General features: G+C 32.5%; 8 protein-coding genes and 1 pseudogene across 8 annotated transcripts in view; 4 read left to right on the forward strand and 5 right to left on the reverse strand.

The window, feature by feature from the left end:
* Positions 1–1,450, reverse strand: part of LOC137811788 (probable WRKY transcription factor 9) — a 3,149-nt gene extending 1,699 nt beyond the window's left edge. The window contains exons 1-3 of the mRNA XM_068613618.1: positions 807–1,450; positions 388–525; positions 1–303 (exon numbers count right to left, since the gene is read on the reverse strand). The exon at positions 1–303 is cut by the window's left edge and continues 57 nt beyond it. Of these exons, the coding sequence (XP_068469719.1) occupies positions 1–303; positions 388–525; positions 807–1,043 (678 nt within the window). The 5' untranslated portion in view covers positions 1,044–1,450. The remainder of the gene's footprint in view (positions 304–387; positions 526–806) is intronic.
* A 15,116-nt stretch (positions 1,451–16,566) lies between these two features.
* On the reverse strand, positions 16,567–18,237 carry LOC137809446 (uncharacterized). The gene is made up of 4 exons (XM_068610555.1): positions 17,841–18,237; positions 17,539–17,662; positions 17,109–17,278; positions 16,567–16,958 (listed from the first exon to the last, which is right to left on the reverse strand). The coding sequence occupies exons 1-4, from the start codon at positions 18,235–18,237 to the stop codon at positions 16,567–16,569; spliced, it is 1,083 nt and encodes a 360-aa protein (XP_068466656.1).
* Positions 18,238–24,434: 6,197 nt separating this feature from the next.
* On the reverse strand, positions 24,435–28,924 carry LOC137811791 (uncharacterized). Its single transcript, XM_068613621.1, has 5 exons — positions 27,701–28,924; positions 26,740–27,011; positions 26,568–26,657; positions 25,103–25,822; positions 24,435–24,997 (listed from the first exon to the last, which is right to left on the reverse strand). The coding sequence occupies exons 1-5, from the start codon at positions 27,801–27,803 to the stop codon at positions 24,977–24,979; spliced, it is 1,206 nt and encodes a 401-aa protein (XP_068469722.1). The 5' UTR covers positions 27,804–28,924; the 3' UTR covers positions 24,435–24,976.
* A 14,544-nt stretch (positions 28,925–43,468) lies between these two features.
* Positions 43,469–46,098, forward strand: LOC137811793 (SEC1 family transport protein SLY1). The gene is made up of 2 exons (XM_068613622.1): positions 43,469–43,764; positions 43,857–46,098. The coding sequence occupies exons 1-2, from the start codon at positions 43,734–43,736 to the stop codon at positions 45,695–45,697; spliced, it is 1,872 nt and encodes a 623-aa protein (XP_068469723.1). The 5' UTR covers positions 43,469–43,733; the 3' UTR covers positions 45,698–46,098.
* Positions 46,099–51,325: 5,227 nt separating this feature from the next.
* Positions 51,326–54,696, reverse strand: LOC137811794 (pentatricopeptide repeat-containing protein At1g62260, mitochondrial). The gene is made up of 3 exons (XM_068613623.1): positions 52,393–54,696; positions 52,222–52,276; positions 51,326–51,969 (listed from the first exon to the last, which is right to left on the reverse strand). Exon 1 carries the CDS (start codon positions 54,530–54,532, stop codon positions 52,610–52,612), a length of 1,923 nt encoding a protein of 640 aa, XP_068469724.1. The 5' UTR covers positions 54,533–54,696; the 3' UTR covers positions 51,326–51,969; positions 52,222–52,276; positions 52,393–52,609.
* A 28,803-nt stretch (positions 54,697–83,499) lies between these two features.
* Positions 83,500–105,825, forward strand: LOC137811795 (probable helicase MAGATAMA 3; annotated as a pseudogene).
* A 2,475-nt stretch (positions 105,826–108,300) lies between these two features.
* On the forward strand, positions 108,301–111,047 carry LOC137811796 (G-box-binding factor 4-like). The gene is made up of 4 exons (XM_068613624.1): positions 108,301–109,250; positions 109,487–109,558; positions 110,079–110,108; positions 110,575–111,047. The coding sequence occupies exons 1-4, from the start codon at positions 108,693–108,695 to the stop codon at positions 110,656–110,658; spliced, it is 744 nt and encodes a 247-aa protein (XP_068469725.1). The 5' UTR covers positions 108,301–108,692; the 3' UTR covers positions 110,659–111,047.
* A 2,148-nt stretch (positions 111,048–113,195) lies between these two features.
* LOC137811797 (probable U3 small nucleolar RNA-associated protein 11) lies at positions 113,196–117,603 on the forward strand. The gene is made up of 8 exons (XM_068613625.1): positions 113,196–113,337; positions 113,438–113,528; positions 113,605–113,696; positions 113,796–113,889; positions 113,992–114,071; positions 115,004–115,087; positions 117,053–117,152; positions 117,235–117,603. Exons 1-8 carry the CDS (start codon positions 113,282–113,284, stop codon positions 117,325–117,327), a joined length of 690 nt encoding a protein of 229 aa, XP_068469726.1. The 5' UTR covers positions 113,196–113,281; the 3' UTR covers positions 117,328–117,603.
* Positions 117,604–132,864: 15,261 nt separating this feature from the next.
* On the reverse strand, positions 132,865–135,004 carry LOC137809739 (bidirectional sugar transporter N3-like). Its single transcript, XM_068610827.1, has 6 exons — positions 134,819–135,004; positions 134,316–134,352; positions 133,988–134,201; positions 133,544–133,705; positions 133,341–133,460; positions 132,865–133,255 (listed from the first exon to the last, which is right to left on the reverse strand). The coding sequence occupies exons 1-6, from the start codon at positions 134,868–134,870 to the stop codon at positions 133,019–133,021; spliced, it is 822 nt and encodes a 273-aa protein (XP_068466928.1). The 5' UTR covers positions 134,871–135,004; the 3' UTR covers positions 132,865–133,018.
* Positions 135,005–140,878: the final 5,874 nt, after the last annotated feature.

The following is a 140,878-nucleotide window of genomic DNA, read 5'->3' on the forward strand; positions in this document are numbered from 1 at the left end:
GATAGCATGGGTAGTAATACCAGGCAACTCATGATTCCGCTGTAGTTTGTTCTGCACTGATACAAAACTTGCCAATTGTTGATCTTTTCTCTCTTCCTTGTTTCCCACATCACTTTCTTTTTGACTCGTGCTTGGTTGCAACCTCAGTGATAAACCCAATTCACTCTCGCTTAAACTATCATCATCAGTGTTAGGAGGAGATGGAGCACTTTTTATTTTTTTATTAACCATCTCAAGAATTCTCGATGGTCCTTCACCGCTGCTGGTCGCAATGTCTTGAAGTGAGAGAGAAATTTCATGATCCTATAAAAATGGGATCTATATTATTATTATATATGAAAAAAAAATATAGATGAAAGTCAAAAGATCAATATTATAGGATTTTACCTTTCTTTTATTGTTTTCCTGGATAGCTGAGAATTTCATTTGCAGATCATAATAGTCTTTCATTGTTTGTTCTACAACTTTCCTCAGAACTTTGTTTTCCTCTTTCATGCTTTCCATCTCCATTTGCAGGACACTTAACTGGAGGAAAATACCATACCCTTTAACGTTCTAATTAAACAACTCTAGCATATATGTATCATATTCAAGCAATTAAAAGTTATCAAAAGAATTCTGTGTTTTCAAGAGTTACACATGCATACGCATAAGAAAAACAGTGATAGAAACATGGGAAAAAATAGTTAGTCAAAAAATTTAGCTGTTAATTTACTCATTCAGCACAATCAAATTAAGGAGGTAGAAAGGTATAAGAAAGAGGTTATGATTTTGGATCTGGTTGTTGATAATGAAAATACAAGTACCTCTTTGGTTTTTGTGTTATCTTGCAAAGATGTTTCCACCACTGATGCATCATCTTCTATTTCACCAGCTGTAGTTTCAGGGACTTCTTCCTTGTTATTATTATCCGGAATCTGTGCCATTTCTTCCTGGTTATACTCTTTGAGTTGCTCATCTGCTTGTGCTTTTTGTTCATCATCAGTATCTATCTTCAAAGAGAGATCAATTTCCATCTTTGTGGGGTTTTGGACTCTACCCATGAATTGAGGAGAAGGTTGAGGTTGTGAAGAATCTCCTTCTTTGTCCTCTCTTATGATTTATATATAAAAGTATATACGCCACTTTTGAGGCACCAAAGTCAATTCCCTCGTCCCGAAGACGTTTCTTATCTTGGACACAGAAGGACGCATCTATGATTTGACTTTAGTTGGCTTCTTAATGAACCTCCAATTAAATTAATCAGTCTATAAGCTTGTATGTTAAAATTTAATAAAAACAGGCAAGTGGGCACCCTACTATATTTGATAAGTGAACCCTCCCATTGCCAAAAAGACAAAATTAACCATTGGTACAAAGTAAGTTGATCGTGGGTCATTGACCTTTTTAATTGCCCTTTGTGTGATCAAGAATCAAATCAAGGTCTTGTATAAAATCTTCAACCAGGGCACTGAAAAAAAAGTGAGCAAAAAGCATCACATCACTTCAATTGTTTGACATTATTATTTGGCATAAAATAACATAGCCTTTTTTTTTATCCTTTTAGACCACGTAATTAAGCCGCCTAACATCATGTTTAATTGATGCCATCGTGCTAATAATACAAACCTTTTTTCATCGCTAACAGTACTAGGGCACACGCTAGGGCATGCACATCATGAATTGCATGCTTCTCTTTTCATCTATATTTGTGCATATTAGGGCACGAGTCGCATGAACAGCAATGCCCTTTTACAGTGGAAAGAGAAGGCATTCGTTGAAGGTTGAAGGGGGCACTCGTGCTGCATGTGCCTGCTAATGGCGAACAATTTGACGAGATTCATTGGACCTTTTTTATAGAGTGGAAATAGGGAAAAATATTCTAAGGCTTAACATGCAGCTCATTATAATATCTTAGTTAATATTGCATCATCTATTACCATGGAATATGAACCCCGTACGAAATCCCATATGAAGGAAAAGACCTTGGGATCAGATCTTGATTTTGTCAACTTTAACACCATATTTAACTCCCCTTACATCTCAACTCCTACTTTATAGTTATACTTGTATATACTATATAGTTTAGTTGTATACTACCTCCCACGTTATACTTTAATAATCAACAAAAAAAAAAACCATTTTTTCGTAGTAAACTCTTTCTGTAAGTAAACAGATTTATTTATTATATACTAATCCTTTCACATACAAAATTGTTTATGATATTTTTTGGACCTTCAAACACACACACACACTCTTTTCTACTTCTTTATTTGTCACATCAACTATCGTATCCCACACACTATTTTCTTTCATCGAACTTAAACTGAAAAACGAACTTTCTCCCCTTCTTCTTGGCAAATTATCTACATGTTGTGTACTTGGATTTGTTTCTCCTTTAATTATAACACCCGGATAATTATATGTAGTTGTTGGCTGCAGAAGTTACAAAGAATTTAATTTAAACGATATAAAAAGGTATATGTATATATATCCTACGTATTTTCTTATAGACAAAATATTATTAAAAAGAGTACAAAAGGTACTCCAAGCCAAAATACATTAGTCCAACAAGGTCAAATTTAACGAGATACATAAAGATAAGTTACGTGATCAATACACGAAAACCAGAAAAAGAACATTAAACGTGGTTTATCTTGACGTTAAACCATGTCGACAATTTAACCATTGAAATAAAAGGGAATACTTTAAAAGACTATATTGTTACCCATGATTACTCAACTAAAAAGAAGGGTGTTCAATTCTACATTACTTTCTTTCTTATTTAAAAAAAGGAGAAAGGTTGATTTAATAATAAAAAAATTGAAAGGTTTACCCACCCAATTTTTATTCTCTTCTTTTGTGAACATATAGATGAATGTTTCCATTAAATACTATTATTTTCACACCCATCTGGATAAGTATGACAACAGACAAGATGAATTTAGCTTTCTTCATCTCCTTCCTTACAAAGATGAATTTAATTATTACTTTAGTCCTTATATTAAAAAACACTAAAAAGTCAATTCAGTCTCAAAATTCTAATCCTTAGATAAATTCATAAGTAATTTAACCTATTTTAATTCTTAGAAATAAATTGTAACAAGCAAACTCGAACTCAAAATCAGATGTTTTAAAAACTTTAATCATTACACCAAACAAAATTATTATTATAATTATTAATATAATTATCAATATTAATATAATTAATAATATAAAAATTATTAATATTATTTATATATTTAATGTCATGATTAATTTTATTAATATTATTATTGTTCAAATTAATAAAAATATTAATTATTATAATAATGTTATTTATAATATTAATATTATTAAATATTGTTAATATCATTAAATATTATTAATATTATTAACTATTATTAATATTATTAATCTTCTTTTAACTTATCTTTCCTATATCTGAAAATAAATTTTAACAATTTTCTTTTAAAATATTAATAATTACAAAAAATTTAATCTTGCATCAAACTAAACCCTTCCAAGATAATTTCATAAACTGTGATAAGAAGTTTCGAAAAGAAACGGGAAAACTCAAAATCAAACTTTTTTTATTTGATGAATTTGAATCAAATTGAAAATTAAAAATCAAATTACAACTTGAAATAAAAAAAATAAAATAAGAAGCATTATGCCACAATCAATCTCATTAAAAACATTCAACTTAAAGTCAATCACAAATTTCATAAATTCAAAATTGTATAAATAAAAATTAAAAAAATGAGTTTAATATCAATTTCTTCACTCTTTAAATAACATGGTTCACATCTAACAACCGTTAAGTGACAAAAAAAATAAAATACATTTTTTAAACTATATATTTTTTGATTAAATGCTAAAATTACAAAATAAAAAATAACTAAAATAAATTAATAAAATAAAATAAAATATTAATAAGGATAAATTAGGAACAAATTTGTATACACTAAAAACAATTATAATGAAGAATTAAAGTATAAATTATTATTATTATTATTAATAAATTATTTTATAAACATTATTAATATTATTTATTTTATAATGTTAATAGTATGATTAGTATATTATTAGTTATGATTATAATTTATAATTATTATTTATGAATATTAGTTATGATTTTATAGTTATTTATATTATAATAATAATAATTTTAATATTACATATATAATTATTATGATTAATATTATTTATATTATTAAAACTTTTAAATTATTATTATTTATATTTTTAATAAAAATATTTATATTAATAATTAATAATAATATTAAATTTATTTTGGATATAGATTTGTAGATAAAATTTAAAATTCAGATAAATAGATAATATTTGTATATAATACTGAATTTACTTTAGAAATCAAGTTTTTAAATAAAAATTTGTCGATAAATCTAATTTTTTTTATAGTAATTATATATTGTTACTATATTCAATCATTTAAAAAAAATTAAAACTTACATTAAATTGTTTTTAAGAAAATTGAAAGAGGTGAAATTGATTTTTGTCCTCTGAAGGACTAAAATCATAATTAACCAAAAAAAGGTTGATTGACATTTGCATTTGAAATTTAATACTATATTTTCTGTCAAAGTCGGGTAGTCATGGATTCAACTGCATACTTCTCATGACTACACGTGGATCTCTAATATACACTCCAAGGGCAAAAATTAAATTGAAGGGAGCGTGCTAAGAAAGGATGAAAATACAAGAAAAAATGGAGAGTGAAAAAATATTTAATATTTTTCTTGTGTTCATTATTTACTCCCATGTTTAATGAAAAATCTCACATTCATCAAATTAAATCAGATTGTTATTTGAATTAATTTTATGCTGTTTTAAGATAAGGAAAAAAAAAAAGACATGAAAATAAAATGGAAAAATGGCACAAGTGACATAGAAACCTCACATAACACAGATGTGGGTGATTGATGTTTCCTTATAATATGATAAATCTCTTCACTGCAAGGATAAAGAAGGGATATTCTGTCACATTGAAGCACTACAAACACACATGGAACACCATTCCCAAGTCTTCAAAAAAGCAAATATTCTCATTATTTTTGCGAATTTGTGTGAATGATTTCTTCGCTTTCCTTCTCATTCAAACTTATGTTATGTTTGAATTAGGGAGACTAGGAATGAAGATTTGAAAAATAGATTTAGAGTTATTTAAGACGAGAATGTGAAGTGAATGGGGGGTTTTAGACTAATGTGTGTATAGTTAATTTGTAGAGAAAGTTTATTTTAATTTGTGAGAAATTTGATTAGTGTAATTAAAATTTTAATTTTTTTAATTGATAAAAATAAACTTTTGAAAAAATTATTGTTAAAAATGTAAATGGAATTAAAGTAAATAAATCATTATAAATTTTAATATGTAACAACTTATATTTTAAAATTATAATATTAATTTTTTAATTTTAATATCAAATAAAATAATTTATTTCAATATATTATTCAAATAAAATATTAATATTTATTTATTGTTTTAATATTTGTTTTAATTAATTATTTACAAAATGTAATTATTAATAAAATAAATTATGTTATAAAAGATTAATGTATTAAAAATATTATTTTTCACACTTTCTTCTATGTTTCAAATGGAAAGTTTGAAGCTTTGATATTCTTTCTCAATTAACGTCTTTATTCTTATTAAATTTCATGCTTTCATCTAATTTCTTAGTAAATAATATTTCTACGTGTTTCAATAATGGAGTCAGAAACAGAGAACATTCTTTGAACAGGTCAAATATAAATGTTATACACTTTAAAGTGGAAGAAACACCAAGAGAATGGTTAAAACAGTGTTATATTGGGAGGGTCTTGGATCTAACCAAAGTATCAGGTTTGAATGAAAGCTTTATTCTGGGAGACCTCAGTTTCATAAAGATTAAATTTCTGGGCGGTTTTCATGTTCTTTTGATGGGCGAAAACGAAATGAAGGTTAAAGAAGCTATAGAGGAAAACAAAGAGTGGTTCGGAGATTTGTTTGATACTATTATCCCATGGGAAGATCAATTTGTAGCGGTGGATAAATTGGTTTGGGTGAGATGCAATTGCCAGTGAAGCTATGGAATACTGAGTGCTTTAAACACATAGCTGCGTTACTAGGAACTCTGGTTGAGGTAGATGAAGCAACATTGTCTTTAGACGAATTAGAGTATGCAAGATTTAAAGTTAGAGTATCAGTGGGTTGTGAGGCAAAGATAACCAGTTATATGAGAATCAACGAAGTCCTGTATCAGGTATCAATGGAGGAAGAATGCACAGTTCCTGATTACAATCTTTGTCAATGTCATTAGGGCGGAAAGTCTGATGGAGCTGATTCTGAAGTAGATTCAATGGCGTCGCATGCATCAGGTTGTTCGGAAAATGGGGCCTTTGAAGACGCAAGCAAGATTGAAGAGGAGGAAAAAACGGTGAAAATGAGCAAGACAAAACCACTGCTTGAACAGGACTGTCGGAGATCTGTACCATTATCACCGTTACACTGCTGTGACACTTTTCCGGCAAAACCCCTAGGGGCTACATCTGCACCTAATTGTTGTCTAATCACCAAGAAGGAAAACGTAGGGTCTGCAACATCAACGGCTATAAGCAGGGCTGACAAGGCAAAGACAAATGGGTCTTTAGAAATGGCCCAATGTGTTTCGAAACAGACACACGTAGCGGATGCGAAAGGGGGGTGCAAGTTACAAAATCAATTTGAGTCAGATTATAATTCAAGCCCAATTACTGGAAGGGTGGAGGAATCATTTCGGATTGGGTTGCTGGGAAGTCCAGTTAACATAGAAAGAATTAACAATTTGGAAGAAGTTGAACACAGTGGGCAACCTCAGAATGAAAAATCTGCCGTCACACACCATGCTCACGGCCAACTCCAGAAAGACGTCGTATCAGCACACCACACTCAAAACGAAGCAATCACTACACCCCAATCCCACACAGTAGAGGAATTGAAGGAGAAACGGATTCAGCTACCGCACACCTTGAATTGGGCAACGCAAAATCAAGGGTTTCTACCCTACCATGCTCAATCGTCGGCGGAAGAAGAGATAGTGAGGGAGGCGGTTTCACTGATCTCAATTTCGAAGGTGGAGGATTCTCTTCGTACGACACACACCACGTTGGAAGGGCGATCTCCTTGTCATCATGTGCCAGCTTCCGCGGAGCACAATTACACACAGAGCTATCTTCACTCAGGGTCGAGATCGCACAGAATAAATGAAAGATTTTTACCATTCGAGGAGCAAAATAAAAGGGAGTCTTGATTGGTATTGGAAGGAACAGGAAAACAAAAGAAGGAAAACAATGAAGTGTTGTCCTTTAATTCCATCGACACAAATGAAAAAAGAGTTTTTTGGATGGGTGAATTAAGCAAAAATAGCAAACGGAGAGATCGCAAGCATATAAGGTCAGTCCTATCTCAAATTAGTAACTCTGTGTCTGACATGGCTATAAACAATTGCAATCGTTTATTTTGGAAAAAATGTGAAAGCTTAGAAACGATTAGATTATGGGAATTGGGTAAACAGTTAGGTGCTACATGTGGGGATGAAGGAAAAATTATGCTAAGTCTGGAAGAACTTGAAAAAAGGGATATAATTTTAAAATCTCAAAGGGAAGCGGGGGAAAATATGGGTTATCAATGAGAATACTATTTTTAAATGTGAGAGGTTTGGGGAGTCCGGTAAAGTGGAGATATATTAAGGATATAATTAGGAAGGAAGGTGTCAAAATGGTATGCATGCAGGAAGTGAAAATAGCAAGTTTCAATTTAAATAATTGTTGTCAGTTATGGGGGAATAACGATGTAGATTATTTTTACAGCGAACCAATTAACGGAGCAGGTGGTATTCTTACAATTTGGCACAAAAAAAAATTTCAATGTTCAAATCATATTATTAATAGATGGTTCATAATTTTTGTCGAGATTTTTAGGGAGAGTAATATTCCTGTTGTTATTACAAATGTATATTCTTCATGTAATTTACAATTGAAAGTGCAAATGTGGGAGGAACTAAAAGGAATCAGACAAAGGGAACCTTGCAATTCATGGTGCATGTTGGGAGATTTCAATGCTATAAGAAAAGAAGGGGAAAGGAGGGGGATAAGTCAAGCTAGAGGAAATAAGAGAGAAATGCAAGGCTTTAATAACTTCATTGATAGTATGGAGTTGGTTGATATACCTTGCATTGGGAGAAAATATACATGGTATAGACCTAATGGAAAGGCTAAGAGCAAACTTGACAGATTTTTAACTACTTTTGAGTGGTTGCAACATTGGCCAGGCAACAAACAATATGTCTTAGACAGACAAGTATCTGATCATTGTGCATTGGTGCTAAAAGCAAATTTAGCAGATTGGGGACCAAAACCATTCAGGTTTCTAGACATTTGGCAGGAACATAAAGAGTTTGACAACTTTGTTAGAGATAAATGGGGAAGTTATTTGGTTCAGGGAAATGAAATTCTTGTGTTAAAAGAGAAGCTAAAAATGCTAAAGAGCGATTTGAAAGGGTGGAATAAAGATGTTTTCGGTTATACAGATAAGCTCAAAATGGAAATCTTGAATAAAATACAAGAGCTTGATAGGAGAGATGACGAAGACGAGTTAGATGAAAACAAGATCAGGGAACGGAGAGAGCTCCTAAGTCAGTTACAAGATATCAATATGAGAAACGAATCCTTACTACAACAAAAGTCAAGAGCATTATGGTTTAAGAAAGGGGATTCCAATTCTAAGTACTATCATGCTTCAATTAAATGGAGGAGGATGAGGAATGAGATCAAAGGTTTACATTGTTATAATTTTGATAAGTGGGTGGAAGAGCCAAGTATGGTCAAGGAGATGGTTAAAGAATTCTACAAGAAAAAGATGTCGGCGGTCGAGGATATTGGTGTTAGGTTGGATAATGTTGAATTTAAAGAATTAACAGATTCTGACAACAAGTTCCTGACTGAACCTTTTGAGGATAATGAAATTAAGGAGGCTATCTGGAATTGTGACAGTAGTAAAAGCCCTGGCCCAGATGGAGTGACATTCAGTTTTATCAAAAAGTATTGGGATTTGTTAGAAAAGGACGTAATGGGTGTAGTAAAACATTTTCACAGTGAAGGGAAGATCCCAAAGGGATGTAATGCTTCATTCATAACATTGATACCAAAATCTGAGAACCCTCAATCTCTTGAAGAGTACAGACCCATCTCACTTGTAGGATGTGTGTACAAGATTCTGACAAAAGTATTATCTAGAAGGATCAAAAAAGTTATTGAGAAGGTGATAGATGGATCACAATCAGCGTTTTTATCTAATAGAGGATTATTAGATAGTGTCCTTGTTGTGAATGAAGTCATGGATGATTTGAAAAGAAGGAGGAAAAGTGGGGTGGTCGTAAAACTTGACTTCGAAAAGGCGTACGATTCAGTGAGTTGGGAGTTCCTAATGTACATGATGAGTAGATTAGGTTTTTGCGAAAAATGGAAATAGTGGATTACAGCATGCCTTGAATCAACCACTATATCGGTTTTGGTAAACGGTAGCCCGAAAAAAGAATTCAAACCGTCCAGAGGCCTTAGACAAGGGGATCCGATGGCACCTTTTTTGTTTCTGATTGTTGCACAAGGTTTGGCTGGACTAGTAAAACAAGCGACAAGAAAAAACTTGTTCTCAGGTTTAAAAGTTGGGGATAAAAAAGTGGAGGTGAATCTACTACAATTTGCTGATGACACTCTCTTTGTGTGTGAATCAAATGTACAAAATATTTTGAGCATCAAGGCTATGTTAAGATGTTTTGAATTAAGCTCCGGTCTCAAAGTAAACTTCCACAAAAGTAAAATAGGAGCAATTGGAGTAGACAGGTATGAGGTAAAAATGTACTCGGAGATACTTCATTGCAGCCTAATGGATATACCATTCACATACTTAGGCCTACCTATTGGTGGTAATCAGGCTAGGTGCTCTTTTTGGGACCCTGTATTATCGAAGATAAGAAAGAAACTCTCAGTATGGAAAGGGAGGAATCTCTCCTTCGCGGGTAGAGTTTGCCTTATAAAATCTGTCATCAATGCCATACCATTATTCTTTCTCTTTTTTTTTAAAAATCCCGGTTGGAGTAAGCAAGGAGATCACAAAACTACAAAGGAAGTTCCTATGGGGATGGGGAACAGAAGGGAGGAAAATTGCTTGGACTAGTTGGGAGAACATTTGTAAAGCGAAAGAGGAGGGAGGATTAGGTATTAAAAGTATTGATTTATTCAATAAGGCACTCTTGGAAAAATGGATATGGAGAATGGGTTCCACTGAGAAGGGCCTGTGGAAGGACATTCTTGAATCGAAGTATGGATTGTGGAGTACGACAAACTCATTTATATTGAATCGAAATAGGTATAAATCCAGATGGTGGAATGATTTATCCAAGGTTAGCCTTTCAGATCAAGGGGACAGCTGGGTCAATTCAAATATGGTTTGGCAACTTGGATCAGGGGACAAGATCAAATTTTGGGAAGATGAGTGGCTAGCCAATGGTCAACTCAAAGGTAGATATGAAAGAATATATAATAATTCTGATCTTAAAGACAAGACTATTGGTAAATTTGGAACATGGTCTACACAAGGGTGGGAGTGGAAATTTAGTTGGAGAAGAGAATGGTTTGAGTGGGAAAGAACGATGGTAGAAAAGTTTATGGAAGACTTATCACAGGTGGTACTATATCCAAACAAAGAGGACATACGATTATGGAATGATCCTCCATCATATACCTTCTCGGTCAAATCTGCTTACAATAAGTTAATTAACCAAACATCTAGGGGGTAACAGGAGTGTTTAAATATCTTTGGAAATTAAAGGTTATGCCATCAGCTCAGTTTTATGTGTGGAGGGCCCTATCAAATAGGATAGCAACTAAGGTGAATCTGCATAAAATGGGAGTCTTATTGGGGGATACAATATGTGTTTTATGTGGAAGAGAGGAGGAGTCAACCCCACACATTCTTGTTACATGCGAGGTATCAACTAAGGTTTGGAATATGTGCTTTAATTGGACAGGGATGAGGTCGGTAAATCATAATGATTTGATAAATCATTTCGAACAATTTTCTTGTATATGTTTTAATCAAGAAGGCAACAGACTATGGAAAAGTCTATGGGTCTCAGTGGTTTGGTGCATTTGGAAGCATATAAACAAGGTTATTTTTAACCAAACAAAGATAGATGCAGAGGAAATTTTTACTATGGCACAAGTACAAACATGGGTGTGGATGAAATATAAAGTAAGAAAAGTTCAGTTTTCCTTCTCTGATTGGATTTTATCTCCTTTTACATGCATTAATATGGCAACAAGATAAACATAGAAAAGCATTATTGTTTCCCAATTAAATACATGTTTTGTTGGTTTTGTTATAAATCTGCCAATGACTGTTTCTATGATCAATATTAAGGGTACGTATTATATTTTGAACTAGCTGAAAGGTTTGAAAGGTAGTGTTATGTGGTGCAGGTTAAAGGGTTAGAAGAACATATATCAAAGGCTGGTATTCTTGGTTTCTATTTGCTGCTGACAGGGGGCAGTTTCACATAGCTGATGCTGGCAAGGACCTACATGGAGATGCTGAAAATATTCAAAGTGTATGTTTACCCAGATTGTGAGCCACCAATCGTGCACGGTGGACTGTGCAATGCCATACACTCAATTGAAGGAAGGACCCTCTATGAGATGGAACATGATGCAGGGTGGTTGCCGCTCACGTTCACTTCCTGCCATTCAGCGTGAATTGGATGGTGAAGAACCTCCATCTACTCTTTCATAAAGTTTTTTTTTCTGTTATTCATCTTTTGGGGAGTGGATTCTTATAGCAGGGTGATTATGTTTTATGTTTGAATAACTCTATCTTTTAGTGTACCCAGTTGAGCGTTTGTGGCTGCTTTAGTGGTCTATGAGTGTAGCCAACTTTTTATAGTTTGTTTCTGATTGTGGGTGTGGTTTTGTTCTTGGTTTTGAGATGTAAGGGTTATTATTGTGGACTCCGTCTTGCTATGTTTTTTTTGTTTTTGTTTTTTAGGAGTCTTTTGTACAAGGGTTGGAACACCCCTAAAGTGTTCCCTTTATTTATTTAATTAATTCTTTGCTGAAAAAAAAAACAGACATGAAAGTCATTTTAAGTTCAATTTTAATTCTTGATTAATTACTTTTTAAGCATAAATAATGTGAACATTATTGTCAAAATTCTTCCATCATGACGAGTATATCATACTTGTAATGATTGAATTTAAATTATAATTATTTTTTAATCAGTAAAAATTAATTCAATAAATCATGATTGTTTAATGAAGATCATCTATTAAAATTATATAGTAATATAGTAATGTTAAGTCTAGAAAGATTGTCTCACACATTATTATAATGTCATGCTCATGTTAAATATTCGTGTTTAACTTTTAGTAATATAAGTCCTTTTGTATTATGTTTTAAATAATTGTTATCGACATCCTTTCTATACACATTTTATCATAAAAATATATAATTATCTTTTTTATCTCTACATTTGAGGTCAATATTAATTTAGTACCGTGATCTTTAAAAAAATCAATTTGGTCCCAAGATTTTTTACAAAGGTTCAATTTGATCACTTTTGTTAAGTTTCTATAAACAACGCATTAAATGTTGATGATGTGACGCCCACAATGACCCGGTTTGCACACGTGAACTAGACGAAATTTTAGGATTTGGGCACAAGGAAATTGGGAAAAGAAGTTTGAGGGAGAGGGAGGTGGCGACGACTATGGTGGTGGAATCAAGGGAGGGGTGATGGCTAGGAAGTGCTGCCAAGGCGTGGTATTGGGTAGTGATAACGGTTCTCTTTAGGCAAATGACGAAAGGAAAGTCGTTGACCATCTTCCAATGTCGTCACTGCTGGATCCCCATCACACTGCTCTCCATCGCCCATCACATCTTTTATGTCTCCATCGCGCAAACCTTGTACTGCATCAACGATTTCAAGTACCAACATCATTGCCACAACTCTTCGTCTCGCCACCAAGAAGCTCCGAAAGATCAAGATTAAGCTTAGCACCACCAATGGTGACTACGACGGTGTTGATGAGGAGTGCCCATTTCATTTTGCAAGAATGCCAAGTTTTCCCCTCTTCTATTCTCATCGTTGAGTGTAGAAGGTAGTTCAATTGTAAGTGTGAATCGCCGCCGCCGCCTCCCTTAATCTTCTTTCCCCAATTTCGTTCAACCTAAACCCTAATCCCTTTTCCTTCCTTGCCTCTGTTGCTACCTACACCTTTGCCTCCCTCCCACTCAATCTTATTTCTCCAATTTCATTCAGTCCACATGTGCAAATCAATGTCACTGCCACGTCATGAACCATTCACGTCATTGGTGGAAACTTAACAAAAGGAACCAAATTGAACATTTTTAAACTTTAGAACCAAATTGATATTTTTTTAAAAACCACTGGAATAAATTGAATATTGACCTCAAATGTAAGGACCAAAGAGATAATTATACCTAAAAAAATTATAAATCACAAGAAAAATTTAATAAAATACATCAACATTTTTAATAGGAGTGAAAAAATGGGTCAACTTGACCTGTTTTAGTCTACTTCATCGTAGTAAAATGGGTTGACAATATTGTTCCAACGGGTTAATGGGCCAACCAATCAAATTTTTAAAATTATATATATATATATAATCAGATGAATTAAAATAATTATTATCTTTACATATTAAATTACTCCATTATAATTAACAATTAAAACTTAATTTATAAATGTTAATTATTTAAATTGCAATACTATTTCATATTTACATCCTTCAAATAATATAATATAAAAAAGTTTATTTTTAAAATAATTTTATTTTTTACTTTTTTAGATCCCTTTTTGTCTCGTTAGATTAAGCAAGGCAAGTCAAAGTAAACTCAGGGTAGAAAACACTAATCCAATCCACCAAAATTTGACGAACTAGCACAACGATTCACATGGAAAAATCCACTTTACCATTCCTAATTTTCAATAAATTTTAATTAATAATAACTTTATATATTTTCTTCTCTTATATTATTATTAATAACAAATGTTGGTCTCTTGGAATAATACTAGGAAGAAACTCTAAGAGAGAAACAGAGAGAAGGGAGATGGGAGTTTTAAAGAGAAGAAGCTGAAGTCAAAATTTGGGGTCTATTAGAGGAAGTAAAATAGTGATATTGACATGGAGAAAGAAAGCCACCAGAGGAGAGGAAGATTTTTTCCCAAAGTTATTAATGATGAAAAAAAATGAAAGGTTATGAAGGTAAACTTAATGGTGGCTTAGATTTCAATTTCAACATGAGTAGATCTTGGTTGTAAACATTCATTTTCAACAAATAGGTAAAAATGAGTCGTGGATATAAGCTTTTGAAGTTTGTGTATTTATTTTTTTATTTTCAACTTTCTTTTGCCTCCATGCATGATTGGGACCATCCATGGACTCTTAAAATTAGTCTAAACATTGCCAAACTACCTTGACTTCCTTCGTTTTACGGTTTTATTGCAAAACCTCTTCTGGGCCACACCAATATCAGCTTCTATTCAGCCCACAATTTGTTTCCCCTTCACACACACACCTTACGTTGTGGGATCACACCAAAATGATTTTATTTTAATAGTATGATCAAAGATGATCTAATATTCATATATCATATCAATATTAACAAGTAATTTTATAATTTTCATTTTAACAAATAATATTAAATTTTGATGAATTAATGATTATTTTAAAAAAATTCATAACATAAACAATCAAATTATTAATGAAAACAATCTCAACCTTTCAAAAAGCATCACATTGTCTACTTTACAAATAAACTTTAAATAACATTCATCGTAAGCTCGTCCGATAAAGGATGTAATATTCAAGATCAATCTTTTTTACAAATTTAATTTCAATTTGGCACACATTCTTTAGAAGCTAACAACAATTGACTCACTTTCTTACAAGGTTTTTGACATAAGTTTAGTGTTAACATAAGAAAGGAGTATTTAGGATGAAATTACTTTAACCAATACAAAGTTGAGTGCAACAAAGATTTATGTTAGTTAAAAATGTTGTTAACCTTTGCTATACACTATTATAAAAAATATATTTTACATGAATTATTTCTTACTTTTTAACAATTAGAGACTTGTTATAGATGTAGAAAGTAAGACATATAACATAAATTGTGGAATGTGGATACTAATTTATGTTATATGTCCACAAACAAGAAAAGTTGCTCAAAAACAAAGTTTCTACATTGGTTATGAAGTGAATCAATGTAAAAAGTGATAGCATTCTCTAATCTAATTTGAGTTTTTTTTTTTAATTTGAAGGAGATTGGTGGAAGCTTAATGGAAGAAGTGTGTCAAGAAGAGCTCCATTGGAGCCATGAATTCCTTATAGTTACCATGAAAAGTGGGGAGAGTGATTGATTTGGCCATATCACTTGGAAGAGGTGGAAGATGACACCAAAGCTGTTTATCCTAGAGAGGTTTAGACAAAAGAGTGCTTAGGCTTGCAATTTGGCAACACAATACTCATATATTTGATCTTTCTTTTCATGAGCCAAACACCTCAATTTATAGGAGAGAGAGTTGAACATTTTGGAGCCAAAATTTGGAAATTCAAAGTAAAACTCTGCAATGAGAAGGTGTCATGGGGACTCATGCTTTCCATATTTAGCTCATACCTTCTATGCTAAATCCTCTCCACTCCTAGGCTGCCATGCGGACGTCCATGAGTTCCATGCCAAGGTAATTTTCGTCCTCTATTATACCCTAGATATTCTACTGTTACATTGGGTTCAGAGAAGCCAAATTGTTACCCTAACTAGTCACTTTTAACCCTAACTAGACCTATTCTACTATTGGCCCCATGGTTGTCAAACTCGCGAGTCTACGTAGACTCGTGGGAGCTCCGTAGACTCGACTCGTAGACTCGTAAGAGTCTACTTTCATATTAAAAAAATAAGTGTAAATAACTACATTTAGTCCTGAATGAGAATTAATAATATACCAAATCATCTAACTTCAAAGTTTCAAATAAAGAAGGTCATACAAATACTACAAAAGTTAAATTGTTCAATTCAAGTCATAGAAATTAAATAATTAGAAATTCAAATTTCTATGTCCAATCCTCTAATGATATCCTCTCCTCCATCATCTCCATCATCATCTTCATCATCATCTCCATCTTCATCTTCATCTTCATCCACATTGACATCAAAAGTCAAATTTTCAAGATCAAATGCATCTAGAGTTGGAATTGTTATTGCCGGATTTAAGTGAACATTTGCATCTTGAACTTGATCAATCTCATCAATATTATCTCCCTCTTCAGTTATCCATTCATCATCTGATTGAATATCATCAAAGGGAAGAGCAACTATTTTTCTAATTTGCTTATTACTCAATTTCAAGTTGTACATGACATACACCAAATCATTCATCTTTTTCTGATGCAAACGGTTTCTTCTCTTTGTATGAACCTATATTAAATAGGAAATTTAGTAACTAACCATATAAACTAAATAAAGAAATTATAAATAACTTCAATTACCATTTCAAATGAACTCCAATCGCTCACATTCAGAAGAGCTACAAGTCAAGCTTAGAATTCGGATAGCAAACCTCTTCAACTCTGGAGTTCTATACTCAAACATCTCCCACCATTCTCCAGGAAGTATTGTTTTTCTACTTTCCTTTGCGTCATCCATTGCAAAGGCTCCTCTACCAAAATGATACTCAACAAGTTGCACATTAATTATCCTTCTTTCAGCAGCATCCTTAACCAATCTTCTCATGGATGTATACAAGCCTTCTTTCACCTCAGGATCATCAGATCTAAACTCAGGTTCATAATGGAATTGGGGATTGAGATAGTATGCAGCTGCATGCAGAGGCCTATGAAATTGATTATCCCATCTTGCATCAATTTTTCCAAACCTCTTCATAGCTACATACATTCATTCAATAGTAATCAATACCAACTATCATATAAGTAATAGAAGAAGAAGGAGTAATTAAATTTTTAAAGAGAAAAGCTATAAAATAAAATTGTTCTTAATCTTCTCCTTTGCACGATCTATCTCTTCATATATGAAACCCATTGCAGGTTTTGCATCTGAATCCACCAATCTTAGGACCACCATAAGAGGGGCAGCAACTTTGAGGCACGTGGAGATATTCTTCCAAAACTGGTTGTCTAATATCATATTTTCAACCTTTTTTCCCTCTTGTGAAGTTCCAAATTTACTTGTTTTCCATTCTTCAGAACTGAACATGGTCAATAATGAGGCTTTCAGTTCATGAAGACAACCTAGAGTTAAATAAGCGGGGACAAATCTAGTTACACCCGGTCTTATCAAGTCTCTTTTTTGTGTGAACTTCTTCAACATGCTAATTAGCATGGATTTTCCATAAATATAAGTGGTGATCTTTCTTCCTTTCTTGATAGTAAGCTCATGGACCTTCAACTTCTTTTCAAAATCTTCAAAATCAAATCAATGCAGTGTGCAGCACATGGGGTCCAATACAAATGCTCCCTTTTTTGCATCAACAACTCTCCAGCTGCCTTGAAATTTGCAGCATTATCAGTCACCACTTGCACCACATTTTCTTCTCCAACTAATTCAACAACATCATCCAGCATCTTAAAAACTTTATCCAACATCCATATTTTCCAATCATTTCACACATCTTTGTAAAAGCTGGATTTTTAATTACATTAAACGGAATGGCACTTGTGTAAAAAAATTAAGCAACTTGAGCATCCACTTCTTCTTTATAACCTTTCTTCATCATTTGATTTATGCTAGCTTGAACTGCCCCCTACTACCAACTTTTTCTTTTCCTTTAGAACCAAATATATTTTGTCTTTCTTCAAGCCCCTCACATCCTTGGTCTTCATCAATTATATTTAACTTTCTTTTTTTCAAAGAGGCTTGCTTAGCTTCCGCAACAATTTTTATCATCAAATCTCTTATTTCTTCTGGAACATAACAACAAGGTTCAGAGTCCTCCCTAGTTCCAGCAAGATGATGCTTGAACCTAAATATTCCTCCACTCACAATCTTTGAACAATAACTACACTTCACTTTTTTACCATTTCCATTAATATTTATCCCATGCTTCCATCCAACATCAGTTTTATTTCCTGGAGCATTTTTACTTCTATTAGAAGATGCAGATGCAGTTCTATTGAGCTCACTTGAATTTGATCCACTCCCAGACATTTCTTAACAAAAATACTGCTCCTCCAAATTCAATTTCTTTCAAAAAAACAAAAGTGCAGGGCAATCAGCAACTATTCTCAATTAAAAAACAGTTCATTCTGCAGCCAATTAAAGAAAAAACAGAACCCTAGTAATCCCTTCCCTTTCCTACCCTAATTTCACACCACCCAACTCTAACCTTATATGATGAGCAGCAACAACCCACAAGTCCGACGAACACTCCGACACGACCACCACAACGCACCACCGCGACGCCCACCTGCAACAACGTGACGCCACCACCTGCAGCAACTCGCAACGCGACCACCACCACCAGCAACCTACAACAACTCGCGACGCGACCACCACCACTGCAACTTGCGACGCGACCACTACCACTGCAACTCACAACTCAATCTATCTCTGCCACACTCCACAGAACAGAACAGAAACACAAAACGAAACGCAAAAACCTAAGTTTTTTTATTTCATTCAGGCCCCCCATTCAAAACGACACAGTTTTGTTTTTTTAAAAAAACCAGCTGGACTCGCCAACTTGGACCAGAGTCGCGAGTCCACACCGAGTCTACCGATTCCACCGAGTTTACCTCAAAACCGAGTCTGCTACCGAGTTAACTCGGTAAGGAAAAGTGGGAACGTGAACTCGGACGAGTCAACGAGTTGACTCGCGAGTTTGACAACCATGATTCCCAAATACCAGCCCAAAAACCTATGCTAATTGTCCCAAATATTTGGTCCAGTTATTTTATGCTCATAGCCCAATACGTGACCAATGAAATCCTAAATAACTTTATACAATTTATTTAAGCTAAAGCTTGGCCCAAAAATAATGTTGACTAGTCAGCCGAAACTCAATCTTTTTGTGCTCTTCTGACCATATAGTTTATGTTTTGATGAGTTGGAGGTCTTCTTGGATATGCTTTGTACATTCCTTCATCCTAGAGTAGTCCTCTTGTTTGAGCCTACAAAAATAAAAAAAAGGCCCAATTAGACCCATATTTGCAAATAAGTCCATAAACATACTCTAGGTTTTCATCCTCCTTATTATGTTGTTATGTGTGTGATACAATCCAAGTAGCCAAGAAGACCAAGGACTCAAGAGACAATTTGCACTGTGAGCAGTCATCTCAACAATCAAGTCAAGGCCCCACCAAATATTAGACGGATCTCACCTGAAGAAGAACTTGGCATAGACCATAACATCAATTGTTCTTTCTTCTGGTCTTCTTAAAAGACATAAACATGTTTGTAAATAATTTGGGCTCACTTTTGGGGTCCAAATAGCAAAATAGGTTAGAGTAGGTTCACATAGCATAAAAGGGAGTGTACTTAGAAATGGGCTTGTACCAAACCCATTTTTTCAAGACAAGGCACCTAGAATTAGGGTTTTAAACCTACCTTCTAGAAGTTATGCCTAAAGGTGCGGTTTTGACCATGGTCAACACCCTAGGCAGCCCCTCTCCCTTGTCATTTCTACCCTTCACCCATCTTGCCCACCAAGGCACCTCTTCCTATAAATAGGGTGTCTCGCCTCATGTATTTTCACCTAGATTTTGAATATAGTAAAGAAACTCGGTTTGAGTGATTAATGAGCTTTATCTCCTAAATGATTTGGGTCTTATCTTAGTGTGTGAGCATTTCAAGTGGCGACTTTTCCTTCACTTATCTTGGAGTTTTTCACCCTCCAAGTGGCGTGATCATCTTTCACCATTTTCACCATAAGCTTCCTTCATCTCATCTCTTTATCCATCGTTCCTTGCGCCATTTATGTTACTTTTTATGTTATTTCCTTTTGGTCATCTTCATTCATCATTTACTTTCATTCTTCTTAAATTCCATCCGCTACATTATTTGTCACCTTATAATTTTTTTTATCTCTTTACCCTTCTGAAGTGAACCTTCACACTTACTTAACCACTTGGTTAATTTTGTATACCTTAAAATTCTCACCATAATTGTTGAATAAAAAAAATCATAAACAAGGAACAACCAATAAAATATACAATCTTAAAATCAACTCACCATAATTGCTAAACGATTAAAGAATTTATTAATTATCACATGTCACAACATTTCTTTTTAATATTTTAATGTTCTAAATTCCTATATGTTGCAATATTAAGATTTCATTATATTCAAAATTTTCTGATAAAAAAAATTATATTCAAAATTTATACTTTAGGACTAATTTAAGTCTACGAATCTTATTCTTAAAATGTGTTACAATAAATTAATTGGGAAACAAAATATTTATAAACTATTAATCACTATAATTCCTAAGTGATGCATAATTATTATGAATTATGATATTTTCACATCTAAAATCATTTGACAATTACAATATTTTAATTAAAATAATAATTTATTATCCACACGCAATCCATCTATTTATTTATTTTATAAAAAAATGTCTCATTGATTATCATGTATTTTTTTCTATTAAAAATATTCTCTCTCGTTAATTGTGAACGCCCAATTATCCATCTAGTGATAATTTTCCAATAATTATTTAGTTAAATTTTATTTGCTATTATTTTGGAAAATTTTCCAATATAATAAACGCAATAGTCTAAAAATTCTCCATTTTCTAGATTAATTCAAATTCAATTTAAAATATATAATTTTTTATATATATATTTGATTCCATATTCACGTAAGTACTGTGAAATACAAAAGAATGTATCTTAAAACTCTTCTTTTACTAGTTTCATTATTGATAAATATTCATATTTTATTCTTAAAAGTAAAATAACATTTTTATACGTTTTCTTCTCAGGTAGCTAGTTATATGTTTTAATTGTTTTTTCTTCTCACTATTGTGATTTTGGTCCCTTATTTTTATTTCAAATTCGATCTCTAATTATTTTACTTGTACAATTGCACCTATGATTTTAATTTTTTAAATTGCAACTACAATTTAATTATACCATAAACCTTCATATTTTATTTTATTTTTTATTTTTTTAAAATAGAAACTTTTATTAGTCAAAACCTCAGATTTCAATAAAAAATTAAAAAAAAAATCAACCAAAAAATTTAGCCTTCCAACAAAACAAAAAAATTACAAAGAAAAAAAAATTATGAAGCTCCCAAAATCTTCATATTTGACCTAAATGCTAATGTAAAAATGTAATATAATTTTGCTGATATGGCAGTGTAACAACGTGTTACTTAATTTCTATTAAGTGTTAATGGATAAACTGTAATTACATAATTAAAATTATGGGAATAAATTTTGTGAAAAAATGAAGAAGAAGAACCATATTTCCAAAATAATAACAATATAAAAAGATAAAAACAAAAACAGTTATGCTGTTAAATTTGTATATAAAATTTGTAGAGAAATCAAATTAGATAAGTGTACCTCTTACAAAATGTTATATATTTTAATTTTTTAAATCAAATTATGTTTTTCAAATTTATCTTTAAATTATTTTTGTTTGCATATAAAAGTTTCCATATTAATCTAAAATATTGAATGCTTCATTTACACAAATTAATAACAAAGTACTTAGATTATTTTTAGAATATAAATAATTTAAGTACTTTATCTTTATTATTTAATTTTAACTAAATTTAATAATAAAGACACGATTTTTTTTATAGAAAGATATTGATGGTATAATAATTTATAAAAAAATAATTATGTAATTTGATAATTAGAAATATTTTAAAATTTATTATTCAGTACAAATTTAGTTTAATTTCTATATTGTTTAATTATTACTTAATATTTTCATTATCAGAATAATGCTATAAGAATTAATAGTGGTAATAATAAAAAATATCGGTATATATATGTTAGATATAATTTTCTTATATTTTGGACTGAATGACACAAGTATAATTTAATTGATTATAACGTTTCGTATAAAAGTAGGAGGAGAAGATAAAAATAATAATAATAAGATAAGAATGAATAGTTATTTTAGAAAATAAATTCTAATTTTGAAGGACAAAATAAACTTATAGCGAGTGATCAAAATTGTAAAAAATTCTTCAAAAAATTAAACTGTTAATATCTTACTAAAGATTTTGTCAAATTGTTTTTTTATAAAACTAGTTCTTTACAATATATAAAATACAATGTTAGAGTGATCACGAAAATATCTTTAAAATCTAATTTGGTAATAGATTAATAAGACTTATTTGGTGACGATTTTTTTGAAAGACGTCGAAGTGGTAATAAAACATGTAAGAAAAATATTTTAATTGACATATGTAATTTTTAGAAAATAAGTTTAGAATTTTTTCTAAATAAGTTGAAATATCAAAGTTATAGTCATTTAAATTTTAAACATATTTAAAATTAAATTAAATTAATTAATAAAATATTATTATAATTATATTTTTTCAATTAGAGAAACAACTAAGAAATAAAGTTGAATGTTTAGTTATTTAAGAAGAGTAGAAATATGAGAGAAATAGAGAAAAAATGTTTTTAAAACGGTATAATTAATTAATTTAATAAAAAATAAAAGAAGATACGGAAGGATAAATAAAAAATATATTTTTTCTCATCTTCTCCCTTAATCAAACCAACCAAATTAATGCTTTCCTTATAGTATGTTTAAATAAATAAAAAATTAGAGTGTTCATTTTTATAAAAAAATTAAAATATGTTATCTAGGATAAGAATTTAAGAAAGTGAAATTTTAAAAATGTATAAGTAATATAATTATTTAAAATAAACTAAATATAAGAATTTGAAATTTCTTTTATATATATATATTACTTTGTAAATGTATTATTGACTTAGCATTAGTTGGTACATTGATTCGATATAGATCAAAATGTAACTGACTCAGTAAAAGTTGATTTATTATTGATTTCACATAATTTTTTCGACTAATCCTTACATACTTTTGAAATTAGAATTAATTTTTATAATATTAAATGAAAAACTTACAATTAATTTTGACTAGGATAGTTTTAACTAATATAAGGAGGAGGGATTTTTTTTATCAATATTAAATAAAAGATCAAACAATAAAATCCCGATTAATAATGTTATTTTTTTTAATCAATATCAATTAAAATAATTTTGATTGACATTAGTTAAAAACAACATCAGTTAATATCAAGAAAATTCTTTATTAAGGTTAGTTGAAAAAATCTTACAAAATGCAGTTGTAAATTTTCTGAAATTAATATTGATGAAAAAATTATCCATTTATATTTTAAAATTTTTAAACAACAATTAATACTAAATTAAATTTTATAGTTAACAGTAATTGAAATATTATGATTAAATTCAATAAATTTAAATTATTTTATTCCATCAAACACTTAAAAAAATTAAAAGATAAAATTTCATAAATTTAAATTAATTTTTCAAAAACATTTATAAAATAAAATAATAAAATAATCCAAATGTATAGTTTTTTATAAAAGCTTTTATGTTAAGAAATCCGTGGTTAAGTTTCTTGAAAGTGGTTCAATTTCCGATTAATAATGCTTAACAATGCTTGAATTGAATATAAACTCAAGATTCAACTGCTTGATAAAATAAGCAATTAAAACATCGAAATTATTGATTTGACTTGACCAGAAAATTATGTAACTTCATCAGAAGAATATTATTTATAAAAGACATCATTCTCTCTTTAAAATTTTGTATAACTAAAAAAAAGTGTAAATAACGTATTTGATCCATTCAAATATTGGAACTTTTGAGGATTTAAATAATTTTAATATGATCTTAAAATATATTATTTAATGGATATAGTTAAGGTTGACTGTATCCACATGTTTTCTGCAAAATTATTAATCATGAATGGTAAACAATATTTATATTTGATTTCTCTATATAACAGATAGAGATAGAGATGGAAAGAAAAGAAAGAAACTACATAATTAAATAATTAATGTAAAAAAAGATTTTAATAATAGTATAAATAATGTAACTCATAATAAATAAGGAATCGCATGTGTTCATGCAAATTAATTTATCTCTTGAGCCCTACCAAATAAAGAGAAATAATTTGTTAGTTAAATTCAAGAAGTGTCCATATATTCTTACATACAATATATAAATTATAGATTATTTAAATACTTTTCTTTTAAATTTTATACTATTTTTAATAGAATATGTGTAAAAGTGAAAGCATATATGTCAACAACACAGTAACCTAGACCTAAATCAATTGGAGTTCTGAATTGAGTTTAGGGTTTCAAAAGAAAACAAAAGAACAAAATGAACTAATTTCTTGGCCTTTTTGTTTTTGTAATGATAATGAAGTATGGGGAAGCATTTGTATGGTCCTACAATAAACTGTATCACAGTGTGTCTTAAACAAATAACAGTAATCTGTAGAAAGAAGGAAAACATCATAAAGGCCGAAGAAAAAATAACTATCTAATACTCCTGTTCTTCTTTGCTATACTGTATACCATTCTACAGGCAGCGTCCTGTTAAACAAAGGAACATTCATCTTTGTTATCTTCATTTGCTCCTAATGCTAGGGAAACTTTATGCACCATCATTATTAAACTAGTTCCTAGTTAAGTCTCTATGCTTAGCCTGCATCTTAGTTTTTTTCTGATAGAGTTTACCAAAAGAATAATCTTATTATCCATCAACTACCTTCCAGCCATTTCCCCCTAATTTTAACTCACTAATTCACCTAAAGAAACATAGTAAATGAACATCACTTTTATAGTTCAAATCCTGCCATATCAAACTTCTGAGTTGTAGCAGTGCATTCTGTCTTTGAAGCACATGTTGCAGAATGATTGGTCATGGCTGTAACTTCATGTGCTGCAGGAGAAAAGAAATACATAGATCATAAGGAACTCATTTTTCAACTCCGAACATTATTCCAAATTAATTACAGCAAAGAAACAGTTCCAAAAGAATAATAACCTTTTCATAGAAGTCTTGTATCTCCTCTTCAGTGAGGCCTTCATCATCTCCAACACTTTCCTCCCACCCAAGGGAACGTAAAAACGCAATCTCTTCCTCTTCTGGATAAGGAAATGGATTGCTGCTATGCTGATTCTCTCCACTGCTTGAAGGTTTCAGAGGTTCGTTGGCAGCATTGCCATTCACTGTAATTGTGGAGCTGTAGTCACTCTCCATGTTCAGAGAAGATGCGTCTCTAGATTTCAGAATGGGACAACTAGAAACATTCGTTGTGCCGGCTTCAGACTTCTCCAAGGTACAAGACATGTCAATAGGCAAAACGTCAGAAGAAGGTTTTTCCAAGGAACTCTTCCTTGAAAGATTCTTGAAGAAATCATTCCTGCTCTGGGTAGGAAAAGTATGTTTCTTTTCCAATGTTATCCATGAAGAAGGGGTTGAATTGTTACCTAAGCTTCTAGAGGGAGCAGATATAGAAGTGGATCTAGTGGCACCAACTGGGCCGAGCAATGATCTACTATTGGGACTTAAGTTGTCCTTTACTACTGAAGAGACACCATTCAACTCTCGTGAAGAACTGAAACTAAGGGAATTAACAGAACTAGTTTTCTGTATATCTGAGTTCGGGTGAGCACCATGCAAAGAATGACCGGGTCGACGTGAGTAGAAGGGATACTGCTGCCGCCCTGTCTTCACCTTTGATTTCTCCGAAGAGCTAGCAGCCTTCAAGATATTGATATTCCAAAGTTAGTTATACATCAAATACTTCCCAACAATAATCAACTGCTAGTTAGTGATTTTAAATTTCCTCGCAGTTATTGAACTTAAATTACATAGCAAGCTACAAATTCAGTCCAAGAAAGTTTTAACTGCTCAATGGTTTTATTTTTTGGTACAAGACTCCAAGTTATTACTGTTTACTTCTAAGAAATGAACATGAATGCACCAAAGAAAAAAAGATTTTATGTCATGTAGACTACAAATGTCAATTCCACGAGAGTACAAAGTCAAAGATAATGATAAAAGTCAATAACCATTGAGTCAGGTGTCAAATACCTCCCCATAGATACCAAGGAGGAGAATGACATCATCTATCCACACTTTACTAATATGGTTAATAATTATTTCTAGTAAGGCATAAGGCAATAAATTGAGTTAAATAAATCTTAACCAAAATCATTCAAAAGTATCCACAATATACGCATAGGTCTTCGACACTTCCAAAATAATTTATTGATTAGAACATAGATCGATAAAGTTAGAAGAAAATACATTTTACATGTAACATGTTTCTAGTTCTAGCAGATTTTCATGAGGAATATCAATCACAATACAACATATAACAATACCATGAAATTTCTATTGTGCATAAAACCCAAAAATTGTACTATGAAAATAATCAATATATTTAAAATTAATGTTTTCATAACTATTATTTTAAGAAAAAAGAAGCAGAAGAAACACTTACCAGGGATCTAGGTGTGGATGGTGTCACTGGGATTAATAACCTAGATTGCTTAAGGGCCAATTCTTCAAGCTTTTGAGTACTAGCAGATAACTGTATGGAAAATATACCATAAGAGCACTGAACACATTTCAACAAATACAAAACTTTAAAAAGAGTTCAACATCAAACATACTTGTGATGGTGAGTAAGAGTGATGTGGACCCTGAGCCAATGTCTCAGCCATACTGAGACCCATAGAAGATGTGCTTGTAGAAATATTATACTGATGTGTCACCATAGCCTTGCTTCTGATTCCAACTGTCATAGGAATATCATGTGTTGCTGAGGTCAGGCCCTCATTGTCAGTATCTTTCTCTCCATCCCTATCATGCCAGCTTCTCTCAGAACTACTATATGACCTAGAGAGGCTAGGACTCCATTGACGACTGGAATAAGTCATATGATCTACACAGGAAGGATATTTGACACTATCAGAACTGTTCATAGATGTTTATTTCAGTTATGCAATATATTGAATAAGAATATTTCTCGCACAACATTTGGTGACTAAATATCATACACATCATGAATCAAAGTACAAGATTTCACATTGGCAAAAAATAACATCTCTGGTATGTGTAGGAGAAAAAGAAAAAATGTTCATGAGACAACAAATTGTTGAAGAAAATAAAAGGGCAATAAAATTTCCTTTCCAGTGCAGGGAATTTCCCAATCAAGCATTAAAAGATTTGTAAACACCTAGTGAGCCATGAGCATTCCATACAAGAAAGTCAAGATACCACTTCTAATCTAAAACCTTAAGAGAATAAGCATATGGGTCTTCTTCCTTATATACCACTTTTCAGACTCATACTGACTCAATGTCCGATCAAACTAACACTTGGAAAGATTCAAGAGAATTTCCTTTTTTTTTTCCAGCATGGTCATGGGAATGAATGGAAAATTGGCTACAATCATGGATCAAACTTAAAGCTATTTCCAGCCCCCACACTATTTCTTTTCTTTTCATCTAAAGTATAGAAAATAATATTGGAATCTCAATTTTTTTTCCTTACCTTTCCTAATTTTATTTTAAACATAAGAACATGCTATTAACTATTATCAGGTATTCAACACCAAGCATAAACAATTACCAGAATATGGTGATGTGAATTGGTTGTTTGTACCAGCCACCCTACTCTCATTTCCACTGCTTTTCAACCATTGTGGTACTAATGAATGATCACCTCCTTTCATTCTTCATAGCAAATAATCAACCTTTTTCCAGGATGGGATGAATTTGTGCTTCACATGTCTGAATTGTATGAGCAATTCCTTTCTCTTTTCCCGAATGACCAATCCAACGCTTCTTATTATCACTCGGTTAATATAATCGATGCTAAAATAACTAACTGCTCACAAATTGAAGTCTTTCTTCAAATTCCCAAATTGCAAAATAATCAAAGGTGATGTTCTGCACACTTCAATAAGAACCTGCTCACTCTTTCTCAATGTACACATGTACAAAACTCCCTGAACCCTTGGTGATGATGAGGAAACTTCAAGAAAAAACAATATCCCTCATTTTCTGCATTTAACCCCTTCTGCCCTCAAACAATAAGGGGTTTGATTTCAGTCTAAGTTCTTCTCGCATAAAGCAATTTGCTTCATTAAAAAAAAGGGGCCGATAAAATGGATAATTCTGAATCAAAGACACAGAATACAACAAAAGATTATATTATATTGCATGAATTCCCTGCTCTATGAACAACAAACCTAGTGTCTAATCCAATTAGTGATAAATTGAACCACAAAAGAAACCTTCAGGCAATCAATGCTTAAATTTAATAAACCCTCCACTAACCCAGAGAGAATAATAGGAAGGAGCAGCAAGCCAGGTATAACAGGTAGAAAAACTGAAGGATTAAAGGGGTAAAAAGGACTAAAGAATCAAACAAGTGAGAAACACAAGTCAAACATCCTCAGCCATCAGCAAAAACTAAGCACCACCCAGTGACTCAAATTCAGGAATTAGACCAAAGAAGGGACATGGGGTACATTGTACGGGGATTATAAGCCAGCTAAACCGATAAAGGTAAAGACTTTGGGTGGCAAAAGTGAAGAGGCCAAAAGGGGTGTCCTGGTTTCACGCAGAGGAGCAGAGAGAGGAAGAGGGAAAGGGTTAAATCGGAAAAGGGTGACAAAAAAAAAAAGAACTTGGGCAGTGTAATAAGGATGGGGCTCTGAAAAGAATTAAAGGGCGGTGTTGAATTTGGTTTGGAGTTTCATGTGGTGTGCTTCTGCTTCACCCACCAGTCACCACTGCCACCTTGTCTTGTGTTGTACCAATGTAAACGTTTGGTTGGCTTGTGCCTCAAGTATTTGTTTGGTTTAGGTATTTATGTTTACCTTATTGGCTTAAAAGATAAGTACACACTAATTAATAAACTTAATTTGTATCCATAGTCTATGCATGCATGATTGTTGCCAAACAAGATAATTATTAATAAAAGGCTTAATTAATACACACTCTAAAAAATACAAGCTAGATAATTAATTTTAACATTAATTAAAGCAGTCAATATTATTTACTTTCATTATTGTTATATTTAAAAAAAATTATTTCTAAAAATTACATTATTGAAGTTGATATAAAAAAAGAAAATATTAAAAATAAAATTTGATTGAAAGGTATTATTCCCTCCATTAGTTTTTTAGGTGTAGCATGTTTGATTTTTTTTTTTCATTTTTACTGTTATCTTTAAAATTCAAAACAACATTTTTTTTTCAATTATAAGTTTACTCTTCATATAATATTTAATTTATATATATAATTTGGGTTGCAAAAATAAAAAAGGTTAAATTAAATTTTGTAATAAATATTTTATTCAAATCAAGAAAGTGTATTGCAATTATTGGTTTTCTCAAAACAATTGAAACTTAAAAGAAAATATATAGAGATAGTATTTGTAATAATCAAATATTTTACTTATATTTATTAATTGTGGAAGTATGAGTTAATTTTGTTTCCTTAAATATACAATAAATAAAATAAAGTTAGTAAATTACTAATTATATGCTTCAATATATAAAGATATACATGTACAAATATGTACATACATCTTATTGTGAACTTAGCATGTACAAATTTGTGGTGCAAAATATAAATCATTCATATGAATTTGGATTGTTGTCTTGTTGTTATTTTTTTTTAATTCCTTTAAAGTTATCCATCTTTTGACATTTGTAAGAGATAAATGTGATATTAAAAAGTTATTATTACTTGTATACCATGAATAATGTTGAAAATAACTCAATTTACAGCTGATTAAGGATAAATGATTAAAGGTTGAACATTAAGAGTTGAACTATTTATTTTCTAGATAATTTTTTTAAGAAAAATTTTAATGACAACAATGTGTTTTATACATGTTATATATATATATATATATATATATATATATATATATATATATATATATTAAGTTATGATTCATCACACTATCCAAAGAATGTTGGTTCCAACTCAGATATCTATGAGTATAATTGTTAATCAAAACTCATGTGAAAGTAGTAAGAATATAAATATTTTTAGATAAAATATTTTATAAAGAATTTAAAATCATCATATTAACACTAACCTTCGACAACAAAAGTTTTTATATAAGGATTTCAACAATGTTTAGTTTTTCATATTAAGAAATACTTTATTATGTCCAAGCTTACAATGATTTTTCTCAAATTATTTATTCCACTTTATTGGTCATATATTTGTCCATTGTTTTTAAGATTAGTCTTGCAACATTGATAAAGGTATATTTTACTTGTTAAAATACAAAATTATGCACTTAAAATCAAATGCATTGAATTGAGAAATCTAGAAATAGAACTTTATACCACTTTGAACTGTTATTGAGATTGAAATTATTTGATCTCATAAGAATCTTGAATTGGGAAAATTGGAAGCTGAAAAAAATTGGTAGAAAACACTCAATCCACTAAGCGCATGCTAGATGTGCTAAGCGGATTCGAGTCACAAAAGGTCAGAACTTGCATTAAGCGAAAAAGTTCCAGAGAGAAAAAAAAAATCTGTAGACTGAAAAGTTGGAGTGATCCAAAGAAGCATTGAACACAAAAGAAATTTGGGGATGAAAAAAGATCTCGAGTTGAACATACGCAAAGGGAGACCGAGCGAATTGATTTCATTCACCAAGCGGATTAATTGGTGTCAGCGGATCTTAATGAAACAATATTTTGTGCTTCAACCATATAAGTAGAACTATAAGAAAATTTGTTATAACCTACTGATAATTAACTATGAATTTAGATCTGTAAATAAATTTGAACTTATGTATGGATTGCTATCGCTATGTAAAATTAGTTACCTATAATTTTTTCCGTATAAAATAATGAAGTAGTTTGATGAGAAAAATCAGTAGGTAAAATTCGTACGTAATTTTAGCAAGCTAGCATGAAAAATTGTTACCTACGAATATTACTTATGAAATTTTACCTACAAATATTACCTATGAATTTCTATCTACAAACTTTTACCTATGGATGTTATCAACAAATTTATTCATAAATTATACATATTCAAATCTATAGAAAATTTCATTAGTATTAATATTATTAACATTATGCTTCACTTTGTTATTAGACGATTTATTGCTTGCAAAAAAAGTCTTGAAATTTATTCAACCTCTCCTTTATGACTAGTTATTCCTTGAGTTGATATCTAAGTTAATCACTAGGGTTAATTATTGATTGACAAAAGGTACAATCCGGCAACAAGACTCATGTAGTCTAAAGGACATACTATAAATCATCTACCAATGTTCAAAGGTGTGGATTATGAACATTTGAAGTAAATAGTGCATGCTTTCTTTGAGCCATGCAACACTGACATGTTAAACATGTTGGAGAAAGGTACAAAATTTGTATTACAAAGATGAGAGAATGTTTATTATTACAAAGGTACTATTGAAAAACTTTTGTAAAGAGGTAATTCTCGAATTACCTAGTCAACATTTGGAAAGTTAAATACAAAAAGTTTTGCACAAAAGTAAAGATATGACAACAAATCTACTACAAGTTTTTTCTGCCAAAGGTGAGTTCTAAAGATCACATAACTGAATATGATAGTTCGTGATTTATAATGCCAAAGGTGAGTTCTAAAGATCACATAATTGAATATGATAGTTCGTGATTTATAATCTACTAGCAGACATCCTGTTCAACTTGCCTCACTTTCTCTATCTTAGCTTAATTTGTCATCAAAGGAATGAAGGACGAAACAAGAGAGGATTGAAAACAAATATGGTTTTATCTTTCTAATTCTCTTTTATTTTCAGTTATTTGAATTTTATTTTTTGTTTAGTTTTTATTTTATTTTATTTTTCGGTTATTTTGTTTTCTATTTATTTGTTTATTTGGTAATTTGAATAAATTTGGTTTTGTTAGTTTTATGTCTTGAAATAATTTTCTTGAATAAATTTCAGTTTTAATTTGTTTGTTTTCTAGTTTATTTTTCTCAAATAAAAAAGAACTAGAATATTAATTTTGAATTGTGGGAAAAAAGAATTTGTGTTTAAATATTAGATAGTGAGATGAATTAGACACATGTTAGAAAAGAAAATATGATTGAATCCCTATTCAAATGTAGTTGAAATTATGATACATGAAAATTTAACAGGATGATTGATTAAGACAGGGAATGACAAGACAAAAAAGAATGAGGCCAATTAAACCAAGTGAGTGTGTGAACCTTAAACAATTTTGAGAGTTTTGCTGATGAATTGACAGTTGTGGTTACTTAATTTTTATTTTTGTTACATCATAAAAGAACATGAAGATGATTGAGGCATTTGTTTGTGTTAATTAGGAACCCATGGCCAAATAGTCAACCTTTATCTTATTAGAATTCCATTTTTTTATGTATCCCCTTTGGGCCAAGATTTTTGTTATTATTGCACCTTAACCTTTGATGATATATTTTTCTACCCTTTAGCATGTTTAAGGAAGGAGAACATAAATGCAATACATATACAAAAGGGAATGGTTGGTTCTGATTGTGAAAGCTCAAAGAGTTAAAATATAGGAAGAATATTTTCCTATTATTGAAAGAAAAAAAAAGAAAAAAAAAGAAAAGAAAGAGAAATAGAAGAAGAAAAAGAAATAGAAAAGAAAAAAAAAATCATCACGAAAATCATGAAAAGTCAGAAAGAAAAAGAGTAAAAAAGTGACATGGAAAGAAAGTGGTAATTAGATAACATATATGTTCTCTATAATTGAATTGTAGGTATGTTCTTCTTCTTTAAGATGTGCATTTTGTTATCTAAGAAAAACCAATATTTTTTGGAAGCTCAGCCTCATTACAACCCTGAAAAAGACCTCAAGATTCATGTTTCTAATATGTTTGTGATTTGAAGATGAAATGAAAAGCAACTGTGATTTGTTATGATTCAATGAAAATAGAGAGAAACACTTACCCGTGAGAATATGAGAAGATATTCCTTGATCTGGTGGCTAGATTGGGAATTGAACTGGGTTTTCTCTGGTCAAGAGCATCAGATTGTTTGATCCCTTATTAAAGTAATTCACGTAAGCATCTAAAAGGTATGGCGGTGTTCGACTCTGGCAAGGTCCACAGGCAGCAATCCTCAACAGCAAGCAGTGTAACAACATTCTTCTTCTCGAACTTCCCGGATGAGTATGGTGAACTTGATATGCTAAAGGTGTTCCAACGCTGGGCCAGAGTGAAGGAAGTATTCATCTCCCGTAGGCGCAACAGGTGGGGAAGGAGATTCAGTTTTGTTAGGATGTTTGATGTGAAAAACGCGGGTAGGCTAGAGAGGGAGATGGACCAGGCATGGGTGGGTAGGATGAAACTTTACGTCAATATTTCACAGTACAGGAGGGTAGAACAGGAGCGTCGACAGTATATGTCTAGAGCCATAGGGGTGAAAGCGGTGGGTATGGTTCACGTTGAAAGACCTCACCATGCACATGAACAAAGGCAGGAGAGTAACAAAGAGGAGTGGAGGTTAAGAAGGGGAAGGAGAAGGTGGAAGGGAGAGAATTAAACGTAAAGCAAACATATGCGGGTGTGGTGAAAAAATTCTCACAGGGTGCGTGGAAGGGTCCCATGATTGAGGCAAACCAAGTAATCCTACCATGGACGTGTGCTAGCGCAGTGGGCTTCTTTGCAGCAGATCTGAGTTATAATCAGTTGTGCGAAGAGTTCATAGTGGGAGGGATGGATATGGTTAAGGTGAGGTACTTGGGTGATAATTTGACTTTGTTAACTCCTAGAGAATGGGAAAGGTTGGAAGATATTATTGCACTTAATAAGCAGTGGTTTGAGAGTGTCTTTGAGTCTATTGAGCCTTGGTCTGATGCACTTGTAGCAGGCCACAAAATAACCTGGGTTAGATGCTATGGGCTCCCTATTTCGATGTGGAATAGAGATTGTTTTACCAAGGTTATAGGAGAAGTGGCTACACTGGTGGACATTGATAAGGCAACAAAAGCTTGGGAGAACTTGGAATATGCCAGACTCCAAGTGAGGCTCCTTAAGTCGTCTAACGCTAGACTGGCCAAGGGGATGATGATTAACGGTCTTGTCTATAATGTGTGCATTGAAGAGGAGCAGCCCAACTCCTTTGAAGGGAAGTGCAGGTGCACGTATAACCATTATGTAACCTCAGATAGCGTCACATCGTCGGAGTCCTTCATGGAGGAAACCCATTTGTCCGAAAAGAGTGAGAAGGAGGATGGAGAGCAAGGTGAGGGGGAGGTGCAGTGGCCGAAGGAAGTAGTGGAAGAAAGGAATGACGACAAGCCAGATAAGACAAAATTTTCGAATGTTGAGGAACGGACTGCGCAGGCTGCACTTGGTCAGGAAAAAAGTGGCTATGGTGACACAAATGAGGAAAAACGAAAGTTGGAGGAGCAGGCAGGGGAGTCAGCTTTTTCAGTAGCCCAGCTAGTTAACGTTGCATGTAAAAGCAACTCTGTCCAAGCAGCTTTAACTAATTTCCTTGTTGCGCTGGAAAACTCAAATGGTATCAAGCCCAATATGAACTTGGGCCGTGAGGGGTCCGGTGAAGTAACCCAACAGAGTGGAGGGGTACATGCCCAAGGAGGGGAGGACGGGCCGTGCAACGTAAGGGGCGGAAACATGGTGACAGTGCTCTCCCCAGCATGTGAGCAGCCTGCAGGGGTTAGGGGTAGCGAAATGTGTCCAAGTGTAAGGTTTAATGGTACGGATGATGAAGGGAGCTCGGGGAGGGATAGTAGCGGCAACCACAGCATAACAGGAAATGCCAGTGTAAAATATAAATCCTTTTCCAGGGGAGAAGGTATGATTGGGCAAAGCGGTAGTGAAGTGAGAAGGGGGAAAACAGCATTCACAGTCCATAATTAGAGGGTGTGGTGGACGAGAGGAAAAAGATGTCGGTGCTAGTGGTGGTAAAACCATGCGACACATGTGTCGGAAAGGACAAGGGGAGGTGGGCGAGCACAGTACGGTGCAGCAAAGGAAGACTCGTGGAGGAGCAAGAAACGCTTACGCTGGGAGCGACACAAATTCAAGGGTCAGTGAAAAATCCTACTCGTTGTCTGATGGGGATATAGCTAATTGTAACAGTAGGTGCCGTAAAGAGGAAGAAGTTGTGGAACCAAGTGCAGTATGGGAGGCGGGTAAACAACTTGGGGTTGCTTGCCATAAGGTCGAGAGTGATGTTGTTAAGGAATTAGAGAGAATGGAAGCCAGAGACCTTGAGGGTGCAAAGGAATATGAGGAGGGAAATAAGAGGAGTTTCCTATGATTGTTGTGAACCTAAATATAAGAGGTATGGGGGGGGGGGGGGGGGGGGACTAAGGCCAGGTACTTGAGGAATGTTATCGCCAATAAGTATGCAGAGGTGGTGTGTCTATAAGAAACCAAATCTGTTGTGTTTTCGGATGCTAGGTGTTTCTCAATTTGGGGGAATAATGATGTAGGCTGGATCCATAATGAAGGTCTAAGTGGTGCTGGAAGTTTGCTCGTGATGTGGCATAAGCAAATGTTTCAGTGTGAAAGTCATGTGATGGGCACAAGATTCATTGCAATGTTCGGTTTGCATACCAAAACGAACCTGAGATGTGTGGTAGTTAATGTATATGGAGCATGTAACTTGAAAGATAAGGAGGCCTTATGGGAGGAAGTTACGGACCTCAAGAGTGCCAATCAAGATAAGGCCTGGTTCTTATGTGGAGACTTTAATGCTGTTAGATGTGCAAGTGAAAGGAAGGGTGTCAGTGAAAGGGGCAGTCAAAAGAAAGAAATATCTGGCTTCAACAATTTTATAGAGAGTAATAGTTTGGTGGAGTTGTTGTTAGTGGGGAAGAAGTACTCCTGGTACAAAGTCAATGGTACAGCAAAAATCAGAATTGATAGTGCTGGTGACTGATGAATGGTTACGGGAATGGCCAATGGCCAAGCAGTTCATATTGCCTAGGGAGGTGTCAGATCATTGTGCCATTGTTGTCAAGTGCCTGATGAAGGACTGGGGGCCTAGACCGTTTAAGTCAATTGACGCTTGGATGATGGAGCCAACGTTCGAGGAGATGGTGAGATCTAAGTGGTGCTCGTATGCTGTTCGAGGTGACAATATAACAAAGTTTAGAGACAAACTTAAAAGTCTGAAGGCGGACCTCAAAGTCTGGAACAGGGAAGTGTTTGGGCATATGGAAACCGAGAAGAAAAGGATTCTGAAGGAGATAGAAGATCTTGATGTGTTAGACGATGCAGACAGGTTGGAGGACCATGACAGAATGAAGAGACTGGATCTTATCGGCCAAGTGAGACTGGTTAATAAGAAAATTGAATCCCTGGCCAGGCAGAAAGCTAGGTCCAAATGGTTTGTGCATGGGGATGCTAACTCTAAGTACTACCACTCAGTAATCAGATGGAGGAGGCTTAGAAATGAGGTGAAAGGGGTACAAGTGGGGGATCAATGGTGTGAGGAACCCCAGGTGGTGAGGAGGGAAGCCAGAGCTTTGTTTGAAGAAAGATTTGTGGCTCGACACGATTTTGGCGTCAGACTACACAATGTTCAGTTCAAGAAGCTCACCGAGGAGGAGAGTGCGAGTATAGTGTCTAGTATCACAGAGGAAGAGGTGAAGGAAGCCATATGGATGTGCGAGGGGTCTAAAAGTCCAGGCCCATATGGGTTTAATTTTAACTTCATTAAGCACAACTGGGAAACTATTAAGCACGATGTTCTTGCTGCTATACAATCCTTTCAAGAATCTGGAATCATACCGAAGGGGTGTAACGCCTCGTTCATAGCACTTGTCCCCAAAGTAAGAGACCCGACAAAATTAGATGAGTATAGACCTATATCTCTAGTGGGATCGCTGTATAAAATCGTTGCGAAAGTGTTGTCCTGCCGTATGAAGAAAGTGCTACCTGCGGTCATTGATGAGTGTCAATCAACTTTTCTGAAGGATAGAGGGTTACTTGACAGTGTAGTAGTGGCTAATGAGGTTGTAGAGGAGTTAAAGAGGGGAGGCAGAAGAGGGTTGTGCCTGAAAGTAGATTATGAGAAAGCGTATGATTCGGTCAGTTGGGTCTTCCTCCTAGATATGCTACAGAGGCTTAGGTTCCATAGCAGATGGATCATGTGGATTAAGAGCTGTCTGGAGTCGGCAACGGTGTCAGTCTTGGTTAATGGTAGCCCCATCGCAGAGTTTAATGTCACTAGAGGGTTAAGACAAGGTGACCCCCTGGCCCCTTTCCTATTCATTGTGGCTGCAGAAGGTCTGTCGGGCCTTGTGAGACAAGCGGTCAAAGCCAACCTGCTAGGGGGCATCAAGGTGAGTAGGAAGGAGGTCGTGGCTAGCGTTCTACAATTTACGGATGACACGTTGTTTCTGTGTGAAGACTCATTCTAACGTATTCACTATTAAAGTCATCCTCAGGTGCTATGAACTAGCTTCGGGGCTGAAGATTAATTTCCTTAAGTCAAAGCTGGCAGGAGTTAATGTTAGAAGAGAGGTGCTAGAAGTATATGCAAAAACGCTACATTGTACTCTAATGAGGGTACCATTTAAGTACTTGGAACTTGAAGTTGGAGGTAATCCTAGAAAAAAGTTATTTCGGGAACCCATCATCGAAAGGCTAAGCGCAAAATATAGCGTTTGGAAGGGAAAATCTCTGTCGCTGGCTGGGAGGATCTACTTGGTGAAGGCGGTATTTACAGCTATACCACTATTCTATCTCTCGTTCTTCGAGGCTCCCCGAGGGGTGTGTGATAGAATGGTTAGTATACAAAGAAGATTCTTATGGGGATGGGGGGAGGGAGAAAAAGCAGATACCGTGGGTAAGCTGGGAGAATGTGTGTAAGCCGTTGGAAGAGGGTGGACTGGGGATAAAAAACGTTAGGAACTTTAACGAGGCTCTCCTAGCTAAGTGGAAGTGGAGGCTCTTGTTTGAAGAAAAGGGGATGTGGAAGGACATATTATTGTCTAAGTACAATCTAGGTGTTGAACGTAACAACAAAAGGGCGAAGCTACATTCATGGTGGTGGAAAGATCTGTGTATAAGTTGTGGAGAGGGGGAATAGGGTAGCTGGTTCCACGAAGCAATCAGATGGAAGCTAGGCAAGGGTGACAAGGTGAGGTTCTGGGAGGTTGGGTAGTGTTCCATTAAGTGTAAAATATCCCAGGCTCTTCTCTGTATCTGTGGATCAGGATAGAAAGGTGAACGAGGTAGGCGTGTGGGTGGAAGATGTGTGGAGTTGGAGGCTGCAGTGGAGAAGAGCTAGGTTCCAATGGGAAGCTAAACAAGAAAGTGACTTGTTGAGCTTTGTTGACAGTGCTCGCCTGTGCAAGGTGTCCACGGATTCCCAGTTATGGGATGGCGATAGCTCAGGCTTATTCTCAGTGAAGTCAGCATATGAGTGCCTATACAATCGCACCAGAGGAAGCCCAAATCGAGTGTTTAAACTTCTGTGGCAGGTCAAGGCTTTCCCCAATGTGTTGACAACAGCGTGGAGGGCTTTATTAGATAGACTTCCAACAAAAACGTGCCTACTGAGGAGAGGGGTGGTCGTTACATCATTGCTTTGCGTGATGTGCTGCAGTGAGAATGAATCAGTGCAACATTTGTTTGTGGAGTGTATTGTGGCCCAACGCATATGGGATCGTTGTCTTAGATGGGTGGGTATACTGTCTGCCCAGCATAGAGATATACAGAGTCACTTTGAACAGTTTACCTTGTGTTGTATCAACTACAAGCAGAACCTGTTGTGGAAAGGTGTGTGGGTGGCGGTGGTAAGGTGTATATGGGAGCAAAGGAATCTAATAGTATTCCAGCAAGGGGTAGCAGATGAGGAAGAAATTTTCCACCTAGCTCAAATCAAAGTGTGGTTGTGGATGAAACATAGAATGCGCTCCTTTAACTATTCCTTAACGGAATGACACCTAAATCCTATTATGTGCCTTAAGAGTTAGGCGAGCCAAGGGCAGATGACTGCAAAGGAGTAAGGATAGCTAGTTCAGGGTGACAATGTAGTCTAAGGAGGATGCCCGATATGTGGATGTCATGCTACTAAGTCTGATTCAACTACCTAGAGTGCATGTTATATCAACCAGGGCCGATATCAGCAGTTTGGTTTCTGTATGGTGACGATCCTGTCTTGGAGGGACCAATGCTGAGCAGACTTAAAGTGGAAGGGTGATTAGTATAGCATCACGGGACTGCTTGTGTGGTGTGCTGGTGGATGGTTATCATGTAGGTATCCTAGGTTGTGGTAGGGTGAATTATGCGGTCAAACATGAAGTACTACAGTGCATACAAGTTGTTACGGGGGGGTGGTAGATTGATCCTCTGGTTTGTGGCTAATGCGTGTGGATGGACTGGTTGTGGTGAGCTACATAAAATGCAGTAAGGGTGTGGCGTGAAGAGAGATCAGGAGAGAGACCCTTCTGTACTGAATGGATGTGCGGTGGTGTGGGGAGAGCATTCAATGCCCACAGCGGTAAAAAAGGTAGAACGGTGCTTTATGGCTTAGGGGTATGTGTTTAGTGGGGTGTTGGGATGGCGCACAAGTGGCAGTCTAGAGTGTGCGAGACAACACTTATTGCTGGTGTCTTCTACCACTTAGGTGGGTAACTCTCTTTTTTAGATACTTTTGGTGTAGGAAAGTTTGTACCATATTGGTTGAGCTCTCCTTGTCCTTTATATAGCTTTTCTTTGTCTTTGGTATCTTGTTTTATCTTTGTATAAGGGTTTGGACACCCCTGAAGTGTTCCCTCTTTTATTATATTTATTCGTTGCTCATAAAAAAAAAGAAAAAGATATTCCTTGATGAATTGTCATTTATTTGTTTTCATTTGATTCTGGAAATTGAATGTGTTTATATTTTTCTATATTTGAATTTGGAAGCATCATAAGTTTCTAATTTGATTTGTTGTTTAGTGAATTAAGTTGTTTGATATTTAAATTCAAATATATTCATTTACTTTGCTTGAGGACAATCAAGATTCTAAGTTGGGGAGAGTGGTAAGTATCTAATTTCAGTAATATTTCATATTAAAATATAAACACTTATGAGGATTTATTGTTAATTTACATATGAAATAATCCCTAATTTATGAATTTATACCTTTTTATGATCTTTATTTGAATAAGAGTATTTTATTTCCAAATTTGGTTTTAATTGCAGATTTCTAGGGAGGATTGAAGATTTAGAGTAAAGGAGAATAATTTGAGCTAAAAAGAGAAAGCTAGAAGGTCCCAGAATGGAAAAAGATGTAGAGAAAGATTGAGTCTTTTTTATGTTTTATTACTTGGCCCATTAACGCGACACAGGAAGTAACCTAACCCTAGAAAATTAGTTTAAATAGGGGGCTAGAGGCTCAACCCTAGTGTGCAAATTGAGAGGAAAACACCATAGAGTGAATGGTAACCCATTTGGGAGAATGAAAGGTGCTAGAAGTATGCATGACTAATTCTACCATTTGGGATTGGGAGTAATTTGCTCAAACTCTTATGTATTGAGGTGATATCTTATATATTAATATTCAGTTCTTGATTGATTATTGGTATTGTTGTTTTACTTTTAACTTTCCGTGACAAATTGATAATCTTAAATTTGACTGAGAGGTATTTGTAGGGTTCAGACCTAAACATCAATACTTAACATATTTGAGTGCTAGAGATAGACTTGAAATGTTAATTGTCATTAACGTATGATTGTGATTTCTAAGTTGTTTTTTATAAGTATGCGAGAGGTCGATATTTAGGAAATATTCTTAAGAATTTTATATTATATGCGAGAGATCATTATAAATGAATTTTCTACGGACATCAATTTCAATAAAATAGCTTAATATTGACATGCTAATCAAAATACATGAGAGTGAGAAAGATGAAACCTAATCCCTATTTTTCCAATTGAAGCAACTAATTCTTTGTTTGTTTTATTATTAATCAGTTCCAACATAACCAACTCAAAACTCTTTTTATTGTTTCAGTGTTATATTTAGCGAATATTGTACTCGATAATTCATTGTTCCTTGTGGGATCGATATTCGTCCTTAGGGACAATTATTACTTCTGACAAACGCGGTGCATTTGTCGTAAAAAGTGTGTTGAAAGTGATTGTGTTGGCAATGATCAATAAGAAAATAGGCAAAGAATTAGTTGTTTCAAGTTGGAAAAATAGGGATTAGGTTTCATATTTCTCATCCTCATGTATTTTGATTAGCATGTTAACATTAAGTTCTTTGATTGAAATTGATGCATGTAGAAAATTCATTTATATCGATTTCTCGCATATAAAGTTCTTAAGAATGTTTCCTAAACATCAATTTCTCACATATTTATAGAAACAACTTAGAATCACACTCAAACGTTAATAGCAATTAAAATTTCAAATCTATTTCTAGCACTCAAATATGTTAAGTATTGTTGCTTAGGTCAGAACCCTAAAAATACCTTTCAGTCATATTTAAGATTCTCAAACATGTCACAACTATTTAGAAGCAAAACAACAATATCAAGATCTGAATATTATATAATATGTAAATATCACTTCAATACATAAGAGTTCGAACAGGTTACTACTAATCCCAAAGGGTAGAATTAGCCACGCATACTTCTAGCACATTCAATTCTCTCAATTGGGTTACAATTCACTCATTGATGTTTTCCTCTCAATCTGGCACACTAAGGTTGTGCCTCTAGCCCCCTATTTAACGCGCTTTGGGCTTGTTGATAAAAACATAAAAATTAGCCCAATTAATCTGACACATTCCCACTCAAGCGAAAATATCTCGCTTGAGCGAGAAAAGCGTCGATTTTCGAAAATGCCTTTGGAGTATTCTCACTCAAGCGAGAATGAGCTTGCTTGAGCGAGAAGCTCTACTACTAAGTTGGACTTTTTTTCTCTTTTTTTGCGTTCTAGGCCTTCCAGTTTTCTCTTTTTAGCTTATATAATTCTTCTTTAGTCCAAATCTCCATTCTCTCCTAGAAACCTACAATTAACACCGAATTTGGGAATAAAATTCTCTTATTCAATTAAAGATCATAAAAAATGTATAAATTCATAAATTAGAGAGTATTTTATATGTAAATTAGCAATTAATACTCATAAGTGCCTATATTTTAATATGAAATACTACTGAAATTAGACACTTATCATTACCTTAATTGAAAACTTTGATTTGTATGAACTAATACTATCAAGTAAGGTTCGAAAATGTTCAAACAAGGTCATTTAATATCCTACAAACACAAAAGTCAAGTTTAGACATTCCCTGATACATTAGGCTATCTAACGCTTAGAAGACGAAGTGACCTCCTATCATGTATAAGCTTTAGTGATCTTTTAGCATGACCATTAACACTATTTCATTAGGTTTTCCTTGTGCTTTGGAATCATCTAACTTATTGTGTTCTTAGAGATCATCTGACGAGAATGAATGCTTGATCATCTAATATTAAAACGATGACAAAATATTATGATTATTCTTGACTTTTAAAAACATCTAGTGTGTTGAGTATCCAATGATCGTCTGACAAGATCTTCTATTGTGACCTTCTACTGTTAAATCGTCTAACATGTTTACTTTAGTGAAATTGTCTATCAGATTTATATTGTAGACTGTTTAGCATGTTGATTCTCCAAATACATCTTACAAAAGTGTCTAGTGTGTCTTTATACTGTGAGATCGTCTAGTCAGTCTATGCACAATAAGATCGTCTAATAGTTTAACACTACAAGACTGTCTAATAGATTTTTATATAACTAGATCATATAATGAGTCCTTATCTAAATATGCACACATATTATCTTTGTTAAAATTCTTAACACACCTTATAAAATTTGTTATCATTAAAACTTATAAAGTATTATTACAAGAAAATTATTCGAATAGAGACTAATTTTAAAGATAAAAAATAATTAGTCACTATATTAACTAAATTAGATATTATTTTAGAGACTAAATAATTTTTTGGTCTCTAAAATAATATATAATTTAATTAATATAATAACTAATTATTTTTTATTTTTAAAATTAATTTTATTTAATTATTATCTTATAGTATATCATATTAAAAGAGAGTCTAATAGATAGTAAATCTAACACGTACCTTTCTAACATTTTAAGATGACGCCCCGCAAATTAGTAAGAATTTGATAAATATTTTAAAATATTTAATGAGTATATTTATAGATTTTTTTAACTTATATTAATTCTTGAATGCTAATAACACAATATATGATTCAATTATAATATTTATTAAATAAAAAACTGAAATTACAATTAATATAATTTTTTTAATATTAATTTATAGCCGGGAGAATAAAGAACATGGCGGGTGTTTACTTTAAGAAATTCTTGGTAAAAGTTTTGGAAAAATACTTATCCATCTTTCCTTGACAAAGAAGTCTTGAACAACAAAATAATAATATCCTTGACAATATTTTAAACAACAAAAAAAAGAAAAGAAAAAACATGGCATTTCCTAAAACAATGTTACGGATAGGTGTTAAGTAGAGCAAAATAAAAATAAAAATAATAAAAAAATGAGTTAAATAGAAATAGGTGTAAGAAGAGGAAGAGAGAATCTGAATCCAGATCCACCACCGTTTCAGCAACCCCAATTCCCCTCGCTCCGCCCACGCAGCCATGTCTCTGAATCTCCGTCAGAAGCAAACAGGTAAGCACTCTCAATTCCGATCTCTGCATTTTCCGATTCCCGGTGAGCCCCGTCGTTTCCATTCCCACGCTAACTATCCATTGGCGTTTCAGAATGCATCGCGCGCATGCTCAACCTCAACCAGCCGCTCAACGCCACCACCGGCACGGCCAACGAGGAAGTGTACAAGATCCTCATCTACGACAAGTTCTGCCAGAACATCCTCTCCCCCTTGATCCACGTTAAGGACCTCCGCAAGCACGGCGTAACGCTCTACTTCCTCATCGACAAGGATCGCAAACCCGTGCATGACGTTCCAGCGGTGTACTTCGTCCAACCTAATCAATCCAACGTGCAACGTATCGTTTCGGACGCGTCTAAATCACTGTACCAGAGCCTGCACCTCAATTTTTCCACCTCCATTCCCCGCCCCCTCCTCGAAGACCTCGCGGCCGGAACCCTAAACTCGGATTCCATTCAGCGAATCTCCAAGGTCCACGATCAGTATCTCGAGTTTGTAACCCTAGAGGATAACCTTTTTTCGCTGGCCCACAAGTCTTGCTATGTTCAACTAAATGACCCTTCCGCTGGAGACAAGGAAATTGAGGAGCTTGTTGAGAAGATCGTTGGTGGGTTGTTTTGCGTGTTGGCCACTCTCTCTGTTGTGCCGGTTATCCGCTGTCCACGTGGCGGCCCTGCCGAGATGGTTGCTTCTGCGTTGGATCAGCGCATTAGGGATCATTTGTTGTCCAAGAATAATTTGTTTACTGAGGGTGGAAACTTTGTGAGCTCGTTTCAGCGCCCTGTATTGTGTATTTTTGACCGGAATTTTGAGTTGCCGGTGGCGGTCCAGCATGATTTTCGCTACCGGCCGCTTGTCCATGACGTGCTTGGGTTGAAGCTGAATAGGCTGAGTGTGCAGGGGGAGAAGGGTGGGATGAGGTCTTATGAGTTGGATTATGCTGATTCGTTTTGGGTTGCGAATGGATCGCTGGAGTTCCCAGAGGTTGCGGTTGAGATTGAGACACAGTTGAATAAGTACAAGAAGGATGTGGATGACGTGAATAAGAGGACTGGTGGGACTCATGGTGCTGAGTTTGATGGGACGGATTTGATTGGGAACACGAAGCATTTGATGAATGCTGTGAACTCTCTGCCTGAGTTGACTGAGAGAAAGCAGGTGATTGATAAGCATACGAACATTGCGACCGTGTTGTTGGGGGAGATCAAGGAGAGGTCCCTTGATTCTTATGCTAAGAAGGAGAATGACATGTTGGCTAGAGGGGGCATTGAAAGGGGTGACCTGCTTGGTGTGCTCAAGGGGAAGGGAACAAAGATGGATAAGCTTAGGTTTGCTATCATATATCTTATCTCATCCGAAAGCATTAATCAGTCTGAAGTGGAGGCTGTGGAAGCAGCTCTGAGAGAGTCTGAGGTTGATACTGCTGCTTTTCAGTACGTGAAGAAGATAAAGTCGTTGAATGTTTCATTGGCATCAGCTAACTCTGCCAGCAGAAGTAATATTGTTGATTGGGCTGAGAAGCTCTATGGGCAATCAATTAGTGCAGTGACAGCTGGTGTAAAAAATCTTTTATCTAACGATAGGCAGCTAGCATTGGCAAGGACAGTTGAGGCCTTGATTGAAGGTAGGCCAAATCCTGAAACAGATTCATACCTTTCGTTTGATCCCCGGGCTCCTAAGTCTGCTGCTGGAGCAAGTAGCAGCCATTTGAAAGGACCATTTAAGGAAGCAATTGTGTTCATGATTGGTGGTGGTAATTACGTTGAATATTGCAGTCTGCAAGAGCTTGCACAACATCAGCAGCCGGCCAAGCATATTATATATGGAACAACAGAAATTCTAACTGGAATCGACTTTGTAGAGCAGCTTACATTATTGGGGCAGAAGATGGGTTTGGGCAATGTTGGTTCTAGTTCTACCTCAGCTCAGTAGTTCAGAGGTGAATGTATTCACATTTCAGTTTACCAAATTATTCTTTAGTGTGCAAAGGAAAACTCTCAGACACAAGCAAAATCAATCTGTTTTTGTTGTCCATTGTCTATAAACGATGAAGGATTATGAGCCTTACATTGCCTTCTTGATTATACAGCTAGTGGATTGCTTCTCTTAGTAGTTTCCTTTAGCACAGTCATATATGCTTTATCTTCATTGTAGTGGAAAGTTTTTTGAGAAGCATGATGCGCCATTTATGTTTAATTTTCATTCTGTGAGATGTTTTGGTTATTGGGAATCATTTTGTATTAATTAAGATTGATCTGTTTGACCGATTAGGGAGTTCTACCTTAAACATTAATGTCCATTGAACTCTTATAATGAAAATATGTTTATTATCAGGCTGATGTCTTTTATCATTTTATAGTTTTTCTTTTTCTTGCCAATCCTAAGATCAAGTCAAAATCGATAAATTGTGTGATGGCACATTTGTTCTGCTATCCTGTATGTTACTACCACTTTTCAGTTGGCACCAATGCATTATCATCTTAAATAAATGACTGGCTTTTAGGCACAGCAAGCATAAGATATAATGATTCTACGAGGATTACATGTTTTTGTTTGAATGTGCTTCAATTTGACTATTTCTCAAGTTTTGTGTTTAAATTGACTTGTGTCAAGGTGTTATTTTGTATGCATTGGATGCAATATGGTTAAAATAAAAATTCAGAGCTCTTTCTCAACCCCCGAGAACAATATAAATTTTAGTTTTGTTTGTTTAAATTTTTTAGGACAGCTTTCCATGAAAACTTTTTCTAAAGCAAACCCAAATTTGATAAGTTTCAGCCTATCTCTTTGTTTTCGTTCTTAACACAACAAATTGATGCTTCTCTCTGTCAAGATCTAACCCCATTTCGCTTCTCCCTGTTCTCCTTCTTTACACGAGTTCATGCTCATCCCTCATCTCCTGCTGTGCACAGAACTCGAAGTGGTCTTTGTTTTCTACTTTTCTATCTTAATTTTTCTCTTTGCTTATTTTCATTTTTTTTTCTTATTTCTGTTAGATTCAAATCTTGTCCTTGGTTTCCAAACTAAAAGTTTTGTCTTCCCTGTTTTTCTGTCTGTCATTTTATTTGCCTTTTTATCTCTATTTTTTTTTATCTCAGTATAGAATGATTATATAATGGGTCTATATTTTTGGTTGAGTGCTAGTAACAGTATATTACAAGTTAGAATTTATTCAAAATTTCAAATTTTGTGGGTCTCATTTCTCATTTGATGATTTTCCCGATTTAGAAATGAAAGGTATTAAAATTTGATTTCTAATAAATTTCAACCAATAGTAAAGAGAGTGTTAGAGGAAGTGTTGTTAGCATTCCTAATATTTTATTTCATTTTTAAGTGATCCTTTCTTCTCCATTTTGCAATTCTAAGTATATTCTTTTTCCTTTGTTCAGAGAGCATTGATTAACAGTTATTTCTGGGAGTTGCAAGTAAAAGTAGTGATTTAAATATTAGTTAGTGCAAATAGGGTGAATGCTCTATTGTGGAGGATTCCTGTTTGGAAAGGTTTATTGCCCTCATTGATAGTCTGATTAAAATTTGTGGTGGTTCTGTGGTTGTTGCACTTTAAATGATAGGGAAAGGGTTAGCTTGAGCAACTGGTATTGGGCATATGTGCAGTGGATAATTCTTGGCTCATTTTGATTCCAAGTGTCAGAGATAACTATGCACCAATGAATTGATGACTCATAGTGGAGTTAAACCCAGTTCCCAGGATAATAACGAAACAATTTCCTCTTTGAACAACTAAGTGAAATACAGTGGTTATTTCTGCTGTTAGTAGATAACGTGCTATTTTGACAGAATTCATTATAGGTACTGTAGTATTCTTTGAAGTGTCATATACGTAAGCTTGAAGTATCCATAAGAGCAGGGTTCTATGAAACTATTGCATTTATAACATGATGATAGCTTGTAATAATGTTTTTACATTGCTTGATAACCGCAACCCTTTGAATAGCACTGTTAGGTAGGGTCAGAGGCAGAAGTATAGATGAAGAGCATTAGTGGGAAGTTATTATTTTTTATTATTTGTTTGAATCTTATCTGAATGAGCAGAGTATGGATGATAATGGAAAACTAGATATATACCCGCGCCTGTAAATGGGTTTTGATTGCTAGTAATTTAAATAAATAAATGATGGAACATGTAAAAGAATTTGCTTCAGTTAATAAATAAAAACTACGTTCTATTATATACCTATAATATTCTCATCTGAGAATAATAAATGAACTACTTTCCATTAGGAAAAATATATATTAAAAATAAAACTTTCAGAAAATAGTGAAACTAAACGTTCATGAGAATTCCAATTACATGTTTTTGCACCCTATAAAAAATAACATGAAAATTTATGTAATTCGAAATATATTTTTAAAAAATGGTATTCTGGATTATATAATTTGAAATTTTAGATTTGATAATAGTTTTTAGATTATATAATCTGGACACAGTATTTGAAAAAAACTTCTGAATTACATAATTCAAAACTTAATCTCATATTAGAAAAGATTTTCGAATTATATAATCAAGAAATTAATTATATATCTGTAAAAAAAAAACTTTCGAATTATATAATCCGGAAGCTAATTATAAATTTAAAAAAAAACTTCTGCATTACGTAATATATTATAGAATAGAGGAAATTTTTTTAAATAACAAAGGCAGAGAAGAACATATGGAATTGTAGAAGAGTCTTCCAATTCATACATAAATCATTGAAGCATTTTAAACCTAAATTAAATTTGGGCTTGGGAATTTAAATTTTGGGTAAGAAGAGAGTGCGAGCCTTACATTTTGGGAACTATTTCCTCAACCTACCCGTTCAATTTGAACATGACCCGTATTTATGAAAAATAACAAAAATAACCTTAAATAAAAAGTGAGACTATAATAAAAATATCAACAAAAATATCTTAAATAAAAGTAGGATTGATAAAAAAAACTTCTAAAATTATTTTTTCCATAACAAGTTTTTGGATTTAATTTTTTAGAACATTTTTATGGAGTTTGAAGATCCTTTTCTGAAATATGTTTTTTTTTCTGGAAATGTTTTTTCGAAAACGTATTTTTTTAAAATTTCTTTTTCGGAATGGAATTTTGATTTTTAAATTCTTTTTCAGAATTTCATTTTCAGAACACAATAATCTATTCAGAATTTGATTTTTCAAAATGTATTTTTTAAATTTTGGATTTTCTTTTCAGAATAAAAGATAATTTTGGAAATTTCAAATGAGAATCGGTTTCATGTCACAATTGATAAGTTGGTGGAAGAATTTGCCTAAATTTTGATCCATGAATGTACTTAGGTATAGAGATGTGTGAATGTTAAATGAGACTACTTGGAAAGTAGATTTCACAAAATGTACCTTCTAAGATATGTGTGAGGGGCTTTTAATTAGATAAATGAATATTAGAAAAGGCATTAGTGTAGTGGAAGGATGTAGTTGTAATAGGTGAAGGTGCTACAACAAAGAGACGCTTCTTATGTTAAGTCTATATTCATACTTCATTTATGTTTTATCACTACATTTTTGGTTCCTTCATTGAAGAACTTGTTAGTATGGCTGAGAACATGAGACCGGAGCTTTTCACTAACGTTAAGCACAGTGATGTTTGGACACTCCTCTTAAATGGTGTGTCTGTGTCGGATACACGTATTCGATATTGACACCTGTAAGACACGTATCAGTAAAGTGTCAAATTCAAAAAATATTTGTTGAATTTCTGACAATTCTAACATGTTTTTGTAGGACTGTCTAACAATAAGAATCAAAGTATGAACAACATCAACACACAAGAATTTATCATGGTTCATCAAAACTCGAGTTAAATCAAGTTTCCTTACGTAACTGTTTAAGAGCTTCCACTAACCAATGCACTTGATTATAACGAGTGTTCTCACCTCTCCAAGTTACAACGAATATTCTCGCCTCTTTAGGTTACAACGAGTATTCTTGACTCTCTAGGTTACAACAAGTATTTTCGCATCTTCAGGTTACAACGAGCATTCGCACCTTCCAAGTTACACCTTCTTAACCTTCCCCTAAGATTAAAAACTCTCAAGAAAACAAAGAACATACTAAAAAAGAGTACAAACAAAGCTCACAAGGGTATAACTTATGATGTGAAGAATTGCAATAGTTTCACATTCAACCCAAAATACTAGAAGTTCTACTGGCTCGATTAGATGCTCACCACAACTCCTGTATTTTCAACAAGGTCACTTGTATAACTTTTGTTGCTTGACTTTTCTTACTTTTGTTCTTCACATTAAATCTCTTTATATAACTTATTTTCAAATTTGTTCTTTAATACTTGAATTGGTAAATTTGTTCTTTAATACTTGAATTGGTTATGTTTGGATATTGCAATATCTTCATCTTTTTTTGTGCTAGAAGTTCCAAATAGAAAGCTTGAGTTTGCAATCTTTCCAATATTGTTTTGTTTCAAATTCGTTTAAGAAACTAATTTGAAAGTATTTATAATACAGATTAGTAAAAACAAATCAAAACATAATTGAAAAATTGTTTCATTCCAGATAATAAGTGCATCTAAAAATATAATACTTGAGATTTTCAAATTTTTTATGTTATGAAAAGATTTAGAGATATTCACAATATATTAAAAAGATATTTATAATACTTATTCTGAACAAATATATTTAGGAAAAGATAGATTATAGAGACATGAAAAACAGGATAAGAAAGAGTCATTCCACATAATAAATTATTTTCGTTTTGGATATAATATCTTTTTAATAGATATATGATTCAAAAGATTTCATTTAAATGTTAAAATAAAAAAATCTATTACTCATTCAACACGTTCATCAAACCGTCTAGCATAAGCAAAATTGTACACTCTTTAGAGGGTTTATTGTATACTACAACTTCCAGTTAACCAATATTAGATCATTTAAATCACAAATAAAGTATATTATTCAAATCAAAAATAAGATATTAGTCTAAATTTTTTTATAAATTAACAAGTCTTATCATACCGTTTATCATGAAGACATTATGAAGAAGCTCATAGTGTCTATTGAGTATTGCAGTTGTACAAAACATTATTAAAACCTTCAAAAACATAAATACCATTCATGTTGTTTTCGTTATCATCAAAACATAAACTTCTCATATAATATTTTGGTCATCAGACTGTCCAGTAGGTCATAAATCACCTCATGTAACAAACAACCTATTACGTCTTAGACCATTCGTGGCCTCAACAAATGTTATACATGTTATATGGGCTAGATTTAGTTTTTTTGTTACTTTTTGTTATTATAAAAACATAAGAACACAAATGTCCATATGATATTCTAATCATCAGATTGTCCTCATGGTTTATAGACCATCTAGTTGGTTAAGAGACCATCCTAGGGACTTATTATATTGTCTAAATCGTCCGGGATCTCAACATGTATGATTATGATAATGGTAAATTTTGTCAAACAAACATAATCTAATATGAATTTGAATAAATTTCTTTTAGAGAAATTTTATCTTTCATGATGGTTAATTTTTTGTCAATTAAACATCTTTAAAAATTAAAGATATTATTCAAAATCGAATTTATTGGAATATTGTGCAAAATATATGTACTGACAATTAAACCTAAGAAATACTAAAGAAAGAAAGTTCAGGAAAGTAATATAAGAAATAGATAAAATACATGAATTAAATGGTTAAGAACATTGCAATAACATATTCATCCGTGAGCTTCCTCTGATCTAGGATTTAAGTATTTATATATTTCATCATTATTACAAAATACAAGTTTAATAAATTCTATTTACTCAAGACTTCAAATAACTTTAAATAATTTTCCCTTGATCTCTGCCCTTAACGACATGCTGAGCTTCATTCTTCAAAATCTCCACGTTCTAACGGTCTTATCATTAAGAAACATCATTCCGAAAAATCGAAATAATCTGGGAGTTAACAGATACTTTTGAAGAATCTAATGATTTTTAGAAGAGTGTCCGATACTAAGCTCAACCCACTATAAATTTCACCCATAATACTTTCCAGGTATATATACACTGGTTCAGCAACCTCAAAGTTACCTCAGCTTCTAAATATTGGTTTGTTAAGTCAAACTTCCGACACACTTTACCAGTGCCAAATAGTCACATGGAACATTTCATGGCAAAGGGATTTCTTTTAGAGGTAGGAATAAGTGACCACCTTCAGCACATGGAAGACTGGTCCAAAGAACCCACAAACAAATAATATTGTTAGTAATAAATACCATATATTCAATTTCGTATAGGTTGCTAAATGCTTATAAAAAATATATCAGTCCCCAAAACACTTTTTTGCATGGTTTTTTCCTTTCTACTTTCTTTTCTTTATGTCAGGCAATGCAATCATGAAATTGTTGTTCCAAATTAAGTTAAGCACATCATCATCATAAACAAATATTTATTTGAGGATCAATTAAAAAAATAACATACCTAATCTTCCAGACAGCCAAAGTTGAAATCACGTACTGTTGACACTGAAATTTATCTATTAGAAGAAACAAAACAAAAAAAATGAGCTGAGATTTATGGCAGTTGTCACCACGCTACAAATTCACTAAGTTATGCTCATCCTAAAATAACAAACAACTACCCCTTTCTTACCTCTGAATGTTTGCCAGAAGACATGTTTCTGCCATCTCAAACCAGCGTTTATAGATTTAGTCTACATTAAAATTTTGCTTAATCAGTCAATATCATCTTTTCCATCTGACAGTATTAACATGGTTAAGTTGAATGCGACCATCTCTAACTCTAACATTATCTGACATCTATTGTTGATTGAAAATCCTTCTAAAACAATGAAGTTTCTCACTGGCAATCAGTCTACCCAACTATATCCTGCTTGCTTCTTGACATTTTTTTCCTCCATCAATACTCTCACACTCTCAGCGTCGTCCCATTGTCCTAAATTAGCATACATATTATATAACAATACATATGGAGCTGAACTTTCTGGTTCAAGTCTGATCAAAGCATCAGCTGCTACTATGGCCAATTGTACATTATTATGAATTCTACAAGCACCTAGTAATGCACCCCACACAGCCTTATCTGGTTTAAGTGGCATGGTGTTAATCAAATGAATAGCTTCCTTAAGCTGCCCCTGGCGTCCCAAGATGTCCACAAGGGAAGCAAAGTGCTCAACCCGTGGCTCAATACCATAGTCAGTGACCATGGATTTGAATTGTCTCCTCCCTTCTTCAACTAGTCCTGCATGGGCACATGCATTTAAAACTGCAATGAACGTTATATAGGTAGGGTGAATTTTAAGCCTTTTCATCAGATTGAAAAGCTCTAGAGCTTCTGCCGCTAAGCCATGAGATGCATAGCCTCCAATCATTGCATTCCAAGTGATCACATCTTTATAAAGTTTTATCTCATCAAACACAGCGCTTGCATCAACTATTGCCCCACATCTCGAGTACATGGTAATAAGGGAATTATTTATCGGTGAATCAGGAAGAACAGTCTTCGTGACAAGCTGATGTATCTGCTTGCCTAAGTAAAGATCCACCAACCCAGTACACACACTGATAACTGAAGATAATGTGTGTTTATCTGGCCTCTCTCCCTCAAGCTGCATCTGAGAAAATAACCTAACAGCACCCTTGTAGTCTTCGTTTTTCTCATAGCCAGCTATCAGTGTATTCCATGAGATCAGGTTTTTGTGGGGCATCTTCTCAAAGAAATCTTTTGCAAGATTCAAGTTACCGTTCTGTGCAAACCCAGTAACTATCGAATTCCATGAAAGTACATCAGGACTCGGCATTTCCCTGAAAAGCTTTGAAGCTTCATCCATGTTCGAGATTTGAACATAGCCACTGATCACAGTGTTCCAAGAACAAGTATCACGCTCCACCATCCTATCAAAGAGTTCCCTGGCAGAGACTATGTCTCCCGCTTTCACATAGGACATCATCATTGAATTCCATGAGATCACATTTCGCCTGAACCTCCTTTGACCCTTGTCACCCCCACCACGATCATCTGGAATCTCATCAAAAAGGCGCCGAGCTTCTTCCACGTGACCTCTTTGACCATAACCTGCAATCAGGGTGTTATAAGCATGCACCAAATCATCCTTCCTATCATCATCACTCCCAAATTCATGCAAAATCCCAGCAGCCATGTCCAATTCACCGTTTCTAACAAGCCCTGAAATAAGGGCACAAAGAGAAGCCGAATCATGCTCAGGCATCGTCTTAAAAAAACCAACCGCCAAATCGACATCACCATTTAGTAAGAACCCGGTGATCACAGCATTGGAGGACACAACATTACGCTCCGGCATGGCATTGAAGAACTTCAAAGCCTGGTCCATCCTGCCATTTTTAGCATACCCACTGATGACCGTGTTCCAAGAGACACAATCTCTCTGCGGCATTAGCTCAAACATCTTTCGTCCTTCCTCGATGAACCTGCTTCCACGACACGAAAAGTAACCCGAAACAATGAGATTCCAGGACACGATGTCCCTTTGGGGCATTTCGTCGAACAATTGGCGTGCCTTTGCAATCTCTCTCCGATGTATGTACCCACTGATCATGGAATTCCAAGTAACGGCATTTCGGTGCTTCATAGAATCAAAAAGTGCTCTCGCTTCGCTTAGTCTACCACTTCGAATCAGATTGGATATATTTTTGTTGGATTGGTGTAGCCGTGACGAGTTATAGTTACGGGTTAGAGAAGCTGAGGTAAGACAACAGCTTCTTCTGCTTAATCTTCCATACAAAGTAGCCATTAACAAAACCAAGATACTGAACCAATGTCTTAGGCTCGTGTTTCAAGTTTCTACCATGTCATGCTACGCGTTCTCTTCACAAATAAATTCATTACAAATTTACTTTATAGAGAATATTCAAACATAATTTTCTTAAAATTTAAAAATATTACTTTTATGACTTCTTTTCAATTTTTAAAAACTCATTTATGATATATTAAATTAAAATAATATTTTTATTGATAATAATCTCTTATAACAAATCCCAATACGCCTTAAATATTTATTTTGTTTCATAATTAAATAGTTATTTAATAAATTATTATCTTATCACATAAAAATTCATGTCATATCTCTACTAATAATGAAACTTGCAGAAATAAATTACTAGTAATTGATAAGCTCTACTAAGAAATTTATTGAAATGAAATAAAATAAATATACAAAGAAAGTATATGTTATTTCTCGAATTCAAAAAATTATTTTAAAAATTCATCTAAACACTTCTTAATTTTATAAAAATTAAACATAATCTTTTTATAAGTTCTTTAGGTTTATTTTAATAAGTCCCAAATAAAAAGTAATTGATCTCAAATTGAGTTGAAAGAAAATTTTCAAACTTATGTTCTATCTAGTTATCTTCTTTATATACGAGAGTTGTATAATCTATTTTTGCATAAATTGTACATTTCTTTATTGTGAATACACGGGTATAATATATATTGTTTAGTTTATACGTTGAATAAATTTATTATTATTGTTGATATTGTTACTGTACATGCAATGTATAATTCTCCATCTTTTATATTAACATAAACATATTTAACTTTTTAGAAAAAATATTTAGTAATGAATATAACTATAATAACTACAATCACTAAAAAAAATTATTAAAAATTTAGAAAAAAAAATAATTAGTATTTAAACTGATTTCTATAACTAATACAAATTTATAGAATAATGGTCCAAAATAGTTACCTAGATTTTAATTATTGATATCTTATATTCTAAAATAGTTTTCAAAATACTAATACTAATAGAAACTAATTTAAAATATAAAATAGTAAGTAATTAAAATCTTGGTACTTAATGATTAAATACTAATTTAAAAATTATTTTATAATTTTTTATTAGTAATATAAATTACTTTAGATACTAATGATTTTTTTATTTTATAAATTAATAATTATTGACTAACATTTAGACGAATATTGGAGATTTAATCGATCTTAAAATAAAGGGAGATATGTATAATGGTCACTTTGTAATGTTCATATAGATATTGACATTTTTGTTGGAATTTGGGGATTTGTTGACTATATGATAATGTCAAGTATTTATTAGAATAATATATTTTATATTTGATAAATCACCTACTATCACTCTTATAGTGTAATTTTCATTTATTTAACGCATTGAGATTTCATAAATGTATGATAATTTCATGTCCATATAAGGAATATTGTGGCTTAACTAAAAGATTTAGAGGTTATCAATATATTTTAAGATCTCTTACAGTAAACAGAAGCATAAGTGATCTATTAATTAATTTCTGACCATGTGTTTTTAAGATGAGGAAGAGTTACTAATAGAAGAATGTGAAAGGATGAGCTTGACAACTTTTTGGAAGAATAAGAATAATTAAGTTGATTACAAGTGAAAAAAATTTGCTTAGTCAGTCATAAAAAAGTAGTCCAAGTGTTTCTTTGTAAGAGGAAGGGTCACATGAAGAAGGATGGTTAAAGTTTAAGAATTAGTTACAAAAGAAATGTAATTTATTTGCTTTTGTTTGTTATGAATCTAATATTTTATTTTTAATAAGATATGATGGATTAATTTTAGTTACACAATCCATGTTTAAGTGTGTAAAATTTAAGGACATCAATGAGAATTGAGTAAAATATTTATTTAAGGAGTAACACAAGTTCACATGTAAAGCTACTATTACATAGCTACGAGGTAGTTATGAGTTAGTTAAAAGTAATTAGGAATTTCTAAGTAACTTAGATGAAATTGTTACAAAACTATTAGATCACCAAATAACACGAGTCTAATATTGATAAATGCTCTAGCCCAATTGAAACATATAATTCTAAGCAACAAACTCTAATAGACATTCTAAGGTCTTAAATACTACAACTAGACACCTATGTCATATAAAGAAGTTCAATACAAATTCTACAACTACTTTCCACTAGAATTACTACCAAAATTCAACAAGTCTAAGCAATGAATGAACTTTTGTTTTTCACTTGCAACTTGTTTTTGGTTGTTTTTCTGTATAATTGCTACAAGCTTTTATTTATGTCTTCCATGGTGTTGTTTTCCTTGAAAGTCGTCTTGAGTTCATAGATCCTATCATCCCCTAGGAAAACTTACATAAAAAGTAATATTTGACGTAAAGATGTGTATGTGTGTGTACTTGTTTGTGTGTATGGGATCATAGTAAGAAAATCACATGGTAGATTTATATGACAACAAAAAATTATTTGTAGAACATATATCAAGATAAATATACGATAAAAAAAATCAATTTTAGATTAGAGTAAAGAATGAAAATATGTTTTAGATTAATGTATCAAACAATACACTTGTCGTGAGTCTTAAGCAAAGAATAATGTATTTTTAATCTAAATTATGTACCAAAGAATTGTGTTATCAAAATAGAAATTCATATCAAACTATATAGTACGAGAACTAATGTTATAGGTGACAAGTCTTTCTATTTAAGAGTGTAACAACCCAAATGCTATTTAAGAGTGTAACTTTCCCATTGACAATTTTGTTGGGAACAATTGATGTCAGCTGCAACAATCTCCCATTGATGTTTTCTCCACTAGGAATCAAACTCGTGATCTTGCCTTTGATACAATTATTGAATTGAGAACTTAGCTCTAATCCAAAAGTTGTAGCTGATAAACAGAGCACAACTCTTTCTACTTAAGAGCGTAACAACCAAAATACCACGATTCGATTATGAGTTGGTTCACTTGGCCTACGCCGCATGATAATTGATGTCACTTGCAATAGGTTTATCTAATGAGTTTTTTAAGTGTCAATCAATTTTAGTCCTTAAACTCAAGAAATATATGTGATATTTTATTCATTAGACAACTACAGGCTAGACATTTCATGAAGAAGTTTCAAACAACTTATGAAGAAACAATAAATGATTTATTAAGAAGTTATAGACGCATGAAAAGTTAGATAATCATGATCTTAGTACATGACTCCAATAAAACATTGGATTCCTAAAAGATCATTTATCTTTAAAGAGCAGTCTCACGACTTGAAGAAGATTTGAGCACACAACATACTTTTTTAGCACCGAATGTTCATTTAAGTGCATATGAACAACGTAACTACTTAAATAAAGCATGTCATTTTCTTCAATAAAAAGAGTATATCTATGTTCAAAGAGTTTTGGAACAAAGGACAAGCAAAAACACTAGGAAAAAACATATTTATTTGTTATGCATATGCTTGCCATGCACATGAAGACTTGATGAAACAAAAATTAATCACAAATAATATTACATGAATCCACTTGTAATTCCACATTTGGTTAGATATTTCTGGAGATAAAGGATATTTCATCATTGATAAGTGTCTAATTTCAGTAATATTTCATATTAAAATATAGGCACTTATGAGGATTTATTGCTAATTTACATATAAAATAATCCCTAATTTATGAATTTATACCTTTTTACATTTTTTATGATCTTTATTTGAATAAGAGTATTTTATTCCCAAATTTGGTGTTAATTGCAGATTTCTAAGGAAGATTGGAGATTTGGATTAAAGATGAATGATTTGAGCTAAAAAGATAAAGATAGAAGGTCCCAGAATGGAAAAGATGCAAAGAAAGATTGGGCCTTTTTTATGTTTTATCATTTAGCCCATTAGCGCGACACAATAAACAACCTAACCCTAGAAAACTAGGATAAATAGAGGGCTAGAGGCTCAACCTTAGTGTCCTAGATTGAGAGGAAAACACCATAGAGTGAATTGTAACCCAATTGGGAGAATGGAAGGTGATAGAAGTATGCGTGGCTAATTCTACCCTTTGGGATTGGGAGTAATCTGCTCAAACTCTTATGTATTGAGGTGATATTTTATATATTAATATTCAGTTCTTGATTGATTATTGGTATTGTTATTTTACTTTTAATTTTCCGTGACAAATTGAGAATCTTAAATCTGACCAGGAGGTATTTTTAGGATTCGGACCTAAACAACAATACTTAACATATTTGAGTGCTAGGAAGACTTGAAATGTTAATTGCTATTGAACGTGTGAGCTTCGTTCTAAGTTGTTCTTATAATTATGCGAGGGATCGATAGTTAGGGGACATTCTTAAGGATTTTATATGCGAGGAATCGATATAAATGATTTTTATACGGGCATCAATTTCAATCAAAGAACTTAATATTGACATGCTAATCAAAATACTTGAGAGTGAGAGAGATGAAACTAATCCTTATTTTTCCAATTGAAACAAGGAATTCTTTGTTTGTTTTCTTATTGATCAGTGCCAACACAATTAATTCAAAACTCTTTTAGTTGTTCTGTTTTTATATTTAGCGATTATTGTACTCGATAATTCATTGTTCCTTGTGGGATCGATATCCGTCCTTAGGGACAATTATTACTTTTGACAAACGCGGTGCACTTGCCGTAAAAAGTCATCAATCTTCCACTTTAAAGCTTGTTTTCTAAAGGTATTCCTTCAAGTTCTTCCACCTTGAGTTCCTTGGTGGGTGTTTTCTTGGAGCTTCAAGCTTTGAATGTTATATAATTTTCCTTCTTGATTAGTGATCACTTTTTACGGAAAGTGCACTGCGTTGTCATAAGTAATAATTTGTCTCTAAGGATGGATATCGAACCCACAAGGAACAGTTGAATAATCGAGTAAAATATTCACTAAATATAAAACATAATAATAAAAGTTTGTTGGGATTCGTTATGATGGCAATGATTAACAAGAAAACAAGTCAAAGAGTTGTTGCTTCCATTGGAAAAATAGGGATTGAGTTTCCTCTTTCTCACTCTTTTGTATTTTGATTAGCATGACAATATTGTGTTCTTTGATTGATATTGATGCCCATATAAAAATCATTTATATCAATTTCTCGCATCTAAAGTTATTAAGATTTTTCCTAAATAGTGGTTCCTCGCATATTTATAACAACTTAACCTTAAGATCAGACGTTGATAACAATTAACATTTCAAATCTATTCCTATCATTCAAATATGTTAAGCATTATCATTTAGGTCAGAACCTTAGAAGTACTTTCCAGTCAAATCTAAGATTCTAGGTCATGGTAAACTAAGCATTACAAACAAAGCAATAATACCAATCATCAATCAAGAACAAAGTATCGTGTTTAGATATCACCTCAATACATAAGAGTTTGAACAGATTACTCTCAGTCCCAAAGAGTAGAATTAGCACACATGATGACTATTACAAGCAGGGTGAGCATGAAAAGAAGATTTAGGGTGTTTCTCCTTGACAACTGCCTCCTCTAATGTTTCTCACACCTCCTATTCTCCCAATTGGGTTACAATTCACAATTCACTCAATGGTGTTTTCCCCTCAATCTTGCACACTAGGGTTATGCCTCAAGCCCCCTATTTAACCTAAATTGTTTGGGCTTAACTGGATTCTCGCTCAAGCGAGATTAAGCTCGCTTGAGCGAGTAAAACGTCGAAATTGACCAATGCTGCTGGAGCATTCTCACTCAAGTGAGAATGGGCTCGCTTGAGCGAGATACTCTAATGCTCAGTTGGGCCTTTGTGAGCTTGGTGCATGTCGGGGTCTTCCAGCTTTCCCTTTTTAACTTATATTATTCTCCTTTTGTCCAATCATCTCCATTCTCCCCTAAAATCTTGAAATTAACACAAAATTTGGAATAAATCATTCTTATTCAAATAAAAATAATAAAATATGTAAAAAGGTGTAAATTCATAAATTAGAGGTTATTTTATACTTATTTTAGCAACTAATACTCATAAGTGTCTATATTTTAATATGAAATATTACTGAAATTTGACACTTCTCAATTAGTCTGTCATGTTCCAACTTCAACTCATGTACCTTCGAGATCTTAATAATTTTCATCAATCGACATGTTATTTATACTCTTTGATGTCTTGAAAGTTGTGACCTGTGATCTCCATAAGCTAGGAAAACTGTGTAATATTTTTTCAATATGATAATAATTATCATAGTGTTTGTCAAGATACATAAGCTCATTTAATATGGTATGAAACCTATTAGACATATGTTTTATTTCATTTGGTTCCATTTCAACAATTCATCTTGGCAGTTAAAAAGAGTTAGCTTATTTCTTTTTATCTCTATCAAACCATGTTTGTTATCATTATAGTGTCCCAGATCTCCTTTGTGCCTTTGTAAGCATGAAATTTTGAGTACTCTCTCATGACAATGTACACATAAGGGTTTTTTTTATCAACAATAAATAATATGTACATATGAACCACTTCAACGGTGATCCAACCCATATACAAAGACACAATGACAATCAGACAACACAACACCTTCCAAACAACTACTCAAAATACTAAACCAGTAAAAAACAAACTCTAACACCGAATTAAAGTGAATAAAGACAGACCAAAGGATCAAGACACCAATCAAAAAAAAGAAAAACAAGCAGAGGGAAATTTAGAGGTGAACCAAGACCAAACCTTCAATTGAGTAAAAGAAAATATCTCAGATTAATCCAAAACTCCACCTTTAAAAATAATATTATTCCTATGGCTCCAAATCTCACTAACCATTGCAATCCATATATTCCTCATCCCTAAAATTACCGACTTCGAGCATTACACAACTTGAACTGCAAAAAATGGGAGTAAGCATGAATGGGGGCAATCGATGAAATGTCTAACCACGCATAGTTATTCTACAATCAAAGAATAGATGATTTAACTCCTCCACTTTTACTCCCCACAAAAGTAGCACAAAACGCTTTCGACCGCAATCCCGTGTCTATGTAAACTAACCTATGTTTAGGGTTTAGGGTTAGAATTTAGTATTTAGAGTTTAAGGTTTAGGGTTTAGGATTCAGACAAGTATTGTTGTTTTTGATTAATTGTTTATAAACCTTAGGAATAAGATCAATATTCTCATCCATTGGAATGTAGTTTCCATTCATATCATTATTCTATGTGATATGATTCAAATGTATTCATGTGTTGCTTGTAATAGTAATGATTTTATAAACAAGTTCACGAGTTCTTTTAAAAATATTTTTGTAACAACCAAGAGTGCAAAACATGAGTATGAAACGAAGAAACAAAAACTTTGTTAGGCTAACTAGTGTAGTAGTATCCTCAAGAATACAAATTAAGCTTTGATTGCTACTTCCACCATGAAAACTAATTTGTTTCTTACCTCACCTAGTATATGTTTGAAAAGTTTTTATATATGAGTTTATATATGAGTTTATATACCTCTACCTCTAGGTCATTGAAGTTATACTACAACAAGAATAAAAGTTAACGTAAGTTTATTAACATTAAATTAGTCATAAAAGAATGTATCAAGGAAAATAAAGTGATTATTACGCACATTAGTACTAAATTAATTATTATCACTTTTTTTTTTTACTGAAGGTGCATGCCACTAAATTTTTTTAAAGAACATATAGCATAAATGAAACTTGATTCCATAATGTGACAAACACTATAAGTACATCTATTGTGTTGACAAAGCTTTTATTTGATTTAATTTTTTTTCATTTATTTTATGCAAGTACTTGTTTGTTTTGTAAAATATCTCAGTTATAACTAAAATAAACATATGATTTATTTATTAAGTTTCAAAATATTGAGAAACTAGATATATTTTTACACATGAAAAATTATATTAACTTTTAGAAGAAACGTAGATATAATTTATATATTTAGTTATATGTTATAATTAATAATGAAATAAATAGATTAAGTGATTCATTTTAAAACAATTACTCATTGATTATGTCATCATATGTGAAATCTTGTACCGATTTCCTCTAAATTAAAGGCTATAGAAAAGTTGATCATTTTTCTACTAAATATGCTCTTTTCTTCTGCCTATAACATTATTGTGTACTGAGAATTAAAAAATCTGAAAACCTAGAAACACATATATGATGATATTTTTTTTTCTATAAAAACTTTTATATTGGTAATTATTATGGAACTTGACATCTCAAACAATAATTATTTAAACTCACATAAAAATTATTATTAAAAAAAATTGTAAGATATTGATTATTTGTGATTTAGTTTCATCTGTGTATGTAAACACTCATAGAAAATGGCTTGGAGAACAAATTTCAGCATTACCTTACCATTCTATGAATTCACTTTCTTCCAAACCCTGTCCTTTAAGTAATCACTTTTAGGATTCTCGTTTACCTTATCATTCTCCTTCTTCTTTCATCCTCTTTCTCTCTAGTTTCTTTACAACATATCTTTGAGAGTTGTAACTTCTCCATACATTTACCCTACAAAGCACAAGTTCTCATCACCTTAATACTAGTGGCTAATATCAAATGTTATTAATCATACAAATAAGTTGCTATTAAAATATAACTAAATAAACTAATTAGAAAACGTAATTTCAAATTAGGAATATTATATAATTTCGTGTAGTAGGTACATGTCACTGCAAATACCTTACCGTCCAATTATTTTACTTACAAATTTCTTTAGCCATCCAATTTTATCTACTTATTTTTGTGAGTTTTACTATCTGATGATCCCAAATTAAAGATAAATTGGCAAGTTACCAATAACTCGTAAATATTTATTTAAAAATAAATTTAAAAATCAAATAATAACATTTAATAATGTTAAATTCAATAAATTAAATTGTATAGTTTAACATAATAAAAAAATATAATATAATATTTTTATTTCTCAGAAGATGTGTGAGTGTAATTTATTTTAACAATACCAAGTTAAATGAATTAATTCGGTATCAAAAGACAGGGAAATCCTACATTTTTTTAAAATTGTTAGAAACATGTATAAAATAATTTATAATTTAATATAAAATATAAATAAAACTAAATTAATATTTTTTATTCGGAATAAATCATTTTATTATTATTATTATAAAATTGTAAAATATTTTTAAAAAATGTTAAATTCTTAAATAAAAAGACATATTATGATTTTTATATATAATTATTGTCATATTCCTAATTACAACAACTTTATCTCATATTTATAATTAAAGTACATAAAAAATTTGCTATTGTAAATACGTTACAATACAATCAAATTCAAGAACAACCTTTAACATACATTTAAAAGTGTAATAAAGTGATTTGCTTCTGTTCTTGATTTTTAATTTGAAGGTCGAACTAATTGAATCATATGATATAAAAATAGATAAAAAAAATTATTAAAAAATCAGTTTTTTTATTAATTTATTATTATTATTTTAATTACATGTCTCATAATTCAAAAATTCATGTATCCATACCTTACATTGTTTGGTACAAGATTACATTATATAAGTTTACTTATACATTGAAAAATTAATTAATTAGGTCTTGGACGGTGTGGAAGTAAGCCTAAAATTAGTTTTGTGAAAAGTTTATAGGCCTTCTAATAAAATTTTCGAAGAGCCTAATTGTCACGTGCAAATTTGATTACGTGCAAACTTTGCAACCCTAATGCTAAAGTGCATTTTCTCAAACCCATGCACTATTTAATGGTCGGTATGCCAATACTTTTAGTTATACTAACACTTCATATTTCTTCTTTTGTTAGGTTATTCTTCTCCATCTCCGAACAATGCATGCATTTTTATTTTATTTTTTTTCTTATTGTAATATTTTTTATTTTTTATTTCATTTGTAGATTAACTTTTTTCTGTACATTTCCCAAAAGGAACCTTTATGTAAAAAAATTCGAAGAAACTCACATTTATAGCCAAACCTGTCGATAACTTTTGAGTAAGTTTCATTTGTCCACGGGCATATTACTTTCTTATGTTCTCAAACAAAATATTATTGGTGACATGCCACAATTTTGTACAAAAATCTCTTTGTTATGGCTAATTCGATGATAAAAGATGTTCTATTCTATTTCTAATATGACTTGTATTGTTTGTGTATTTAATATTCTAAATACTATGTTTGGAATAAAGTTTGCAAACTTAAAATTAAATTCCGTTTGTAAAAACAATTCAAAACTTAATTACTTGTATGAAATCCAGTTTTTATTAAAATGTTGATGTGTAAACATACTAATATAATTCGAACAAACCTCAACATGTTAGAAAATGGTTTTGTAAATTAATAGATTAATTGATACAAAAGAAATCATATAATTTGTTTTTACCGGAAAATGAATTGGAGAACTCTGAGGTGAAATGAGAAGATGTTTTTTATGGATCGAACTTTGACTAATTACTAGGAAGAGGATGAGATCCATCTATTAAATATTTTTTGATGCTTAAGTCAATAAAAATACTTAAGTATGATAGCAAATGATGAAATGTGAGTAAAAAATAGATAATGAAGAGTTTGTATTTATAAATTTTTCGAACAGTAGTCATTAGATTGATTCTAATTTTAGGATAACCATCAAAATAACCATTATGATTTATATGCAATCAATTAGTCATTATGATTATTGAATTGATCATTTATTATTATAAGAAATTATTATTTATTCTAATGATAAATCATCATTAGTTTTAAGATAAAATTAAGAATTCGAAATATTTATCACTTGAACGAGTTGTGAACGTGAGAGGAAAGTAAATGATCTATACAACATTTTTTTATTATTATATTTTTCTACCACATCATTCATCTTATCACATGGAAAGGAATGTTGTTTACCTTCATATATATACCAAGATTATCCAAACTATCACTATCATGCTCATCTTCATCTATGATTAATCAAACATACATAAAAAATATATATATATATATATATATATATATATATATGTGTTAATACAATGTATTTGTGATGTAATTATGGAACAATTATATGCGAAAGGGAATGATTTAGAGTAAATTTATGGTTATGAGGAGTATGATGGGTGATTAAAGATATAGATGTTAGGTGCATATTGAGTGGTGAAAGTGGATGGAATTGTGATTATTAAGCATAAAAAAAAGGTAACACACTACTTTCTTGTATTAAATGAGTAACGATGATGTCGTGCTCGTACAGAACCGATAACATTGTGATTTGGTAAATGTCAATTGTGAGCGAACACTAAGCGAGCAAACGGTGGCGTTTAACGTGTGAAATCCGTAGTCGTATAATTGCATCACTTGTACGACAACGATCGTAACTAGCATATCGACCAACAAAATCTATTCTCACAAACTTCATTTTTGCAAGCTTTCCAACGTTTTCCTCACTCTCCTAATCGCCATCTTCAACTGTTCAAAACTCAATTTGGGGCTTCCAAACCCCAATTCACCCAACACACAATCTCACTGTCTCACTCCCAAAATCAAAATGGCAAAATCATCTTCCATAATTATACAATTAAAAACACAATCTTAATCTTTACTAAATCCTCCTCCGGGATTAGCTAAAACAGCAGTACCCAGATTCATGTTGAAATCATACTATCAAGAAGGAAAAACACTATCCAAAACCACTCTTTTTTCCATGTTTTTCTTTGCAAAATCAAGAAAAAGCAATAATCTCAACAAAAGTTTATATATTATATATATTTATTAAAGAAATTGATAACCTAACCCAAATCATAGAAATTATATGAATGAACAGAAGACTGGATTAGATGGGTCAATCTCTGATAGCACTCAGAAGCAGTGTTATAAACCTTAGTAACAGCTAAAAACTGAGAAACAAATTGAAATTTCTGGCTATACATCTAGAAATTTCCAGAACTTTCTCATTAATTAACCAAGCATGCAAAAGAGTCTAGAGCAGTGAAAACCAATACGTACAAATTTTACATCTTGCAAACTCCGATAGTTAGCTTAGTAAAGTTATACCATCATCATGTTAATGTCACTTCCTAGTTGCGCCACTCGTTTTTCTGTTCCTTTTCTTCTTCGCTTTCGCTGCAAGAACAGGCGCTGTAACGCTGTACAAATCTTTAACACAACGGTACCTCTTGGTGGTGCTCGCAAAGCTTTCATCTTGGGAGTCCACGGCTGTTTCTGCGACGGAGGAAACATCGCCACCGGAATCGACCTTGCTCTGATGCGGTTTCCCTTGCACCACGCTGTAGCTGCAGCTGTTGTTGCTGCTGTGGTGATCCTCTTCAGAATCTCCGCTGCTGAGTTGAATGAGTTGCTTGGCTGCTTCGATCTCCGAGTGGGAAAACGTGATCGGCTTCTGGGTGGTCTTGATTTGGTATGTAGCCATGATTTTTGGAACAGAGAGAACGATGAATGGTGAATTGGAACTGAAACTGCTCTATCAGACATCCTTGTTTTTATACTGTTTCAAACAATAGGTCGGTTAATTGCTGCAGTCCATCTTTTTCTATTGAGTTAACTTTATTTTTCTTATTTTCCATTCAGTTGAAATTTAATGTAAAACAATTACGTTTATACCTAATTCTAAAATCATTACATGTTTGAGTTATATAGCCTATTTATTATGGGAAATAATAGTTTATAAATCAAATAAATGTACTTTTAAAATATCTATAATGAATTTAAAACAAACTTTTTTAAAAAATAGTCTTTATAAAAAAAATTATAATTTGAAATTATTGTTTTTAATTCTTTATATTCATCATATATTTTATTTTTATTTTAGAGGGACCAAAAAATAAACAAATTTTAAAGAGATTAAAATTAAAATATATTAATTTTACACTTTTTTATGACATATAAAGTAAACATCTTAACAAAAATTAAATAAGATTATAAGATTTTTTATTTAAACTAACAATTTTGTATAAATTTTCAACTTAGATTATGATAATTTTTTTATATTTTAAAATAAAAATCAATTTAAGTACTTAATTCACTATTATAAAAAAACTTATATTTATATAATTTCATCAGTTTGGTAAAAAAAAATTAAACTTGACCAGTTCTATAATTTTATGATAAAAACTTTAGAACTTAAAGAAAAACAAGTTTCAATTTAACTAGATGAATAAGGACAAATAATAAAGGTTAACTAAAATAACATGATTGAAAAAACAGTATTTGTAATACCTGCTATGTAAAAGGTAAATCTAAATATTTGCATAAATGTATTTTGAATAAATATAAGTAATCAAGTAAAAAACGTATTCAAAAGGTATTTTATTCTAAGAGTAAATCAAATTTAAATATATAATAATGAGGTAAAAGCAATTAAAGGTAAAGTAAAATTGAAAATTTTAAAAGATCGAAAAACGTTAATATGTAAACTATAGATACAGAAAATAAATAAATAAATGAGTGCATGGAATATTAAAGTAATGATACACAATGATTTATGTAATGTGTTTTTCACATTAAATATAACACAATGATATATATATATACACACACTCCATCATATTTATTAGTTCTAATAAATACAGATGAATTCCATTTTTAATTTAAGTGAATGATTACAAATTATAAGATACAGGCATATCATTCAATTATGTTGGATCCAAATTTATCAATAACACCTCCATATAATATCTTAATCAATTTTATGTTTGAAAAATCGATCAACTTTCTTGTTTTCCCTTCTTATATTTTATTGATAATAACATGCAAGCCTATTTACTTTACATTAGTTATATTTATGATGTAGAAGCCTTTATGTATTCATTTTAACACCAAGTTAAAAAATTAATCTTTGGCTATCTACTATTAAAACATTAAAAACTTTTATTGTTTTTATTAATTAATAATATATAAAAGAATTATATTAATTAATATAAATTATAATTTTCATTATATAAATCAATACATTAAGTCCTAATTAAATATAAATATAAAATACATGCTTCTTAATCTTTCTTAATTTGAATGGAGGGAGTTATGCCTTTCTATTTTTGGGATGGACAAAAATGAACATTTTGAAAGGATGTAACAAATGAAAATATATTATGAAACGTAATATTGATGCAATGATAGGTCTAGTTGCAGTGTAATTTTTCGTCATTATCTACTATACATTACAAGAAAAATTATTAAATAAAAAATAATTTTAAAAATAAAAAATAATTAGACATTATTAACTAAATTAAATACTATTTTAAATATTACAAAATTATTGGTATCTAAATTAGTTTCTATTATTGATAAATAATTTTTAAATTAGTTTCTAATTAGTTATCATAGTTTTAGCTACCAGTTATTTAGATTATAAAATTGGAAGAATGGAGATGATTGGGCTAAAAAGGAATAATATAAGCTAAAATGAGAAAGCTGAAAGGTTCCAAAACGCACAAAAGCACAAAAAGTCAAACTCAACAATAGAGAATCTCGCTCAAACAAGCTCATTCCCGCTTCAGTGAGAATGCTCTAGATGCATTGGAAAAAATTGACACTTTGCTTGCTCAAGCGAGTTATATTTCGCTTCAGCAAGAAAGCGCCAGAAACATTAGGCCTTTTATGTTTTACTCAACGAGCTCATCAACGCGACGCAATAAGTCACCTAACCCTAACAAATTAGGTTAAATAAGGGGTTTGTGGCTCAACCCTAGTGTGTCAGATTGAGAGGAAAACATAATTGAGTGAATTGTAACCCAGTTGAGAGAATAAAAGGTGTTAGAAGATGTGTAGCTAATTCTACCATTTGGGATTGAGAGTAATTTGTTCAAACTCTGATGTATTGATGTGATATTTAAATATGATATTGTGTTCTTGATTTATTATTGGTATTATTCTTTTGCTTCTAATTTTTTTTTTTATCTAGAATCTTGAATTTGACTGGAAAGTACTTTTAGGGTTTTGACCTAATCAGTAATACTTAACATATTTGAGTGTTAGGAATAGACTTGAAATGTTAATTGTCATCAACGTTTAATCTTAATGATAAGTTGTTTTTATAAATGTGCGAGAAATCAATATTTAGGAAGCATCTTAATAATTTTTATATGCGAATAATCGATATAAAGAATTTTTATACGAACATCAATATCAATCAAATGACACAATATTGTCATGCTAATCAAAATACAAAAGAGTGGAAAAGATGAAACTCAATCCTTATTTTTCCATTTGAAGCAACAAACTCTTTGGCTTGTTTTCTTGTTAATCTTTGGCATCATAACAACTTTCAACACACTTTTATTATTATTTTTTATATTTAGCGAATATTTTACTTGATTATTTAACCATTCCTTGTGAGTTTCATATCCGTCCTTATGGACACATTATTACTTTTGACAATGCGGTGCACTTGCTATAAAGAGTCATTAATACTAATATATTTTTTTAGTTTCTTAAATAATATCTAATTTAATCAATATAACAACTAATTACTTTTTGTTTTTAAAATTAATTTTTATCTAATAATTTTCTAATAGTAGTAAGAATGTTTCTGATTGTTTCTCGGTATTGATGATGTTATATATGTTAAAACTATAAGAGGGATAATTTCTATTAAGAGTATTATTGCTAATGGGTAGAATAAGCTATGAATTAAGAATTAAGAGTGTTTAGTAGTCGATTATAGTGTGATATTGCTATTGAGATTGTTATTACTAATGGGTAGAATAAGTTATGGATTAAATGTGTTTATTAGTTGAGTATTCCATCTTTACATAAGAATACTCTTATCCTATGGCAAATTAGACATAAATGGCTTAATTAAATTACTAAAAGTAGTTATATGTGTATATATTAGAATAAAAGAATGAGTTTAAAAGGGACCCGAATTGAAATATGACATTTTTTTAAATAAATGGTCAATTTACTTCAAATTAGATTGTATTTTGAGGTTTTAATTTCTTGAAAAATAAATATACTAGTTTTAATATTCTTGAATTTTAAAGAATATCAAAGTTAGAATATTCATAGTACAATAATTAAAATTAAGAAATAAATCCGTTGTACTTTCAATTTTTTTTATAACACCATAATAATAAGAGAACATTCAAAATAAAGATTTTGAACCCTGTTAAAACAACTTGTAAAATTCTATTATAAGAACATTTTGATCACCTTAATCAAGAATCAACAATAAAAAAAATAAGCTCGAAATTCAAAAGAAGATATAAAAGTTATCTTCTATATGTTTTTAATATAAGACTTTGAATCCATTAATTTCGTAAAGAAAGCTTCTAAGAAATGTTTTTCCAACTAAGCAAGTAACTCTAAATATTTGAAAAGTGTTTTTATACTTGTTGAAAATATTTGAATTAATTTCACAGAGAATTTAATGAAATAACTTAGTTATAATGACAAGATTTTTTAAGAATTAAAATTTGGTTTAATCCATTAAAAGAGAACCATATGCAAAGTCACAACATTTTAATATGTTAAAACACATTTTTATTTGTTAAAATCACTAAAGTAACCATTGTAAATTATTTCAATAATTAAAATAGTATTTTAATTAATTAAAATAGTGTCTGATGCAAGCCTAGAAAGTTTAAATAATTTTAATATATTAAATCATACTTTAAATCAATTAAAGTATTCTTTTTTTTAAACTCAACAAGATTAAAAACATTTTAATTTATATATCTTGTGATTTTATGAATTCGATTTTCTATAATTTTCTTATATTTTTATTCAGAGAAGTACTTATTTGAGAATCCTTTTACCGTTCTTAGAGGAGGTTCTTGATGAGCTTGTGGAGAAGAATTCTTGGCACTTTGGTTGAAGCTAAATAAACTTTTTGATAAATGTCACTGATCCTATTTTTAACTTATATTTTCTCATTTATGGTTCTTTTTATTTTCTTTATAATTATTTTTAATTTAAATTCATTTTTTTATCATGATTTTATGTTTTTTATTTTTTATTTTTGTAAAAAAATGAGAGAAATTTAAGCTCAAATAAAATCAAAGATTAACATTAAGGTTCAACAATCATTAACATCAAATGAACATTCAGTCGTCATTGTTAAGAAAAAATTTAACTCAAAATATTATAACTATTAGACTAAATAACATATAACATTCACTCAGAGTAATAATCTCAGTAATCTAAGCAACACCCACATCAAAATATTTATATACTTTTTTTTCTTTTATTCTTAAGTTTTTGTTAGTTATGAGTGGCTAAGCAATTGTTGCTAGAGATTAATGGAGGTCAAACAACTCAGGTAAGTTATCTTCATAATTTAATTATGATTGAAAAACCCTTTTATAAATTAGGATCTAGATAAAAATTAAGGTACAACCTTAGAAATATAGGTATGAACTATCAAGTCAATTCCAAGTCAACATTTTAATGTTAATTGTTTATCATCGTTTCACGAAAAATTAGTTGCTTTAATTTTTTTTCTCACTCAAGATCAAGTTAATATAAAATTTATGAATAATTGAATTAATTACATTAAACTTATTGGCTTAGAAGAAAGGGGATTACATGAAAAACGTAAAATTAATCTTCAACCGTTCTTTATTATCATTCATATCTCTCTATCTTTATCTTTATTTCTAAAATTTCACTCATAAGAATATGCTTGGCTCTTTTATTTGTCTCTTTATTTATTCACTTAATTATTATTTTCTCTTTTAATCTCATATTTATTTATTTCTTTTACTAATTTAATTGTTTGAGTCATTTTTACCAATCTTTATTCAAAAACCTAAATATATAACTACTCTTTATGCTTTTATTTTGTGAAATATTTATTTTATTAAAAAACCCTATAATTAATTTTCTTTCTAATTAAATAATTATATAAAAAATCTCCGTGCATTCGATATTTGGACTTCTGTCCATTTATTAATTGTAACAAATTGTTACACTTACAAAAGAGCCATCATTAATGGTGTCTTTACCGGGAACTTGCTTCACGTAATTATTTAATTGCTTATTTTGTTCATAATTTTTTAGGGTTTGGTAAGTATCTTTTTAATTCTTTCATATTTTTGAATTTTCCTGTTATTCTTTGTTCAATTTAAAATTTGAATTTTAGATCATTTGATTGTTGAAATTTTAATTTTGAATTTTAATTTTTAAGTTCGTTTAAATGTGGTACAACATATAATTTAGAACATGGTGAGAACTATAAAGTAAGTTGTAAGTTCTTGTCTTTAATTTTAGTTGTTTAACAACATTCATTACATAATCAGGTGCGTCCTTAAATAATATAATTTTATTTTCAAAGAAAATAAATTAAAATTTGGTGGATTATTTTTTAATTAATTACATAAGAAAATTACATGGCAAGGGATAATCAAATCAATATCTCATATAACTCTTTTGTCATCTCATTCTCAATTATCATTTTTTTTGTTATTTCTAAAATTTGAATGATTTGAATATTCTTTACGCTTTTATTCCAAAAACCCAATTTTTTTATTTCTCTCTTTATTCTCTTAAATTTGTTTTTTTTTCTCTCTTTAGACATCTCATATTTATTTAGCTTTTTATTGTTTAACCTATTTGAATTCTTTTGGTTTATTTTTATTCAAAAACTTAAATCTGTATTTGCTCTTTACTCTTTTATTTTATGAAATATTGTCTTTTTATTTTCTAATTTGTAAATCTTATAATTAATTTTCTTGTGATTAAATAATTATACAACGAATATCTATGAATTAGATATGTGGACTTTTTTTCCATTTACTACCTGAGAAAAATTGGTGTGCTTCTTAAATAGCCACCAATCTTAAATAGTCACCAAACTAATGGTATCGTTTTCTCGAACTTGTGTTATATAATTATTTAATTATTTATATTTGTTCATAATATTTTTAGTATTTTTTATATTTTTAATGCTTGTATATATTTTCTAATTTTAGTGTTCAATATAAATTTTGAATTCTATATTATTTAACTGGATGAATTTTTCATTTTAATTTTAGGTTAATTTGAATTTTTAGTTTTTGGATTTTAAACTAATTTGAATTTTTGTCTCTTTTAATTCTTTAATATCTCACTTATCTCTCTTCCTCCAAATAATTCCAATTGTGATTTATAATTAAAAAATTGACAATATTGTTAAGGATAAGTAAAATTAAAGGTATATAAAATAATAATTTATTGTGAATTAGTTTCAATTTTTTTTTATTTTTTTTCTTCCTTTTTTTTTATTAAAAAAAATATTTGAAAATAAAACCAAACTTTTGAGGAAGAGAAACAAGTAACATCTTAAAAACTTAAAAGAAGATTAGACAATTGAGATCTTAAACTAATTTGAAATTTATTTTCTCTTTTAATTCTTTAAGATCTCACTTATCTCTCTTCCTTCAAATAGCTCTGAGCATGATAATTAAAAAGTTGACAATATTGTTAAGGATAAGTAAAATTAAAGGATATATAAAAAAATAATTTATTGTGAATTAATTTCAACTTTCTCTATTTTTTTTTCTTCCTCATTCTTTTTTTATTGAAAAAATATTTGAGAATAAAATCAAACTTTTGAGGAAGAGAAATAAGTGAGATCTTAAAAATTAAAAGAGGATTAGACAATTGGAACTATTTGGAGGAAGTTTGGAAAGTTCCGCCAAAGAATGATTAGACGGTCTCCCTAAAGCATCTAATGTTGGAAAAGTTGCTCCAAAGAGAAATATTTGAATTCGGTTATGAATATGTTGAATATTTTCCAATGAAGAATTATGTCACTTTTTAAGATTGGAAAGCTTGGTTACGAGACTGAAAATATTTGATAATTGTGAAACAATATCCTAAGACAAATGTGGAATTCGATTTTATACAAAGAAAAGAAGATTATAAAAGAGAGTTAAGAGGAAGAACATGACATGGAGTTTTATAGCCAACTAATGCTCTTAAACCTGGATTTATTTTTCTTTTACTCATGAAAAGTTATACCTTTTGGATTGATTCCCTTGTGATTTCCCATTGAATTATGAGGTTCTATTCAATAAAACTTTGTTCTTATATTTTCTATAGCAGTTTGTTTTAATCCTATGGTCTTTTTGTCAAAGAAATTGTTTTTTAACGTTCTTTGAGAATTTAATTATTTATTTTAATTAGAGTTATTGGTTAGTTCATTTAGTTTTAATTAATCTCTTGTTCACTTAGTTCAAGAGGTAGAAGAAAAATATCTAATGAGTATATGCTTGGAGATGAGTGGAATAATGAATACATCAATAGACACTTGTTTTATTAATAAGATTATCTTAAATTTGATTGACAGTTGTTAGATTAAGTTTGACATCTGTGTGAAAATTAAAATATGATAATCCTGAGATAATCAATGAGGAATTTCGTGGTGAATAAACTTGAGAGTTAATATGATTTCTCTACTATTTTTTATCATCTACTTTACTTTTTTGCACAAAATTTGTTAACTCTCATTTTACTTTATTGTTATTAATCTTACTGTTTTACATATAGGTTTTGACCATTATTTGATTGAATTTACTATTAGATTTGTTGGGAGACAATTTGGGATCATCTGACTACAACTATATTATAATCTCTTTCATGTTATACAGTCAAAAATTGTTGTTAGACAATCTCAACACTGAAACTGGATTTTCTTTTAATATGATCATAAAACAACTATTATCACTTATCATATGACATATTGGGGGCCTCATGAATTTAAAAATATTGCAATATGCATAGCCACAACTAGGCACTTCGAGACCAAACTAGCCTTGTTAGATCTAGTAGCGAAAATTGGTTCTCTGGCGCAAGTAACAAAAATCCTCATACACAACTTGTAGAATTCAACATGATTTGCAACACCGTCCAATATAAAGATGTGCCTAATGAACTTATCAAATTGATGGTATTCCCTTCTTCTTTAACAAGAAAAACAAAAGTTATTGGTTGCAATCTTTTCCTCCCAACAATTTTAACACATGTGAGGACTTGGTCAACCAATTCCTGGAGAAATAATTTTCTCTTCATAAAGTAAAGTAGAGCAAATTTGTCATTGAAATTTTTGCTTAAGAAGTTGATGAATCAATAACATAGGCTTTGGAGAGATTCCAAGATTTTTGATGAAGTGAACTTGATGAATATGATCGTATGTGCATATTCCTTAGCGGACTCATGACATACATTAAGTTAATCCTTAATGACTTAATTTTAGGCAATATTAGTTATGAAATGTTAGATGAGGTTGTGGAGATTATAAAAAACATCATTTGCAAAGGATCACAAAGGTTCAAGCTTGCATAAAAGAAAGGAATCTACGAGATGGGAGTGAATGTGTTATTCTTACCCAAAATAAGTTCTTGACTTAACAAATTGAAGTTTTGAGCAAGACTTTTGAAAGACTTCCACAACAAATATAGAATTTGCAAACAAAGATCCATTCATCTGCATTTGTACATTTTGTTAGTACTTATGACAATTATAACACTAATCATTTGTAGGGGCACTGCAAAACATTGATGGAGGTAAGTGAGGGCAAAAAATATAGTTTTCTAAAACTACTTCACTTTTGCACTGCTCTAATCTATTTAAAATTAATTTATTTAAATCTAGTTTTTAGTTTGATTTACATTTTATTATATTTTCATATCAGATTTCTATTTTTTTTATACAGATTTCACAAAAATTGGATAATCTAGATTTTCAATCCAAATTTTTAGAAGTAGTCTCTCTCTCTCATGCCTCTACCCAAACCACCTTTTTATACTTTCTCTCATTTTCGATTCCCTCTTTCTCTCTTTTGCACCTCTCTCTGACGCCTCTTATTCACTTTTTTCGAATTTTATTTGATGTCTCTCTCACACACGCATGAAGCAATCGTGTTTTATAATTTTTCTTTAGAATTTTATTTGCTCCAATATTTTATATATAATAAATGGATATAATATTTTCAAAGTTTAATTAAAGTATTATAGATAAGGTGTATTTTAATGTTAAGAGTTTATATACTATGTTATCTTTAATTTTTTTATATTATTAAATTATAATTTTATTATATTTTTTTAATATTTATATAATATTCAACTTTTTAGAAAACATGGATTTTGATTTAAAATCCAATCCAAATATTTGGACTTGGATTTCCAAATTGGTTTTATAAAAAAAATTATACCAAGCCGACTAGCTTGACTTGGGCTTGGGTCTACTCGACTCAGCTCGACCTTGGCCTGGGCCAGCTCGACCTTGGCACGGGCTGACTCGTCTCTACCAGGATTCGGGCAAACTCAGCTCAACCTAGGTCTAGACAGACTCGTCTCGACATGGGTCCATATCAAATGGTCTTGATCTGGACTCAAGTCGACTCGGCTCAACTTGAGCTGGATCCGGATGGATTGACTCCACTCGACCTGAGTCGGGTTAACTTAGTTGAACCTGGTCTCGTATCATCTTTGCTCGACCTTAGCCAAACTAATTCGACTCGACCTATACCCGGGTTGACTCGACTGGACCTTGGCTCGTGTCAACTTAACTCGACGTTGGTCTGGGTTGACTAGGCTTAATCGGGACCCAAGCCAACTCAAAATCCAACATAAATTTCATTTTGAATAATTAAAAAATTACCTATCTAATCCAAATCCTATTAAATGGATTGGACTTAAAATAAAAAAATGTGAATTTGAAGAAAATCCATTTGAAGGAATTAAAAGTAATACGAATTTAAATAATTATTAATTGAATTTGATAATTTGGATACTGTTCTTAATTTATATCATATATATTTGAAATATATTTGATGATTCATATTTTCTTTTAATATTTTTATTTATTGTCAACTTTTTATTTGTGGGAATGTCTAAATATCAATTGAAAATCTTATCTTGTTTTATTTTTTAATATTTGGTTCTTAGTTAGAACTCTTTGCTATACAATTTTTCATTCTCTATCAATAGTTCATTTTTTTCGATATTCATTAAATTAATTTAAATCTTGAAAATACTTTCCTCTCTACCATTTTAAAAAAATGTTATAGTTTTCATAGTTCAACTTCTTCAATATTCACTAAATTTATTTAAATGTTTGAAATATTTTTCACTCTAATATTTAAAAAATAATAATTATGGTAGTTGTCATGAAATTTCAATTATATATGATTATTTATTATTTTTAAAAATTATTTGATATTTACTATATTATAATATTTATGCACTTTTATAAATTTTTTTCTTATAATTGAACACGGAAGAAATGATATAGGAATATTTTTATATTCTATTTTTTGTTAATATTATATTCTTTTTTAAAAATAATTAAAATTTAGAATAGTACAAATATAATGCCGGTACGAATACAAGTGAAGTAGAGTGCTGGTACGAATATACTTACTATTGGGTGAAGATGAAAATAGATATAAATTTTCGGTGAAGATGAAAATAGATATAAATTTTCGGTGAAGATGAAAATAGATATAAATTTTCGGTGAAGATGAAAATAAATAGAGATGAATTTCCGGGATGAGAAAAAAAATAAATATATATTTATACTTTGAAAACAATAAATAAATAAAATATAAATTTTTACTTAAAAAACTAAAATGTATAAAGTTAAATTCTCACCACTCCGATATTGTCCAAATTAAATATGTTAATTAAATCCTAACTTAACCTTTGTGTAACTTTATTTTAATTCATACTTCTAAGTATATATAATTAATTAAATAAATTTATTTGAATATTTTTTACATTACATAAACTAATAATTTCATAAGTATCTGTTATTCAAAATTAATTTATATTCTCTCAATAAAATACAAAACATATTAGCAATTCATTATTACATAACACACTTATTTTTTCTTCAATTACATCAATTATTTTTACTACAATTTTTTATTCAAATTCACTCAATTCAAAGTATCTTACTTTCTTAAAATAAGAAAAAAATAACTAACACTTTAATATTACTAGAAGTAATTACATTAAATATAATAATAACTATCATTTGTAATCAATAATATTTTTTTTGTCATCTAATAAATATATCTTTCCATAAAATTATTTGTCAATAAAAAAATATTGCTTTAATTTATTAACATAGTTTATTACTATTAAAAATAATTATTTATAGATTAAAGGATTATTACTTGAAAAAAATATGTATTTATAAGATTCATAATAACTTTTTCATATAATATTTAAAATTACTAATAATGAGAAAAATGTATGAATAATTCACCTACTAAAACTATAACAAAACAAAATTACATTTCAAATTATTTCATCATCACAACATATCATAACATAGAAAAAATCCATGTCAATTTTGTTCCATAAAGTTTAACACTTACATACAAATATCAATGATGATTTTGTAAGACCTAAACTTGTTTACGCAAGACCACATAGAAGAACACCACATCAGCAGAAGAACACTACACCAACAACACATATCCTCCAAGTTTGAACCAAATTATCAGTTACACAAATTTTTTACCACCTACACTGACAAAAACGACCCCACTTCATGCAAAGGAAGCCAAATAATCCATTATGCAAGTAAAAAAGCGTTCACAATAGATTATGGCATGGAATCGATTTTCAGTGTAAAAACCATAGATAATCGATGATCTTTAAGAACAAAGGACCACAACATCAATTATGTGAGAAAAAAAATAATCAACATCGATTCTCGGCACAACAACATCGATGTTCACTGAAATTTTTTTGGACAATCGATGTTGTGAGTAATGAAGCGCAATGGAACATCAATTGTCAACTAAAAAGAAAAGGACAATCGATGTTCATGTTCAAAACATCAGTTTTCTTAATTTTAAACTTTTTTTTGTCATGGTTCAAACGTTTACTGTCTAAAATAATATCATTGTTCTTACCTCAATGATCCAACACCACTAAAAAAAAGCTCCACCAAACCATAAATGCACTAAGGATAGACACCAAAGCACCATGAAACACACACTCAATAGCCAAAAAGCTCGAATACAAGAACCACACTTTGTCACAACTCACTTAAATCACTAGTATTTATTTGCCACTAAACTCATCTACCTCCATTGATGAGAATTTAAGAACTCCACCAACAACCAAAGTCAAACGGTTAAAGAATCCAATCACATGTGTGTAGTGCATGGTTACATGAATGTTGTGCATGAAAATAGTGGTTCGTTAGGAATCTTGCATGTGAAATGAACAATGAAGATTTGTGACAAAAGCAAAGGACGTTACGGAGAATGCACAGTGCCACACTGTCTTTCCCATGCTTTCTCTACACTTGAGAGAGGAAGAAAAAAAACTACTCACTATTTTGAGCTCGCTAATCATCGAGAACCACCAAAAACAAACGCCAAAATCCCCACCTTTCCATCTCCATGAAAAATCTGCAATTCAAAACTACATTAAAAATAATTCAGTAGAAATAAGTGTCAAATGATATCATTTAGGAAAACATATGATCCCTATTTTAAATAAATTATAATATTTTAATTTTATTTAGTTTTTATACCTATATAGGCAAAGATAAACTAAATAGTACCTGGAACTGGTTGTACAATTGTTGGTGTGTCAGTGATCTCCTTGTTTTTTCCTTCAATTCTCATTCCTCAATCGCTGACGCTCGGTTGGGGTTGACTTGAAAAAGGTACTCCAATGATCAAGTAAGTATTGTGTGTAAAGAGTGTATATTTGTAAATTGATTAAAGCGTACCTTACACCTTTGCAAATGATTTATTTATAGTGTTGGTCATGAGCCCTTATTGTGATGGGATGAATATCAGTTGTTCACTGATGTGTATCGTGATCCCTAATTTATAGGGAGATATACTGATATATAGGTATGTTGGTATATCTAAAGAATATCGGTATCATCTTTCAGTTAATCAATATTTAACTGATTTGTCGGAGATATTTCCCGCATAATCCGAGACATAAATGTGATTCATAAAGGGCTTTTGTAACTGTGTTGTTGTCATTTATTAAGTGATTTAAGTATTCTTTGGCAGGGTCGGTCGGTCACCGAAGCCGAGTGACTGACCAGTACACTTAGCCCCCAGGCTCAAAGAATTCATTAGTTTCTGAAGATTCGTGAAGTGACCGTTGGGTGCCTCGAGGTGAGATGTGACTGTTGGGCGTATTTAATGTTGTTAGAGATGTAACACGCGCTTTTTTCGAAATCACGTTTGATGAGTACTGTTCACTCAAGAGGATCTAACGATTAACAATTCGTGTCGTTTCATATGTCGAGTATCATGAACCTTTAGATGAAAGGTAATCCAACAGTGTCAAACAATGTTTATATTATTCTCTCTCATCTTGAATTTCCTTTAAATAGAGGCGCTTATGAATGTAACAAAGTTGTTGTTTGTTTTTTGTGCCTAAGAGTTCCTCAAGTGTGATCTGAGTGCCGAATTCCGAGATATTTTCTGTCCTTCACATTTCTTATTTAAAAGGTTAGTAATGACTTCCCGTACCGAGTCTTTTCAAATTATTGTAGATATATAGTCTTTTGAGCACACTCACTTCGCATCTGGTGGTTGGTCGACCTTGCATATGATACTCCTTATTACGAGTTGGTTGATCCACGCGTATTGGACGTCCCTACTTGTTTTAGGGGTCCTACGACTTTAGATGGTTTTTTTTGTCTAAAGTTTCAATTTTGAAGCCAGACGCTTCTTCGGACGTGGTCTTCGTTGATAGTTATAGCCACTCCGACCGGGTTTGTCACAGTGGGAAAGATGCTCCCCAAGATTTTTTCTTCGTATATATTACTTTCTTTAATGACCTTCATGTCACCCTTCCTTTTGATGAGTTCACGATGGGGGTCCTTCGGATATGATCTCGGAAGCTTGTAGCTTTATTTGAGTCGTTGAAGAGGTGGAGTGACCTTACCAGTATGTTGTGCTTAAATACCCATAAGTTTTTTATTACATATGTTGACAAGATGCTGAATTTACTTGTGTCTTGCAGTGATTATGTCTTGGATTGACCCGAAGTTAGTGAATATTTTGAAGCAACTGAAGCGCTAAGCTGTTTTGCACCAAAAGGGGTCACTCGAGGCTCTCGGGGCGGGGACCTCAGCCCTGATCATTGACGTTGTGCCCCCGGTGGTCGCCCTTCAACCTAACCCGAGAAAAAGGGGTCGATCGACCAAGACATCTCAACCCCCAAAAGAGATAGGGTCGTCTTCTACCCCCTCACTCTTGGGCGGGCATTTGCAGCTCGCTCAAGGCATCCAAGTGGGGATGACCTCGGAAGAAGAGAGTATACTCGTCGTCATTTCGACAGAGAACCTAGCTGAGGGGGTGGCTGAGATCCTGAACCGATCATTGGTAGTGACTCGCACATTGGGTGATGAGTTAAAGAGACACTCAACCTCCGTCTTGCGATGACCAAATTGAAGGCGAAACTAGAGGAGTCCTCCTGCTCCTTGAAATCAACTCTCAAGATTATGGGGTCATTAGACAATAAGTGTCGTCAAGCGAATGTTGAAGCTGATGTGGCCAAAGGTAGGATGGCCACGCCGGAGATAGAGTTACAATTAGAAAAGGCCGATCGAACCAAGGACGTGGAAAAGGCTGCACAAGAGAAGAAAACTCTGACAGCAAAGTTAGAGGAATACGAAGCCATCCTCCTCCGTATAAGCAAGGATTGTTGTTTTTTAAGTTAAAAATAAAATTTCTATTTTTAAAATTAAAATTATAATATACTAGCGGAAACACAGGCACGAGTGTATCCGCATTTTTTATTTTTATCATTACAAGTTACAACACATGTCACACCATTAAAAAATAAACAAAAAATTCATCCTCAATTATTCAATCAACATTAATCATGAAAAATATTATGTACAAAAGAAGAAAAAATAATGAAATATGCTTATCTTTTCTTTGTCTTGGACTCACAGAGACTTAGTCAAATCGTTCATATTCTTTACCATCACCGTCAACCACTTTCCTTTCATATCCTCCTTCACCGTCACCCCTTATTCTTAACCCTCCCAATCAAATCCAAAAATGAACCATTTTTTTTTCTATTCACAAACAAAACTACCAACCTTTTCTTACACTCTTCAGTGGATGTAGAAGCACATGCAACTTTTTTTCGAGGATGCAACATGCACTGAATCCACACTACACACCGCTCTTAACAATGTTACTTCACATTGGAACCTTGCGCTTGGGGGTAAGCACGATAATGATAGGAACGTGCACGAAAATAGTGTCTTGGGGTTCAGTGTCTTCCTCGTTCTACGTTTTCCTCTTTCTACGTTTTTCTAACTGAAGTTTCTCCATGTTTGAAGATTGTGACTAAGTAAACTAGTTTGGAAGTAACTTTTCCGTAAAACATGAGGAAATGAGAATATATTTTAGTCACTATTATGTATGATTTTATATAAATCCATAAAATTGTTTTCAGAAAACGTCTTCTGCCTCCTCTTGTTGAGTCCTTCTTATTTCTCTAGTCACATGTTTCAATCACAATTTCATAAGAAAAATATCAAATTAGTATTTCACAAATTAAAATGCACATAAAGAGAATTATATGTTGTTGTGATGGTATCCACAACTCCTTTTTGTTAAGTATTTCCCCTCCCTTTAGTCACAAACTTCAATTCACAAAGATTGATGCATGGTAAAAAAAAGAAAGTAGTAGGTGGATACGTGGATTTATGCATAGGAAATATTCGGATCCAGTAAAGATTAAAGATTATTTTTTAAATCAATTTGAAAATTATTTTTACATACATTTTTCATAAAATATTTAAAATAAAAATTTTGTTTCCAATTTTTCATCTAACATATTTACAAATTTTAAAAATTTAAATTTTTTGAAGATTTTTTTTTTGAAATTTATAGTGTTTCGAAAAAGTTTAGGATTTGAAAATTTGAAAAGTTATAAATTTTGAAAATTTGATTTTTTTTTAAAATTTTAAAATTTTGAAAAAAAATAAAAAATGAGACAATGTCTTATAATAAAATAAAATATTAATTAATAGAAGAATAAATTAGAAAAAAATTTAAAGATGTTAAAAAGGAGAATCCACCCTTGCACTACACCAGCACTTTTCCGGCAGTCCCGAAAACTTTTCACCGCCGTCTCCGGCATTCTTGTCGGCAACTACCTCAGACCCTTCCATCACCGTTTCATCGCGTTTAGCGTTGCTCTCCTTGTGCTTGTCATCGTTGGTTTCCTCGGCGTTCTCTTTGGGGTCGTGGTGCTTCTTCTTCGATTTGGTGCCGTTTTGAGGATCGAGTTCGTCGTGCTTTCTCTTTGGTGCTGCTAATATTATGTTTTCGTTACTGTCGCAGTTTTGTTTGTTATCTACAACTGAGATAGAGGTATATAGTATATTAGTGTAAAAAAAATGTGGACACAATAACGCGAGAGCCTATATTTCCACTACAGTTGGAGGTTTATTTCCCTTTTCCCTCCTTCGGTTATGGCAGTCGAGAAGGAAAAGCTTCAAGAAGAATCCGTAATCCGCCGCTTTGACCAGATTATTCTTAGTTGGGATTACTTTGCTCTCCTCAAGGAATTCAAGGCAATTCACTTCATTCCTTACTCTTTTTCTTTTGCTTCTGTGTTTTTTATTTTGCATTTGTTATGTCTTCTGGAATTTGGTGTTTCAGAAGCAGAAGAACAACGAGAAAAAAGGGACTGCGAAGTCGACACTCGTGAAGGTGCAGAACCGGTACACAGACGTTGATGACTACATTGCAACCTACGAACCCCTCATATTTGAAGAAGCCAAATCCCAGATCATTAAGGAGAAAGAGGAAGAAGAGGGTATCTTTAATTTCAACTATTTTGCGTTTTTTAGAAGATTATTATTCTAGCAGTAGCAATGTAGCACAGTTAGTTGTTAATAGCGTTTGTGGCTGGTCTTTAGCCTTTTCTATACTATTCTTATTAATTGTGAGTGACTTTGTAGCACTAGTCAGAGGACTCTTAAAGCTCTGTCTAAGTTGCGGTTCTCCCTTTCTCGCTTCAATTTAAATAATACTGGGTTTTTTCATGTTTTAAAGTTAGGAGGACAACCAACATAGTGTGGTATGGTTGACAAATAAATATACTTTTAAGCACATAATCAGAGGTTCGATCCTAGGTCTGTGTTAATAGGAGAATGTCTATTAAGAGAGACTTGGCCTTTAATTAGATTTTTGAATTAGTCTTTTTAGCTGTCGGCTAAGAGAGAGTAGCCCCTTAAATAAATATTTGGATTAGTCTCTAGCCCTCTGCTGAGATACCCTAGGGACCAAAATAAAAGTTTGAAGGGTCTCTTGTTGTAGTTGCTGAAGAATATTTTTTGTTTGCCTGACCACAGTGAGTGATTGGAAATTGAGGGTAGTAAAAAGTTGGAGTGAGGCAGATGACTTTCACTTTATAGAATTTCCGTGTGAAATTAATGTGGGAGAATCAATATCACAGAATGATCTTTTGCTGCATTTTTGGAAAGATAAGGTACTACTAGTGATAAAAAAGTTTTGTGTTTTGGGCTTTGAATTGTTTGCCTATTTGTATTTTTCCCTGCAGTTTGTGGATGGCAAAAGATTACCTACTGTTTATGCATTTGCTTTGGTGGAACATGTCCGGAATTTCTTTGAAACAAGTCTTGTTCGAGTTAGACTCTATCTTGCTGGGCAGTTTTTACAATTTAATAGAGATAATGTACAATCTTGCCCTAGGCTGTTTAACATGCGATCTCATGTATGCGAGACAGAAAGACAATTATATTTTATGAAGGTAACCTGTTCTATATTTTATGAAAGACAATTATTAATTTATAAAAGAAATGTATAGGTTTTCACAACTTTTTTTCTTATAAGAAGACATTTTCTTATAAATAGTTATGCCTTTGATCTAATGTGAAAATATGCAGCTGTGCTACTATTGCTTGTGAATATTTGGCTATTCGAACTATAGGTTGTCTCCCGTACAAGGATTTAATATTGAGTGCAGTTGAAGAAAATTGTGGCTCAGAAGTCGAGGGATGGAAAATACCAACACCGTTGAGGGAATATGTTGAAAGTACTTTTAATCAGTACCAACATGAGGCCATTACAGTAAGTTTTTATTTTAGAAGTTCAGAAAACTAAATAAAACTAACTTGTTTATCAACTTCAGGTTTGTTTAATCTTTTCACTTCTTTTGACCAATCCAATGGTTTTCTGTTCTCTTTATTAGTTACTGATATATTGTTTGGAAAGAATAAATGTTGGATTCTAACAAGAGGGCATATTTTCAAGTTTGAACTTGACATTTAGTTAAAGGATATTATAACTAAATACAGGATATATTACTTCAAACGTATTATGATGCATAGCATATCATTCAGAGTTCTGTTTCTTACTTTCCTTGTCACCAAGTTTTCTTAATTTGAATGCTCCTTGTTTTCCCCGTTTTTTTTTATTCTGTACATGTAAGCTTGGGTTTTTCCAATTTCAATCTCATCTTAATTTCTTTTGGTTTTTATATAGGAGTCAGAAAAAAAAATATAAGAGCAAATGACCTCTAAAACAAACTACCTAACATCTAATTTCAGATTATCTGTAAAACATTAAACTTAAATCACACCTTTATCTCCCCATCTTAATAAATTCTTTCTTCTTTATCATTTTCTTTGTTTTATGAAATTCTTAGTACACTTTTGGAAGAGAATGTATTTTTGTTGATGAACCCTTTTTGAAAGGTCTTTTAAAAAATTTAAAAGCTACGTTACATTTATAATGTCTGAACAGATTCTCCTTTCTCAAAGTTTGCTTTTGTAATGAGAAGCTTAATAGCTTAGCAAGGAAAGGATTGCCTTTAGTTTAACGCTTATTCAAGCATGCACAATTGTTAGAAAAATCTACACGGCAACATATGCCATCATAATAAGTTACAAGTCAAATAACAAAGAGGAGAAAAACTGACCAAAGAATCTGGATAAGAAGGTGAAGATTGATCGGAAGTTTTCATTCCTTAATAAGATGTAAAGTTCTTGTAACATTTGTTTATTTCATATTTTGTTTATTTCATATTAACATTTTATTTCTGTTCTAGGCTGGTCTATCATCAAAAGCCTTTGTCTGGATACAGGTGGGTCTCTATTTGGCTTTCTTTTTCTGTATTAAAATTCTTTTAATACTTTTTCATATTTGTCTTTTCTTTATGCAATGTTAATCAGTTATGCTGAATTATTTTGTGAAAAGACTTGCTTGTTAAATTTGGGAATAGAGAGTTTATTTCAAAGAACTGCTAATTTGAAGCTTTTTTTGTAGCCAATTTTTTCTTTGATTTAATTGTGATTTTCTTTAGGACTTCAAGAAAGCTTGAGCATATTTTTCTTTTAACTTTCTGTAACAATAGGAAAAAAAAAACCAATTAGACTGGTTGAGTCATGAATTGGTTTTGTTAGAATGAATAATTAGTTATATTTGGCAATGATTTTCTACTACAGTTGTTAGCTATTACTAACAATAGATTTGTTGTAAGTGGTTGCCTATAAATAGTCTTGTAAACTTCTTATTTTAAAAGAATGAAAATAATAAACAACTCAGTTTGTTTTTATTGTTCATTTTCTTCAATAGTATCTATAGCTAATTTTCCGATGCTTCATATTCCTCGAATCTAGGGTTCCTCATCGTGATCTCTTTGCATTTCCTTCTCTCGAATATCTCTTTGGAGTTATCTTGAGTTTATTCGTGACTCTGTCTTGCGAATTTCTCTTCGTGATGTCTTCATTTTTGTTTCTATGGCTTCCACATCACAATCCTTCCCAACCACCGTCATTGAAAAGTTTGATGATGCAAATTATCTTCATTGGCGACAACATGTTTAATAGGTGATAAAATCACATAAGCTACAAATTTTTTGTAAATCCAGTGAAACTAACTTTCTCATTGAAGATATTAAGAAATGGACTTTAAGCCTAACTCAATATTATAAAACCGGCTTATAAGGTGAGGTTTGCACCCACTTATATACTATTAAATGTCCTTATCAATAGTCGATATAGGATCTTCAACACACACCCCTCATGCCAAGGCTACCAACTCATGTGTGAGACTATATTTTATGGGTGGTCCGATAATGGCTCGATAACTGGTGGCATGATAAGCTCAACAAACTCTTGCTAGGATAGACTTTAAATGACTTTGATACCATATTAAGAAGTGAAGTTTAAGTCTAATTCAACTTTATAAAACCGGCTTATAAGGTGATGTTTGCACCCACTTATATATGGTATCAAAGCCATTTAGAGTCATCTTATGATGAGTAACTCTATCTTGTGAAAACTTGTATATCCACTTGTCTCAATGGTTAATTTCTCAAGGAAAGAAAGATTGCATGAGGAAAGAAATGGATGATTGTTATGACCCAAGACAGAGAAAACTAAGGTTTGGAGTACAAAACTCAATTTGGAAAAATCTTGCTTCAAAGCTACCATTTATGGTCAAATTGGAAAGGTTAGAATTAGATAGAGTGAGAAATTTTACATCATTGAGACACATGTTTTTACAAGACAGAGTTACTCATCATAAGCTAGCTGCAAGGGCTAATTAATGTAAAGATAATGACAGTGTCTATGCGTGAAAACATGTATATCCACCTGTCTCGATGATGTAAAATTTCTCACTCTATCTAATTCTAACCTTTCCAATTTTACCATAGATGGTAGCTTTGAAGTAGGATTTTTCCAAATTGAGCTTTGTACTCCAAACCTTAGTTCTCTCTGTCTTGGGTCATAACAATCATCCATTTCTTTCCTCATGAGGAATTAACCATTAAGACAGGTGAATATACATGTTTTCATAAGACAAAGTTACTCATCATAAGCTGGCTGCTAGGGCTAACTAATGTAAAGATAATGACAGTGCCTATGCATGCTCTTGAAATAATACTACAAGATCTATCAAAATCTCTTTCAACGAGCATTCAACCTCCTTGTTTTGTTCAATTGAAGTCATTGCAAGTGAAGAAACCACTACATGTAGATATATGTAATATCCAAGATAGATTAAACAGAGCATTGGAGTACTTCCGAACTCTCCATTGACCAAGATTGATTTTCTAGTCGCAAATTGATGAAAGAGATATACATGCGGAGTTCCTTGTCCATAGGCTGTTGATCCATGCACTCAAAGGATCTATATGGCTCAATATGGTGACATTCTGGTGCTTCCTAGAAGACATGACCTAAGGATACAGTTAAGTTCTTAATGTGGTTAACAAGATTGAACACCTAAAAACAATGAAGTGGTTTTCCACTAGCTTTGTAGCGTTTTAGTACCAAATTGGTTTCATCTTTTCATGGATTCAAACCCTAAACCAACATTCCATAGGGGAATTTGAAGCGTCACTTGTAACTGTGCCATTTCCAAAGGCTAAGATATCTATAGAAGAAAAAGTAGGGAACTTGATTATGAAGACAAAGAAGAAACTGAGGCAGAGTAGAAGAGATAGGGAAGAGGAGAGGGATTTCTAGTTCATCATGAAGAATATATTGATGCAATTCTTGAAGGACTTCTCTCCGATTAAGCATGAGTTGTTTCAGTTATTGAAAGTGAAAAGGGTACACCATCCATGGATGAAATTGAAGCTCTTCTTTACAGTCATGAAACATGTCTTGATCGGTATGTTAAGGAGACACAATGTTTGGTATCTCCTTCATTGAATTATACTCAAGGCTCTTATGGTCATGGTGGTGGTAATCACAGTGGCTCTTGTGGTGAAGTTACACATGGTGGTGGCAATTTTGGTAGAGGTCATGATGGCGGTAAATTTGCAAAATTTCAATGTCAGGTTTGCCTCAAATTTGGTAACATAGCAAATGTTTGTCACTTTAGATCTAATGTATCTTATCAACCCCATGAGTTTATGTCTTTCATTGATCATGCAAAACCTCAAATACTTGGGTTAATCTTGATATTAAGTTTGGAAACACTACTCAACCAAGTGTAATGTTAACAAGGTTGAACTCTCAAGGAACTTGAAATGCTTCTTGGATACCAAATTCTAGTGCAAGATTTCATGTCATTGGTGAACCTCAAAATATCAAGCAACTTAATCATGTTGATGGTCCTGATCAAATTTTTGTAGGCAATGTTGAAAGTTTAAGTATTCATGGTGTTGGTTCCTCTTTCATTTGTGTCACCTCAAGATTCACAAATTATTTTTCAACTAAACAATTTGTTACAATGTCCTTCTATTATTGAAAACTTATTAAGTGATAGTCAATTTTGCTAAAGATAATTTTGTTTTCTTTGAATTTCATTTTGATAAGTGTCTTGTCAAATCTCGGGGGACAATTAAGGTTCTCCTTCAAGGAATTGTTGGGGTTGATGGACTTTATTCATTTCATAATCTCAAGCTTCAAGTTCATTGCCCTATTCTACAATCATTCTCCAAACTCCTTAATTGTTTAGCCACATAGCTCTTTGTTTAATAGTGTTAGAGCTGATTAAAATAAAGCAAATGCTGTAAAATTTTCTTTTGCTCCTATATCATCTAGTAGTGTTAGTTTGTGCACAATAGGCTGGATTATCCAAACAATAATGTAATGAAAATTATCATGACTCACTGTAAAATTTCTCCATCCAATGAAATTGACTCTTACTTTTGCTCATCTTGTTGTATTGGCAAGTCAAATAAATTGCCTTCTCACATCTCTGAATTTATATACTCTCCTTTATAAGTGAATTCACTGAACTATGGGTGGGGACCTTCTCACCTTACCTCTTATTGTGGATATAAATATTATGTGTCCTTCATTGATGACTATTAGGTATAACAGTAATAACTGTTTATAACAGTCCTAACTGTTCACTTGTATTCCATACTGCACTGGGTACTATTAATACCCAGGCTGCTCTACATGTAAACCTGAATCTCAAATACTAAAGTTCTCTCTATCTCTCTCTCTTCTTCCTAATCCTTTCTCTCACCCTCATTACTCTTTTATGGTATCCAGAGCCAAAAATGGCCTCATCATCTACCACTGAACCCAATTCTGAAACTTTTTCTGCCAAGCCCTTCCCCCTTCCCCCTCATATCTTTCATACGCCAATTCCTCTAAAACTGGACTCAGAAAACTTCCTTGTCTGGCGGCAGCAAGTTAATGCCACTCTTCGCAGTTTAGATCTTCTTTATTTTCTGGATGGGTCTTGCATTCCTCCACGTCTCATTTCTATCGAAGAAGACGCTTCTCCAATTGTGAATTCCAAATACATCCAGTATGATCGTCAAGATCAAGCAATCTTGGCCTGGTTACTGGCATCAATGACCGCAGGTGTCCTCACCTAGATGGTTGGCATGGACACGTCAGCCCAAGTCTGGGAAAAGCTCCAGACCCATTATGCGTCCCAAACCCGTGCTCAAATCAAGAAGCACAAGCAACAGCTGCGTACACCCAAGAAGGACCGCTCCATCTCTACCTACCTTCTTGATATCAAGAAAACTGTAGATCAATTGGCTGTTGTGGGTTGTCCCATCTCTACCGAAGATCACATTGAAGCTGTTCTTGATGGGCTGTCTGAAGAATACGACTCCTTTATAACCTCTATCACATCCCGTCTTGACCCTTACACGGTTGCAGACATTGAAGCACTGCTTCTTGCTCAAGAAAATCGTATTGAACGAAACAAACAATCTGTTGATCACATTCTGCAGGCAAATGTTGCTTCTGTCCCATCCTCCTTCTCTCCCTACAACTCCAGTTCTACACATTCTTCCTCCTTTTTCCGCCCCTCTGGTCACACCAAACAACGGTTCTACTCTAAACCCCGCTTTCAGTCATCCAAGAACTTCCCCAAGATATCTTCTATTGCTTCCTCTTCTCGGGTTCAATGTCAAATCTGTGGAAAATATGGGCATACTGCCCTTCACTGTTGGCATAGGTTTGATTCTTCCACTCCATCTCAAGTTACTGCTAATACTGCTCATTTTCCTTCATCTTTTTGTGATGATGAACCTTCGATCCTCGAGACTCCCAAAAATCTCCATGATCCCCTTTGGTACCCTGATAGCGGTGCTTCCCATCATCTCACTGCTCATGGCACCAATCTTTCCACAACAACTCCCTACACAGGTTCGGAAAAGGTGGTTGTAGGTAATGGTTTCCAGCTTCCTATTACTTCTATTGGTTCTGCAACTTTTACAGATATTAATACTCATCATACCTTCTCTTTACACCACCTTCTGCATGTTCCTACTATTTCTAAAAATCTATTAAGTGTTTCCAGGTTCGCCCGTGATAATAATGTTTTCTTTGAGTTTCATGTTGATGTTTGCCTTGTTAAACGTCAGGGAACCAACAAAATCCTGCTCCAAGGCAAGCTTAAAGATGGTCTTTATGTGTTTCCCAATCTAGTTCAAACTGCATCATACTCTGCTTACAATACTGCACTCTCTGCTGGCTATTCTACTTATCATTTGTGGCACTCCCGGTTTGGTCATGCCCAACCAAGAGTGATTCATCAAATAATGAAGATGTGTAATATACCCTTTACTGCTAAACATGAATTTTGTGAATCCTGTGTTGTTGGCAAGTCCCATCAGCTTCCTTTTAAAGCTTCTCAAACTATATACTCTAAACCTTTACAACTTGTTTTCATTGACATTTGGGGGCCATCGGCTACCCCTGCCACTAATGGTGCTCCTTATTATATCTCTTTTGTGGATGCTTACACTAGATATGTTTGGTTCTATTTAATTCATGCTAAATCACAAGCTCTCACTGTTTTTAAATCTTTCAAAATATATGTTGAAAAACAGACTGGTTTTCCTTTGTTAAGCATTCAGACTGATAATGCAAAAGAATTTCTCTGTTTTAAATCCTTTTTGTTATCCAATGGCATATCTCACCGTCTAACTTGCCCTCACACTCATGAACAGAATGGTTCTGTGGAATGCAAGCATAGACATATTGTTGATATTGGTTTGACTTTACTTGGTTGCTCTAAATTACCCATGCATTTCTGGGGCTATGCTTTCACGGCTGCTGTATCCATTATCAATGTTTTACCCACACCTGTTTTAAATAATCAAAGCCCATACTATTTATTGTTTAACACACACCCTGATTATGTTTTTTTATAAAACCTTTGGATGTGCTTGTTATCCTTTGCTTCGCCCATATAATAAACATAAAATGAGTTTTCGTTCATCTTTGTGTGTGTTTCTTGGCTATGCATCCAATCACAAAGGCTACATGTGTCTCTCTCCCTCTGGGCGTATGTATATTACTCGCCATGTTACCTTTAATGAATCTGTTTTTCCCTATGCTGATTCTTCTAACCCTTTTTCTTCTGTCTCTCCACCCACAAATAGCCCCTCCGATGCTTCACCTAGTTTAACTGTTTTTCAGCAACCAACTTTCTCTGTGTCACAACCAGCTCTTCCTGCCTCACAACCCATCGCCCCTGCCTCTTCACATGACCAACCTGCTTCCTCTGCATCCACATCTTCTCACTCTGATTTGTCTTCCACGGTTTCACCCCCACAACATTCTGCTCCTCACAACACTCACCCTATGCTTACACGTGCGAAGGCTGCCTTACTTGGTCCAAGTGCTTTCACTGCTGTCCCTGTGTTGCCTCTCCCAAAATCCACCAAAGAGGCCTTACAGCTTCCCCAATGGCTTGCTGCCATGCAAGAAGAACTTGCTGCTCTAAACACAAACAACACTTGGATTCTCACTACCCTTCCTCCTGGAGTTCAACCCATTGGCTGCAAATGGATTTTCAAAATAAAATACAATGTTGATGGCTCATTTCAGCGCAATAAAGCTCGCCTCGTCGCCAAAGGTTTTCATCAGCAATATGGTTTTGACTATTTTGAAACGTTCAGTCCTGTGATAAAGCCTGTCACCATCCGTATTATCCTTACTCTAGCCCTTCAACTAAACTGGTCTGTCAATCAAATTGATATTAATAACGCCTTTTTGTATGGTGACCTTGAGGAATCTGTCTACATGAGTCAACCTCCTGGTTTTGAAACTGGTGACTCCAACACTGTCTGCAAACTTACCAAAGCTCTCTATGGGTTGAAGCAAGAACCTAGATCCTGGTTTCACAAGCTAAGTACCACTTTGCTTTCTCTTGGTTTTCATCCTACTAAAAGTGACACCTCTCTTTTCCTTCACTTCCACAACAATATTACTCTCTTTGTCCTAATCTATGTTGATGACATACTAATCACAGGAAACTCTAACAGTGCCATTCAGCGTCTTATTCACTCTCTCAGTCAGCACTTTGCCCTAAAGGACCTTGGGACTCTTCATTACTTTCTCGGGATTGAAGCCACTTGGACGTTGGATGGCGGCTTACATCTATCTCAAACTAAATACATTCAGGATCTCCTTCGTAAAACCAACATGCTCTCTTCCAAGCCTCAACCAACACCTATGCTCTCCACTACTCGTCTAACAATAGACGCTACCATTGCTGTAGATGATCCTTCATTTTATCGCTCAGTGGTAGGCTCTCTTCAATATATCCTCATCACTCGTCCTGAACTCGCCTATAGCGTCAACAAAGCATGCCAGTTCATGAACAACCCTCAACATCACCACTGGAATGCTGTTAAACGTATTCTTCGTTACCTAGCTGGCACTACCACTCATGGTCTTCATCTTCGGCGCCCTTCTCAACTCACTCTCAATGCCTTTGCTGATGCTGATTGGGGTTCGGATGCTGATGACAGGAAATCCACCTCCGGCCTTGTTGTCTTTCTCGGCTCGAATCCTATTGCTTGGCTTTCAAAGAAACAAAAGGTTGTTTCTCGCAGCTCCACTGAAGCAGAATATCGCAGCATTGCTGCTACGCTTGCTGAACTCAAATGGATCCAGAATCTGCTCACTGAACTTCGTCTTCCTCCTACGCTACCCACCATTCGCTCGGATAACCTTGGCGCTGTTCTTCTTGCATCCAATCCTATTATGCACTCCAAGACCAAGCATTTTGAGCTTGACCTCCATTTTGTTCGTGATGCTATTCAACAAAAGCAACTGCACCTTCTACATGTCCCTGCCACACTTTACAGATCGCGGATGTTTTCACGAAACCTTTAAGTGCTGGCCCTTTTTCAGCCTTCTCACATAAATTAATGGTGTATCCTAAACCATCAATTTAAGGGGGGAGATTAGGTATAACAGTAATAACTGTTTATAACAGTCCTAACTGTTCACTTGTATTCCATACTGCACTGGGTACTATTAATACCCAGGCTGCTCTACATGTAAACCTGAATCTCAAATACTAAAGTTCTCTCTATCTCTCTCTCTCTTCTTCCTAATCCTTTCTCTCACCCTCATTACTCTTTTAATGACAGTGGAAAGAAATAGATGAAATATATTTCTGAGATATCTTACAAATGTGATTACAGTCTCTATTTATAGACTGTTTTACAACCTAATTAAGGAAAGAAATAATAGGTAATGAAAGCAAGAAATAATGGGTGTTTAAAGCTGTACAAATCAAATCACTAACAAATTTGTCCTGATAAATATAAAATGGAATATGCACTTAATTATAACATAATTCTCCTGATTATGCAACACTCCCCCTCAAGTTGGTGAATGTATATCTATCATTCCCAACTTGCAAGTAAGATCTTCGAATTGTTTTGTGGGAAGTCCCTTAGTAAACATATCTGCCAATTGGAGTCTTGAAGGGATGTACTCAGTGGTTATAAGACCATCATCCAACTTCTCTTTAATAAAGTGTCGGTCTATCTCTACGTGCTTTGTTCGATCATGTTGAACCGGATTGTGTGCAATACTGATAGCGGACTTATTATCACACGCCAAACCCATAGGAGCTTCATATTTTATTTTTAGGTCATCAAGTATGATCTTCATCCATAAGAGTTCACACACCCCTTGAGCCATGGCTCTAAATTCTGCCTCTGCACTTGATCTTGCAACTACATTTTGCTTCTTGCTCCTCCATGTCACCAGATTTCCACCCAAGAACATGCAGTAGCCTGTGGTGGATCTCCTATCAACAATCAATCCTGCATAGTCAGCATCAGTATATACTTTCATGGATAAGTTTTCCCCCTTTTTGAATAGCAATCCTTTTCCTGGAGAGGCTTTTAAGTACTGAATAATTTTATCTACTGCCTGCAAGTGTCTTTCTCTTGGATCATGCATAAATTGACTAACCACACTAACTGCATAGGCTATATCTGGCCTAGTGTGTGAAAGATAAATAGTTTTCCCACAAGTCTTTGATAGTGTCTTCTCCACTTTTGGGTTTTCCTCATCATTCCCAATCCTATGATTTTGCTCTATTGGCACTCCAATGGGCTTACAACCCAACTTACCAATCTCTTTGAGAAGATCAAGGATGTATTTTCTTTGAGAAATAAAGATGCCCTGTCTCGAGTAAGCAACCTCTATCCCAAGGAAGTACTTCAGCTTCCCAAGATCCTTCATTTCAAATTGTGCAGCTAGTCTCTCCCTCAAATTTTGTTTTTCAATCTCATCATCACCTGTAATAATCATATCATCTACATAGACCAAAAGTAGAGTGAGTTTACCATTCTGAGAATGTTTTATAAACAGAGTATGGTCACCTTGGCTTTGTCGGTACCCCAAAGATACCATAGCTTGAGTAAACCTTCCAAACCAAGCACGAGGTGATTGTTTAAGACCATATAGGGCCTTCTTAAGTCTGCATGCCTTATTCCCTTCATTAACAATACCATAACCAGGTGGGATCTCCATGTATACTTCTTCCTCCAAGCTTCCATGCAAGAAGGCATTTTTAACATCAAATTGATGCATTGCCCAACCAAAGTGTGCTGCCAGGGAGAGAATAATCCTGACGGTATTCATTTTTGCCACTGGAGCAAAAGTCTCCTCATAATCGAATCCAGTTCTCATCTTTTAAGGCTTCTTGTACCGATATAGGGATTTTGATAGAATCAATAGCTGAAAGAAAACTCTGGTGCTGCATAGAAAGTTTTTCTGTAGACACAAATTGGGATATAGGATATTTGGCACAAGATCTTTTTTCTTTTCTCAAGGCAATAGGTAAATCATTTAGGTTAGGTTCAAAAGCAGTATTTAAGGTGTCCTCAAGAGTCTCACTGGTATGAGTTCTTACCTCCGGTTCAGACAATTGAAGTTGTTGTTCGACCAGGACGGGTTCTTGTTGCCTTCGCTGATATTGTTTTCCAAAATATTTGTCTTCATTATTCTTTTCTGGTAATGATGTAGGTGCATGGTCTTTGTCATCCTCCCTAAGAACGAAATCCTGCAACAAAGGAAAAGGTGGCAACTCAAGGTCCTCAGCTTCTTGAATACTCTCCCCTTGAAGCTGAGAACTAGGAAAGAAAGACTCTGTTTCGTGGAAGGTGACATCTTTGGAAATATAAACTTTACGACTTTGAGAATGATAACATTTGTACCCCTTTTTGTTGGGGGCATAACCGATGAAGACACATTTGATGGCGCAAGGATCTAACTTACCCCGATAAGGACTATGAACATGGACAAAAGCAGGACAACCAAAGACACGATTTTGAAGACTATTCAACATGGGAATAGAAGGATAGAATGTGGTCATAACCTGAATAGGAGTAACACCCTCTAGAACCCGAGAGGGTAATCTATTAATCAAATAAGTGGCAGTCAGGACTGCTTCCCCCCCAGTAAGATCTAGGAACAGATGTGTGGAAAAGTAAAGCTCGAGTAACCTCAAGGAGATGACGATTTTTCCTTTCAGCAACCCCATTTTGTTGAGGAGTGTCCACACAGGTTAATTCATGAACAACTCCATTTTCCTCAAGGAACTTGGAAAGGTTTTGGTTCACATATTCTCTTCCATTATCATAACGCAATCTCTTATTTGGACTTTCAAATTGTGTTTGAATCATTCTGTAAAACTTTACAAACAAGTGAAAAACTTCAGACTTATCTTTCATGAGGAATATTCAAGTAACCCGAGTACAATCATCAATAAATGAAACAAACCATTTTGCACCCGAGATATTAGGAATAGGTGAAGGTCCCCATACATCTGAATGAATAAGATCAAAAGGTTTAGAACTTTTATTACCATTGGGAGGAAAAGTTGTCCGATGGTGTTTAGCAAACTGACAAACATCACAATGAAATGACTCAGCAGACACTTTTGTAAATAAAACAGGAAATAAGGACTTTAGGGTACTAAATGGAGGATGACCAAGACGTCTGTGTTGAAGCCATATCTGAGAGGATGACCAAGATTCACGACCTTGCTGAAGATTAGAAGTGTGTGCCTGTAGTCTAGCACACTTTTTACTTTCTTCCTGCTGTAAATAATATAACCCGCCCTGCTCTTTAGCAATTCCAATAGTCTTCCCCGTGGCAAGATCCTGAAAGACACAATGGGAAGGGAAAAATACGACTGCACAATTTAAATCTTGGGTAATCTTTTGAATAGACAAGAGGTTATTGGATAGTTTGGGAACATGAAACACATTTTTTAAAGGAAATGAAGGTTGAAGGTGAATGTTACCACGACCATTAATGGGGGTAGTGGAACCATTAGCAACAGTAATATATGGCTTACCGGATAAAGCAGTGTAGGATGAAAAAGAAGAGGAATGAGGTTTCATATGATCAGTAGCACCAGAGTCTATAATCCAGATATTTTCAGTACTAGAAGCATTAAAGGATAAAAAACTAGAACTCTTACCACTCATAGTAAAGGAACAATAGCTAGATGGCTTACTAAGGGAGTCCATGAGAGTTCAAAACCAACTGAGTTTTTCAGATTGACAAAATTTGATCCTGTTCACACACAAAAAAATCCGCCGGAAAAATTTTCCGGTGGCGGTTTCCGGCAAGCAGTGGCAGTTCCGGCGAGCGGTGCAGTTTCCGGCGAGCGACGGCGGTGGTGGTGGTCGGCGGTGGTCAATGGTAGTGGCAGTAACGGTCAATGGTGCAAGGTGGTGGTGGTGGTCAATGGAGAAAGGATAAGGAAAATAGAAAGTTGTAGCAATGAAGGCTGTGCAAAAAAAAAAAAAAATTTGCAGCATTGAAGGCTGCCAAGGAAAATGATTACAGCAATGAAGACTGTCAAGGAAAATGATCACAGCAATGAAGGCTAAAAAAAAAATTGCGGAAGCAGAGTCTCCTAGATCAGGAGCTCTGATACCAAGTGGAAAGAAATAGATGAAATATATTTTTGAGATATCTTACAACTCTATTTATAGACTGTTTTACAACCTAATTAAGGAAAGAAATAATAGGTAATGAAAGCAAGAAATAATGGGTGTTTAAAGCTGTACGTACAAATCAAATCACTAACAAATCTGTCCTAATAAATATAAAATGGAATATGCACTTAATTATAACATAATTCTCCTGATTATGCAACAATGACTATTCAAGGTTCATTTGGATTTTCCAATTAAGTCAAAGCTGAAACATTGTCTATCTTTCAAACCTTCAAATCAATGGTTGAGTTACAACTTAATTCAAAAATTAAAAATATTTAATCTGATTGGGGTGGAGAATAAATTTGAGTTGTTCTTACTCTTTCTATGTCATATGGATGGAAATTGTTACAGCATGATGCCAATAATGCCTTTTTGGATGGTTTCCTTGAATAGTTTATATAGCACAGCCTCCTGGATTTGAAGTTGGGGACAAATCTCTTGTATGTGAATTGAATAAAGCCCACGGCAATAGTTTGACTGATTGCAATCTACACTTTGTCACTTTGGCTTTGTAAGTAGTAAATGTGATTCTTTGCTTTTTGTTTACAGAAAACAATCTCAGGTTGTATATTTTCTGTTATATGTTGATGATATAATAATCACTAGCAGCTCTATTACTGTGATTCAACATTTACAACCAAACTTCATGAAGCTTTTTCTCTTAAACAACTTGGTCATCTAGATTATTTTCTTCGCCTAGAAATTAAATATTTACCTAATAAGTCTATTGTTATGACTCAAGCAAATATATTCTAGACTTGATTCACAAAACACATGGCAAACGCTCATTCCATTTCTTCCACTATGGTTTCTAATTGCAAGTTATCCTAATTTGAGGTGATCTATTTTCAGATCCTACCTTGTATCATTCAGTTGTTGGTGCTTTGCAATATGCCACTCTTACTAGAACAAAGTCTGTCAATTTATGGCCAAACCACTGGATTATCTTTGGGTTATAGTTAAACACATACTATGGTATTTTAAAGGTCCTTTTGTTCCATGGACTACATTTTCAGTCTACTTCTCTTGTTGAACTTTTGTCATTGAAAGCCTTTTGTGATGCTGATTGGGCATTTGGTATTACTTTAGGAGCAACCATCTTTCTTGATCTCAATTTAATATCTTAGTGGTCCTGCAAGCAACAAGTTAGTGCTTGTTCTAGCACCGAGGTTGAGTATGGAAGTTTGGCTCAAACTTCTATTGAATTAACATGATTTTCTTCTTTGTGATAATCAAAGTGTTGTGTCTATAGCTCACAATCCGTGTTTCATAATCACAATAAACATATGGAGATTGATGTTTTCTTTGTGTGGAAATGATTATGGCCAAGCAGCTCTTCATCTATCATACTCCCTCTCTTGATCAATGGGCAGATGTGCTGACCAAGCCTTTATCTTCAGCTTGTTTTGCATTTCTTAGAGGCAACTCATGTGTATATTTTTTTTTTCTTTTGAAAAATCTTCTCCTTGAGTTTGAGGGGTTGTGTTAGAGTGAATAATTAGTTATATTTTGTATGATTTTCCGTTCCAGTGGTTAGCTTTTGTTGTATTTTGTAAACTTCTTATTATAGAAGTGTGAAAATTATCAACAACTCAGTTTGTTTCTATCATTCGTTTCCATTCAAGAGCTTTGGTTCTTGATTTAGATATAATTTACCCTCTGCTGTTGTGTTTCTTATCAAACAAAGCTAGGCCATTAGGTTAGAATTTGTAAATTATTACTGCTGAAAGACGGTTTATAATGTCCATGTATGTCATGTCACTAGGTCCTTTCCAGAATTTTTGCTGAAGGTAGGTCCTTTTTTGATAATTTACTTGCTATTGTATTTTCTTTGACATGCATTATCCCCTTTCTAAATACCTATGAGACATATAACTGGGTTTTAATCAATATAAGGTAGATTTTTTATAATAAAAAAAGTTGTAATAGAGCCTAACCAATTCCTTTCAGGGGCCCCCAGGGACTGGGAAGACTCAGACCATACTTGGGATTCTAAGTACCATTTTGCATGCAACTCCTACAAGAGTGCATTCAAAGTAAGCATAATATTTAGAATATCTCTGGAGTCTTCTATGTATAAATTTCATTTTTTGGTTTGAATTGTTGTCTTGAGCAAACCATTGTGTTAAGAGTGTGCCTGGTAGAAGTTAGATTTTGAAGAAAATTTTGCTTCTACCAAGCAATTTATGGTCATGTTTTTTCCTAATCTTTCTTTCTCTGTTTTCATACACTGTGTATTGATTTTTTTTTTCAAAGCAGAACCTATGAGCTAAGGCAGGGACCACAATTACCTACTCAGGAGAAGTAAGATTTGCTTTGAGAATATTTAGGCTTTACTTGATCAAGAAAACTTCATGCCATGGATGTTGGTTTGTTCCTGTGATTCTGACATGATATTTCTTTTAATTTCCCATATGAGCCATCTTTTAAGATCCTTATATGTTTTGTTCATTATTAGTTTCTTCTTGCTTTGTGATATACATGTTTGCTCTCTCGCTATACCTTCAAGTAGTTCATAAACAATGTTTTGAATCAAGTAGAAGTGCAACAATACGGGTAAAATTTGATTTTTGTATTATATCATAAACAAAGAAAATAGCTTCAATTCAAGTTAAGTGCATATTTTCTTGGTTTCTCTTCACTTTAGCTAGTTTAACTTCACATTGACACAAGGAGAAGTTGGGAAAATTGTTTAAAGCTTATGACAGTTTTTGGACTTAGGCTTATACAAGTAAGAGATATGGATGATTACTTATGTGATATTTGTGTTGTTGAAGGATGATAAGAGAGACGGAACCTACTGACTGTTCTCCAAGGTTCAAATAAAGTATTTTTTTATTAGAATATTCATGAGTATGTTTTCAAGAAGTTATTCTAATTAAAGTACAATTCTAGATGATTGAAGTATTAGTCACATCACATAAGCTAGTTTATTTAGTTGAGATTATGAATGTAGGTCCATAGCAGAGTACCCTTCCAAACTAATAAAGTTGATTTTAACCTAAGTAATTCCCTCTTTCACCCTTCTTTGTGGAATTCAGTTTGATTAGATGATGTTGAACAAGTGCCTTGTAATATTTAGTTGCATAGTTTATATCTTGCAAAGTCACCTTGGGATGGTGACCACTTCAGTCCCAAAGATCAATTAAAATAGATTGAAGATGGTTTTTATATTATCTTTGTTAGTGTTGAAATGTAATGTTATTTTATTATTGTTTCTTTTGTATGTACCCAACTTTAGGGTTAGGGTTGAAGGTAAATATCTTGCCTCTTTTGTAACCTCTCTCTCTATATATACACACACATTAATCTAAAGCACAATAGTGTAGGTTGAATACATTGTGATTTCTCCATCTTATTTATTCAATTGTTAGCCGAATGCACTTTTCATATTTCATCATGCTAGAAAATTTTATTTTCTTTTCCCTTTTCCTATGGCAGACAAAGACATTGGGGACTAGCATCTCCAGGGCTTAGTAGTGTTAATCCAAGAGATAGTCTAATGCCAAAAGACGGTGATAAGGGTTTTACCCAACTACTCAAAATGAACTAGTAAGTACTTTTTTATTGGTTGAAATTGTTGTCTTGCAAAATAATATATTCTCTAATGATGGGTTTTTATCAGAAACCTGAGGCTGTACCTTCAAGTTGTAAGTACCGTGTAGGAGTGCTAGTATGCACCCCATCAAACTCTGCCTTTGATGAGATTGTGTTGAGGGTTCTCAATGGAGGTATTAAGTTTCTTCAATGCATTTATCTGGGAAAAGGAGTTTTTCTTTATGCATTACATTCCCTTGCCATGATTTTCTCCCTCTTAGTTTTCTGTTTGGGGTGGGGTTTAAGATCTCAACTAGGACACGTTCACTAGGGAGGTGTCATTGTCATCTTGGTTGTGGCCAAGCCTTGTAATTAACTGTTAGCAATCATATTTTATCACGTCCATGTTTAGAAAATTATAACTGAAGTGTATAACATAAATGTAAGATGGTGTTAGAACCATGCTAAACAAATTTGTCCTAATGAAATTCAATTGGGCTATGCAATGTTGTCGTTTCACAATCAAATTAAAAACAGTTTTAGAGTAGACTGTCTAACGCAATGCTAGACTGTTTAACACTGAATAGATAGGGTCAGTTTATCCCAAGTCATCTTCCAACGGATTCAATAGTGAATCCAGTCAAACAGTGTTTAGGGTTTAGGGTTCGCAATTAAAAGTTAGAAATAACATTAAAGTAAAGTAAAGAGGGGTTGAGATTGTTGTGCAGAAAATTAGAGTAGATGATTGAAAATACTAAGAACAGGTTGGGTCTCAAGTTCTTTCAACAATGAGTTCTTCCCCAGTTAATATATATATATATATGTGTGTGTGTGCGCGCGCGCGCGTATCATTTATTCAATCTCAAAACAAGATTGAATTGACCAAACATGTGTTAGTCAAATCAATGAAATCTTAATGAAACATGCATCCAGTAATTCATTTAGTACCTTACTTGTCTCCATGTCTACTCATAAGGTTTTTAGTCTTTTACCTCTTGAATTATGCACTCAAAAGATTGTTCATAATAATGTAAACTAAACAAGAATTCCAATTCAAGAACAGAATTGAATCATCAACATGCACTAAAAAACAATTCCTGAAACAGAAATTAGAACTCAAAAAGATCAGACCATCTTGTGCAACTTGTTACAGTTGTTGAAGAATAAAATATTAGTTACACAGAACCTCTAATTCATTGTGAAGTTACAAGAGAATTAAACCCATAAGAGTTTAGTCTTCCATGCAAAGGCAAACTGGAAGAATTACAAAGAAGAAAATAGGAAAACTAAGAAAACTATGATGCTTTGTTCTACGAACGGATCCTAGAGTGGGACTCAGTTCGATTTGATTCCCATTGAAATGTGTAAGTATTTATAGGTTTCTGCAATGGAGCTCTGATCCATTCATAGTTCCATTTCTTTTTAGTAGTCTCCCCTTTTCCACATTTTAATAGAGGATTTTCCTCTGTTTTTTGCTACATTTCAACATAAATACTATTCTGGTCCTATTCAAATTATGTTGTGTATCACACTTCTAAAGTCCTAGAGTTTTTTCCCTAGTTTGATTGCATCACATGACAGAGAATATAAGCTGTTCCTGTTAATCAGTTTTATTGTGTTTCATCAAGGTAAAAAATAAGGATTATATTAATCTCATTAGTATTTGGTTCCTGAGTACCCCAATGTTTCTCCTTTTATTTTTCTTCTCTGGAGAAAATTTATCATTATATTCTTTTCTATTACTTTTGTCTTTTTGAAATTTCCTGTGATTTTTTTAAATGGGTTTTTTCATGTTATGATCAAACAGATAAGAAGCTTCCCCTCTAGGGAGTTTTATAGAGACTCATTGCAAGATGGGGATGAGTTGAAATCACGGACAATACGTGCATGGCATGATTACCACTGCTTTGGCCCCTTCCGTTTCTTTGATATACACGAGGGAAAAGAGGCTCGACCATCTGGGAGTGGTTCATGGATAAATGTTGAAGAAGTTGACTTTGTTCTATTCTTGTATCAAAAACTGATTTCACTTTATCCGGCACTGAAGGCTGGTTAACCAAGTTGCAATTTTATCACCCTACAGTCAACAAGTCAAGCTATTCCAAAAACGTTTTGAAGAGACCTTTGGAATGTCGGCTGAGAAAGTAGTGGATATATGTACCGTTGATGGTTGCCAGGTAAACTAGCTTAATGTTTATTATATGATATCCTTCATGTTCATTCATGCTTTGCTTTTGATTATTTAACAGTAAATTATGCAAATACTTGAAAAAGGTTTTAATTGTTTCCCATCTGGAATACAATAAGCCTGGCATTTGCAAGACTAAGATTGCGAGTGACTTAGACAACTGGTTATGAATATAACATGAACTGTTGCATTGCACCGTAGACGAGGCTTCATGTGTAATTTTGCTTGATTATATTTTAAATTTTAAAAAACTTCAGAATCTGGAGAAATAAATCTTGGTGAATTGAAGAGTGTGTATTTTATAATATTTCTTTCATTTCAAAGTGTTGTTACTTTAAGGCTTGGCATATAATTCTCTCTTTCGGGGACGGGAAAAGGACATTGCAATATTGTCATGTGTCTGGGCAAGCAAAGATAAAGGCATAGGATTTGTGGAAGACATCCGACGATTGAATGTTGGGATCACTAGAGCAAAGTCAGGTGTGCTGGTTCTTTGTCTTTTTGTTAATGTGATGAGTTCATGAATTGCATTTGGTTCATACACCTGAATATCGATCCATTTTTTTATGTTGTTGATATAGGTGGTTGGATTGGGTCTGCCTCAACATTAAGGAAGAGTGATCAATGAAACAAGCTAGTGGAAAGTGCAGAGAAAATTCGTAGAGAAGTTATTTATACGTCTACTATTATCAATACATTGAATTTGATCCATCAAAACAAGAATTTTAATTGAGCCCGATTGATCAGAATTTGCACGCTATATTAGTACGTGTTCCTTTTATCTATAATGTTTACATAAATATTCGTTTGTTGGTCCACCAGAATCTATGCACAATACATCCCTAGTTAGATTATGGAGCCAAGAATTTTTTATTTTTTACACCTAGCTGAAGACGAACTAAACAATTTTCTTCTGCAGGCTTCTTAACCATATTCATCATTCTTCAGTGATGAAAGTCTGTCCTCCATACAAACAAAGGTGGCCGAACCATCTCAGGTGATTGGACCTGATACGGTAGATAATGATGTGCAGCCTAACAATGCTGCAACATTTGATGATCAAGCACAAGCTGAGGACAATGACGAGATGATGACGACGTGGACATGAATGATGCAGGTTTTGATGAGGATTAGGTTTAGTTGTGTTGTTGAGCATATATAGCTGTAATTTATGTTGTTTATCTGTCAAGAGGACAAGGAAAATAATAGTATTAATTTAATGCAGAGAAGGACACTGGTATTTGATCACGAAGACTGAGGCAAAAGTGACTACTAACGTGGTATTTATTAACCGCAACTGAAACTGTTCAGCTTTGGACATGTTAGGTTTGTTCTTAGACCTTAGTCTCTTCTGCCACTGAATAAAATTCTGTATGCTTTAGTACCAAATGACAAGTTTGAGGATAAAAGCAATTTGAATGTTACGTTAATGTTGGTATTAGACTATTAAAAGTGAAACTGTTATTAAAAAGCACTCTCAATAATATATATTTTCATAACTTTCAATGCATTCTTCTTAACGTGCTTTATTTCTCTAGTTTTTAATAAGATCATTGAATATTTAAATTTAAATAACTTTTCCTTTTTCTTGGATTGGGAGGACTGTGAGTGTCTCGAGGGAAGTCAAACATTCGGTTAATGTTCTTATCAGGTAAATGTGAACACGTGGTATAACCTGAGGTCAGATTTTATTTTCAATAAAATAATTGTTTTATCTTCTAAATTAATTTTGTAATAATGAGTTAGACAATTTATTTTCTGATATGGTATGAGAACTATTTATTTTAAGCTTTATTATGGTAGCTCTAATGGCGATAAATTCAAATTGAGGATTGGGTGTGTTTGGATTGAAGAGTAAATAAGTAGGTAGTTGCATAGAGAGGAAAATGAAATTAATGTTTACTGTATTAACACATTAACAGATGTTTTGAGTTACATAGAGTTGCAAAAGGCAAGGGCAAAAGCAAGGAATGGTGCAGAGGGGAAAGTAAAAGGGAAGAAACGAACAGAATAGTAGCAGCATGACAATGAACTTTCATGCTTGGGAGTTTTCAAAAGAAGCAAAGTCCTTACTGCACCCAAAACCTTCTTACACTTTTTTCATTCTTTTGAACAAACAACTATTTATTACCTATTTATTTACCTATCTTTTTTTATACTGCAACAGTTCTTCGTCACTAACAATTAAACCAATTTCAAAATATAAACCATTTAGTTTGAGAATGACGAGGAGTGAAGGAAGAAAGATTTAAAAGGAAAATAGCTTTAATTGAAGAAGGAAGACTTAATTTTTGCTTTTTTTCAAATTTAATATCACTACTAATTCAGTATTATAAATTTTAAAAATACGTTTAAAATTGAACTATATTTAAAACTGGTATCTCAAAAAAACATTCGGGATTTTGATACTTAACGTAATAATTGAATTAAGCGTTAACAGTGGTTGTTTGTTCGGTAATTTAATAGTCTAACGGAACTTAGGAATAATGGATCATTTATATATATTTTGTTTTATTTTAATTTTTCTCAAAATTCTAAGTTTTAAAATAGAATATTTTAAATGTGACAATTAATCTTTAACGATATTGTTTCAACAAAATTGAAGTTACATACTTATTAAAGATTGAGTATAAAAAAACACAAAAAATAACTTTTAAAAATACCAATTTTAATATGCACTTACCAAAAAACCTTGGTTAACCTAGTTTTTCTTTAAGGAACTACAACATCATTTTTATAATGCGCTTACTAAAATATTTATTTCACTTTCGGCCTTTTACTTGTATTGTTTTTTGAATTTAATCATTTTATTTTTTTGTATATGGCAAATATTTGGTTAAGTATTGTCTTAATACAATAATTTTATTAGTTTTATTTAAATTTCATGAATAGTTAATATAATTAAACATATATTTAATTTTTAATAAATATCACGTGTTATTAAAATGAAGATTAACGTTAATATATAATTAATCTTAAATAAATTACTATAAATTTTAAATTTACAAAAGAAAAAAACAAATGATAAAAGATTCATTTCACCTTACAATTACAGTTATTAAAGACGGAAGAAAGATGCACGTTCAATTACTTCAAACATCAATTAAAAATTAGCTTAAACTCAATAAGACCAAAATTTCACAATTGAATTCACTTTAAAAGTCAATAAATAAAATAAAAATAGTCAACTTAAATTGTTAAACTCAAATGAATTAAAATTAATAAAATGAAAAAAAAAATTAAGGACTCAATACAACAATTTAAAATTATAAAAAGTCACGCAAATTTGAATTGCAAAAAAATAGTAGGCCCTAAAAAACTTTTTTTTTTCAAATCGAACCAAACCAAAACACGAAGACTTTTTATGTTTATTTGAATATGTTTAAAAAGAATCAAATCAAACCATACCACACACACTCTTAGAAATAATAGGGAAGTTAAACTATGCATAACCAATTTGATCATAATTTCTTAAGCTTATATAACCATATGCTCATAATAAGAATCGAAGTCCGATTTCCTTTTATCTTCTTAAAAACTATAGACGATAGTGTCCTTTATTGTAGAAAAAAGCTTTAAAAAATATTTTAAAGTAAAATTTAATCACATTCTTATAATTTTGTATGTACTTTTGTAGTAAATAAAGAATAGAAAATGAAGTGAAGAAGTGGTAACTTCTTTCTCCCTTACCTTAAGCAATGAATGCAAAGTCATGACAACAAAAAGAAATAAGAGTCTGAGTAACCGTAAGAGAGAGTAATAGTAAAAAAACAAAACAGTTTACGTGAATAGATAATTTAAGGCACCATGAGAGTAATAAATATTATTTTTGAGAAATTTATGCATCAAGAATGTGAATTTGAATGTGTATATTATTATTTGTATTTACTTAGCCATTTTGGAAAAAGAAAGTCTTACAATTATTTATTTACAGTATTAAAGCAAATGAAAAGTAGACGAGAGCATGAAGAAAGGAGATGAGTATGTAAAAAGCTTAGGTGAGAGGAGGAAATAGTAAAAGTAGAGGAAAACACAAAAGACGTGTGAACAGTGAGATTCATTAATGGCATGTGAAGTGAAAAAATAAAATAAAAAAGGAGAAGAAGGAGAAGAAGAAGAAGATAAAGGTTGTTATTTAATGAGTAACAGAGAAGATCATGCTTTTGCTTTGTTCAATGAAACACAGTGAAAGTGTGAATACAATAATAAGAAAAGAAATGGAGGTGGTGGTGTGTGTTACTTGGTGAGAGTTGAAGAGGAAGAAAGAGAGAGAAGAAAGAGAGAAAAAAAGACGGCTTGAAACGCGGCATGGCGTCGTCGAAGGTTGTCTCGACGAATCCGGATCTGCCACGCGATTCTTCTATATCTCCCCTTACCTCTCTTCTTCTCTCCGATCTGCACCACCCTACCTCCATGGACGACCTCCTCAAGTCCATCACCCCTGTCGCCGCCAAGACCGTCGATGACGTCTGGAAGGAGATCGTTGCCGGCGCTCACCCCCACAACCCCGCTGCCAACGCCTCCGGAGACGGTAATGGCGCCAACGTTAACGCCACCGCCCCTGAGAGCTACGAGGCCATTACCCTCGAGGATTTCCTCACCAAGGCCGGTGCCGTCAGAGAGGAGGACGTCAGAGGGGTTCTGCCCCCTTCCTCTTCTTCCCCTCTCCCCTTCCCTCTCCCTCTCCCTGCTGAAGGCTCCTCTTCCTCCGTGGAGCCCTTTGGAAACGGCGTTGCGCCCTCCAATTCGGTTCACAAAGGGAAGAGAAGGGTCGTGGAGGAACCGGTTGATAAGGCCACTCTGCAGAAGCAGAGGAGAATGATCAAGAATCGAGAATCCGCCGCTAGGTCCCGGGAACGCAAGCAGGTACTTACTCCTCTAACTTTGTCTGATGTTGGCCAAAGCGTTGGAAAAAGTGTTCACTTTTATTGAGGAGGGATACTTGTGGGAAGCCCAAAATCTTTTGTTTTGATGTGGTTTCAAGTTTCGAGGTTGGATTTAGCTTATTGAGAATCTACTGAATTAAATTTAGGATTTTTGTTTTGGTTTGGTTTTTGGGTTTGTTGTGGAGCTTATGGTTGGAGCGTTCCTTCCTTGTGCAGGCTTACACATCCGAGCTCGAATATCTGGTTCACCAGTTGGAGCAAGAGAATGCTCGGTTACTTAATGAAGAGGTGATGGTTTGATGACTTTGTTTTGTGTTTATACGAGTTCTTATTTTTTTTCAGTAATTAGTAATCATGGTTTAGTTGTTGTGGAGGCAGGGTTAGTCCGATTTCCTGTTCAAAAATTTTAAAACTTGTATTACTACTGGGAGTCTATGGTTCTAAACTTCCTATTACAATTATCGGAAAAAAAGAATGAGAATCAATGGTTGGTGGTGGGTTTGCAATTTTGTTATTTTGGTCTTTGGGACTCTTGTATTGAATGATTACTTCTGTTGAAAGCATAGAATTGGTTTGGTTCAAAGATTGGTGAGATTCTATCGAGTATTCTTTGAGGGAATGATTTGGTGTTCTCTATTTGTCTGGTAAAAGTTTAAAATTTCTGTTTAGTAGATTAATACAACTTTATTTGTGAATTGGAGTCCTGTCTTTTGTTGTGAACCTTTCTTTCCGGTTGAAGATTTTTTACATTTTGTGCCTGAAATCTGACTTGTACAATTGGTTTTTGAAATCTTGGTCTTGAATGCAGGCTGAGATGAGAAGGCAGAGGAAAAAGCAGGTATGTAATGTATATGCTCTCTTCTAGACATGTTCAGATGCAAGTTATTTGGTATACATCTTGTCTCACATTTATTCAAGAAGTTCTAGTTTGAGATAAAAATTATATTAAATTGTAATTTATACTCTCTTTTGGGATTACTTTTGCGTGTAGTCATTCTTTTATGCTACTCTAACTTATTTACTGGTCCTTATAAACTAAATGGTCCTTATAAACTAAATTCTAATACTAGTGACTATGGCTTTTATTGTACAGAGCATAAAATGATATGACATCTAGATTGTCCCTACTATCATACTTACCTCATCTGGATTACACTTTCATATATTCTTAACTTACACTTTATACACCAATTTAATTGATGTACAACTGATGGTCTCAAGAAGTAATAACCATAGTGTTACTTTTTTTTTTATATTGTGGTTATCACTCTAATCTCTATAACAGTTAATTTCATTTCCTGCAGCTATTTGAGTTCATCATTCCGGTTGAAGAGATGCCTAAACCCAAAAAGAAGCTTCGGAGAGTAAATTCAGCTCAATCATTGTGATGTGTTTTTCATCATTCTCATCAACAAACTAGCTTTGTGACTTGGTGTAGATATAAGGGGTAAAGGTTTAAGAGATTGCATGTAATTGCAAATGCATATTCTCGGAGTGACATTGTATAGAAAAAATAGCTGGGGCCATTTAATCCAAGTAATTTGATTCAACCTGAAAGTATTCTTCTATTGGTCCACAGTTTGTGGATGATCCATGATTTCTGGGTGGGTTTTGCCAGCATTAGGCCTTGTAGGAAAAGTTGAAATAAGAAGTTGTGTTATGATAATTTATGCAATTTGGATGTCATGCTTTGTGGATGAGGTACAACAGTAGGTGAGAGATTGGATGAACAATGTTCAGCAGATTTTAATGTACACTGCCATAGTTTGAAAGATCACATGATTATCACAACTTACTCTTTCAAACTCTCATTTAATAGTTAAATTAAGTTCTGAGTAAAAGATTAGTAGTAAATAAATGACTTATTAATAAAGGTACAAATATGTTATTTTTGACAAAAGATAACCTTTGAAACTAAAATATGTGGTTTTACTTTTTGGTATTGGGAAAAGGGAAGTTTTGGAGGTTGAGAATGAAGGTTGTTAGTTGCTGTTTTATTTATCTTTTATTTGGGGTTGAACCCCAAAACTTAGTGCTCATGTCACTGCACTTTTCAATCACCTAGCTAACATCAACATGGGGAATCGAACCTATGAAATTGTTCATTGAAAGATATTTGTTTCTTATTTAATAATGCATAAGCCCAAACAAAAGAAAATACAAAAAAGTAATGCCACAAACACCAGGAGTGAATTAGAACACACTTGTAGGCTTCTCTAACCTTTTATCACGATAGATAATTCTATAATTTTTAAGAAATTTAATACAACAAATTTGAATTTTTTTCTATTTTAAATTATTTAACTTTTCAAATATTTAATTTCAATAAGATAATTTAAAATTATTAAGTTTTAACTTTTTTATTCAAGTATAATATTTAATTATTACCAAATACAAAATATATTACTTTAACCTTCTATATATATAAAAAATAATCATTACAAACTTTAATAAAAAAACACTTGGCTGACATTTAAAAAAAGTGTTATCAACTTCAGATATTTATATTGAGAAATAATTCTTACCTAAATAGTACTGATAGTATTATTTAAAAAATAATTTATATTAATATCAATTAAAAAAACTGATTTATATTGATTAAAAAGCTTTAAATTTATTGGTCGTGGTTTTGGGATTGGAGAGTAGTTCACGCAAAGTAAGGATGATTTTTCTGCACTTCTATATTTTTCTTCCTGCACTCCCACAAAAAATATATTATATTAAAAGTTAGAAAATATAAATGCCAATTCTTTTTTTTTTTTACCATTCAAAGATGGGTGTATGGGACAGAAGAGCTCGTGTGTTCGGGACCTCGATCCAAGTATTTGGATATGATCAGCTCGATTTTGGGCCCAAAAGCAGGTCCTGGGTTCGTCCTAGTTTCGTTGGTAAACCCGATGAAGTATAATTAAAATAGAGAAAATAATAAGTTTGGTCATATATTAATATAAAACTATTAGTTAAATATATATGTCGATATATATTAAGTTGTTAGAATAGAATATATATGAATATAGCAGAAAGCTGTTAGTTGAATATATGCATAAAGTTGTTGGTTGAATATATAAAACTGTAAAATAAGTAGAGAGCACCCAAGAATAAAAGTGCACGAGATTCTTATGTTGTTAGCACCGTGAGAAAGGTGCCCGTGGACAAAATATTTTCCTGTTGTTAGCACCTAAACATGAAAGGTGCATGTGAGCAGGTGATTTTCTATTATTATATTATGTTATTATTTTATACTTTCTGTAGAGATATTTTCGTGAGGGAAAGTTGTTAGAGGAATAACTATAAAGGGGGTTTGAAACCCCAGTAAATGTATGTTGTTTCTGAGTATTAGAGATTGAAACTGTTTCTATGTATGCTCTCACTGACTTAATCGTCGGAGTGTGATCAACAGTTAGAGTCTCTCTATCTTAGCGGAGCTTGCCCATCCAGTCAATCTGAAGGTCAACCGGCAAGAACAAGTAGTATAAAGAATTAAAAAGTTTAGTATCTTCCTTCTACTTCTAGAACAAATAGGAGAGGGTTCTAGTCTTAATTATTTTATTTATGGGTAAAACAGATTCTAAATTATATGAATCTATTTTAAATAAGACACTCTAAAATTTAAAAATATATTTTATATTATATAAATATATTTATAATTATGTTTTTAAGATTGTGTAATCTATAATATTTTTTTTTATCTAGAAAAATATTTTAAATTGTAAATTAGAATAAATAATACATTCTTAATTATATAATTCAAATTAATTAATTTTAAAAATTTAGAATATAATTTAGAAGTATAGCATTTGAGAATCTAAAACGTTATTTTTTTCAAGACCTTTACGGAGGTGCTGAAACAAATCATGAGTAAAAAACGGCAATTGTCTAAAACAATATCTACAAGAATATAATTGGGCCGGCCCATTTAAATCATATGCTAATAGGTTGTTATTATTATTACGCGAAAAGAAAAGCAAACGCAGAAGGCACCGCGTGCAGAGGTTAGAGTGAGAGGGAAACATGTCCTCACTTCGAAACGCCATTCCCAGTCGTGCTCACAAAGAGCGTTCTCAACCGTGAGTCTCTTCTTTCTCTCAATTGCTATTCTTTCAATCACTGCTTAAATCACTTCTTCACAACTTCATTTTGTTTATTATTGTTTTTTTCATTGGTTAGGTCAGCGAGGAAAAAATTCGGCCTGCTCGAAAAGCATAAGGACTATGTCCAGCGTGCTAAAGCATTCCACAGGAAAGAGGATACTTTACGGGTACAGTTTCACGCTCTCTTCATCAAATTCTCGTTCCTTCGCTTTAACCACTTTTCAATCTTCTTTCGTTTTACAGAAACTTAAGGAAAAAGCAGCTAATAGAAACGAAGATGAGTTTTACTTCAAGATGTCTAGAACAAAAACCGTTGATGGAGTTCACAGACCAGAGTAATTGATGACTTGCTACATGGCCTTTTCTGTTTTCTGTGATTTGTTGTTGTTGTTGTTGAGGATGTGTTACATTGTTGTGCTTGTTGACTTGTGTAGGAGTGAAGCAAATAAGTATTCCCAGGAAGAGCTTATGCTTATGAAGACGCAGGATATGGGTTACATTCTTCAGAAGGTTCAGAGTGAGAGAAAGGTGGGTGCTTTGCTTTGAATTGTTCTCTTGTTTTTAATGGGGTTTTGTGCGAAATATTATGACAGTGTAGGTTTAACTGGGAATGTTTGGTCTTCCTTGCAGAAAATTGATAGGCTAACTGCCTCGCTGCACTCTATTGATAATCAGCCTGCAAACAAACATGTTTTCTTTGCTGAGGACAGGTATGCGTTTCTGAGCTATCATTCTTTGACCAGCATGGATTCATTTTTTAAAATGTTAATATGTTTTATTTGATTGGTGTACTTAGTTGTTGTGAAAGTTCTTACTTATTTAGTTATGCAAAATTTAAAGGATGATGTTTTCATCTTGTATTAAGGCCCTGGTCTCAACTTCCTACTTGTTCCTGAGATGATAAATTATGTTCAATATGACATTATGGCTATGATAAAAAAATTGGTATGCAATTCCAATTTGTGTTCTTGTGTGCAAATGTTATTTGTTTATATTATATTATATTATATATATAGCATATATTTTGATAAGTAGCTTAACGTAAAACTGTGTTTGTGGAGAACAGAGAAGAGAAAGGGAAAAATGATTTCATTCATTTATTAGAGTGCTACATAGGTACTTACACAGATTACGGTGAGGAGTAACTATTGTTGACTGAATTTCTGACACAACACACTCAGTTGTGATTACAAGATATATGTTACTTATATACTAGCCATACTATACTCTTATACTTACAAAGTATTTATTCAAAAAAAGCTTATCAGGTGAGCTATGTCATAAGTTCTTTATTCAGCAACCTATTTTGACAAGTTTCACTGTAAGCTTATTCAGATAAAGCTGAATAGAGCTTATAAGATGATCACTAACCCAACATTTTCATTTCAACTTAAGTGTTTATATGTTTGATGATAAGATAAACCCAAGTAAGCTTCATAGAGGTTTTTCCAAATGGTCCTATAGTCATGTTTACAACAAGATATCTTCTTTCAGTAGTGAACTCAATTACTTTTCTCCAGCTATGTAGTACTTCCATTATTGATTTATTGATTGATATGCTACTTTTCCACCTCCACTCCCATTTCCTTCTTTCTCTTTATATTCTGAATGGCTAACCTTTTTAATCTTTGTCCATGTATAGGGAAGAGGCTAAAGAGTTACAATCACGATATTCAAAAAGTGAAATTCCACGCACTACTTACAAAATTCCTGCTGTCATTAAGAGGTACATCCCTACATTTGACTTGACTCTGATAAATTCCTTGTTCTTTTCGACAGGTTGTATGAGATGAACATCTTTTGTTAAATGATTTGTCTTGACAGACTTTGATCAATTCCTTGTTTTGTTTGATGTCTTGTGTTAGATTAAAAAAAGCTGGTAAATGATTTGTCTCTACTGAAACTTTTTCAGGGATCTGTTGTATGAAATTATTTCCCCCCCTCTTTAATGGGCTTTAAGATTGTTAATTTTATTAAGTATCTAATAATGCCAACAATATTAAGATGTTTTTGCAGTAATGTGAGGTCTGAGTCTTGGCAATCACCCCTTATTCGGACATTAGGCTTGAAGATTCCTTCATGAGTGACAAGTTTAATGTTTATATATTTGCATGGCTTTTATTGTAGCATTTTTTTTATTCAGAAGTGGTCTTTTAGTAGGAATGATTGAGATAATTTAACCCAAAATAGATAAATGAATTACAATTATGGTCATATTGATTGCTATTAGTTCTGACCATGGTAGTAAGTATCGTACGATTCACGATACGAATCGTGCGATACGATGTGGTTCCAGATACCAGCGATACGAATCGTGAGAAGAATTGTTTTCACTCCCGTATCGTGGTTGTATCGTGTGAATTGAATCAAGAATCGTTTTAATCGTGAATAGGTTCCGTATCACGACTTGAGTTTTATTCTGGGTTTAGGTGTGAATTGGGTTGGGTTACTTGAATTGGTTTTATAAAAAACCTAATTTTAACTTTTTTACTCGCAAACCTACACCATTATTGAACTTGAGGTGGACGAACGGAAGGTGCGAACGACGATGAAGGCAAGATGGCGAAGTGAATGTCAGAACGGCGGTGAAGCAAACGCTGGAGCAGCGTGAGGCGCGAGACACTTGGGTTCACGAGCAAAGATATCGAGAGTCGTCGGAGATGTTGCAGTTGTTGGAGGCATTGCAGTCGTCGGAGGTGTTGTAGTCGTAGGTGCTGTAGGCATATAACCCAGCCCAATCCATATAACCCAACCTAATCCAATCATTATAATATTAAACTAATTTGTCCAAATATTAACCTAATCTGGCCAATGATATAATAACTCTTTTCTTAAAGTGTTTGTGATTATTAATTATATTTTTACAAGGAATTGGGCCATATAACCAAGCCCAATCCAACCATTATAATATTAACCTAATATGACCAAATATTAACCTAATATGACCAGTGATATAACAACTCTTTTTTAATGTGATTGTGATTATTAATTATATTTTTACATGTTTATATGTCTTATGTTATATTTTTAAAATATTATGTTATATTTTTTAAATGTTTATGAATCTTACCATTCGCGATACGAAACGATTCACGATTCGAAATATAGGCTCTTCGATTCACGATACGATTCACGATTCAACTACCATGGTTCTGACCTATTTAGCCTTATTAAAGTGTTTGTGTTGGGTTGAATATGTTGTAAATCGGCTCATGAAAGCTTTCCTTGTTTTATAATGTATTGAAGATCCTACATTGATTAGAAATATGACCAAATTATAATATATAGGTGGGTGTAAATCTCGCCTTACCAAGTCGGTTTTATGAGATTGAATTAGACTTAAATTTTATTTTCTTTTGATGGTATAAGCCATTTTTAAGATTAGTCAAGTTTGTTGGTCTTTTTGTGTCACTCACTGTCCTCCTAATTCCACTCGAGATATTCAGTCCTTGGTGTGAGGAGATATGTTGGAAATTCCATATCGATTAGAGATTTGACTGAATTATAATATACAAATGAGTGCAAATCTCAATTTTATCAAGCTGAATTAGACTTAAATTTCACTTATTAAAAATAATGAATTGTTTCTTTTTATCTATGTTGCTATTGTGACTTCCCTTTGTTATCTCTGTTTGATTTATAGTACCATTATACCATATCAGTTTGATAATTAGTTACTTTTGTTATACAGGAAAACAGCTGGGTCTTATAAAGAGTTGGAAGCAAGGAAGAATAGACTCAGCCAACTAGAGAAAATCTACATGGATATGGCAATGAAGAAGGAGTTGCAGGTATTGATATTTTGCATTGCTTATTGTGTACCTTTTTAAGGTCTTATGTAAAATACTCAAAGGATATTCCATCTATGAACAGAAAAATGGTAGGAAGCGCAAACTAACTGAAGATGAGATTGTCTGTCCAACTAATCAACCAGTATACAAGTGGCGTGCTGAAAGAAAGCGTTGATATTGAGGTTCTTTTTGGCCTTTTTACCATTTAGCACAATGGTTAAGTACTTCTGGGTTTGGTCCCGAGTAGTACAATGAAGAAGGAGATTTTACATGTAGAGGAAGCATCAACATTCCTAGCACCAGAATTGAATGGCATACATGAATACGATTAAATGGGAACTGATGCCAATAACTGTCGCTTTCTTGTTAAGAACTCCTTGATCATGTAACCTTTGATGTTCTGGCTACTAAATTTTGTAAGTCTAATATATATATTAAATTTTCATGTTAATTGTTTCCATGTAACTGTCATAGTACGTTGCTGCAAATTCTCTAGACATGGTTCCCGGACGTATGCAAATGAAATTTACAGGACGATCAGGTTCCATTTTACAGAGACGTTAAACAGCTAACCATGGAGGGTTACCCAACATTTCTAACATCTACAAAACAATATACAAAGGAAATACAACGTTTTGGTTACACTTTTCTGAAACAATATACTTTTACTATATCTGATCAGCAAAAGTTTTCCGTGAGGAAATAGAATATTCTTTGTATATTCTTTTTAATACTTGAACCTTCCTTTTTCTTCTCTTTTCATTAATGCTACCCTTTTAAAATATCACTGTTATTTTTCTATTCTCATTTTGTTCAGTTTTTCTTTCTTATATTTTCTTCTCTTCATATACCGATTGTCTACTATTCTTCTATTCTCATTTGTTCCTCCTTCTATGTTACATTCTTTTGACTTTATGTATACCAATAATTTGCCTAATTCAAGGTATATTTTTATCTACAAGTTTCTCACTTGAATATTTTTATTTGATTATTCAAATTTCAATTTCTTTAGTAAAATCAATTTAATTGGCATCTCCTCTGTTAGAAATTATTCATGAAATTTTTTTATACCATGTTCTCACATCGTTTAGACAATAGTTTTGTGCCTGAGAGATCATTTATCAAAATTCTTTTTAAAAAACTTTTCCTTCTTTGGTTAGTACAGGAAAGGAAAGAGACTACTCAAAATGTTTTTATACTGGTTTGTATGATAATATAGACTACTTTCAATTCCCAATCAATTAATTGAGTTTCAATAAGTAGACTAACGTTTCAAGATACAAGAGTATTGTTTCGACTTGTGATCACTCTTGGCTAACCCTTATGAGTATTGTTTCATAATGTAGCAACTTTTGGCTAACTAGTCAATATTCTTTAACACCTAGCCATTTTTGATTAAAAACCTGAGTATTATTTAACAATAACCACTTTTGGTTAAGATAGAGATTGTCCAAGGTGTCATCAAAGATCACAAGGTTGTTCACTAGAAAGGGGTTGTGCCTTTCAATGTTTACAAGGTTAAACTCTCTTGCTGATAAAAAAAAAAAAAAAAAACAAGGTTAAACTCTCTCTACTAATTTGTTAAGCTATTAGGACACATTTTAATAGTGTTTTGGCACTTTGTAAATAATGACTAGAATTCTTTTGTTCTTCTCTTCAAATGATAATTTTATATTGGTATTGAAAAAAATAGTTGTTTGCAAATCCTTTTTTGCCGGTTGTGCGACTTCAAACTTACTTGAATGCCTTCCTTAGGTTTGAACAACTTGAACATAAAAGATGCATTAAATGCACTCCACACATGCATTAAATGCCCTTCTCTTGTTTAAGGAACATCATCTCCTTGGAGAAAATGCTTTTACTTGAATTCGTATAAAGCACAAAGTTATACGAAGCAAGTAGATTGTTCTAGAATTGAAAAAGCATGCGTTAAGGAGTTGTTGTACTAAAGCAGCTTTAGTTCACGTAATAATAGATTGTTGATGTGACAAGCCTTTTCAAATATTCTTGGCTCGACATAGAAAACAAACATTCTTTGTAACATAGAATAAACATAATGATATTCATGAAGATTATGTGGGTATTGTGTGAGAAAATACATTGCTTATCAGACTTAAAACAAGACAATACCATATTGCATTGTCTAACAAATGAAATACTTGTGTCTTAGATGATCTGTTGTGAACAAACACCTATGTCTTAGGGACGAGCATGATCATGTTTATACTTTGTTGTTATTAGCACTTAATCAAAATCATATATATTGAACTTTTCTGTAACACTATAATGGACAACATAAATAACTATGGACAATCAAAGCAATAATCCTGAATAATTTATTTGATATCACTACTTGAGATGAACACCATTAACTTTTTTTCTTCTTCATTTCAACTCTTCTTATACTTTTGGTATCTTCCTCATTCATTTTAATTCTTTTTGTATTTGTTTTTTATTTCTATTAACAATTGACTATTTTCTTTACTTATAAATCTTCTTAATCCCATTTTCCTTAACTTGTTTGAGGTGGGTATAGGGATCCAATTTTTAGTTTCAACAAGATTTGGGCAGTACCATGGATGATAAACAAAGTTTAGAAAAGGGGTTGTGGCAAAACCCACCTTTTTTCCTGATGCCATGCCTGTGATAGAAATATCTATCGATAATTTTTTATAATGTTTTTTATAAACAAATTAGTTCGTAAGTACTAACAAAACTATATAATATTTTAATAATGACAACAAAATTACCAATGAATTTATCCACTGATTATCAATTAGAAAAATGCACTTTCAACAAATTATGCAACTTATCGAATAATGAAGAATATTTTTTCATCACTAATATGCAAATTTCTTTTAGTATGAGAAACACAAACAACATTAGCATATATATATATATATATATATATGTCTCCCACTGAAAAATGCCACGTTTAATGTACCAAGTTTCATCTTTTAAGAACAACCTATAAATTTGGTTACCCTTGCATGGGACGAACATATAAATATGGACCTATGTCTATAAGTTTAAACCCTAGCACCCAACACCCCTTATTTCTATATTCCACGGAGAGATATACTTGAAAGGATACATCAGATTTTTCTGCAACAAGTCGTCTGCATCAGTCAATCTTCAACCATCAACTTATGATAGTGTGACAGGGCATTAACATTGTCTTTGTAGAGAAAGAATACTACAAGAAAATCATTAAATAAAAATTAATTTTAAAGATAAAAAATAATTAGTTGCTATAGTGACTAAATAAAGATCATTTTAAAGACTAAAAAAATTATTAGTTTCTACTATTGATAAATAGTTTCTAAATTGGTATCTAATTAGCTACCAAGGTTTTTTATATCAAATTTAGAATCTAAATACCAGATTTAAAGCTACTCTAGCACTTATTGAATTACATAACCTCTAATGACCTCATTGAACTCCCATGTGAACCTCACAACACCAAAAAAAGAGATGCAAACTTTCAGTTAGAGGCTCACATAACAATGCATAAACCTCTTCATAGGTCTCCACTTAAAACCAAAGGGGTCCCCAGTTAGATTCACAAACCGAATTTGAAGCTACTCTAGCACTATTGAATTTCATAACCTCCAATGAGCTCACTGGACTCCCATCTCAACCCTCACAACACCAAAAAAAAATAGATGCAAACTTTCACTTGGAGGCTGACATGGATGTGCATAAACCTCTTCACAGGTCCCCACTTAGATTCACAAACCAGATTTGAAGCTATTATAGCACTATTGAATTGCATAACTTCCAATGAGCTGACTAAACTCCCATCTCAACCCTCACAACACCAAAAAAAGAGATGCAAACTTTCACTTGGAGGCTAACATGACTGTGCATAAACCTCTTCACAGGTTCCCACTTAAAACCAAAGGGGTCCCCACTTAGATTCGTAAACCAGATTTGAAGGTACTCTAGCACTATTGAATTGCATAACCTGGAATGACCTCAATGGACTCCCATGTGAACCCTCAAAACACTAAAAAAACTACATGCAAACTTTCTAACATAAGAATTCACAAAGTTCTTCACAACTCCCCACTTAAATACAAATGGGTCACCAACTACATTCACATACAACATTTCAAGGTACTGTTGCAGTATTCAATTTCGTTAAGTATCGAGAAGGTATGCATAAACTATTCACAACCTGACCACCACGCACTGCAATTACTATCATCACATCCATTGAACTCAGTTTACACACAATACAATTGACCACATTCACTATAAAGTTCAACAAAAACATGTGAACAATACACAACAATTGCAAATATAGCTGCAAAGCTGACCAAGTCAATAAACAATTCTGAATGAATAACATAATAAATCCACTCACACATTAAGAGTTGCCACGATAAATTAATCCTGAACAAAATTTTTTGTTACAACAATTTCATAACAACACAAATTGTACAATACCACAAATTACAATCGTTTGAACAATGTCAATAAACCATACATCAACTAACTTAAAACCACAAAAACCTAAAAACATATCCATTAATCAAGTACTTGAGCATCAATTTGTGGGTTTTTTGGCTTCCTCATTGAATATGTTGTCCAAGGTGTTTTCAAAACAACAGTCTTGAAACGTTTCCTAGGTTCATGTTCCATTTTAGGAAACATGTTGACTTCTTCATTTGGTTGATCTTCATCTCCATGTAAGTCTTTCTCTTCATCTTTATCTTCATGACTACTTTCTGGCTTTTTGAAGTATGTGTGATCCACTGAAAGAGGTTCAACTTCAACTACTTTCGACCGAGTATCATTAGGAACAAAATTTATGTTTCCAATTAACTCAAGTATGTCCTTGACCTCTTTCTCCATACTCGTGATTAATACTTCCTGCTCCTCAGATTTGCGCATCATTTCAACAACCTTCACCGTCATTGCACGAACTTTATCCTTTGCTGGTTTCTTCTTCCTAATTCCACAACCAATTTGGTAAAAATCTTCTTGAACAAATTCACTGCAACATTCTTCATTGGAAGCACATAACTCAACAACAACCTGTTTGTTCACATATATAATTCCAAACTTAATTATCTACATTCAAAACAACATTGATGTAATACAAATTCCAATAAAAATGACATACCATATTCTTACGTAGACCACATAGAAGTTCATGGTCACCAACTCTAACATCCATCCAATGCATGATACGGGGATATTTATTTCCACTCCTAGGTATTTGACGCTTATAAGAGAACAAATGCTCCATCGCCCATGTACGAAGAATCAATAAAAAAAAATTCATTTATTAAAAAGTCAAACACATGCACAATTATTACAAACATTTACCAATAAGAAAAATGTTTCATATTACCTACAACAGATAAACACAACCATCCAGATGGATAGAAGACATACTTTTCGAGGTCATCCATTTTGAAGCCGAACACAAACTATCAACCAAAACGTCATACACTAAACCCCTCCAATTATACAAACCAAGTTTGTCTAAATCATCAACAATGTTAAACAACCCATCATGAACTAAACCCATTCTAGTAGGCAAAATAAACTCCGACAATCCTAACAGGATGTACAACTTACAAAAGTCCTTAGAGGAAATATTGTTCCCACGTTTCAAAATTACAGAATAAATCATTTCCACACTTACATCACCTTCTTAAAAAAAACTCCTAATGTTAGATGTAATTCTACTTTTCCTTAAATCAATTTTTGAACCAGCTACTTTAAGACCTACAGCTAAACACACATCTAACAACCTAAACAACATAAATTGACATTGAATTGCAAAACCTTGCTTCCTCTCCACCCAAGCACTACATAATTTACTTAAAAGTCCACGACTCAATTTTATCTCCTCACGGACAAACATAAGTCATCCAAATGGTGTGGATTGTATAATAAAATTTTGTTCCAAACTTAATTGCTTGTTCAGAACACCCAAACACTTTGACATGCAATTATGCCTAAACACCTGTATATCAAATCAAATATAAATACACTTTAATATAAAAAATTATGAAAACATAAATATAACATCATGTCTACTTTAAAACAAAAAGCATAATTTCAATGAAACCTTAGCTTGAGCCTCGGGATGAGGATCAATGTACCTCTGAGAGGAAAATTTCCAAGGCTATTCTCAATTTCTTCTTGCATAGAAGCTAGGTTGAGGCAAGCAGGAGGTTGTATAAAAAAATGGACTAGATTTGGAATTTATGATGGAGAAGTAGTCTGTTTGATTGGGAAAAGCATTTAGAGCAAGAGTTGGCTAAGATGTTGGATACAAAGAGCATAAATGAAGAAAAAGAGGATAAGTGGATTTGGAAAGTAAGTGTTGATACATAATTTATAGTCCAATCAGCTTACGGAGTTTTAAAAGGAGAAAGCCAGGAGGAAGAAGTTTCTATGTACGAGGAGTTTTGGAGGATTAAGGCTCAACCATCAATGCATTTAACAACATGGAGGGTGTTAGAGGATAAAATAGCGTCTAAACGAAATCTAGTAAAGGGGGATAAAAGTGGAAAGTAGTGTTTGTAATATGTGTGGGGAGGCCAAGAAAACCACGTCACATCTCTTCTGTACATGTAGAGTTGCCTGGCTTGTATGGTCTAAGTGTTAAGAGTAGGTCAGACTGATATCATTAATACATCAGGAGCCAAAAATGCATTTCACACAATTTAAGCTAATTGAGGAAAGTGTAGTTGTTAATCGAATTTGGTTGTGTGTGTGGATAACAATTATAGGAGAACTGTAGAAACATAGAAATGAGAAGATCTTCATAAATGGGCACATAAACCACTTGGAGATTTTCTCGATGGTGCAGTTTAAGGTTTGGTCTTGGGTGACATCGAAGGTACGCTTAACATGTTTTTCGTACTCTGATTGGTTCCTTGAACCTTTGGTTTGTATGAGGTCCATCAAAAAATATAAAGGTTAGTAGTGAGATAGGGAATAACAGTTTTGCTAATGGGTAGAGGAGGATGTTATCGGTTTGTGTTGGAGATCCCACATTGACTAGAGATTAAAGCCTTTCATTGTATATAAGTGGGTGCAAACCTCAACCTCATGAGCCGGTTTTATGGGGTTGAGTTAGGCTTAAAGTCCACTTCGTAATATGGTATCAGAGCCATTTCGAGTTTATCCTAGCGAGTGTTTGTGTTGGGCCTATCGTGCCACAGGCTATCGGGCCGCTATTGGACCACCCATAATATATAGTCCCACGCATGAGTTGGTAGTCTCGGCGTGAAGGGGGTGTGTTGGAGATCCCACATCGACTAGAGATTAGAGCCTTTCATTGTATATAAGTGGGTGCAAACCTCAACCTCGTGAACCGGTTATTCAAGGATGAATTATCTGATGAACTAACATGGTAAGGTGAACAAAGATCTTGTGAGGGATCAACAACTTTACCCATAGATAAATGTAGCAACCAGAGCTCTAATAAGAGCTCTGATACCATAATACAAATTTTAACAATAATGAGCAGAATCACGAAGGTTCAAAGTCAGAAGTGGAGTCTCAACAAATTGGTTTTACTCCTGAACAGTATCAAACATTGTTAGCTCTTTTACAACAGGTGAAATCCAATGACAATGTTTCTAGTCAAGTCTCTGTTATTTCTTCCAACATGACAACACAAACTTGTAATAAGTTTATTTCTTCTTCTAGTTCTTGGATTATTGATAGTGGTGCTACTGATCACATTTGTTCATCCTTAACTTACTTCACTTCGTATCATCAAATTGATCCTATTTATGTCAAATTACCAAATGGAAATTAAGTCATTGCCAATTATTCTGGAAGTGTTTTTCTCAATCAAAATCATGTCATAAACAATGTTTTGTATATTCCTTGCTTCACTTTTAATCTTCTTTCAGTAACAAAATTGATTGATAGACTATCTTGTATTCTTACCTTTGATTCTAATGGTTGTCACATTCAAGACAAAAACTCCTTGAAAATAATTGGTTATGCTAAGATGCAAGATAGACTTTATATACTCAGGATCCCATCTTACCAGAAATTTCAAAATTAAACCCTTTGAATCTACACACATCATCAATACTGTTAATGTAAGTGCTAGAGATCTAGAAACCCTTTGGCATTTTCGATTAGGTCATATTTCAAATAAATGTATTGATGTTATCAAGAATAAATTTCCTTTTGTTAAATATAAAAAATCTTTTGTTTGTGATGTTTGTCATTTTGCAAAGCAAAAAATACTTTCTTTTCCTATTAGTACATCTAAATCGAAAAAATGTTTTGATTTGATTCATGTAGATATTTGGGGACCACACCTAATACCATCAATTCATGGTCATAAATATTTCTTGACTATAGTTGATGACTATTCGAGGTACACATGAATTTTTCTTTTGAAACAAAAATCTGAAGTTGTTAAGGTTTTGGAACATTTTGTTATTTTTGTTCAAACATAGTTTGAGACAACAATAAAAATAATAAGAAGTGATAATGGAACTGAGTTTGTCATGACTAATTTTTTTGTCAGTAAAGGAATAATACATCAAACATCATGTGTCAATACTCCACAACAAAATAGTATAGTTGAAAGGAAACACAATCATTTATTAGATGTAGCAAGAGCTCTTATGATACAATCTCATTTACCCAAAATTTATTGGTCATATTATGTGATACATACTGCGCATATTATAAACATGCTTCCCACACCTGTTTTAAACTATTTTTCTCCTCATGAAATGCTTTTCAAAACTGATGCAGATTTTAATGGATTAAAGGTGTTTGGTTCTTTATGTTATGCTAGCACTTTGTCAACAAATAGAAGAAAATTTGATCCAAGAGCATCAAAATGTGTTTTTATTGGTTTTCCAAGGGGGACAAAAGGATATATTTTGTTGAATATTCAATCAAGAGAAATTTTTGTGTCTAGGGATGTTGTCTTTTATGAACATGTTTTTCCATACCAAAGGGTTCAAGATACTAGTAATGAAACTAATAGTCCTGACATTGATGATCAAATTTTGTTTGTTGAAGATCAATCTGTCTTAAATTAGCCATCACAAGCCATTCTTGCACCTTGTGATAATGTTGAAAATAGCAGTGATAATAATTGTGAGTCACAAATTGAGGTTTCAGAAGTAGATTGTTCCCATATAGACCAAAACCTCAATGAAAATCATGATATAGAACAAAGTTCTGAATCAGATCCATCTGTCCGAATGAGCACAAGAATAAAAAGACCACCTGAGTATTTAAAGGATTATCATTGTAATCTTAATGTTTCTAGTACATCTTCAAGAGTTAAATATCCTTTTAATTCTGTTTTATCTTATAACAATTTATCACCTTCTTACAAATCTTTTGTTATGTCTCTTTCTTCACATGTTGAGCCAAACACTTATTCTGAAGCTGTGAAACATGACTATTGGAGAAAAGCTATACAATATGAGATATCTGCTTTAGAGTCAAATCAAACTTGGGAGACTGCTCTTCTGCCTAAGAACAAAGTTGCCATAGGTTGCAAATGGGTATTCAAAATAAAATATAAGGATGATGGGACAATTGAAAGGTATAAAGCAAGGTTAGTGGCAAAGAGATATACACAAACAAAAGGCATTGACTACCTTAATACTTTCTCTCCAGTAGCAAAGATGACCACCATAAGGTTGCTTCTTTCTTTAGCTTCTATTTATAATTGGGAATTGAAAAAATTAGACATAAACAATGCCTTTTTACATGGAGATTTGAAAGAAGATGTATACATGGTTGCTCCTCCTGGATTGACTTCTATTCCACCGGGAAAAGTTTGTAAACTAAAAAAGGCTTTATATGGCCTTAAGCAAGCCAGTAGAGAATGGTTTGCCAAACTGTCATCAATTTTGCTTTCTATGGGATATACTCAATCTATGAATGATCATTCCTTGTTCATTAATTCTTCTGAAGGATCTTTTACAACATTATTGGTATATGTGGATGATATAATATTGGCAGGAAATGATAAAGAAGAGATTGCTCGAATCAAACAAGCCATGAATCAAACATTCAAGATTAAAGATCTTGGGAATTTAAGATATTTTCTTGGTTTAGAAGTAGCAAGAAGTAAGACAGGAATAATGGTAAATTAAAGGAAATATGCATTGGAATTATTAACAGATGCAGGTCTTTTAGCCTACAAACCTGCACCCACTCATATTGATAATCATGAGAAATTCTCTTCTCCTGGAAGTGTTCCTTTCACAGATATTCAAGCCTACACAAGATTGATTGGAAGACTTATGTATCTCACTAATACCCGACCTGACATAACGTTTTCTGTGCAACAACTTTCTCAGTTTCTTGCTAAGCCTACAATTGCTCACTATAATGCAGCGATTAGAATTCTCAAATATATCAAAGGGGCTCCAAGTCTTGGTCTATTTTTCTCTTCCACTACCTCTGTTCATCTCAAAGCCTTTTGTGATAGTGATTGGGGCACCTGCAGTGATTGAAGACAATCAATGACTGGTTTTAGTGTGTATCTTGAGAATTCTCTCATATCTTGGAAATCAAAGAAGTAAGGAACAATATCAAAGAGTTCTTGTGAAGCTGAATACAGGGCAATGACCACTGTTACATGTGAAATTCAATGGCTAACTTATCTTCTTCAAGATTTCAAAGTTCCTTATGAGCAACCATCTCTTTTATACTGTGACAATGACTCAGCAAGATACATTGCAGCAAATCCAGTGTTTCACGAGCGTACAAAACATATAGAAATAGATTGTCACGTGATCCGGGAAAAATTAAAGAAGGGTCTCATCCATTTGCTTCCCATTTCCACCACAGAGCAACTGTACCAAAGCTTTAAGTCCTCAATCTTTTAAGAATATTTGTTCCAAGCTGGGTCTCATCAATATTTGCTCCCTAACTTGTGGTGGGGTATTCAAGGATACGGATACTAGAGTTATAGAAGGATCCTAATATTAATTGGGTGTCTTTTTCTAATTATCCATTGTTTCTCTTTATAGAATAGAATAATTTGGTGTCTTTTCTAATTATCAGTTGTTTCTCTTTATAGAGATGAATAACCTTTATTTTGTCTTTGTGTGTTATGATTCTAGTATTTAATTATTGATTCTTTCCCTCTTTAGTTAAACCTAGAATGAGTGTACTACTTGTATATATTCAGACCATTTGTTTTGATTTGAATAACAAGAAAGAAGAGATATTCATTCTCATATCCTTTGTCTTCAGTTTAGTCTTTTGTTCATCTCTGTTCCCTTTTGTTCATCTTTGTTCTATTTTGTAATATGGTATCAGAGCCATTTCGAGCCTATCCTAGCGAGTGTTTGTGTTGGGCCTATCGTGCCACCCGTTATCGGGTCGCTATCGGACCACCCATAATATATAGTCCCACGCACGAGTTGGTAGTCTCAGCGTGAGGGGGTGTGTTGTTGATCCCACATCGACTAGAGATTAGAGCCTTTCATTGTATATAAGTGGGTGCAAACCTCAACCTCATGAGCCGGTTTTATGGGGTTGAGTTAGGCTTAAAGTCCACTTCGTAATAGTTTGTTTTGTATACAACTCTTGTATAAGGGTTTATGTATCTATGAAATACCTATATTATTTATTCTTTTTTTGTTGATAAAAAAAATAATGATCGTGTTGAAAAGTTTTAGCCTAAAGTCAAACAGATTCATTATTCTTGTAGAAAAAATATCCCAAGTAAAAATTTTCTTTTGAGAGGGTAAAGCTTGATAAACCTTATAATTTATTTTCTTAATCTTTACAACTTGATATTATAAACGGTATATTAACAACTTTTTTTAAAAGGTGAGATTTTCTCATCTATAGTAATTTAAGATTCATAATATTAGAAAAGTTAATTTCAAACAAGTCAAAGAAAATGAGTTTATTTTTCTATTCACTTCTGGTGTTGTACACCATAATAAATAAATAAATATATATATATATATAATTATAATGACAAGTAGAATTTAACATAATAGTCATTGACTATATATATGAATATTATTTGAAAAGATGTAAGGGATCCATCGGGAATTTTACTAAACCATTCTAAAAGGTTGCGGGTTTGCTTGAATGAGAACTAGACATGCATCCATTGGTCTTTAGGATAATGTCTGAATGCACACGACTCGCTGTAATTCTTTGTTAAATTTTTGCAAATCTTCTTGTGCTCTCACTTCTTTATCCATCAAATGGTTGCTTCCTTATGAAAATGCTCTTGCTCCACCCAAGCCTTTCTCGTAGACATTTTTGTTCCATTTTGGCTTCCTCCACATGCCTTCTTGCTTCCTCGTTCTCGCATTGCAGCTCCTATACAATATCCATGATTTGTTGCAGCGTGACTCACTTTTTTTGGTTGCACGATTTGATTTTGATTTCCCATGATGTTGTTGTTTCTGATCGAGAAATATTTTGCTAAAGCTTACTATTTTTTTACCAGTAAAGAATGAATTTAATATAACTGAGCACTTAATGGATGCCCCAACCCTTATACAAAACCTGTAGAGGACCATCAGGTTTGCTCAACAAAGAAAAATATGATTCCCCTCGCTTTTAAGAAAAGCAAAAGAAAACAAACTCACTTAACCTAAACCAAAACACTACAGTTGTGACCACTGCAAGACCACCCAATTCCCTACTTCTCTGCCCTCTTCTTGTCACCTCTTACCTTAAATGAGACACCCAATCCTTCCCATACCACACGACTTCAGACAAGTCTTAGAATCAACACACCATTGAGCATAGGTGAAAACTGCTAACTTTTCCTTACTTGTCACCTAAGACCAGACTTTTAATTAAGCTAATGTGAAAACCTCAATGTGGTCGATTTTACCTTTCTTGAAAATAACTCTATTTCTCTGCTTTCAAATTTCCCCAACCACTGCAATCCACATGCAACCCCATACTTTATTGACCTTTTGGTTCATCCAAGATAAGCTAAACCCTAAAAGGTGTTCTTTGGCATCTTGGTGGTAAACAGACTCGTCCCCAATCCACAAGCAACACAAAATCCAAACCAGCTAAGCTATTTTACAGCTAAAGAAGGCATGGTTAACTGTCTCCTCCTCACCACCGCACATAACACACCTATTGCTCTCCAACACCACACCTCTCCTCCCCAAGTTGTCCCTAGTTGCCATCTTATTCAGTAGCACCCACCATGCTACAACCTGTGTTGAAGATAACACTTTAAAACTCCAAAACATACCGAACCGGCGCCAAGTTTCCCTGCTCATAACATTCCTCAGGGACTTATTCGCAGAGATAAGCATAAAGACCATCGAAGCATCTTCCTTCATACCCATTGATCCTTAAAATCCTTGATCAAGGACTTTCCCTCACTTTGATGAATTAACCGATTAAGATCCTCCTTTTCCCACTCAAACAAATCTCTCCTCCACACCAACTCCCATCTCCATACTTTTCCTGCCCAAGACCTTGCTTGGTGTAAGGTTGTTTGGCTAGACACGGAAGCTGAATAGAGACTAGGGAACCTCGCTTTTAGAACACCGCCTTCAAAACCAAGAATCCTCCCAAAACCTGATACTCTTCCCCTCCCCAAACGTGCAAGAGATCTTATCTTCAAAGCTATTCCCCCACTCCTCAGCCGACCATACCCTTTTTAAGTCCCTCCACCAGAGAGAATCCCTATAACATTTGCTTGTTAACTTAAGGCCTCTCCATCTTCCATACTTAGATTCAATAATCTCACCCCATAATCTACTTTCCTCTACTTTCAACATCTAAAACCACTTGACTAGGAGCATCTCATTGAATAGCCTTAGTTTTTACCACCAAAATGCAACTTTTACCTGGCCCATAACATAACAGTGGACGCCAATTTATTTTGGTTCAAAGTTCTTTGAATCATCTTGTTTTCTCTTTTTCTATACTTCTTAGGGATCTCTCAAAAAAATCCCCCTCTTTTACTAGATGTTGTCACATTTTTATAGAAAAATCTTTTCTCCCCAAATCCCATGGGCTTTATACTGCAAATTTTGGTAATACATCCCACAAATGTTGTAAATGATGATCTCTTTAGGACCGACACATGATGGATGCCCATTGGTGTTCTCATACCATGTCCAATCAAACATGTATGAACTTCCATATCTAAGATGGTACACATACATTAACAACCTTTTTAAAAGGTACAAAAGTTAATAAAGGTATTTTTAAGAATATTTAGAAACTCAAAGATAATGAGTTTAAAAGATAAATATAATTCCAAATCTATTCATCTTATGTAAATATGAGTTTTTTTTAGTGAGTTGAATATGTAAAATTATTAATAATATTTGATTATTTTTATGTGTAGTTTATATTTTGGTTTAGTTGACGTTAATTTTGAGAAATTTTTTTTGAAAAGTTTTATCCTAACTTAAATATATTAAATATGTGAAAAAAACGTGTTCAAAGGTTGGTTTTTCCAATACCAAATAATTATTTACTTTATAAAGAAAGCATCTCGATATGAGGTAGGCTAACGTTATATTATATTTTGACTTCTTGTGAAGTAAATGAAAATATTAATTCTTTTTGTCTTTGGCGATCATGAATTTATTGATTTCTTCTTGTATAATTAAAGCTCATTTTATGTCGTCACGCAATTGTCTTTGAAACTCAATCTCATTTCTCCATTTGAAGTAAAATCCAAAAATCTTAACTCATTTAACTCAATCCCAAATTATCATTGAAATTGAATCTCATTTCTCAAGAAGAACATTCTCTAATCCACAATCCCTAACTCATTTCGCTCAATCCCAAATTCCTAGCCTATTTCCCTTTGTCCCAAATCTATAAGCGATGTTCATTAACCCGAAATCTCTTGTGCGAATTTCAATCTATCAAGCAATGTTGAGTCAATTGATCCTTCGCTACATGTAAATATGTGAGTTTTTTTTAATTTTTTAAAATGTGTATAACTATTTTAAATTTTATTTTTATGTAAAGTTTATATTTTGTTTAGTTGATGCTAGTTTTGAGAATTTTTTTTAATGGTTGAATGTTTGTTTTACAAAGAAAACATATTTAAAGGTTGGTTTAGGCAATGCTAAATTATTATTTTATTATTTATTTTTATAGAAAAAAAAACCTTAACTTGGTCATGTTATCTTATATTTTTACTTTTTATGAAGTAAATAAAAACCTTATCCACAATTGTCTTCTGAAAACTCAATCTCATTTTCCATTTGATGCCAAATTCGAAAACTCTAACTCATTTAACTCAATTCTAAATTATTAGTAAAATTGAATCTCATTCCTACCCAAAGCAAACTCTCTAATTCATAATCCCTAACCTATTGCCCAAATTCAATCTTTAAGTAAACTTTATTAGGGGTTTTGTCACCGCTAACAAACTTTTGAAGTTACTCTCGAAGGTAAAGAAGAAACATTTGAAAATATCTATGTCTGAAACATTCATTTTGAGTGGTTAATAAATATTAAATATTATAATGATCCTGCTTAAAAGTTTTATCCTAGAGTTAAAATTCATGATTCTTGGAGAAAAATTATCCCAAGCGGAAAAAAAATTGAGGGTAAAGCTTGATAAACCTTATCATTTATTTTCTTAAACTTTAAGACTTGATATTAAAAACTTTTTTAAAAGGTGAGGTTCTCTCATCTATAGTACTAATGATGTCACTTAATAGCATTTTCAGAAGATTAGAAAATTTAATTTCAGACAAGTAAAAAAGACAGTGAGTTTAAATGATAAATATCATTTTTTTTTCTATTCAGGTGCTGTACACCATAATTCATATATATAGAATTTAACAGAATAGTCACTGACTATATATATGAATATTATTTCCTATATGCTCAGTGCTTAGTAGCACTAAGCTTATTATGTACACTGTTCATGCTGGACATTCCTTTGCTTCCACACCTTTCTCCTTTTCTCTGCCATATATTCCTTTTTCTTTCTCTTCGTCCATAATTTGTACTGGGTACCCTTCACACGTTCCCAACGGACTCACCACAACAACGTTTTTCATTGCCTCCTCCTCTGTAACAATCTTTGATTTCCCGTTTCTGTACATGGCATACAGCAGCATCTGAACTAGTCCCAATGTGAAACCCAGCACGTTTGGAATCTGCTCGCACATACAACAAAAAAAGCAATGAAATTTTGTTTTCATGTTAAACTATCACTGAATGTTTGTGTGTGCATATACTTACAGCAATGCATATGTCCTTGAGGAAGAAACCATAGGAAAACCACGTTATGGCACTCAGCGTGAGGAAAAGTGACAAGTTAAAGGGCATAAACTCCACATTCTTGGTTCGAATAACTTGTGTCTGCAATCACAATTTAAGGGGTAGCGGGATTGAAGGTAGTTCAAGCATGAGATAGCATAGAAAATGGTAAGAAGTTTACTCACCACAATGCTTAGAGGTGCTGCAAAAACACCTACTGAAATAGCTACACAAACCCATCCAACAACTTGGATTCGGAGGGCACCATGCATAGTGAAAAAGGTGACTAAGAAGATCAAGGCAAAGGAACCCACGTTCATCACCACAAACAATTTAACGGTTAACTTCTGCAATAAAAAACCAGTAACGCTAATCAGTGTTAGTGAATTTGCTGCAAGACTAGTGTCACCAACTTGATGCTACAAACTTTATTTTTTATCGATTAAAATTTACTAAATGGTGAAAGAAGCTCATTAAATAATTAAAGAGTGAAATCTTTACAATGTTATGATTTGTAATAAATTTTAAGCACAGATAATATGTTATTAACCTTTTTCACTCTAATAACTTGATTAGACGATTGACAAAAATGAAGTTGTAGCATTTGGATAAGTGATAGGTGAATATACCCTTGCATCAGTGGTGGCATAGACTGTGAAGAGGACAATGTAAACCGTCTCAATGACAGTTCCCACTGAGTTAATGGTAATGAGGAGAGTAGCATCAGCTGGCTTCAGAACAGCATAGTATAGCCAAAGCATGGAGCTGAACAGTGCCACCAGGTATGGCAGTGATTGAAAACCTTCAGTGGATTTCTTTTTGTATATTCGGTAAAATGTTGGCCTACAAATTAGGAAAAGCAAAATATATTTAGTATTCACATTAATTATAACTGATTGCATGTTTTTATTGAAAGGAAATTGTAAGAAACGTTACACTTTGTGTTCAGATACTTACAGCGGTGCCAAATACACCATGAAGGAGATGATGTTACCTACAAATCAAAAGGTGGATGTGTTAAATTCTTGGCTTTTTGCAGAAATAAAACGAGGTTGATTAAAATTGATTACAGTGATTTAAGTAACAGTTAAAGCATAGGGCATGAAAAAAAGAAGGCAAGATATAATTTGTAAATTACTCGAGAAGGGTCGTTATTAATTATATCAGCTTATTATAACTCAGCTGTATAACTAACTGGGTGCTAAATTATCATGAGTAGGTGGAAATGGAACGCAAAAAGAGTTGTTCTTGAATTAATGGAAAAGGTTGGAGGAAAAAGATAAGGAAACTCAGAAGAAGACGAAGCGTATAGCAATAAAGATGATGAAGGAAAGCATTAAATTTGGTGGAGCAACTTTCGTGTAATACTGAAACACTAGATCTAGAAATAGTGGGGAGGAAAAACAAAAGGAGAAAAATTAGAGAAGTGAAAGAGACCGATGATGACACTGTGAGTTTACCTAGTAGGCCAAAAGCTAAGGCCAAATGATTGTGAGTGTTCAGAATAGCCATGCCCCTCTCTTTGCCTGCTTTAGGTTTTGAAGCAAAAAATTGACCAGAAGGTTTAGGAGTTGATAGGTTAAGAAACCTGAACTGGGTTTCTTGCTACTCAACCCCTAAATCACATGTAAGCACAGAAGATTGTGAAGAGTGAGCAACCCATGCATGGCCTATATATACCCAAAGGATGCAGAAAAGGGGCATGAAAATGATGAAAAAAGACAAAAATGAAATTATTATATATTTAAACTGAACAAGTGAAATGAGCATGTACTTCGCATGCATGTTTCATGGGGGGATCTGATTGATATTTCTAGAAGGTAGCGTAGCACCAAGCCATTTACCTTACCTAATTTAGGAATGTTCACATGCAACTTGAATCATGATTTTGGTATATCCTACGAAATTATAACTTTCACCGAGTGGAGTTCAGCTAAAAGACACGGCACGAAAACTAAAGTTTCACATAAACTACTGTACCACACACTTCCATTCTGCATATTTGTCTGTATTAATTGGTTTTCTGCCATGTGTTTGATACTGGTGTAATTCATTTTTGCACAAGAAACACGCTTGCAGAAGTAGAAAAAAAACGTGAGGGGTAGGTAACATTTACGGTTCATCAAATATTGTTATGTAATTCTAAAACTTTGTGAAGATGATTTACGTTATGAGTATAGGATACTAAATATGCGATTCATTCACGTGAGAGGTTTCCGAAAAAGCTATGTGTAGCGGTTTCTCTCCAACACGCTTTGCCGCATAAACCTGTGTCATTTCCACACCTTTATCTTCGTTCTTCCTCACTGCTTTCCGATTCCCTTCTTTGCAAAACTATTCTTTCTGCATGCAATTCAAGGTTTTCCGTGTTACGCTAACATCGCAAATCTTATCCTCTATATTTCTTTTCTTAACAATCTCACATAATTATCACTTTAATAAACAATTCAAATTTAAGTTCTTTTCTTTTCTTACTCTTCACTCATTTGACTAAGATTAAATTCATTTAATTTGGGTTCTATGTACATATGGATACTGACACGATATGGATATATATAGACACAGAGATACTTATAATCTCTGAAATGTAGGATATGGGGATACGGATCTATATATTATATAATTTTGAATTATATAAATTATGTTCCAGGTTTTTTTGGGAGCAAGAAGATATTTTTCATGACTGATTCAAAAGAATTTGTTCTTATTTTTATAATCATAATAAAAATGTATACAATAAATTTGAGTTTTTAGAAAATTATTGTATTTATACCTTTTAAAATTGTGTTAAAAACGTGCTAGAATTTTCAAAAATCCAACAAATATTTTTTTGAATTGAACACTTCACCGATAAGTATCATTCGAGTGTCGACATAGATACGTGTGTTTGACAAGAATACACCATTTAAGAAGAAGTGTTCGAGCCTCATAGTTTGGGTTTGTCAATTGAAAACCAAAATAGTGGTTTCTACCGATTTCTTACCGTTTCATGCAACTAAGTCAACACTACAAGAAAATCATGAAATAAAAACTAATTTTAGAGACAAAAATAATTATTTGTTATAATAACTAAATTAGAGACCATTTTAAAAAACTAAAAAAAATTGGTTTTTAAATTTGTTTCTATTATTGTTAAATAATTTCTATATTGGTATCTAATTAGCTACCATGATTTTAGCTACCAATTATTTAGATTCTAAATTTGGTAGTAAAAACTTTGGTTGTTAATTAGATACCAATTTAAAAATCATTTAATAATAATATAAACTAATTTAGAAACCAAAAAAATTTGTAGTCTCTAAAATGGTTTCTAATTTAGTCACTATACCACCTAATTATATTTTTTTTCTCTAAAATTGATTTCTATATCATAATTTTCTTGTATGCAAGAATCAAATTATTTCTAAAAGCAATTGCACTGATATTTAATTTTCCTTGTCTTTGCCAAAATATGATAATAAAATTATAGTGTGAACATGTAACAAAGTAAATATACTGATAAAAAAATAAAAAAATATATTTCCATATTTTTGGGTTCTGGAAGTTTATATCCTTTATTAAAAAAATATATCAGCAATGAATAAATTAATAAGAAGAGACATTTTAGAATTGTTTTAACTCTTCTATAAAAGAAAGATTATCTCACTCCTAAGCTAACATATCATAAAAGTATTTCTGGAATAGCAAATTATGGCCTAGTGTTAAAAAAATAATATGATTGGGTTATCTAGTTACGATAGTTCTCAACTTGAAAAATAACAAATCCCAAAATAGAGCCAATAATAATAATAAAATAATTTATTTTGATTTCAGACAAAATCAACTAAATACTATAAATGAATTTAAAAATAAATACATTTTTTATCCTGAAAAAAAGAGTAGATCTACTTTTTTAGGGATAATTTTATCCTTTAAAAGGGGCTACGCAAGAGTGTCTTTATACTTAAGCAAAGTATTTTCTTCATTAGCCTTTTTTCATACTTTCATAACTAAATGTAAAGGTTTATTTACAAATATTAACTCTTTGATAGAGGATACTAAAATATGTTACGCGTGTAAGCGTTTAAAGATATTGTTAAAAGCAAAAACTTAATTAATGTTTTTTTTACAAGTAAGCTTTGTGTTTCATCTTCGAGTATTCACTATATATCTTGTTTTGAAGATATTTGTTGGGTCTTTAACTCTCATTTCTTTCCGTTTTGAAGTGTTCATAAATGCATGAGGAGAGATGTATTTTATTCCTTTACATGTGTATGAGAGTGATGGTATTATACAATCCATGTTTTGTTCATTTTTTATGGCCATCTTGATAATTTGATTAGTTTTAACTTAGAGAATGTAGTTTTTTTTTTTAATAAAACTCATGTAATGTTGGATATAAGTTAATTTATGGAGTCAATTGCGGACCACGTCACTACAATAAATTCATTAAATAATAACTAAATTTAGAGACAAAAATAATGAGTCATTATATTAATTAAATTAGATATTATTTTGGAAACTAAAAAGTTATTTGTAGATAAAGTAGTTTCTATTATTAATAAAAAATTATAAAATATTTTTTAAATTGATAACTAAATTAGCTACCAAGGTTTAGCTACTAATATTTTAGATTTTAAATTGGTATAAATTAGTCTTTTAGAGACTAATTTAGAATCTAGAATATTAGTAGTTAAAACCTTGGTAGCTAATGATTAGATACCAATTTAAAAACTATTTTATAAATTTTTATTGATAATAGAAACTAATTTAGATACCAATAATTTCTTTAGTCTCTAAAATGGTCTCTAATTTAGTCTAATAGTAACTAATTATTTTGGTCTCTAAAATTAATTGTAATTTGATGATTTTCTTGTAGTGCATACTGATATTTTCTTAAAATTTAATGTGATATCTCATCCTCCAAATCATTCATACCGAGAAAGTGAAGACAACCAATCTAATCATCTTAATTAAATGACTCTCAAAAGACTTAAAGAAAATAATGAAATCATACGGGGAAGAAAAAATCACCCTCGGAAAGACTTGTTGAATCTAAAACCATATGTGAGTAGCAATAGAGCATTTAAAGAAAAGATGATGAATAGAATTTTCATGAGTATTACACAAGTAACACATTAAAAAGTATTAAAATTGAGCTTGTACATGGCCCATAACGAAACCCTAGCTTCTAGAAGTGCCTCACATGTGCCGTTATATAGTCACACTTCTCACATTAAACACATGCTTAAATGGGTAAAGTGTGACCCTTTCTAGATCCACAACATGTCTTAATCTCACTTATCTTGGATTCCTCCTCCAAGTGGCATGACTACCTTTATGCTTTCACTTCCACCAGTGGGTGAGACTCAAAACCAAGTCCCTTGAATAACCAAATAAGTTTTAATCATTACATCAGAAAAATTCATTTGTCATATTATGATTTTTATTATACTTATTATTATTACTATTATTATTATTATTATTATTCATAATATAAATATTATTATTATTATTATTATTAATATTATTATTAATATTATCATTAATATTAATATCAATATTATTATTATTACAATTATTAAAAATATTTTGTATGTAATACTTTATACAGTATGTAATTAGTTTTGCTTCATGGTGTCAAAATTACATACTGATTAAATTTGTATGTAATCACTTTTGACTTATATACGAAAAAATCCGTATGTAACTTCTATTTACATACTAAATAAAATATGTATGTAAATATTCATATGTAATCACTTTTAGCTTACATACGAAAAAATTCGTATGTAATCACTTTTATTCTTACATACGAAAAAATTTGTATGTAATGTTTATTTATATACTGCATTAAATCCATATGTAAATATTCGTATGTAATGATCACTTTGTATACGAATTTAGATCCGTATGTAATAATTGATATATAAATGGACAATTTCTTATAGTGTTCATCATTCTCATCCAAATCAATCAATAAGATGAATTATCGGTCCTAATATGACTCATCGGATGATCAAAGAATAGAAATACCAAGAACATTTTCATGAATAAAATCTCAAGCTAACCAAAGAAAAAACATAACCTTAACATAACATTCTTATGAATTTCATTTAACTTTTATATATATATATATATATATATATCATTGACTGTATTTAATAATAAGGCATCCCAAATATAAGATCTAGACACATTTCAATTTCAAAATCCCATTATGAATCTTTCCTTGGTAGGGATGTGATATGGAGTTGCATTGGTTAAGGGCCTTTTAAAGGTTGGTTATTGTTTTTTTTAATCAACAAAAATAAATAAATAAATAAATAAATAGAAAATTTTATGAATGTTGCCAATCCTATTTAAAAAACAGAAAAAATTCTTAAAAACCCCAAACACCAAAAAGCCTATTCAGCTATGTTGAGTATCATGATTCAGCGTCAAGATAAGGTTGAATAACCAATATACTAAGGAAGGTGGGGGAATTAAGAGTCTGTGGAATCAATCAAACACCAAAACATTTGAAAGTTTGATTTTGTACTCAATCAATTGTTTATATTAAATAATGGTTCTATAACCCTTTCAAGATATAATATACATATAATATGTTATTAAATTCTCTTATTTTAATATTTTTAGTTAAATTTCTTCCATGCTACGTAACCATAAAATGTATTAAATAACATAATTGTGTTTAATATTAGTTAATTATTCAATAAAATGAATTTAATATTTTCAAGAAATTAAATGAGTAAATTATTATTCAATACAAAATCTTACCATTTTACAAAAAATGCATATTCAAATTTACAAATCAATTGGTTTGCAAGAATCACGCTGAGGTAGATTAAATGCAATTTAGTCAAGCAAAGTATTCGTGATTTAATCAAATTTCGTATGGTGTTTTTCGTTAAAAAGAGGATTACGCTAATCAAATAGTAATAAAATCAATGCCTTCTTGGACAAAGTTTGAAGAATATTGGCATATGTTTTATTACTTAGGAACAAATTAAAAATAGTGTACACAAGGTAGCATTCTATATTAACAATGGAATGATGGACAAAAATTTATTACTTTTGAAAAACTGAAGGACTACTTGTTCAATTAAAATTTTATAGGAGTCAAAATTACATGTTCAAAAAACTATACGAACTAAAAGTTATATATATATATATATATATATATTTTTAATAAAAATCTTATCTACTTCTTAGATAAATCATTTTTTAGAAATACTATATTTTAAAGCTTAAACAAGTAGTTTAAATATATTGTAATTTTTTAGTGAATCGGAGGTATATTTAATCCTTGTGGTTAATTTAGTTAAATACTTATATTTATTTAAGGAGACCTTTTCACTTTTCAGGATTTAAGTAAACTAACTTACTATTTATTTGAAATTTTAACATTGGTTTTAAATATTTAAAAGTAATTAATACTTTTTTTATGAAACTTCCTTTTAGGGTACAAATAAATACTCCTTTAGTAACATTTAATTAATGTGAAGAGAGTAATAATAAATATAAAGTGATTCAGTATA

Source organism: Phaseolus vulgaris, chromosome 2, assembly GCF_000499845.2.
Source record: "Phaseolus vulgaris cultivar G19833 chromosome 2, P. vulgaris v2.0, whole genome shotgun sequence".
Classification (NCBI taxonomy): Eukaryota; Viridiplantae; Streptophyta; class Magnoliopsida; order Fabales; family Fabaceae; genus Phaseolus; species Phaseolus vulgaris.

Bases quoted from the DNA above. Each gene is read 5' to 3' on its own strand.
- LOC137809446 (XM_068610555.1), bottom strand. From the start codon at position 18,237: ATGTCTGGGAGTGGATCAAATTCAAGTGAGCTCAATAGAACTGCATCT. The intron at 17,663-17,840 runs GTAGTAGGGGGC...TGTTGGATAAAG, and splicing joins TAAAGGAAAAGAAAAAGTTG to TTTTTAAGATGCTGGATGAT. The intron at 17,279-17,538 runs GTATTGGACCCC...GACCATGTTCAG, and splicing joins ATGCAAAAAAGGGAGCATTT to TTCTGAAGAATGGAAAACAA.
- LOC137811791 (XM_068613621.1), bottom strand. From the start codon at position 27,803: ATGAAAGGAGGTGATCATTCATTAGTACCACAATGGTTGAAAAGCAGT. The intron at 27,012-27,700 runs GTAATTGTTTAT...CTTCCTGTGTAG, and splicing joins ATTCACATCACCATATTCTG to ATCATATGACTTATTCCAGT. The intron at 24,998-25,102 runs GTTATTATTCTT...TTTCTCCTGCAG, and splicing joins TACAAGACTTCTATGAAAAG to CACATGAAGTTACAGCCATG.
- LOC137811793 (XM_068613622.1), top strand. From the start codon at position 43,734: ATGTCTCTGAATCTCCGTCAGAAGCAAACAG. The intron at 43,765-43,856 runs GTAAGCACTCTC...TTGGCGTTTCAG, and splicing joins TCTCCGTCAGAAGCAAACAG to AATGCATCGCGCGCATGCTC.
- LOC137811794 (XM_068613623.1), bottom strand. From the start codon at position 54,532: ATGGCTACTTTGTATGGAAGATTAAGCAGAAGAAGCTGTTGTCTTACC.
- LOC137811796 (XM_068613624.1), top strand. From the start codon at position 108,693: ATGGCGTCGTCGAAGGTTGTCTCGACGAATCCGGATCTGCCACGCGAT. The intron at 109,251-109,486 runs GTACTTACTCCT...TTCCTTGTGCAG, and splicing joins GGTCCCGGGAACGCAAGCAG to GCTTACACATCCGAGCTCGA. The intron at 110,109-110,574 runs GTATGTAATGTA...CATTTCCTGCAG, and splicing joins GAAGGCAGAGGAAAAAGCAG to CTATTTGAGTTCATCATTCC.
- LOC137811797 (XM_068613625.1), top strand. From the start codon at position 113,282: ATGTCCTCACTTCGAAACGCCATTCCCAGTCGTGCTCACAAAGAGCGT. The intron at 113,529-113,604 runs GTACAGTTTCAC...TTCGTTTTACAG, and splicing joins GGAAAGAGGATACTTTACGG to AAACTTAAGGAAAAAGCAGC. The intron at 113,890-113,991 runs GTGGGTGCTTTG...TCTTCCTTGCAG, and splicing joins AGGTTCAGAGTGAGAGAAAG to AAAATTGATAGGCTAACTGC.
- LOC137809739 (XM_068610827.1), bottom strand. From the start codon at position 134,870: ATGGCTATTCTGAACACTCACAATCATTTGGCCTTAGCTTTTGGCCTA. The intron at 134,353-134,818 runs GTAAACTCACAG...TTTGATTTGTAG, and splicing joins CTTAGCTTTTGGCCTACTAG to GTAACATCATCTCCTTCATG. The intron at 133,461-133,543 runs GTGAGTAAACTT...TTGTGATTGCAG, and splicing joins CAGCACCTCTAAGCATTGTG to ACACAAGTTATTCGAACCAA.